This window comes from Carassius auratus, chromosome 32 (assembly GCF_003368295.1).
Source record: "Carassius auratus strain Wakin chromosome 32, ASM336829v1, whole genome shotgun sequence".
NCBI lineage: Eukaryota > Metazoa > Chordata > Actinopteri > Cypriniformes > Cyprinidae > Carassius > Carassius auratus.
Window position 1 is genome coordinate 17,763,492 of NC_039274.1, and position 144,179 is coordinate 17,907,670.

The following is a 144,179-nucleotide window of genomic DNA, read 5'->3' on the forward strand; positions in this document are numbered from 1 at the left end:
CAAAGTACGCTGTTCTTCTGAACAATGTCTTGAACGACCCATTTTCCTCAGCTTTCAAATGCATGTTCAACAAGTGTTGGCTTCATCCTTAAATAGGGGCCACCTGATTCACACCTGTTTCTTCACAAAATTGATGACCTCAGTGATTGAATGCCACACTGCTATTTTTTTGAACACACCCCTTTCAACTAATTCAACTAATTGCCCAATTGCACAGCCTTAAGAGCGTGCATATCATGAATGCTGGGTCTCATTTGTTTTCTGAGAATCTACTGAACCTACTGGTAACTTGTTTGCCACGTAGCAATAAAAAAATATACGAAAAACCTTGATTATTCTGGTTAGTCACATTGTACTGCTATTATTTTGAACAATACTGTATAGTCAAGTGCGACTTATTTATCAAAATTAATTTGACATGAACCAAGAGAAATGAACCAAGAGGAAACATTACCGTCTACAGCCACGAGATGGCGCTCTATGCTGCTCAGTGCTCCTGTAGTCTACCACTGAGCAGTGTAGAACGCCCTCACGCGGCTGTAGATGGTAATGTTTTCTCTGGGTTCTTGGTTCTAAATAAATGTGACTTATAGTCCAGTGTGACTTATACATGTTTTTTTTCCTCATCATGACTTATTTTTGGACTGATGCGACTTATATTCAGGTGCTACTTATAGTCCGAAAAATACAGTACTGAAATAAATGAACTTTTCCACGACATTCTAATTTATTGAGATGCACCTGTATATATCTGCAATACGTCCAGTGTTGAGCGTAACACATTGCATGTAACATACGTTACGTAATCTGATTACTTTTTTCAAGTAACTAGTAAATTAACCCATTACTTTTTAATTTACAAGGAAACATCTGAGTTAATTATTTTAAAAAGTGGCACCAGTTACACTGTTATCCTATGTATTGACTGAGAACCCTCCTTTCTTCATGTAGAGAGAAATCAGGAGTCAGTGCAGAGATGTTGTGTGCACTGTGTAAACATGCATTTACTCATCTCACTCGCACAAACACAGATTCAGTATTCCTCAAAATGAACAAAAACAGTGAAATGCTAACTCAGCAAATGGCGCAAACCTCCAATAACTAAATGTTAAATAAAACCAATATCCTTTATGCATTTAGTAATCTAATTTTATTAACCAGTCAGCTGCTGACCGTCAATGATCCAATTCAACCTTACAAAAAAAAAAAGCGATAAAGACTTTAGATAAACATAACATTTGTTTACTTTTTATTGCTGAAAAGAGAAAAAAAATGAGTCCGGCCTAGACGAGAAAAAGTAATGCAGAAGTAACGTAAAGCATTAGGTTCCATAAAATGTAACTAAGTAACTCAATACTGTAAGGCATTACTGTTACATTTACATTAAGTCCTTGGCAGACACTTTTATCCAAAGCGACTAACAAATGAGGACAATGGAGGCAATCAAAAACAACAAAAGAGCAATGATATAAGTACTATAACAAGTCTCAGTTAGCTTAAACACAGTACACATAGCATGGGCTTTTAAATAATATAATAAAGAAAAAGAAAACAAATAGAAAAAGAATAGAGCAAGCTAGTGTTAGAGGTATTTTTCATAATTATATAATAAATGAAAAGAACATAGAATACAAAATATTCTTTTAGTGTTAAGTTTAGTCATCAGTAGTGTCCCAAAGTAGTGTCATCAGCAGTGATATGAAAAGACATGTTTCTGAATGACAGAACCTAATGATGCCATGAAGACAGAGAAGAGAAGTGGTCCAAGAACTGAGCCCTGAGGCACCCCAGTAGTTAGATGTTGTGACTTGGACACCTCACCTCTCCAAGATAATTTGAAAGGACCTATGTGATAAGGAAGACTCTAACCATTTTAAAAGTATAATTTCCCCCAACACTGATCAGGACGTTTCTATAAGTGTCTGCTAAATTAATAAATCATTATAAATGTTAATGTTTCCTGTTAGATGTCAAATATTCGTTTAGAAGATGCCTATGATTTAGAATGCATTGTATAGACGTCTATCAGCGATTTATACAAAGTAGATGCATTCCAGATGAAGAGATCTTTAACAGACATCGTGAAGACACCACGTGTGACTGAACTGGTTTAGTATCGCGTCTGACAGACAGCTGGAGCAGGTTTGTGCCACTAAAGCGTCGTTATTTCGGTGGCGGTCAGCGGATTTCAATTCAGGAACCGTCTGCGCAATCGTGTCAAGTTTGGAAGGAGCGAGATTTGTCCCGGTGTCACGCCCACCTTTCCGAAAACACTGGAGCCTGTCGAGCTGAGAGGCCGGCGGATCGATGAGAGGCCTCGCCTGGGCGTCGCACATCTGCGCCCCACGGTAGCCACAGCGCGCTCTCGATGATGATGATGATGATGACATCTGTCGCCGGCTCGAGCTGAACCAGATCCCGTCGCGCGCGCTGCATTTGATGTTTGACCACTTTTCCCGTTTTCCTCGGAGGAAAAGCGATGGGATCGGGTGCTGTGGATTCCTCCCAGTGGCTGTCAGTGAAGGAAGAGACTATTTTCCTCCACGACGGACTCATTCGGGTCACGGACCTCGCGGAGCTGCCCAGTGAAATCGGGGCGTCCGAACAAGGCGAATCCGAGCAGGAGGTGTGCGTTTATCAAATCGCTTTCATTCCCTGTAATTAGCTTAACACCAAACTTACCTCGGTTCGCATGGATAGTAGTTAATATTCAGCCAAAACAGGCGTGTCAGATAGCAGCATGCTAACCATAAAAGGTATTTTCTGTGTTTATTCGAGTGGTTTTAATCCCATCTCGCGTTCTACCGGTCGTTCGCTGATGTAAACACGCTCAGCCCGTTATTAGCCGCATCAAATATTAGCGCTTTTACAAATAACGCCCTGTCGATTTGCGTCGATGTCGGCGAAGCTTACAAGGTGGTTAACGTAAATGTTTATGTCGGATATAACGAGAGCCTCACGGTTTCTGTGTGTCTCTGGTGTTAGTTTGATGTGTTAGCATAGCTTCGACAGAAGGCTAATGTTAGTAGCCGGAGTTGAATCTCTCGCTGGCCTGTGGCAGATATCGACCTGCTGTCTGTGAACGATTCATATCACAGTCTACGGTGGAAAACACATATGCTTAAGACAATGCGTGCAATTCTGCTCGAAACACGACAGCCTGGAGTTATAATAGCTACTGGTGTTTACCTATCCCCCCCCCCTCCTCAAAGCAACCTAAACCTTTAAATGTTGTCCTAATCACACAATGTCATTTTCCTCTCAAGTGTTATTAAACTGCGATTATAGTCATGTAGCCACGGCTAAAGGGCGTTGTTAGTCGACATGTACTCTATGTGTCCCAATTCGCACACCATACACCCTAAATAGTCTCCGAGATTAGAGTTAGTGTGCCCTAGATAGTACAGTGGCTCACTGGATTGGTGTGGACTATATGATCATATTATATGGATTATATATATATCTTAAATTGGAGGAAATGTCTCGTAACTTGAGTCACTAGCTTGCATTTGTTTAGATGCCACAGACCCCCAGATATATGATTGAGTCCCCATCCTAAAATTTAATTTAAAGATCTCTATATAGAGAGAGTTTCTTGCAAGAAGACCCTATTTATATAGTGAGAAAATACTTTTAAAATGAGTTGCGTTATTACGTTTGACATTATTGCTTATTGTAGTACTTGACGGTTTGATATTTATTTACTAAATTACTCATTTGCGTGCTTATTTGGTTTAATCAACTATTTAGTCTTAAATTATTTGTTTGTTTTTACATTGTTTGAATCCAGGCTCCGCTGCTCTGCTGTCTGGTGCACACTTGGTTTTTTTGGTTAATTAAGTGCACCCTCCAGGTATTTGAAGAGCACTTTGCTTGCATAAAGTCTCACTATTTCTCTATATTCGGAATAGATGTCGAAACACAACACAAACTACCAAAAAAAAAGTCTAAACCATGGATCATAGGGTGAAGTTGGTACATTATGAAGCAATGATTTGGGACAGATATAAAGTAATCGAATTGAAGACTGTGTTGTTGAGTGTCATTTGTTGTGAATTGGAGTAAACCGGTTGCTCTTGTGTGCAGCTTGGAAAGGGAAAGACGTGTTGTTTTGTAATGTTCATCACTAAAGGTCATGAGTCAGATGTTTATCGAGCACCAGAACAAACTTCTGACTCAGTACTTTCAGTCATGTCCATCTCGAGATGAAGCAAGTTTTGTGCACTTCTTTGGGAATTTTTTGTTTGACCTGTTCCATAGGAATGTGTATATTGTGAGATATATCAACGTTAACCAACATTTTAAGAATATTGTGATTATAATTTATTGTGATATAATCTTACCCACCACTGGTGCAGGAGCAATACTGTAATTAATAATGGTTTGTCTTTTTAAATCTATGATATGATATATGTTTCACAGAATTTCTGTGAAGGAGCATCTGTTTATTTAAGTACTACTGATTGTCACATTTTATCTGCTGTTTAACCTTTAAAATATTGCAGGATATTTAAAAAAGGTTAAGTATAACTATTATTGTAATAATTGCAACTGAAATAACTTAAAAAATCATTACCATCTGAACAAAGGCTATTTTTATATCTAAAACGTTACAGTGGACAAAATTACATTGTATTTTATATTTTATTTTATCATAATTATATTTTTATAAAAAAATAAAATAAAAAAAAATAAATATATATATATATATATATATATATATATATATATATATATATTATTATTATTATTTTTATTTTTATTTTATTTTTTTCCGCCAGTTTTTTTTTTCCGGCCATTAATAATTCAACTTATAATTTTGGGGATGTGTTTCCATTCTAGCTTTTAAAGGGGCCCACGTACTTGTTCATTAATTTTGTTTCATAAACTGTCCACTTGAAATGTTAGATACAATCCCTGAATTCGACAGCGTTGGAGCGAGTGACTAATTTTAGATGAACCCGATGAAGGTCTTGTGTCAGAATATGCTTCAGGTTTTTCTGTGCTCTTGCAGATCTTGACGTTTGAGACCAAGAACCCAGTGGAGCTCGCCGAGCGCCTGCGAGCCGTCTGTGGAAACCAGAGCAACGCTTACACCAGACTTCTGGAGTACCGTCTCAATGCTCTGCGTGGCCTGTGGGGGGCGCAGCGGCAGCTGGCTCTGGAGGAGCAGCAGGAGCATGACGGGGTCGTCCCGGGGAGCGCCGGAGGGGCCGACGACGAGACGCTGGCCCTGCTTAAGAGACAGGGCTTCCTGCAGCCTCAACACCACCACCATCACACCACCGATCAGGCACCGTTTACCTCACGCGTCGGCCTCCTCTTGGTGTTTCCACTTCTGCAGTCACAAACCCGGCACGACCCTGCGCTCTGCGGCGTCACCGCTGAGGTCCTGCTGGCGTGTCTGCGTGACTGCCAGCCGCTCAGCCTGGGCAAGGAGCCCGCAGACTGCCTTAACGGCCTGGAGAGGTTGCTCTGCTCCTGGCTGGAGGAGAGGAGTGAGCCGGAGGGAGCGGCGCAGGCGAGACCCCTGCTGACCCAACAGCAGAGACAGAACGCAGCGGCTGCTCTAGTGGCTCTATCATGTGCAAGGTGAGCGCAGCACAACGCCGCTTCATCTTCAGCCTCAATGCAGAGCCTTTAGTCACTTTGCAATATCAATGTTTTTTTCATGCATTAGGGCTGTTAAAAAAAATGCACATTTTGAATATTCGTCAAATTTAAAATACAAATCTACATTTTTGCAATGGAATTTTAGTTGTTGCTGCCTTATTAGTGGCACACGAGATGCGATAAAGATGTTCGTTTTAAGTTGCATTTTAATGTTTTGTTAGCCTATCCAGTGGAAGCCACTAGATGCGGCGCTACTGCGCTGTAAATTACAAATATTGCATTGAAAGAAAATATTAATGCGGGAAAATCTTTTTTACGTTAAAATTGAAACCAAGCTGTTCACACAGAATGCATATTTCATGCCTTTTCTAGAGGGACAATCTATCACCGTTGCACTCGCATCTTGCACAAAAGAGCCAGCTGCTTAGAAAGCCATATATAATTATAAAAACACTTTATGAGCAGTTTTTTCCCATCCCACTGCATCTAATGTTTTTAACTGAAAAATGTACTCTGTTATTGGTTTTCCGCTCTTTGTATTAAACTGTGCATACATGCGTAACATGATGCTGTTTTTATTTTAAACATTATGCACTTTTTTTTCACAGATAGTCATGTTATCTTATGCTTTGAATAAATGTGCATTAGTAATATTTAGCTCGATGCGCCCTCTTGAGGTCTCAGGAGAGAAGCCAAAAGCTTTGTTTCACCCTAACTTAAATTATGCATTTTAAATTAGAATATAATTCGAATTTTGATAATATTTAAGTAAAAAATTTGAATGTAGTTTTTCAGCCATTTTGACAGCCCTATCCATAAACACTGAAACCGAAATTAAAGTTTTGATGCAGCTTGAAACCAATACCGAAAAATTTATTTAATAACCAATTAATTGATCAAATGTATTTATTAAATCAACACTCGAATACAAACTTAAGTTGTACAAACATTTAAATTGAGTATTTTTTTTTTGAACTTTTTAATGACAATTATGTTTCTCCTTTAGTTTGTTGTTGAAATATAAACATTTAAAATATAAAACTTGTTGCCTAATTTATTCAAACATACATTAAATAACAAAGACAATGGCTTGAGTAAAAATATAATGAATGTGTAATAAAGTGCATATATTTACCAAAAAGTTTTTTTTCTAGCCGACTAACGAGTTTATGGACAGTGAATGTCTTTGTGAATGTAAATGTGATGTGACATGTTACTTACTGATGTCTTTCTGTGGGTGAAACACTGATTGAGTGATTATATGAGACATGATAGGTTTCTCTCAACCCCTTCTGATATTCATATCAAGGTTATTTGGTGCTATAACTAGTAGTAAAGAGGAAGAGATGATCTCAATTTCTGCATCTCAGTACAGTTGCACCAGTTGTCAAGTACAGTACTCTTAATGTATGTTTGGCCCTTTTAAACAATCAGTTTATAGTCAATCATAAATGGTAATCTGAGATACACTGCACTTTACTAAAGTGTCTCAGTGTCTCTCCTTCAAGCACTTTTGATCTGATATGTCTAGGAAGGAGTCTTTTGATTTGATCGCTATATCAGTCAAAAAAGGAAGGAAAATACAGCAAGGAAACTTGTTCTGTCTGTGTTCGCAGGGGTTCCCTCAAGACGTTCATTCACACTGTCCACCTGCTGCAGAAACAGACAGACCTGGGTCAGCTTCCAGTGGCTGATGTTCTCTACAGGTATTATTACTGTCTGTGAAGACGTGTTAAACTGCTTCTGTTAACTGGTGCAGAATAAACAGGGTGGGAATTATGAACCAGTTTTAAAACTGTAACTTTACTAGGCGGAGTTGTATCTTCGTGTCGAATGTGTTTATGAAAGGATTTACTGGTTGCTTGATTGATATGATTTTTCAAAATGGCAAATCCTAATTAAACTGCTTTGGTCATGTGACTGTTTCCACCAGCCATAAACATCATTCCTCCAGTCTTCAGTGTCACATGATCCTTCAGAAATGATTGTAATATGATGATTTGCTGCTCATGAATGTGTAATATCCTCTGATTCGCAGACTGCTGCTTCTTGAGGGAGGTCCAGGCTCGCCGTCCTGCTTGTTAGGGGCGAAACACAGTGTTTCGTGGGGCTTTGAGGACATGCTGCCCACACCAGAGAGCAGCGCCGCTGGAGCAGAGAGCAAAGGTGAGGGAGGAATGATGGCTGACCAGTGCTTGCACCTGCGAGATGGCTGTAACTGTTGAAAGCACATAGTTCTCTAAAATGCCATTGTGTGCAGTAGCATTCATTTTTACCTTAATGGAAATGACTGTAATAACAAGTTTCAGAAATGCTTCAACACACAGTACGTGGGGCTCTTTGATTTCTGCAGCATGGATGGAATCACGGGATCCAGTCACAAAAATGGAATTTACAGTTTACAGTGGCATGTGGAAGTTTGGGAACCCCTTGCAGAATCTGTTAAAATGTGAATCATTTTCAAAAAAATAAGAGCGACCATTCTAAATGCATGTAATTTCTTTATTTAGTACTGTCCTGAGTAAGATATTTTACATAAAAGATGTTTGCATATAGTCCACAAGACAAAAAAATTACTGAAATTATTAAACTGAGAACTGTTCTTCAAAATTGTTTTTCTTCATATTTTACTTTAAACCATAAACCTCTGTTGTGCAGCACTAATTGTTATTTAATTTTTGTATTCCTTAATTTGATAACCACAGTTTTTGGTAATAAAGCTGTATTTAATTTAAAGAGATAACTCCGAATTTGCTGGAAAAAGCAAACAAAAACAAACATTTTCTAGGGCCTTATTATTGTAAAGATTTTAATAAATTCTTAAGTTGTATCACTTCAACTGATTAGACATGCTCTTTGATTATTACTAATTGATTAAAGCATTAAAGTGGAGTAAAACAGACAAAATGCTATTTGTGAAAAATAAAGAACAGATTTCAAAGGCCATAAACATAATTTTGGTTTAATTTTAAATAATTGTTGTTAAATTTTAGGAGTTTAATTATTTAAGTTAATTAGGCATACTTTATGATTATTATTCAGTTTACCATTAAAATAGAATAAAAAATAAAAAAAGTCTAGTAAAAAACAAACACAAAAGTGGAATTTGGGGAAAAATACGGCCGATCTTTAAGAGGGCCCTCAGCATACCAGTGCAATCCCTGCTCCTGTTTTGCTGTTGACGAAGTCATTTTTCCCTTTCAAAGTTGATTTGCGGTGTCTTGCCTCCTCTCACACTCTCTGACATCTCTCTCTCTCTCTCTCTCTCTCTCTGTTTGCAGACACAGACCTGGGCCGCTGCCTGGCTACAGATGGTTTCTATCTCTACACGACAAACTCTTTTGGGAAGGGCTTAAGTAAGCTTGGCTCGGGGCAGCATGGGACACTGAGGTAACACTAAAACCTCTTCACCTCCTGCCCTGTTTTTCTATCTGTATGATAACAAACTGTTTAATTCATTAAAGAATAGTTTCTTCTAACCCAAGCCAATTGATGGTTGTTTGATTGCTGAAAAATATTAATATAACATAACTGAATGACCTCACTTATTAACATATCAGTCCGTCAATTATCAACTGCTCACAAGGCTGTAGGTGCCTAAGACATTTCTATTTTTAAAATGAGCATAAACATTCATAGCATTTTTTAAAAAAAGTTTACAGATCAATTGAGATTAGAACAGATTAATTTAGACATGAACATTAGGTTTAAACTTTAACACAGAATTTCATAAGACACAGTACGCGCTAAAACATTGTTATTGACATAGTCAAAATTACGATAATAAAATTGTTACATTGCGTGAAGTAAAAGTGAATATATTATACCTGTATACTCCGCCAAAAAAATTATAAAAAAAAAAAAGTATGTGGCACCGGTCATCCTTCACATTTAACATGAAAAACATCAATAGACTTACTGATGATTTTTTTTTTTTACTCAAATTTAACGAGACACTCGTCTGTATTAAATTGTTCTGCTTTTTTTTCAACATGCACTTAAATATTTATTCGCTTTTATTTTGTGCTGCAAATATGAAACAGGAAAATATAATTGATTCACATGCCGCTTGAAAGGAGGCGAATATCTCTCTACAAATTAAAGAGCATAAAAAGCATTTATTGTTTGTATTTTATCTTAAAATTGACAGAAGGCTGAGGCTTTGTGTTATAACAAAAAGTAATAAAAGCCCAGAGCTTATTGTGATTAAAACGTTACCTCTTATTTCCAAGCATTTATACCATAATTAAAAGCTTGTGAATTGTCACATGATTTTATTTACTTCAGAAAAATCAACTTAACAAGAGTCAAACTAAAATGTTTATATATCAATGGTAAATTTTTATGGTTATCAACCAGTGGAATATTACCTTTTATTCTTTCAATAAATAACAAATCATTTTAATGCAGCTAGCTCGTAATCACGACTTAATACGTGGAAAACAGGAAGTTTCTCGCTCAGCACAATGGAGTGCATCGTTTTGTTAACTTTGTGGTTTATTATTTTGAGTCATTTGGGATGCAGTGACACAGAAGACCCTCTCACAGCATATTGCTTTATAAATCTATTGCGTTTGCTGCTCAGAAATGTTCACATAATCATGCTGCATGTATCAGTAGCTCCGGCGCGGTTAGTGCTCACACTGCATGCATACCAGACCTAGTTAAACTGAACCCGCTCTTGCCTACCTCTTCCAACCAACCGCTGCACGGAGCGATCACATTAGTCAACCAAACCGGGCTTTGGGGGTCAGACGCGCTCGGGCACGGTTCACATCCTAAGAAAATAATCGCACAGCCTAATTGATATTCTGTAATTTAATCGACTAATTGAATATTCAAAAATCCTGACGTGCTGCATGATTGCGTGAAAATTTATGAGCAGCAAAGGCGATAGATCTGTAGAGTAATATATTGTGAGACGGACGTGTGTTAGTGTGTTTCATTCGACTCAAAATAATAAACCACAATGTTATCAAAACGATTCACTCCACTGTGTTGAGCAAGAGCGCTTCTCTGCTGTCTTCTCGTGCTATCAGAAACTTTCTATTTCCAACATATAAAGTCATGTTTGGTTCCAAAACGCAATAAATCCATTTTGATCCATTTTGATCTATTTTAGTAAAATATATATATTTTTTTATTTATATATTTTTTTTTACCAAGAAAGTGGCAAGATGAAAACCACTATTTTCTGTTAGAAACTTTCACATAGCATATTTAGGTTATAATAACATAAACATTTAAATCCAGATTTAGATTCAAAGATTTATTATAAAATGTCATTTATTTTTATTTTTATTTCCAAAATGCAATAAATCCATGGAGTTTTTTTTTTCTTCATTGAATCAATATACAAGTTATATTTCATATTGAAACTGTTGAAAATACAAAGCAGTAAGTTGATGCACATATGACAGTTTTTGAACTTGGTCAATACTAATCTTATATACAAGCACTGGCCTAAAAATGCATTCATCAGTCATCACTTCCAAAATGAATTAAACGGTTCATCTTGTTAATGCTATAAATTAATTACAGCAATAAAAGAAAATTTAATCATGAACAAGAACATGAACAACAACATCACATTAGACCACAGAAATTCAAAAATTATATTTCCCTTACATTCAACTAGCTAACAAAAGTGAATTCATCCTTGGCATATTACATTCATTTAGTTTACAAAAACAAAAACTTAAATGACATTAATAAAAACACTTACACTGACAAGCTGCGCAATATTGCGTTCATAATCGAATGCTAACGTGATATTGTATAACTTGTCAGTGATGAATGGCTCTGTGTAATAAACGCCGCTCCATCTGAAAGCACACAATGGAGATTTATCACAGAACAGGCTTTACTGATGAGATGCACACGGCAATCACATGCAGTTTATCATGCAGCCCTTGTTTGTTTGTTGATCACAAAGTAGATGAGGAAAACTAGGATGCCGGGTGTATTCAGAGCGCTCCCATTACACTCTAGAGTGTGTGGAATGGTGCGCTGTGATTGGTTGTTACTGTCTAGCGTGCACGGAATGGTGCGCTGTGATTGGTTGTTACTGTCTAGAGTGAGTGGAATTGTACGCTGTGATTGGTTGTTACTGTCTAGAGTGCGTGGAATGGTGCGCTGTGATTGGTTGTTACTGTATAAATTGCGTGAAATGGTGCGCTGTGATTGGTTGTTACTCTCTTGAGTTTGTGGAATGGTGCGCTGTGATTGGTTGTTACTCTCTAGAGTAGGGCTGCACGATATTGGGAAAAAATTACATTGCGATATTTTATTTTTCTGCGATATATATTGCGATATTAAATAAAAACATTTCTTACAAACAAAAATGGGATGAGCACACTTACATTCTCATTTTAAACGATTTAAACATCGACACCATCGTGTCAATTGATTAATATGCGCGAGGGAGAGAGAGCGAGTGTGCGGCCTGGTCTCTCTCTCTCTCTCTCTCTCTCTCTCTCTTTCGTGCGCGATCTTTCTCTCAGGCCGGTGACAGGTGCAATATTTGAAAATGGATAATTATTAATAAATTTTTTTAATTACATTTATATCTGGATATATGTCAACCTATAGACTTTCAAACATCTAAGTGTCAAGAATTAATATGAATCTGTGTACAAAATGACATATAAACATATTTTCCTATTATATTTTGCCTGGAAATGCTTCCAGCACGCTTGCGTGTCATGTGAAAAATAGGCGTTGGTTCTATTTCTAGCATGCACGTGTTTTCCGCGCGGCTCGGGCCACACCTGAGATGCGCGTCTCACGCAGGCAGTCTGCAAGCTCTAATCTGTTAACATGGGAGCCGTCTTAAAAACGGACTTGCCACGCAGCTGAGACGCTTGCGCCACGCATCTAGTGTGTCGCCGGCTTCGCGTTTGCGCTCTCTCTCTCTCTCGCGCGCGCCCTCTCTGGCCCATACAGTTAATGAATAACGGAGCAACTACAACAGCCTACATCGCACATCCTGCGATGTGACTATAGTGTATTCGTACATCGCGATATCGATGCTTAAACGACACATCGTGCAGCCCTACTCTAGAGTGTGTGGAACGGTGCGCTGTGATTTGGTTGTTTCTGTCTACAGTGTGTGGAATGTTGAAAAAAGGGAGAAAACGTGACAGAATAACTCAACGGAGATTTTACTAAAATTAAAAATGTACTTACTTAAATAACAACCAGATCCCATACTGATTTTGGTGGAAACATTTTTTTTTTTTTTTTTAAGTTGGAACCAAACTCTTCATTTAGACAATGAAAAAACATGATTTGTGAAAATTGTTATAAAGTTATCTGCTTTTGCAAATGAACCCTTCATAAAAATATGCAAAATAAGATAACTTTATTACAGTTTTCACAAATCATGTTTTTCATTGTGAATTCCAATTAATCTCAATCAAACTGCAGTTGGGTTATTTTGATTGGGTTAAAAATTAACAAAAAATATATATAATAAAATAAATATAATAAAACTAACACAATAAAACACAATTAAAAAAACACATGATTTTTTTTTTTTTTTTAACTGAGTTATCTGTTTGCAAACAAAGACTTCCAATATATGTGTGTATATATAGCATGTTTGTTTTAAAGCTCCACTGCAAAAAATACCAAATTCCACGAATTGTTGACATATTTGTCAACAGAATTGTCCTGGCACATCTCTTAAACATCCAAAACGTCTTCCTCTGCTCTTCCTCCCAGGGGTTTTGTGTACTGTCGGAATGAGGAGCTGGAAGCAGGATGGTTGGCGCACAGCAGTGGCTTTTTGCTCCACCGTCCAGCCTCTTTTGACAGCAAACCTCATCAGCTGTGCCAGGTCCTCGATCCCTTCACACTGCAGGTACGTCCCCTGCATCTCAAACCATCATCCTGCACACTGCACTTTTAATCTTATAAATATAAACAACTGTATTTTTTCTCCGTATGCTTGAAAATAAACCAGTCACATTTCTGGATGTGCTTGTTCCATTATTACTGATGCAATATTAATTTAGGAAAACATCTAATTTTGAGAAGATTTTCAGCATATATGGGTAATAAATAGATGGTTTAGTGTCTTTTTTTTAGTGTAATGATTTTTTTGTTTGTTTCACTTATAGTGTACACATCCCCTCCAGCCTGTAGTTAAAATTTCTGTTTGGACTTTATTAACATATGTTATGCATTTACTCCTGAAATTTTAGTTAAAAGTTAAAGTTGTGTCCGATAATGTCAGATTTCTTCTGAATTCTGCAAGCAAAGTTGCAAATGGTGGAAATTAAGTTTGAATCTTCAATGCGTCACATATTTTCCAATATTTAGATGTCAGTTTCAGATATTAAATCCATTTTATGTCTTGAATCCTGTATGAATGGCCTGTATGAATACCTGTAAAGAAGAAAATGTAAAATAAAATGCAATACATTTGGAATGTTCTGGCATGTTACCCTTATTGAATCTGAATCAGATGTGTAACATTTTTGATGAACCTCTGAGATGACGTTGTATATTGACTTGGCCCTTACAGATGCGTTATTTGTGGAAGCTTCTAGTTCCCTGTTTCTCTCTGTTGAAGGTTTCCCAAGTGGTAGAGATGCCGCTCCATCATTTCCCAGTGGGCAGCAGCTTGACCAGCCTGCGTCTGTGTTCTGATGGTACCTTCCTCTACTGGGTTTGGTCACCTGTCAGCATCAACGAGAAAACCCAGAAAGGCCACTCTGTCTTCATGGATGTCTTCCAGCTTACGGTATGAACTTCAGTATGTTCTCTGTGCAGATTTATAGTTGGATTTACAGTTCTTTATTGCATGCAATAACTGGTAAAACTTGTTAAATAGAAGTTCACTTTAGCAAACTTGTTAAAAAAAGATAACTTTTTATAGATAAAAATTGTATACTTTAAAAGAAAATGCTTAGGTATGAACTGAATGCACTTAATTACATTTCATTTGCAATTAATTGAAAACGTTTTAGTTCCATCCATACTAAATGCAATTTTAGTTAAGAATTTAAGAGTGTTTTTTGACCAACGTAAAACAAAGGTTAATTTGTATATGTAATTTCATGGTAACTTGTATTGTCTTTGAAATATGGTAAATGTACTGACAGCTAAAATATACTTTTAATGTTATTTCTATTGACAAGAGTATGTCATATTTAACTAATTAGTAATTACTCATTTGTAATGGTGATGCTGCAATTTAGTACATATATTATTTCTAAATGTTATATTGAATAACAAACTGCAGTTAAAACGATAATCAACTACATTACATGTGCTTAAGTATGTAAGTCAACCCTTTCAAATAAGTTCTTTAAAGTAGGACAAAAATTATAAAAACATAATGATTTAAAAATGTAAGCTAAAGTAAAACTTGAATTTTATATGATTGCAAATTACACTTTTTAAAAGTGTACTTAAGTGTGCTCAGAAACAGTCATGAAAGTGTCTCTCTTTAAGTCACTTAAGTGGCCTTTTATTTCATTAATACTATATTACCTGCAAGTCCAGTTTATTTTATTTTTTTAAATATACTTTTAAGATTTGAAGTATAATTAAAGATCAATACAATTAAGTGCACTTCTTTAACAAAGGAATTATTGTAAATGTTGCAAGTAAACAAGTGTTCGATAAACCTTCATTTCACAAGTTCCCACTGTGTGTGTTTTTCAGACTGAGTCGGGTCTGTGTGTGGCCAGTCCTATACAGGATCGGGTGATCCTGTCGCGAAAGGAAGGCGAGTCATCGAAGTGTTTGAATGAGCTGCTCCTGAGCCGTATGTCTCGCTTTCGTGCCTCGCACTCGTCCACGCTAGCTGCTCTCACCGGTTCTGCCATCACCAACCCCGTCAAAGAGGAGCAGTCGGGTAATGCTTCATTTTATTGAATGTACACTTGTAGTGTACTTCAAATATTTTATAACTGGGGATGCATGATATTATTGAAAAGTTATGGGAATCGACCGATAAAAGCTTAAAAAACGGATACCGATATATCTTGCCGATATGACGAATAACTTTTTTAGTTCGTTTTTTTTTTTATTAGCAATTTTGTTGTGTGTCTTTTGTCTTTTTAAATATGTCTATATAGTTTTTATAAATTTTTTAGTTTGTTGTTTCAGTACATGAAGTAAAATGAAAATAATTTTTTTAATGGTTTTAGCTTTAGTTAATTATAATAACCCTGGCGAATGGGAAAAGTAGAGCAAACTTCCAGAGCTGCAGGTTCATGTCTCTGCTGTTCTGTAATTCCTCAGTGTTGATCGTGGGCTCTTGTTGCTGTTTTATTCTCGTCCCAGTAGTCAACACAAGCTGTGGTCTGTCTATAAAAACACTGAGGAAGACGCCGATGTACGTGTGCGGGACGTATCTGGTGATGCTGGCGCCCGCTCCAGGTGTAGCTGGGAGCTCGGCCACACGCTCGCTGTTCGGTGGATCCAGTGGCCTTTCTTCCCTCAAGAGTAAGATCGTTATGCCCTAAACAATTAATTAACCTTTTAATTAAGGACTGTTTCATGCTCATCTCTATCATGGATGGTGTCAAAATGGCGATTAATCATTCACTGTTATCCATTCTTAACACCGCTGTTACCTAATCAAATACAGGACAATTAAAAAGAACTGCTTTTTTAATAGCATACATGCAATCCAGGAGTTATTTACATTGGAGCTTTAATTAAACATTCTCAAGCTCTCCTTACCATTTTCATTCCCTGCCTTGTGTTTTCTTTCCTAGTCTTGGCGTCCAGTTTGGTGTTTAACCTGGCTGATGGTCAGTTTAGCAGTCGTGCGGATCTGGTAGATGCTCCAGGAAGCTCTCTGGGTCGCGGGGCTCAGGTTGCAGGACTGGGTAAGAATCAGACATTTCTACACGTTAAGATCCTTTCACATTTAACATGATGCAAAAAAAGCAAACCACATATCAGACTAATTCACCGATATGCACTGGGACATTAAAATATAAAAAAGACATGAGCACCGATGAACATTTAAAATATTCAGTCCTTCTCTTCTGGAAAATGGGCCAAAAATGCTGATTACTTTTTCTGTTAATTTTAAGCAGTTGGATATATGGAGAAACAAAAAACATCTCTTGAAAGACTTTATTTGATCAAAAACTACAAAAAAATTAAGGTTTTGACAAAATTTATGTTTATATATATATATATATAATAAAAATGATGGTGACACTTTCTGTGAAGCCTGTATTTATAATGCATTGTATCTTATAACCACAAATAGGTAAATGTTGTAATGTGTTGTTACTGTTGTTATGATTATTTATCAGATGATACAATAAAACACATTAAAAGGTTATTTATAAAGCATTGTGAATGCCTTAAGAATGGCCTTAGGCTTCATAAAAAAGTGTTACAAAATGACAAAAGCACATTAAAAATACTAAAATGTATCTGAAATAAACTGAAAATCTAAAAGTAAACACTACATCAAAATATTAATAATACTAATAATAGTATTACTATATATAGTAAAATACAGTAAATAAAATACTGTAATAGTATTATTAGTAATATTGTAATAGTTTGTTGTATTATTTTTTTAATGTTTAATGTTTTTTTATTTTTTGGCTCTTGGGCTTGTTTTGCGTTCTTCAAGTGTTCCTGAAATAAGTCTCTTTAAGTGTTGTATGAGTAATGATGTTCTGTTTTGATAATGCTTGTTGCAGGGGCCTGTTATGATGCACTTAACAACTTGATCTGGACGTGCTCCAGCGACTACATGGACCAGTGGTGTAATCCTGGGAACCAGGCCTTTCATCATGTGTGCCAGCGACTGGGCGTCAGTCACATCATCAGTCAGCCTAAAGGTACTGAACTAAATGTCTAAGTTAACAAAAAGTACAAAACCGTTAGCTGGAATAGATTTTTGTATGGTGTAAGATTGTACAACATAACATTTTTGGCTTTTCTAAACATTACACCATGTCCAAACCAGGAACACTTGCAGGCGTTTAATAGCGATGAAAGCTTATTTTGCTTAAATGTCCCTTGTGAAAAAGAAATGTGCTTTAGCATACTTTTAAAAGAGCACTTATTACAGTCATATATACTTTAAAGGAATATATTTGTGTAAATGTTTTCAGACACATAACTGCATGTTAATTGCAGTTAAATATAAATGTATTCTAATTAAAATTTATATTAAATGCAGTCAGCTGAAATTCAGTGTGTTTTTGGGTGACTTAAGTAGGACATATTTTTCTGTTGTCTTTTTGAAACATGGTTAAAGTAGTGCTGAATGTACTGTCAAGCATTTATGATGAACTGCAGTATGTATGTCTTGTCTTTAAAACTATTTGTAATTACACATTTGTAATGATGAAGTTACAATTTAGTAAATTTAAAATATATTTTAAGTACATTACAGTTAAAATAATAATCAAGTGCTTTACATGTTCTTTGACTAAGTTTGTTAGTCAAAACATCAAAATAAGTGTACTATAAATCACAACAAGGGATTATTAAAGCAATGATTTAAAGGTGTACTTAAGTGTGTTAAGAAACAATCATGAAAAAGTAACTTAAGTGGCCTTTTACTTCATTAACATTAACAATTTCGTTGTTGTTGTTTTTATATACTTTTAAGATTCAAAGTACACTGTCAAGTGCACATTCAAAACAATTAAGTGCACTTCTATTGTCACAGTGTCTGGGTTGTGTTCCCTGGGGTTCCACTAGATGTCCTCCTTTCTCACGGTGTCTGTCACCAGATCACTTCCTGTTCCCTTATATGGTCACCTTCCTCCTTGTTAAGTTAATTGATTGTTCCCCACCTGTCTCCTGTTTCCCCATTATCCTTCTGTGTATAAATACCCAGTCTGTCTTAGTCTGTGTTACGGAGTCCTTGTTTAATGTTATGTTATTTCATGCCCGTCATCCTTGTCTTGCCTTGCGTTAGTGTCTTGTTTATGTCTGCTTTGATCTTCTGGTTTTGACCCTGGCTGGACTGTTTACCCTTTTGGATTATCCCTAATAAACGACGTACCTGCAAATTGGTTCCTTCTCCTGTGTTTCCCATAACACTAACGTGACATCTATTTCACAAGGGTTTATTGTGCTCATAGGCCACTTGTTCTTTAAAGTAATTTTTTTTAGATGTGCTGATATTTTGTAAATGAATGATCTGTATTGGTTTCCCAGTAATATGTTTTTGACTCTTTATGACAGAAGAAATGATAGACACATCCAAAGTGATAAACCAGCTGCTCCATCATGTTGGTGCCATGTGCATCCATCAGCTCAACCTGCTGGCAGCCAGCAGTAATCTGCACCTGGGACCCTTCATCGGGAAACAGCCCATGGAGGCCTGCCACTTCAGCTCCATATGTGACGTCATGGAGAAGGCCATGGTCAACGGAGACACCTGCATCATCCGCTGCATTCTAGTTGTCTTTCAGGTGGGGTTTTTCTAGAATAATTGGTAACGATACCAAATATTGGTTTTGTTACCAATAAATGATGATCCACCAACAAGACTTGCTCTTTAATATCTGCTAACTCTTTATTGTCATGGTCTCCCAACAGACATTCTACTGACTACAAGTAACTTTGCAAGTACATGGGTCAAAGACATTAAGATGTCTGCATCAAAAGAAATGTACAAAAGTAAAAAAATGTATGTTCATTAGAACGTTTTTGGAGAATAAAATGTCAAAATTTGGTTGAAATAATGTTACATTGTCATTTAGTATATGTCATTCAAGCAACATGCTCATTCTGACACGTACATATTCAAATATATAAAAGAATAAGGAAGCGTATTAAATTTGATTGTGTTTTAAATTAGTAAAACATTCTCACTGACAAAACCTACGATAGTGGCACATTTACATTTTTTAAAAATTTACAACTAATTAGTATTTGGAGTGAAAGTAATTAATCTTTTAATATGTCATAAATAGTTTTTTTGTTGTAAACATGCCTGACAAGATTGTTACACTGAATGAAATTTTAGTGGGTCTCTTCTGTAAATCATGGAAAAATATGTGATATTAAATGTTTGCTCAGAAAAACTAAGACAAAATAGCAATTAAATTAAACTGATTATTTTTTCTTGATTTAAAGCAGTATTACACTTATTGTTTTTATGCTTAAACCCCACATTTAAACCTATTCTAACTCTAACCCTACCAGTCCACTAATACTCTAATGAGAGTTAGTAGATATGTAGGTGCAACGTTACTTAGTCAACAGAATGTGTTAAAGAGACCATCAAAATAAAGTGAAACCGAATATTTAAATTAGATGATTTTTTAAATTACTTTTGATTAATTTTGAAGGATGGAACTGTTCAGTGGAAGTGATCATTTTGTTAAAATATTACAAAAAGGTTAGAAATTTAAATATTATTTATTTTATTTTTTTCATCAAGGTTGTGTTCCAGTTTTTTAATCTAAATGCGGAGCAGAACCGAGACGGTGTGAAGCGCTCTGGACTGTTGCTGTGGCAGTTACTCATGGCTCCTCACGATCAGATAGAGCCGGAAATACAAAGAGAAGTGTGTCTGGCCATCAGGTGAGCCTTCAAAGGAAGTCAGAAAATCCCAAAAGTCAAAGAATATCTCAATATCTGGAATAACTATAAACCTTTTTTTTTTTTGTCCATTTTTCTCATCAGCTCAGGTTTAAACTCTTTGTACCAGAGTGAATCCGAGTTGAACAACCTGCTAAAATTCGTTTTCACCGAGGGTGAGAATTGCAAATAGATTCACATAGAACAAACAATCATGCTTAATTAGTCAAATTAGCATGAGTTTACTGAAATTGCCCAATTTCATAACAGTGCCAGTGATAACGGTTTGTTTTTTTGTTTTCTCTGCAGGGGAGAAGAACAGTGGTTTGTCTCAATTGCGTGATGTTATATTGAACAACCTTGCTAACCAATTACAGAAGAACCGCTTTGGTAGTGAGGACGATGATCACTACAGGTAACCGTTTCACTAGTCTTCAGACGGAAAGTGCTCGAGTTAAATTTAAACTGCTTGCTCTGTTCACTTCGTATTTTACTCTACTAGCACACGTTGCATAAAAAAAGATTCATTTATTTTCTTGTCATTTCAACAAAAATGTGTTGTTATTCACCTTGACAACTGTAAACATGGTTAATGTCTGTCATGTGCAAGCCCTTTCTCCCATCTTCTCCTGCAGGCTGAAGGATGAACTGTTGCAGTGTATCTTGAAGACTGTAGTGCGCGAGTCGTGTCTGCTCATCACCAAATGTCAAACGGTTTCCACAGAAGACCTTCAGAAGCTTCTCTCCACTGTACCTGTATGTGACTTTAAGCATTACTTTGATAAGATATACTTTTTAACTTTTAAGTGAACTGAATTAATGTTGAAAGATGCAGTTCTACAAGCTGTTAGCTTTCATAAGCCTTGTGAAAAAGAAGTGCGCTTTTAAATAAAGATACTTTATTACTAAAATAATATACTTAATATATACTTAAATGTAAACTAAAGGTAATGTTTTCACACACTCAACTGCATGTTAATTGCAATTAAATTATATTTATTTTTTATATTAAATGCGTTTAGCTGAACTGTAGAGTGTTTTTGACCCACTTAAGTAGGACTTAAGTACATCTTCATGTAATGTAATAATGACTTCTGTTCGCTTTGAAATATGGTTAAAAATGCTGAATGTACTGACAAACATTTGAAACACTAAAAGCATAATGTATTTAAATGTAATTGTTAAGTTTAAATTTAGATTAAATACTTTTAGCTGAACTTTAAGGTGTTTTTGACTCACTTAAGTAGGACTTAAGTATATCTTCATATTTATTTTTTAACTACTTATTTTGTCTTTGAAATATGGTTAAAGTACTGCTGAATGTACTGGACAAACATTTATGATACACTAAATGCGTAGTGAATTTAAATGTAATTGTAATTACTCATGTGCAATGATGAAGCTGCAATTTAGTGCCTTTAAAATTATATTTATTTAAAAATTAATACTGAATAAGACACTGTAGTTCAAATGATAATCAAGTACTTCACATGTGCTTTAGTATGTAAAACACATCAAAATAAGTATACTTTTTGAAACATGACAAAAGATAATTAAAACAATATTTTAAAATAAAACGTAAAATTTGACATTATTTCAAGTACATTGAGTGTACTTGAATGTTTTTAGAAACACAGTCGTGAAAGTGTCTCTTTAAGTCATTAAATGGCCTTTATTTTGTTAATACTGTATATTATTTGCAAGTACTTAATTTTTTTTTAAATACACTTTTAAGATTTGAAGTACACTACTAAGTGCACATTCAATATAATTAATGAGCTTCTTTTTCACATGGGAAAACACATCCATAATAAAAAAAAAAAAAAAAAACAATTCTGTATAAATGATACAGTTTACTATGATCTCATTAACTGGCAGCACTTCTACATCAACAGGTAGCGTCACCAAGCTTGCGTTATCTAATGGCTGTGCAGAACCATTTGCTCAGCAACACCATCCTGCTCCACCCGGACGACATTGATGATAGTGACAGCTCCCTACAAGGGGAAACAATGAAGGTACAGGTAAACATCCCCTTTAAAAACCCTACGTTCTCTCGGATTGGTTATTGTGGACTGATGGTGTCTCCATCCAGGAAAGGAGGAACATACAGGAATGCATTACATTGATATTAAATTGGTTCAATATGTGTGTTTCTTCAGAAAGGTTTTTTTTTATTAATTAATTTATTTTTTTTATTAAGTAATTCAGTGTATTTAGTGTCCATTTTATTTATTATTTGGTAAATGTTCATGTAATAAGCATTGCTAAATGTAATGTAGGTTTTTTTAGAAGGATAGGATGTCCACTTTCTGTGTTCCTCTCATTAACAGACATTAATTGTGTTCTAATATCTAGTGAGCTGCCTTCTAAGTGATAATATGGTTTATATGGAACATGATCAGTGACCTATTTGAAACACACAGTATGGGCAGCATCTCTCATAAATAAATCATAAATAATTCTAATCTAACAACAACAATTTAAGCAAAAAATACAGCAGTAGCATACAAATGTTGGATGAAAAGCAGCATTTTTAATAAGGTTGAACTATATCAATATATCATAAATTGACTCTGATGTTTTGATTGGTTTATTTTCAGTTTTGACTTTGTGTTTGGGCTGGAAAGATGTCAAAACATTGAGGAAAACAGTGTTAACTCAAGGGTTTACAACAGAGCCATTGTACCTTCTCTTGTAAACAAGAGGTTCGCTTAATTATTGAATGTGCAATTGCAGAGTACTTCAAATCTTAAAAGTATGGCAGCTAATATCATTTAAATGAACCCTTGTGCATTGTTCAAATCCACTACCCTTTCGTTATGTTTGGGATGAAAACATCCACTCAATTAAACTGCTGTAAAAATGTATCAGATAAATAAAAAATCTTTTCTTTTTGATAAATCTATCAATCAGCCTCAGTCCAGACCAAAACTACCAGGCTTAGTTTCTGACTTTTTTGTATAGGCCTATCTGAAGGGTTAATGGTCCCACCAAGTGATAAACTGTAAAAATAAAAATTTTTACCTCTTCCCAAAAGGAAAAAAACCACAAACAATCAAGAATGCATGATTATATGGTGTCATAGCTTTGCTATCAAAAAATGTCGTTATAATGGAAGTCAATGGGGCAAAAACAGCCACCAACAACAAATGAGGGAGAAAAAATTTAAATCTAATGCTGCACAAAAACTAAAAATGCATCAAAGCCAACGTTGTTGCTAATCCTTGACATGCCCAAGACTGTGATAAAAAGTCTTGTACATTTTTACAGCAGTTTAATTTAGTGGATGTTTTCATCCACGAACATAAAAACTGGGTAGTGAATTTGCCCACAGTGTATTAAGTTTTGAAAATAAGGTTTGTCACCAAAAATCATTCCATTTGCTGAAACACATAGAAAGCTGTGGCCAAAGTAAGACTCAACTTTACCCCCCAGTGGATGAAAAATGTCCCAAAAAACGTAGAAGGGTTAAATAAGACCACTTAAAGGGTTAGTTCATCGAAAAATGCAAATTATGTCATTAATAACTTACCGTCATGTCGTTCCAAACCCGTGAGACCTCCATTTATCTTCAGAACACGGTTTAAGATATTTTAGATTTAGTCCGAGAGCTCTCAGTCCCTCATTGAAGCAGTGTGTACGGTCTACTGTCCATGTCCAGAAAGGTAAGAAAAACATCTTCATAGTAGTCCATGTGACATCAGAGGGTCCGTTAGTAATAATACATTTTGGTCCAAAAATAGCATAAACTATGACTTTATTCAGCATTGTCTTCTCTTCCGTGTCTGTTGTGAGAGAGTTCAAAACAAAGCAGTTTGTGATATCCGGTTTGTGAACGAATCATTCGATGTAACCGGATCTTCTTGAACCAGTTCATCAAATCGAACTGAATTGTTAACTTAAGCTGTTAACTTTTTTAATGTGGCTGACACTCCCTCTGAGTTAAAACAAACCAATATTCCGGAGTAATTCAATTCCGGAGTAATTTACTCAAACAGTACACTGACTGAACTGCTGTGAAGAGAGAACTGAAGATGAACACCGAGCCAATAATAGCTAGCAAAAGCAAAAGAACCGGTGAACTGTTTTCTTCAACCGGTTTATTGAATCGAACTGTCCGAAAGAACTACTGGTGATCCGAACACCGATGCAACCGGTTCTTGTTTTGTTCGTTATCTGGCTCGGCTGGGTGTTCATCTTCAGTCCTCTCTTCACAGCAGTTCAGTCAGTGTACTGTTTGAGTAAATGAATTACTCCGGGATATTGGTTTGTTTTAACTCAGAGGGAGTGTCAGCCACATTAAAAAAGTGAACAGCTTAAGTCATTTGTGGATTAATGCGTATTGGAGACACGAACAGTTTAAAACGATTCGATTCGGTTACATCTAGTGATTCGTTCACAAACTGGATATCACTAAACTGCATTGAACTCTCTCTCACAACAGACACGGAAGAGAAGACAATTCTGAATAAAGTCGTAGTTTTTGGACCAAAATGTAGTTTCGATGCTTCAAAATATTCTAACTGACCCTCTGATGTCACATGGACTACTTTTATGATGTTTTTCTGACCTTTCGGAACATGGACAGTATACCATACACACAGCTTCAATGGAGGCACTGAGAGCTCTCGGACTAAATCTAAAATATCTTAAACTGTGTTATGAAGTTGAACGGAGGTCTCACGGGTTTGGAACGACATGAGGGTGAGTTATTAATGACATAATTTTAATTTTTGGGTGAACTATCCCTTTAAGTGAGATATAGAAACTTACATCACGGTTTCTAAACACACTTAAGTACACTTTTAAAAAGTGTACTTTTTAATACTGTCAAATTTAAAAGTTTTGCTTAAAAGAATATTTTTAATAATAATATCAATCTTTATTGTGCTTTAAAGAAATACAAAAAGCACTTGATTTATAATTTTAACTGTAGTGTGTTACTTGATATTATATTTAAGTTGATATAATTAAAATTTGCATCTTCATCATTGCAAATATATTTAAGTACACTTTAACCATATTTCAGAATATAAGTAATTATGATTAATTAGCTCAAAAAGCACTTTATACTTAGATTGCACTTAATATAAATTTAAACTATTATATATTTTCATCTTATTGCACTTAACTTGCAATTAAGTGTGGCTGAAATCATTGCATTAGATGTATTCTTTTAAGGTATATTGTTTCTGCACTAAGTGCTCTTTTTGAAGTATGCTAGAGTGCACTTCTAGTTCACGAGAGTTCTGTAGCAGCTGTAGATGTTCTCTGAGAAATGTGTGTGTTTACTGAACGTGTTCCCGTCAGGAGCTGCAGACCAGCATCCTGTCACTTGCCTCGAAGATCCTGGTTGGATGTGATGAGGTTCTGGAGACACTTCAGCAAGTCACCAGCTCGCTCATCAACAGCAGCATCAGCGATCGAGAGGCCAGGTGCGTTCGGAAATCAGCAACACTTCTCTGATGATGCTCTATTTGTATTTGTACGTGCATTTAACCACTTTCTTTTATTTATAATTTTCTCTACACTCTACCTTTTTATAATCAAGACTGAGAGGACTTGAGCAGGTGACGAAGGCCACGATGTTGGGTCACTTGCTGCCAGTCCTCTTGACGTCACTGATGCACCCGAACCTTCAAACCCTGACGCTCGCTGATGCTCTCATGCCACAGCTGGTCCAGCTGGTCCTCTATACTAGTCAGGTGTGTATCATTATCAGAAAGAGCTGATCTGCTTGAGACCTGTGAAAAGATGGAGGCCAGCCAGTCTGTGACTCACTGCAATTATCTTTCATCATATGGAAAGTGTTTGACATGGATAACACCTTCATTTTTATGTATTTGCTTCCAAATACTGTATGTTTATTTATTCAGTATATTGCCTAATCGATGCACCATGTCAGTATTGTACACCACCACCAAGCCTGCATTTATTTTGATGAAAAAATTCAGTAAAATCAGTAATATTGCACAATATTATTACAATTTAATATAATTGATTTCTATATTTTTATATTGTAAAATGTAATTTATTTCTATGATGCAAAGCTGAATTTTCAGCATCATTTCTGAATATTTTCAGTCTTGTGCTGCTGAATATTTTTGTGGAAGCTGATACATTTTAGTTTTCAGGATTCTCTGATGAATAGCATCAAAATAACAGCATTTATTAAATATTTTTGTAACATTATACATGTCTTTACTGTCATTTTTAAACAATTTAATGCATGCTTATTGAATAAACTTATTATTATTATTTTTTTTTACCTTTAAAATAATAAATCACGACCCAATCACGATGTTTGCATTAACTGCTCAGCGTCTCTGTCTATCCAACAGACTGCTTTGCTGCTAAAGACACATTCACCATTATTTGTTGAGGATTCACCCCTAAATCAAGGCTCCAATCCACCCTCATTAAATGACAGGTAAAGTATTTATAAACTTTTTTTTTTTTTATTCTATCAAAAGAAACACGTTTAGCATCTAGATTTTTCAAACCAAAAACAATGAAGTAGTTTTTATTTCAGTTTCCAGATTCTGGAAGAGAGAGAGGAGCCGGGCTTTCTGACCGGCCTGAAGATCCCTGCCCCGTGGGCTGCTGGGAAAACAGTGGAAACCGCTCATCCGGTGCGAGACAACTACAAGTTTAAAGAAACCGTGCACATCCCTGGAGCTCGGTGTCTCTACCTGCGCTTCGACCCTCGCTGCTCCTCACAATACGACTACGACAAGGTTTCACGCTTCTGCTCTTCTCAGTCACAGTGGAATGAAAGTGTTATGCTGAATATTCACACTCACAGTCTCTCTTGTTCTTCAGCTGGTGATTTACGCCGGGCCAAACACAAATAGTCGTAAAGTGAGCGAGTATGGAGGAAACACCATGGGTTACGGTAGCCGCAGCGTCTTGGGCACCGGATGGCCCAAAGATCTGGTCAAGGTGCGGAAATCTGATGCAGTGCTGTGCTCTTAATGAAGTCCAGTGCTTAATGTTCAATTGGTAGAGCACTGTTTATCAAGCGCAAGGTTGGGGGTAAATGTGTTCCCCCAGGAACACATGATAGGTAAAAATTGATAGCCTAAATGCACCGTAAGTCGCTTTGGATAAAAGCGTCTGCTAAATGCATAAACTTAATTTAAATGTAATTTTAATGTCATTCATGAAAAATGTCCACCTCTCCTCACATTGTGTATTAAAACACCTTTACTGATATTGATCAATTAACGTAAGAGTTATGACTTTTATTTTGAAAGAGATACAGATTGTAGCTTTTGTTGATTAAGCTTTAAATTAATAGAAAAGCTTGAATGTAAGCGCAATACAAAATACATTTCAGTTAAACATTTGTGTTTGTTAAAAGCCTTCAAAATGTAATGGGATGCTTAAATTGTGTCAAGAGTGCACTTTTTTTCTAAATAGATCAGTATCCTTATAGTGTTTCTGGATGTTTGGCAATAAAATTAATATAATTTCTAAAAATGCTTAATACTTAAGCCTTCTGCTTAATCTTGATATGTGACCCCGGACCTCAAAACCAGTCTTAAGTTGCACAGGTTTGTTCAGCAATGCAGCAATAAAATGTACCACAAATACATTATATGGGTCAAAATAATAGATTTTTTTTTAATGCCAAAAATCATTCGTATATTAATGAAATATCATGTTTTATGAAGATATTTTGTAGATTTCCTACTGTAAATATATCAAAAATTAATTTTCGATTTGTAATCTGCATTGCTAAGGACTTCATTAACTTTAAAGATGATTTTATCAATATTTATTTTTGTATTTTTTTTTTCAAACCATACATCAATGGAAAGCTTATTTATTCAGCTTTTAGATAAAATGTAGAAATTTAAGACTGGTTTTGTGGTCCTGGGTCACATATATAACACTGTAAGTTTTATTCTTTAATTATACTAATGTAATTTTTCTAGATGTATATGTCTTTGAGTATTTATCTAATTGTCTTTATCCACCAGAGCCTAGAGGAAGGATTAAAGATGTGTGTCGTTGACTAACGAGTGCTTCTGGAAATCCTAATTAAATATCACTGTTCTTTCAGGTGGAAGGAGACACGGTGACGTTCTCTTTTGAGATGAGAAGCGGACGCGAACACAACACCCCAGATAAAGCCATGTGGGGTTTCTCATGCACTGTCCGAGCACAGGTACCCAACTCCAGGCTTTAGATACATCCCAGTCATAAGATTTACAGTGACCGTGTAGAAACACCTGTTCATCAACCAAACATCCTGGTTACAAGGTCATTATTATAGACTGAAACGTTAATGTATATGAAACTATTACGATTGTGCCAGTTATTTTATTTTCATGTAAACACATGCATCTTGAAATGTATTAAGGACTAACCAGTCACAAAAGTGATGGAAACCGTTTATCAATCCAAAAATATTAATTAAACTGGCTACATGGACGTATTTCAATTATTTACTTTTTTGTTTATAAAGTGAAGTGTTAAATACTTAATTGGTTGCTAACATACGGTCAGCTGCAGAATTACATTTGTAACTGATTTGGTAGATGGATCAAAGAAAAGTGTACCAATTAAAAAGTAAATATAATTGTATGGTTGCACTTTATTTTACAGTACGTGTACTAACATGTACTTATAGTGTACTTACAGTGTATTTATCTGAGAAAGTTCTGGTAATACAAGGTAACTACATGGGGTAGGGTTAGGTTTAGGGGTAGGTTCAGGGTTAGTACCTAGTTATTACATAGTTATTGTAATTACTATAATAAGTACATAGTATTTACAAGAGGAACAGGACTGTAAAATAAAGTGCTACCAATTGTATTGTTAAACGAGGATTCAAAAAAGTTTAAATACATCGGCAAGACTAAAGTCCCATTTTTTTAATGCTTTAGCTAACGGTGACCAGCATATTTAATGTTGTAGTTTTGTGCACATCAAAAACAAATTATGGGTTTTGGAGCTCAGCAAAAGCTTTAAAATTGCATTTTAAAGAGTAATTGAAAATAAAATTAGGGCTGTTGTGTGATTTAATTAATTTAAAATATAGCTAAGATTTGTATGTTCATATATATATATTTGCATTTTTTTAACTGCAAAGTTAAATAAATTTTTTCTAATATAAATTTTTAAAATGATAATGAAATAACACAGAAGCAGGTTTAAGTGGCTTCCCAGGTAACGTTGAGTGTAGTTTGAGCATTAGTTATATATCCATTATATATTTTTATATTATATTCTGACATTTAAGTTGCATAAAAATTGTATTATCGCTGATTTATTATTGCATTTCTTTGCAAGTTACAAATCTAGTAAAGACTAGAGATCAGGATTAGTATACATATGTATAACCCATGTGCAATTACATTTTGATAATTTATTTTGTTAACTGTAGCACTTAATGTAGTAGCACTTTGAATGTAAGCCCATTTCTGCAACAGGATAAACAAATTAAAAAGGTAATTTTTTTTATCTCAGAATTCATTTTTTTTTTTTTTTCAGAATTATGTGATTTAAGGTTACTCAGAATTGTATGATGTGTGTTTCTATATCAGAACGGCAATATATAAACTTGCAATTCTCACTTTATAACACAATTGCAAGTGAGATATTAATGTGCAAAATCACCTTTAAAGTTGTTCAAATGAAGTTCTTAGCAATGCATATTACTAATCAAAAATTTAGTTTTGATATATTTATGGTAGGACATTTATAAAATATCTTCGTGCAACATGATCTTTACTAAATATCCGGATTATTTTTGGCATAAAAGAAAATTAATTCTGACCCAAACAATGTATTTTTGGCTATTGCTACAAATATACCCCAGTGACTTAAGACAGTGCTCCAGGGTCACATATATTAAACTGTTGAATAAAATGAATATCACATTTAGAAAAAAAAAATCAACTGCGCTCTTGCTTGTGTGAGATTGCTAAACTATATCATATGATAATAGGGGCATTGTTTGCCCTCATATCTTGAAAGTGAGGGCATATAATAACTGCATTGTGAAAGGCTGCATTGCAAAGTCAGTCGTCCAGTATCATATTCATCAGCGACCGCATCAGTGTAAGAGGCGTGTTAAATCATGTGTTATTTTCCCCATAATTAATCGCACCATATTAACGTGTTAAATCAGCTTTACTGACCTTGCTGGTTTGCACTGATTGTTTCAGGAGTCGTCTGAGGATGTGTCCGGCGGCCTGCCCTTCCTGGCTGATCTAGCTCTGGGTTTATCAGTGCTGGCCTGTGCCATGTTACGCATCCTCTATAACGGCCCTGACATCACACGAGAGGAGGAGGCCTGCCACGACCTGCTCTGCTCCAAACTGCTGCAGAGGTGCGGTGCTTTCACAGGATTTCTAGTTATTTAGATTTGGAGCCAAATTACAGGAGGCTAAAAATGACTTTAGAAAGATAGTAGCGTCATTGTGTTATTTTAACATAGAGATTGGAAAGACTGTTAGTAAAATCTGCTGACTTTAAATCCTTCTAGATTTTTTTTTGTTTTGGTATCTTCATTTTTAAAGCCCTACGTGGTTCAACCCCAGAGATACGGGGATCTCAGTGGGGCTCCATGTCCAAAATGTGACCCATTTTAAATGAGCGAAAGCCAAATGTGGGCCACTTTGCATAGAGCTGATGCTTTTTTCTTTTAAAGGGGAATGTCTGAAGAACAAATGATGTTGAAACTAGGAACGTGTAGTTTGTCCTCTTTCAGAGTGCCATAAATATATTATTATTATCATTTACATTTATGTGCATGCAACTCCAGAAGTGATATCTTAATATCCTGTGAGATTCTGGTTCTTAACAAACTTTTATTTTGTAGTTTTCATTTTTGAGGCCCTGTATGCTTGAGTTGCGGAAATCTGGGGAGCTGAAAATGTGTGTAATTAAAAAATTTGCTAATGGGAAATCCTCATATCTCTAGATAATAACCATATAAAACCTTAAAAATTAAGATACCAAAATGAAAGCAAGCTAAATCTAAAAGAACATTTAACCATCGTTAATCTACAAAATAATGGATTACTCGGTTAATATACATTAATATTTTGGCTTTCCTCACTATTAATGTTTGTTTTTCTTCAGAAAATGTCTTTACTGTCTCTTTTGCTCATTTTTAATGCACATAACAGTATTTCTTTGCTGCTGTTTAATATGTGGTTCTCCATTTGTTGTTCTGTGTAAGGTGTCAGTGGCAGGTGGAGGCTAACGGAGCGATCTCTCCTGCCCTCACGCCGTCTCCGTCTCCTCTGCCTCTCACCATCGACGAGGAGCGAGAGTTCACCTATCCTTCAGACATCCTGGTCCCTCCTCCAGGCCCCGCCTGCTGTGAGCTGCCCCGCATACACCTACCCCCGGGCATTATGGGCCGCCTGAGGGAGCTGTCTGGAAGAGGCCGGCCTCAGTTTCGCCCCAGCATCAAGTGAGCACGTTAGAGGCATATTAGAGGAATGTAACTTAATGATAGCAGAACATTTAACCGTAATCAGAAAAGCATCTTGAAATGTAGAAATCATACTACCAAGAGGAAGGAGGCGGTTATCAGTTCATTCATTCAAAAGTAAAAATATAAATTAAACACTTTACAACTTGCATAATATATTGAAATATATTGCAGCTTACAGTATTGAAGCAACCAATGAAATAAGTTTCAATTTAAAAGTTTTAAACCCATTAAATTAATAATGTGTGTGTGTGTGTACACATATATGTATATATATATATATATATATATATATATATATATATATATATATATATATACACACATATATGTATATATATATAATTTATATATATATATATATATATATAATAGGGGTGTAACGATACGCGTATTCATATTGAACCGTTCGGTACGACGCTTTCGGTTCGGTACGCGGTACGCATTATGTATACCGAACGGTTCGTTGGAGTAATTAATTATATTTGAAAAAAAAAAAAGAGAGAGAAAGAAATATAATGATATGCGTTCAACAAGGTAGCCCAATAACCCAAACAACGTAACAGGCAACGCCCCTGACACTCCCGAAGAAGAAAAAAACACCATCTTATATGTTTATGTTAGGCTACTCAGCAGGCGCTCGCTCACTCAGTATGCGCTGAAGGCTCGTTGCAAAATAGCCAATGCGTTTAACAGACTAGAAATGAGAAGATCCTCCAATAACCAACAGGTCTGGTGTTTGGGTGCACTTTGGATTCCCTTTAAGCTATAATGGTGATGGCAAGAAAAAAAAACAACGGTATGTCGCATCTGCAACATGACAGGGTACACCAGCGGGATTACAAAAAAAAAAAAAAAAAAAAAAAAAACAGCGGGAATATCTGGGATATATGCGTTAGTACTATCTGGGAAAAGACGAAAAAAAGGAGAAACATGCACGCAGCAAACTATCCCTGCAGCATTTAGACACTATAGCTTACAGGGAATCCAACCCAAACACCAGACCTGTTGGTTATTTTAGGATCTTATATTTCTGGTCTGTTAAATGCATTAGACATTTTGCAACGAGCCTTCAGCGCGTGCTGAGTGAGCGAGCGCCTTACTGTGCGTTCACACCGCCGGCGTCTAGAGCGTCAAAAATCGCTCTTGCCGCTCTGCTCACGACGCTGCAGAAAGATTCGTGAGCGCTCAGACGCTCTGACGTAGATCGAATGCTTATTTTGAATTTAAAGCGGCCGCAAAGCAAACAGCTTGTTGATCTCGTGCAGACTAACCACAAGGAGGGTAAAGTTATAAGTTAACCTCATTAAATATTGTTGTGGACTAAATATTAAGATCCTTTACTTAAAATGAACAATCTCAGACACCTTGGTCCACGTATCACTTTTAATCTATTTTTTATGTCCCTGTACGTAAACAGGGACACATCATAGATTATTGCAAACGCGAAACAGCAATAATCAACCTGTCCTCCATTGTGATTGGGAACTAATGGTCGGAGCTGCGTTCTCTGGAATCCTCTCAAGCGGTGGACTTCTACGTTCCGATTGGTTGCTGCCCAACCGCGTCATAGATCATTACCATAAAGTTGCCCTGATTTCAACTCTCCTCGACGCTCTCAACGGCCAAGTCGCGCCGCGCCGCTCCTCGCCGCTGCTCGACGCCGGCTCACATTGAAAATGAATGACTTCCGGCCACTTTGACGCTCTCGACGCTGGCGGTGTGAACGCACAGTTAGGGGCCGTTCACATATCGTGCCTAAAAACGCATGGAAAACGCTAAGCGCGTCTTTCTCCTCCTTTCCAAAGCGCTCGGGCAGAAGCGCTCATGAGGCGTCTGTCTTTGCTAAGCAACAATGACGTGCTCTCTCCATGAGACGCGGAAATTTCAGCGAAGGATAAATGGATTTGCAGCTCTAAAAATCGCTTGCAGTAGCTCTGCTACTGAATTTATTTCAAAATTGCAATCCATATACAACTATGATCAGCTGTTCCTTTATCTTGGCTGAGCTCTCAACGTTGTTATGGGAAAGGATGAAGCTGATTGGTTGGTTCTTGTCACATGACCCGCGGTGCGCTTGCGGCATTCTGAAAAGTTGAGATGTTTTTACATTTTGCTGTATGTAAAACGTATCGAACCGAACCGTGACATCAGTGTATCGTATCGAACCGAACCGTGAATTTTGTGAACCGTTACACCCCTAATATATAACAATTTTTGCTAACAGTTTTCTCCTAATATGTGTTCCCTGGGATTCGAACCCACAACCTTGTGCTTGCTAATGCAATGCTCTATTTTATTTTATATATGTAGCATTATATATATATATATATATATATATATATATATATATATATATATATATATATATATATATATGTATATGTATATGTGTGTGTGTGTGTTTATGTATCTATATCTGTATCTATATATTTTTTGCAAGATTTATACATTTTTGTTTATTTTAGTTAATAAAAAATAGTGCAAATGGCACCTTTATCATAGTCAAAATAATGTCAATTCGTGTAGTGATTTATTAGCATTTTTTTTTATTTTAAAGGTCCCATTTTTCGTGTTTTTTTTGAAGCTTTGATTGTGTTTACAGTGTGCAATATAACATGTGTTCATGTTTCGCGTGTAAAAAAACTATATTTTTCACACAATTCACCTATCTGTATACCGCTGTTTTCACTGTCATAAAAATGGGCTGATGACTTCCTTGTTCTATGAAGCCTCTCCTTCAGAAATACGTAACGAGTTCTGATTGGGTAAGCGGTTCCTGTGTTGTGATTCGACACCAGCTGAGCGCGTGCTCCCCTCATGGAAACGTGTTTGGGCTAGTTTTGAGAAGCAAGTGGACAGGATTTGTTTTGAAAACCTGGCAATGTTGATCTGAACGCACGTGCTGGAGATGTACTTATAATCACAGGAGCATTTTTACTGACGAGATGCGCATGAAAATCGCATTAGATTTTTTTTCACAGCCCTAACATCTAGTTAACAAAGCTAAACAGCGTTGCCCTTTGTGTAATAAGTTACAGAAACTGTTAAACGCCAATTTAAATAATAAAATACACTTACCGGTTGTGGTCCATAAACAACACCTTCTCCAGACAAAGAGGGAACTGCTCCATCTTTCAAGAATAATCTTTGTGCTGATTGAGATTGAGGAAGCTCGGTGTCCTCAGCAAAATGTGCTGCATAGTTTTACATGTGGATTATAATTTTCGGGAACCGAGTTAAACAGAAATTGTAAACATTAAACTCAAAGTACAGCGACCCTGGAAAGCCCAAACAATGATGATTGGACTCAGAGATGAAAATAACAGCGTTTCAACGACAAACATGGCGACAAACACAAACGCAACTCTTTCTCTTCTCCGTGCAACAAGGCCACGCCCCCTTTTTGTGTATTCATGTGGACGGAGGTTAGTCAAAAAACTGTTTTAGTGACGTCATTACTGCAGGAACTAGAGGGATGTAGTCCAAACGGGTCGTTATTTGTAGGCGAATTCTGTTAAATCAAATATCTCGCTTGTCATTGAACTTTGAGCTTTAGAATTTTTCAGATATTATTTATACTCTAACAACAACATTACACACTAACTAAAGTTTAAAACATGGAATCACGAAGAACGGGACCTTTAAAGAAGTCATTTTTATTTTATTTTATTTTCACACCTCCGTAAAGGCAAACTACAAATTTCAGCATTTTTTTACTCTGTTTTAAAATGTTATGTATTGTGAAAAGCGCTATACAAATAAATGTGAATTTAAAAGCATGACATTAATAGTGTCCTGATGGTCTCTCAGAGAGGTGATGCGTCCTGATGTGATGGAGGAAGTGATCGTGTCGTGTGTCATCAAGCACTTGGGTCTGGTGGATGCGCTGCAGTCGCTAGTCAACTTCCAGTACAGAGACATGCACAGAGAGGAGCACAACCTGCTCTGCAAGATCATGGCCGAGACCTTCAAGAAGATCAACGCAATGGAGAGACAGTTACAGGTGTGTGTCCCACAGCAGCTCCTCACACACACGCTGTGTGACGCTCTTATCGTGTCTGTGTGTGTTTGTTTCAGAGTGTAGCTGAACTGGAGCAGAAGTGGCAGAATGAAGCAGAAGAAGCTCAGCAGGGCAAACTGGAGAACAACTCTCCCTTCTTCCACGACTATCACTTCTTTGAGGTCAGTGATCGGAGACATATGATCGTTATCCTTGTGGAAAGAAGTACACTAGGCATAGTTTTAAAAACAGCACTTAATATGGTATAATATACTTTAAAATGTGTAGTGTAATGTTTTTAGACACTAATTGCAATTAAATTAGAATGCATTATAGTTTAAATGCATATTAAATGCAATTAGCCAAACTAATTGCATTTAGACTTAAGTACATCTTTATATGTAATTTCGTAATTCTATTGTCTTTGAAATATGGTTGAAGCACTGTTGTATGTGCTGCCTAAAATATACTTAAATGTGGTTTCTGTTGAAACTTGAATGTCATGCATCTAAATATATTCGTAATCGCGCATTTGTAATGTTGATAAAGTTGCAATTCAATACATTTACTTACAAAATATGTTAACATTAAATGTAATATCAAAAACTAAAGTTCAAATGATAATCAAGTCAGCACATCAAAATTAGTGACAAATATTATTAAAACAATGATTTAAAATGTACTTTAAGTTTACTTAAGTGTGTTAAGAAACTTAAGTGGCCTTTTATTTATTTATTTTTTATTTTAATCTGCAATTACAGCTTTAAAAAATTTACTTCTAAGATTTAAAGTACGCTTGAAGGTTGTTCAAGCATCATACAACAAGAATTTCAGTGTTATTGATGTTACTTGCTTCTATTGTATTGCGTTATATAATGTCGTTTCTGTTGAAACTTGAATGTCATGTATCTAAATATATTCGTAATCGCACATTTGTAATGTTGTAATTTACTTAAAAATATGTTAACATTTAAATGTAATATCACAAACTAAAGTTCAAATGATAATCAAGTACTTTACATGTGCTTCACTATGTTAGTCAGCACATCAAAATAAGTGACAAATATTATTAAAACATAATGATTTAAAATGTACTTTAAATTAACATTTTATTCACACTTTTAAAAAATTTACTTAAGTGTTTTAAGAAACTCTCTCTCACTTAAGTGGCCTTTTATTTATTTATTTATTTTTTTATTTTTTTATTTTTAAATCTGCAGTTACAGCATTTAAAAAAAGTACTTCTAAGATTTAAAGTACCCTTCAAGTGCATGTTCAGTACAGTTAAGTGCACTTCAAGGTTGTTCAAGCAACATACAACAAGAATTTCAGCGTTCTTGACGTTACTGGCTTCCATTGTATTGCGTTTATCAAAGATGAACACTTTTGGTTTGTCTTGTGGCCCACAGAACAAAATGAAGGAGCTGGAGCTTCTGTGTTCACTGAAGGAGGTTCCTCTGGACCCCACTGATCCAGAAAACGCTGTGATGGCTTTAAGGTATGATGGGAAACACATTACGACTTCCTGTAGTGAAGCTACATTTATCACAAAGCGTTTGGTTTGGGATTAGGAAGAAATGAATGGTTTCCTTCAGCAGTTGATCAAAAGTGAGAGTAAAGACACTTAAAATGTCATAAAAATTCATCAGAATCGAATCAGGGTAAAAGAGACCAGGGTTTTTCTAGTTAACTAAAACTAAAACTGAAATTAAAACTAAAACCATAAAAGCATTTCCGTTACTTGAAATAAAATGGATATTAACTTAAAATAAATATGTAAAAAAATTAAATTCAGCTAGTTGTCAAATCGACATTTTTAATTTATGTTCTAAATGTTCTAAAATATCTAAAGCTATAACTGAAATGAAATATTTATGAAAAAATGCACAGACATATTAAAACACCAAAAACTACTAAAAATGTCAAAACTGACAACAAATTTGATAAAATTTAACTAAATTTAAAATGAAAACAAAGTACATAAAACTGATTCAGAATATTAATAAAAACTATAATAAGTAGCTTAATGATATTCAAAAATAAAAAAAATAAATGCAAAATAAGTAAGAGGCTTTCAAAGACAGACCCCAAACTTTGGAATGAGTGTGTACTTCTGAATTTACTGCTACTTCAGGTGATTGTGATTGTGTTTTGTTTTGTTCGGATCAGAGAGAAGTTCTTCCATGAGGTGAACTCCACGCAGCAGAGAAGCTCTGTTCCTCTGACTAAAACCAAAGCGCTGGTGAAGAGCCTGATCAACCGCTCGGAGCTGCTGCTGCATGTCACCATCGCTCCGCAGAGCAAGAGTCTGTCCTCAACACCCACCAGCACAACAGGTGACCTGCATACGCTTTTACACATGCACACACACGCCTGCAAAAACATACAGCTGTGCTCACGGCCCTCTGAACTTCTGCTTGCAGCCTGTAAGTCTGTGTCAGACGCCAAATCCCATCCCATCGTGAAGCAGCCTGTGTTCCTGCGCAGTATGTCCGCTCCCTCAGATTTGGAAATGATTGCCAACAGTGATGTGGAGTTCCCACATGGAGCACAAAGGTACCTGAGACGTAAAGGATGAACATATGCACACCTTTGAATAAACATCACTTGAATTTTACCTGAAAGCACCAAGTATCTACGGTGCTGGGCAACTGCAAATAGCCTAAGTTAGAATAATAAACTACATTATTACTTAAACAGCGAAGAACTGTTTGTTATGATTATTATTATTTTTATTAAAGCTGAATTTATTCATGCATTTATTTTATTTATGCATTTATTTATACATATTTACATTTATTTATACATTTATCAATGCATTTATTTATTAATAAATGTATGCATTTATTTATTACTATATTTATTTGTGCATTTATTTATACTTCTTTTTGTAATTTATTTTTTTAGTTTTTTTGTTAAAATACTTTCTCCTATGACAGCTTATTTATATTTTATATATATATATATATATATATATATATATATATATATAATATTTTTTTATTTTTTACTGGCTTATTGCTGTAATAGGTAAATTCAGGTTTACGCATTTAAGTAATTTATTTATGCATTTGTTTCATTATTAATACATTTATTCATGCATATATTTTTATTTATGCATTTATTTATTTATACCTGTGCAAATTTATTCATGCATTTATTTATGCATATATTTTTATTTTTGCATGTTAAAATACATGCATGTTTAGTGACATTTATTGTTAAAAAAATAACACGTCAGTTTTAATGTTAGGTAAATTCTAAATGTAATTGTTTTTTTTTTACAAACTAATAACCAGTCTCTCTCTCTCTCTCTGTGTGTGTGTAGGAGGCGCCTCCATCCATCCAGTCACCGGAGCAGCTCTTTTACTCTGCTGCAGTCGTTGGCCATTGAAGACCGCAAGGACAAGCCCACGTACAGTGTGCTGCTGGGACAGCTGTTCGCCTTCATAGGAACCACTCCCGATCAGACCGTAAGATCAGACTCATTCAGCAGGACACTGGTGTCGCTCACGGACGAACATCAGCTCTTACGTGCGTCCTGTGCCTGCAGGTGTCCAGCAGCAGCTTCCTGTCGGCGGCTCAGACGCGCTGGAGGAGAGGACGCACCCGGAGACAGGCTCTGGTTCACATGAGGGAGCTGCTCACCGCTGCCGTCCGGGTCGGAGGAGTCACACATCTGGTCGGCCCCGTCACCATGGTGCTGCAGGGCGGCCCGCGGTACATCTAACCTCAGATATTTCAACATGCAATACACTCTAAAATTAATCATTTTATTCAGCAAATGTAACAGTTTCTAGATTTCAATTTAACATGAATGCTGTTCTCTTGAACTTTCTATTCATCAATGAATCCTGAGAAATAAAATGCATCACGGTTTCCACAGAAAGAGGAAGCTGCTCAGCTGTTCTCAATATTGAAATTCATCTGAAGTTTTTTCTTGAGCGTAGGGGTGTGCCTAAATTTGGCTGCCATCTATGATAATATCATAATTGTTGTTTTAATGAAATGCAAGCTGATATTGTCGAGTATGTCAGTCACTGTGCAAAAAACAAACAAAAAACATTCGTAACGAGGCCAATCAGATGTTATTAAAGCTATAAAATAAAATAAAAAACACCTTAAAATAAAGGGTTAGTAAATATTATTTGTTTTAATAATCAGTATTGGAAAAATCCCCAAAAATATTAAGATATGACACATCACACACCCTTACTCAAGCTGCAGATCAGTACATTAGAATAATTTCTGAAGATCATGTGACACTGGAGACTGCAGGAAAATACAGCTGCGCATCACAGAAATAAATTACATTTTACAATATATTTATATAGAAAAGAGTTATTTTTAATTGTAATAATATTTCACAAATGTACTGTTTTTACTACATTTTTAATCAACTAAATGCAGCCTTGGGGACCAGAACAGACGTCTTACTGACCACAAACCTTTATTTTTGGTTTAATATTGGTAGATCAATCTGCAGATTGTTGCATCAGTGTTGTGAAGCTTCAGTTGTCCTCATGAGAGCCTGTGTGTGTGTGCGTGTGTGTGTGTGTGTAGGGTGGAGGAACTGACCTGCGGGGGGATGATGGAGCAGGTCCAGGAGGCGTTTGGAGAGACCATGACGTCTGTGGTGTCTCTCTGCGCCCGTTACCCAATCGCCTGCGCCAACAGCATCGGCCTGCTGTGCACCATCCCCTACACCAGGTGAACATTCAGCCCTCATTTCATCAAATCACATATGGACTTCTGTAACAAGACCCCGGTGATGTCAACAGAACAGAAGAAATGAGTTCTTCTTGGAAATAATGCACTCTGATTACTGTTACAGTAACACTTGGAAAGTGTTTATAAAAAAGAAATTGGTGCCAATTTTGATATAATGTTACCAACATGCTTTTTTGTAAAAAAAAAAAAAAAAAAAAAAGTGCTATTTTTGTGTAATTTATGTAGTATTTTTTTAAAAAAAACCTATAAGGTTGCATTTATTATATTATTATATTTATTATATATATTTTGAGTTTTCATTTACATTTTAGTTTTAGTCATTTAGTTTTGTGTTCTTTACTTATTTATTTAAAATAATTGTTTTCTTTTTTTTTTTTTTATTTAATGCGCTTGTCATCTTTATTCTTCTTTTCAATATTTCTATTTAGCTTTTTTTTTTTTTTTTGAAATTTTAGATTATGAATAATGTTGAATTTTAAATCCCAACTTGCTATTATAGTAGCAGTGTTATTTTAGTATTATTTTTTTTCATGCTCTGATAGTATTGATTAACATTTTTAAATTAGCTTTTATTATATTCAGGTTTCATGTTAGTTTTATTATTATTATATATATTTTTTTAAATCTAATTTTATTTGAGTTTAAGGTGATGAATAATTGTTGTCGTTATGATGTTGAATAATATTGAATAATATTGATTTTAAAATCCCAGTCTGTAATATTAATATACTATTATAGGTTTTATTAACATTTTAAATTCGCATTTATATGTTAAGTTTTAGATGTAAGATGTTTATCTTAGTTTAAATTTGATTTTGTAATGTACTTCTGCCATTTTATATTTAGCTCATTTATTTTTATTTCAGTTTTAAATGATGAATTTTTTTTTTTTAAGCACATTTATTTTTACTACAGTCCTAGTTTTAGAAATTTTAGTACATTAATCTAAAATATGTTTAGTTTTATAAAGTTTCCAATGCAACAGTTCTGTTTCCCATTTTAATTTTTCAATGAATATATAGATTTGATTTAGTCTTTACTAGTTAAAGCGAACAATAACAACACAGAACAACAGAGAATGTGTCAACACTAGCCAGAGCATTGACCGCAGGTGACATGAGGCAGATTCAGAGGTGGATGTAAACCGTGTTGTGTGTCGCTGTGCTCAGGAGCGAGGAGCAGTGTCTGGTGCGCAGCGGTCTGGTTCAGCTCATGGACAGACTGTGCAGTCTCAGCAGTCAGAGAGACAGCAGCTCCAGCGAGAAACAAACCAAAAAACAGAAAGTGGCTACGATGGCCTGGGCCGCTTTCCAGGTGCTGGCCAACCGCTGCATCGAGTGGGAGAAAGTCGAAGGTGAGCAACGTTTGCGGTTGGAGAAGTATCACAGAAATCCTGTTCAGTGTTAACCGACGCTCACTGTTGATAAATAGGAGGCTCCACAGACGCAGTGCATTCTGGGCTGGCACGACAGGTGTCTAGCTTGCTGACCAATCACCTGGCTCGCGCGACAGACTGCTGCGGGAACCAAGCGGCGGGAAACGACGCCCTGCAGGATGTGCTCAGTCTGCTCAACGATCTGTCCAGGTACTGAAACCGTTCTCAGTTCCTTTGGTTTCACACCCGTTTCAAGGATTTCCATTTGCTGCATCTTTATAAAAAGATAAACTGTGTAAAAATAGCACTTTTTATGGAAGTTATACACCGTACAAGAATATACTTAAGTGTAAACTGAATGTAACGCTTTTGAAAATTTAATTGCATGTTAATAACAGTGAAATTAAAATGTAGGATAGCTTCAATTACATTATATTAAATTATTATATCAAATGCAGTTAGCTGATCGTTTGAGTGCTTTTTGAGCCACTTAAGTACAATTCTATATGCAATTTAAATTTAATTGAAATGTACTGACAAGCATCTACTTTAAAGACATTTCTATAGGAATTTGTATGTTATGTGTTTAAATATATTTGTGATTACACATTTATTATAATGAAGTTATTTAGAATGTTTAAAATATATTAACAAATAAAATATTTTAGTTAAAATAAAAATCAAGAACTTTAAATCTGCTTTAGTATGTTAGTCAACACATCAAAATAAGTTTACTGCTTTAAAACACAATGCAAGGTTATTGATTTAAATATCAACATGATATAAAATGTGCTTCAAAGTGAACAATTAATTTTACATTATTATAAATGACATTTTTTTAAAGTGCACTTAAGTGTGTTCAGAAACGGTCATGAAAGTGTCTCTCTTTAAGTCTCTTAAGTGGCCTTTCATTTCATTAATATTGTATTATTTGTAAGTACAATTTCTAAAAATGTACATTAAAGATTTGAAGTAGCCTAAAAGTGCACATTCAATACAATTTAGTGCACTTAACTCATGTTTTATACATCAGTAAATTAAGACCGTACCTAAATGGTTATGTTGTATTTATTGTTACTGTTTAACCACAATACAAAAATAAAAATGAAAAAACTGATGAAGAATAACATTAATAAAAGTTATGTATTAGAATTATAATGATTTAAGTCTCATTTCCTAAATGGTTAACCACACCTGAACATTAGTAATCGCTACAGTTTGAGTGACATTTGAGGTCATCTGCTGTTAAGTAAAGCAAAGCGATTCATTTTGTGAATCATTTTGATCAACTGAGGAACCTGCTCAAAAGAGTCATTCTGAATCGCACCACACTGGAGATTCAGCATGCTGCTAATACACACAACAGACATTATTATTCAATTGTGCATGACTTTCATCTTTCTGCATATTCTGCTTAAGTCGTAATGGATTTTCCAGATTTTTCCCAGTTTGAACTGTTGCATCGCTCTTTCTCCTCTTCCAGGAGCCACATTGGCAAAACCATCCTGAGCCAGCCTGCCTGCGTGTCTAAACTCCTGTCTCTGCTGCTGGACCAGCGGCCCTCGCCCAAACTGGTGCTGATCATCCTGCAGCTGTGCCGCGCTGCTCTGCCGCTCATGAGTGTGGAGGATTGTGGGAATGTAGCACTGCCGTCCTGGAGCTACTCGGCGTATGCGCTGGACACAGAGCAGCAGGAGGCCAGTGATCCTGCCTTCCGCATCGCCTCGCTGCTGCTGGCCAAGCTGGCCGACTACGTGGTGCCAGGTGCCAGAAAATATCAATATTATAATTTTTGATCATTTAAATACATCTATGCAACTGAGTGATGTAATAGTTGACTAAAACTAAAAACCATAAAAATATTTTTGTTACTTGAAATGCCTTAAAAAAAATTAAAAAAAAATAATTAAACTAATTTTATTTATGTATTTTTACTTTTTCCAATATTTTTACTGTTATTTTGATCATTTAAATACATCCTTGCAACTGAGGGATATTATAGTTTACTAAAACAAAAACCATTAAAAAAATATATATTTGAAGTAACTTAAAATAACTTTAAAATAAATAAAAATCAAATGTAAAAAAAACTTAAACCTATTGTAGTTCACAGCATTTCTCATTTTTATTTAGTTTAACTTGATCTAGTAAGATAATTAAAACTGTTAATTTCAGTCTTAGTTTATATAGTTGTAAGAAAAACTATATAGACATTTTTCAAAAATACAAACTAAAAAAAAAATTAAATATGAAACAAAATTACTATTTTACCTTCGGGTCGCAAAGGGGTGGAACATTTCCCAAAATCCCTGGAATATTCCAAAAGAATTCTGGAATATTTCCGAAATTTGCTGGAACCCTTTTTGCAACCCTAAACTTATCTTATAACTTAAACCTAACACTAAACTTTAACTTATAGGTACTATTTTTTACTTTAGTTATTAAACTTTAGTTATTAAACTTTCAGGCACTATTTGATCATGTATTTATGCATGGAGTCATTTATTTTATGCTTTAATAATTTACCCACTGTAGTTCTAATATGTATGCTTTATCAACATGCTTATTTAAATGTTTTAATCTCCGCTCGTAGGTTGCCAGACGTTGCTCTCCCCCAGCGCCTCTGAGGCCGACACCAGTCTGACACGGGCCTGTCCCAAGAGCAGCGCTAAGACCGACAGAGACGCTAGCGAGGAGGGTGAAGCCGTGGATGGCAAGCTGTCCATTTTCATCCATAAAAGAGAAGACCAGTCGTCCCATGAGGTGCTTCAGCCCTTACTCAGGTAAAAACACTCTGAGCTCATTCAACACTTCAGTTCTGGCACAAGGTTATGGCTGATGTCAGTGTTTGCGCGACACCTTGCAGCAGCTCAGAGGGTCGTCCCTTCCGCCTCGGCACTGGAGCGAACATGGAGAAGGTGGTGAAGATGGACCGGGACATGACCAAGGTCAGCTTTGGTTTAGTGTGGATGGGTTTGGGGAGCAGAAAGCAGTGCTGGATGAGTGAAACGCCTGTGTTTTGCAGAGCGGCTGCTGTGAGGTGATCACGGAAGAGGCTTCGTCCGCTCTGAGGAAGGCCAATAAGTGGGCTCAGTCTGGGCTTATTGTTAGTGTGGGTCCTCCGATAGAGAGCACGGGTCAGGAGAACGCTGGGATATCCACCACAGGGGACAAGAAGAAAAGCGCCCAGTCTACGGTGTGCAGAGAGAGGAACGCTGAGCTGGCTCGGTAAGAGTAAGGTTTATATACTGCATACCTGCAAACTCAGTGAAATCTGACGGTCTGATATTGAAATTCAAGTGATTCGTGCAATTCAGTGGGAGTTTTTATATCTGAAGGTGCTTGACTGTCTTTGGAAGGTGTTGATTAATTTATTTTTTTCATCTTACCTCCTTGTTATACCTAATAAAGCAGGGTTATTTTTGTATCGTTGAGATGCTATTATAGCTTTTATTAATATTTTATTCAATATATTGTTTTCATTTCAGTTTTAGTAATTTTGTGTGCTTTTGTCGTGTTATTATTATTATTATTTTTTTAATCTATTTAGCTTTAATCAAATTTTTGTTTACTAACTACATTGCATTTTTTTTCTCTTTAGTTAGTTTATTTCAAGTAACAATAATTGTTTTATGGTTTAGGTTTCAGTGAACTTTTATAACCCTGTTATAATGTCATGTTTATTTGTTTGCATTGTTTAATTACGGTGCAGAAAGTGAAGAATTTAAGGCTTTAATAGTAGTAATTTGCAGTTTAAAATAAAATTATTATTTTAACGATCACTTATGTGAGTTAAAACAACATGATATTTAATACTAATAATAGTGAGACCTAAATATGTGTCGTCAAACTGTGTATATAAGTCGTTTAAAAATTTAAAAAGTCCAAATAAATCCAAATAAAATGCTTACAAATATGTAATATTTTATGAGTTTATTTGCATGTCATGAAACCATTAACCAAAATCAGAGAACTATGAACATGCAAATATGCCATTCAGTTATTAAAATATTCACTTAAAAACTCAAGGTTTACTTTAAGTAAATATTTCTATTAAGTTAATATATCTAAGGGGCTCGACTGACAAAATGGTTTAGGAATTCCTGACATTATCATTCATTAGGCTGAAATGTGAGGTATGTTCATTTGTAAAACATTTTATTTTTGTCAAAACTTATTTGAAACTTATTTGAAACTTGTTAAAATCCTACAGTTTAGGATGTTACTCTTGTCACTGTGACATTTCAAACCAACCATCGCTACCTAAACAATTTTCCAAAATTATTTCAACGGCTGATTCCAGGAGGTGTTTAGGAGAAATGACTGAAACTCTTTGATTTGACACGCAGCTCAGATCCGGTGCGGCCCTTCATCAGCGGTCACGTGGCTAACAGCATGGCTGCGGAGGTCATCGCTCTGCTGCACAGTCTCCTGACTGCACCTGAGTCCAACACGGCTCAGATATGGACCAGCACCGCAGAAAAGGTGCGCCGAGGTCTTTCGCTCCCTAACATAGGCGCAGTTAACGGTTATCAAAAGTTCTTCATTGAGCGTACGCTGAAACCGTTTGTGTTTTGTGTAAACTCCATACTCCTCTCCTTCAGGTGTTGTCCAGGGCCTTGATGTACATCCCTCAGTTGGGCAAGTATGCTGAGAGTATTCTGGAGAGCGGCACCAGCAGCGGCAGGAAGTTAGCCAAGCTACAGGCCATTGGCCGACAGGCCGTAGCGGCTCTCTGTGCGCTGGGAGGATTCAAGGAGACCATCAAGATCGGCTCTGAAGTACAGGTCAGTCATTACTCTAAATTAGAGCTCGAACGATATATATAGTTTGTGACGATTTTATTGGCCGATAAAAAACCTGTTGCACATATATCGGTATCAGCAAATATGCCGCCAATATGATTTTTTCTTTACAGAACATAAAATTCTGATAAAATGCTTTTAAATGGTATAATTATGCGCTCCACTGTTTGCTACTGGCGACCTGGATGAAACGCTTTAAAGCTTAAGTCTATGACATATAATAACATATAATGGCCGTATCTCCGTAACAGCGTGGTGGATCCGCACCAAATTCGTGGGATCCCTTCTTGAACCCTGAAATCGAGTGTTCGTCCCTTTTGAATGAGACCACCTTTAGTAAGTTTAATTTCTGTGTGAAGGCAGTAGCGCAAATCCATGAATGAATGTTCTGAAACGAAATACACTTCAAAGGAATAAAGTTGAATGGAATTATTTGAAATAAAGTTGAATAAACTTCAACTTTACTGTTCAGTTAACTGATGTCAGTCTCATTTCGGATAATAAAGTTTATTGTTAAATTGTTAAATTCCCTGCCAATATTACATATCTTTTATTAACATCATTATAAGTGTTTGATCACCACATTTGAGTGGTCATTGCACAAAATGGGTTTATGTATATATGCTGTTTGTTTATACTGTATTCTATATATAGTTCTTGTCAAAAGTTTAGACAGTTATAGTAAGTGTGTCCAAACCTTTGACTGGCAATGTATTTTAATATACACAAAGAATATCGGCCGATATCTATCAATATCGGCATTTTACTGTCTAATATCGGTATCGTATCGGCTCCCCAGAAAACCCATATCATTCAGGCTCTACTCTACATGCTGATGAGTTTTTTAAGTTGTTCACATGACTAGTATCTTGCTGAAGTGTTTGTCCGTGTTTGTTCTCGGTGGCAGGTGGTGGGTAAAGGTGTGTTGGACAGTGTTGGAGTCGTCATATCCATTAATGAGCAGGAGGGAATGGCCACGGTCAGGTTTCCTTCCAGCGAGTACCGACGCACCAGCAAAGCATCTGATATCCTCACTGTGCCCATATCCCGCCTCTGCACCCCTCGCTCTGAGGTAATCGACTCTGAAACGTCTGCAAAACAGCAGAATTTCATGTTTTGGATTGATTTAATGAAAATGTTATTGTTCACAGTTTCATTGCTCATTATTTTTTACATCATATGACATAGAATTATTCATTTTTACTTATAATACTCATTATTTTTAACTTGTGAAAGTTACGTAAACTTTAGCATACTTTAAAAAAGTGATTATTTCATGCACTGGGTTAGGAGCCCTTGTTTGGAGCCCTGCTTATATATGTTTTTTTCCTCGTCATCACGTATTTTTGTACTGATGCGACTTATAGTCCGAAAAATACGGTACTTCAATTTAAATTTATTTCAGGCAACATTTCTAATTATTTAATATTTGTAATTAATTTTCTTTTAGTTTCAATTAATGAATTTTTTTTATGTTAACACATTCTTATTTATTTTTTTCAATAAATGTTGTGTTTTGAATAGTTTTAGTTCGTTTAGTTAGTTTATTTACTTCTTATTAAACATGACATAACATTTTATGCAGACATGCTTTCCATCATAACATCCATACTTTATTGGAATCTATTGACTTTAATTAATGATGTGGAATCATCTTGGTAAGTTAGTTAGTTAACAAACAATCAAAAAATATAAAGTAACCCACTGTTTGCCTACCACTGAACTGACTAACATACTGCAAGAAAGAAATGCACTTTCAGATATGAATGAACGTGCCTTTGCCTGTGCTCTTTTCAAGCGATGTCAGTGATGTTTGCAGGTTTGTGAAGCAGCTCAGATATCTTCTGTGTGTTTGTGCTCAGGCTCTGCCGCTGCACAAGCTGTCCATCACAGAGAAGGTTGTCCAGGCCGTGCAGTCCATGCTTCTGCCGCAGGAGGGCAGTCTGTCCATCCACACGTCTCTGCCTGCGTCTGGAGACGGCTCCAGTCCTGTGATGGCCGTGGTGCGTCTTCTGGCCGAGATCAGAACCAGGTCAGACCCTCAACAATATGGAAGTCAAACACGAACCGTTGCTCTTCTTCTTTGTGCATTATTTGTACAGTAGTGTTTGGGATCTGTGTGTTTATTCTGTGTGTTTGTCTCCGTCAGGGCGTGTTTGGTGATGGCGCAGCTGCTGGAGGACAGCTCCTTCTGTGAGGAGTTCATTCAGCAGTGTCCCGCAGCGGTCGAGGTGCTCAACCTAATCGCTCAGGAGTGCAGTCCTGGTGAGAGCCCACACCAAAAACCAATAACAACTTCCTGTTTGTTTTATACATCCTAAAACAGTTACCATAATGGTAAAACAAAATTTTATATTAAATATAAATGTTATTTTTGCATACAGTTGATATAAAATATAAATGTAATTATATTATATTAATTATTTTATTTGATATAATATTTAGAATTTTTAGAATTTTTTTTTAACTTGCATAAGAATACATGAACTAACTGAGAACAAACCTTGTTGGTTCTCGAGCTTCTATCAAACCTGTACCTAATGTGCTCTATGTATGTGTGTGGATCAACGTTTATATGTAAAAAGCTTAAATTCATTCTTCCAATGGAGATAAAAAATAAATAAATTAAAGCTAAGTAGATAATAATAATAATTATTTTATATATATATATATATATATATATATATATATATATATATATATATATATATATATATACTAATGAAAATGACAAAAGCACTTAACAAAACTACTAAAACCTAAATAAACATTAAAATGAATAAATATAAAGATTTCATTTGAACAAACTCTTTAACTCACCCCTTAATGTTTAATCTCGCATGACTCTTGCATGAACACTAAAAAGAGGTTTTACAGCTGTGCTTTCACACAGTGAATCATAAAGTAGCTTATATAACTGATATAGTGATATCTTTATACTGATATATTTATATGCATGACTGGTGGTGTTTGTGTCTGCAGGAGAGCGTTTAGTGATGGTTGAGGCTCAGTGTGAGAGGGTTCGGATGCTGTATCGAGACTGTGCTCGTCCTCCACCTCCTCCAGTGCAAACTGATCAACGACAGGTGACGTCCTTTATTTAATGTGATCAAGAAGAGCGTTTTTTTTCTCTCAGCATTCTGCTCGTCTTATATGGGCTGCTCAGTAAACACACAACAAACTGATTGGCTGAACATATAATCTCACCAGAATTGTTATTAATGTGTTGCTCAGGAAACCCAGATCTTCTTCCTCTCTCCGCAGCCGAAGGAAATCACGTGGTGCCCGTCGCGTGTCTTCCCTCCGGTCCGCGCCTGCATGTTCTCCTCACACTTGACCTCTGTGACCTTTCTGGCCGATCCGAGCGCAGGTGGAGGTCTTCCCAGAGGAACGTTCATCTACGCCACTTCACCTGTGCCTGTCCAGGTAACTACAGCCTGTTAGTGGCTCATACACTTTTGAAGGAAATAAATACATAAAATAAAGACTTCTGTTCTGCAAGATCCAATGATATTTTGGATTTTTTCATTTATTTTTTATGTCTGTAACGTTTTTTTTTTTTTTTTTAGTTACAGTTATTTTAGTACTTCAACTTAAACTTAATGAACATGTATCAGTTAATGTTTTAAACTCAATTAAGTAAATAAATTATTTTCTTTTTTCATGGTTTTAGTTTTAGTATATGATAATAACCCTGCCAAGGATGCATTATTTTTTTTTTAATATTTTTTTTCATATAAATGTTGTTCTTTTGAACTTTATCAAATAATCCTGAAACAAAATTGTCACAGTTTCCACAACTGTGGTCGACAATGATAATATAAATATGAAATTATCAGAAATCAGCAGATTAAAATGATTTCTGAAGGATCATGTGACCCTGAAGACTGGAGTTCAACCGATAGTGGACCACGCTGGCCGATACCGATTAATCAACCGATACTGATTGAAAACTGAAATAGTGCTTTACTATAAAATAAAAAACAGTACAGTACTAAACCATACTTTGTAAATGAATAAAAATATTAAAATTACATATTATATATTGATAATTAAAGTTAGTTCATAATACATTAGTGTTAACAGAAGCAACTTTAAAATGTAAAAATGTATTGTAGATGTTGAAATTAACACTCTAGCTAGATCGCTGTCTTGATATACATAAAGGCCATAGCAATGAAATAACAAGCATATGGATATTGTATGTATACTCTCACACTTGAATTGCTTCTAACATAGAACATGTCAAGAATGATCATAAAAGATGAGTTTGACATAGATGAGTTTGAAGTTCTGTGTGTAAAAAAAACACACACAAAAAAAAACAGCAAACTGAAAGAAAAATGTGATCTGTATTACAACTCTCTATATGAAGCACACAGACTTTATTAGAGTCACAGAAATACAAACATTTCACTGAAAAATGCACAATATACAGTCTTCCAGCAGAGTGTGAAGTCTTTATGAACATTAAAAACGATTTGGGACAGAAAAATAATGTAATTTAATGGAAAACTGAATGAATGAACAAATCGGTTCGCTTTCTCACGTCACTGCTTTAAATCTGCAACTTTACTGGCTAACAAATGCATTAATGTGACCAGCTGGATATAAACTAATGCAAATAGATGGTAACAGTCGAGCTATTAAGCATTTGCATCAGGCTTGTGTGTGTTTTGGTGAACTATCGGTGCTTATTAATCAGCAAAACCGATATATCGGTCGACATCTTCCGAAGACTGGAGTAACAATGTTGAAAATTGAGCTTTGCATCACAAAAATAAATCACATTTTGCAATATATCCACATAGAAAACCTTTATTTTAAATTATATTAATATTTCACATTATTACTGTTTTTTTCTATATTTTTGATCAAAGAGAAGAGACCTCTGTCTGAAATATTAGAAAGTCTACCCAACTGCAACCTATTGAGCGATAGAGTTCTTTACTTCAAGCTCACATTTTCTCTCTTTCTTGTTTCCAGGCTCCTTCTTTTTACTGGGAGATCGAGGTTGTTTCTTTCGGAGACTCTGAGGATGACAGCGGCCCTGTAGTATCGTTTGGTTTTTCCCCAGAGGCCGAGAAGAGAGACGGAGCCTGGACCAGTCCTGTGGGCACCTGTCTGTTTCACAAGTACTGACCCACTCTTTTTAACATGTTCACTGTACTCTCAACCTGTTTCTTCCTGTTCCTTTCTCTGCTTCCCATCCAAACTCCTTTCTTTTTCTGTCTCTCTCCTGCTCAGTAATGGGAGGGCGGTACACTATAATGGCTCCAGTTTGCTGCAGTGGAAGAGTGTGAGACTAGACGTGGCTCTACTTCCTGGTGAGATAGGAGCGACTTTATTCATTCAGACATTAACTGCAAGCACTCAACGTCCTCAACTGTGAAGCTGTGTGCAAAAACAAAAGAAAATGTCTTTCTCTGTATTTCTGTCTTGTATTTCTTAATGCTGAAACATTATTAAATCAAGTTACATTTACGTGTCAGTAGCGCGTTACAATAAGGCTGCATATGTTAACATTAATTAACTTAATTGGTTAACATAAACTTGATTCCAGCATTTAATAATGCACTATTAAAATCAATAGTTGTATTTATTGATAATACCTAAGCTAACATGGACTAAAATGAACAGTTGTATTTTTATTAACTAACGTTAACTAAGATTAATTAATATTGTAAGAGTGTATTGCTCATTGTTAGTTGATGTTAGTTAATTAGTTAAATATAGTTAACAAATGCAACCTTATAGTAAAGTGTTACCATTGAGTCTTATTTTAGGGAAAAACAAAACAAAAATAATAATGAAATATCAAAAAATCAAGTGAGGTTGTATAAAACTTAAGTATGTTTATGCTTAAAAAAAGAAAAATATAATATTTGCAACTGGGGTAAGTGGGGAAATAAAATATTTTCCCTTTAAATTATTAAGCTTATATTTCTTGCCACGTTGACAGATTTTTTTTTCTTATATTTAAGCATAGATCTGCTTAATTTTGATACATTTAAGTTTTAATATCATAAGCCATTTTGCTTCTCAAATAAACACATATTGGTTTAATTTTTGCAGTAAAAACCATTGTTCAAAACAATGTAGTGCTTTGTCACAACAAGCCAATACTTGAAAAAGTGTCTTGTTGCTAAAAAAGCTGTGCAGTTTTCAAGAGAATAGGGTAAAGTTTAAGTTTTTGAAACTTCTTATTTGTGGTTGGCAAACATTTGACGTTATAAATCCACTATATGTCATCACTCACAATGCTATATTTAGTATTAATAATATAATAATATTTAGCTGTTGTTCATATGTGTATCATGGAGTTGTTGAGCTGCTTGAGTGGTGTTTGTGGTGTGTCTGGACACAGGGGATGTTGCAGGCATCGGTTGGGAGCGTTTGGAAGGCACTCCTCCTCCCCCCGGCCAGCCTCCTAAAGGAAGAGTGTACTTCACATACTGCGGTCAGCGGCTCGCTCCTTATCTGGAGGACGTGGCCGGAGGCATGTGGCCCGTGGTCCACATTCAGAAGAAGGTTTGTACACAAATATAATGCATTATAAGCAAACCAGTGGTGCTCATAACTAAGTTCAAGGTGATTCGTAATGGTTTTAGTCCATTTGTAAGATATACTTGATATTCCTGAGAGTAAAAAAACAAAACAAAACAAAAAAAAGAGTAAAAAAAAAGTGCCTGAAATAATATATTAACTTTTAAAAAATGTAAATGTAAATAAATTTAAATGTATTCATTTAGCAGACGCTTTTATCCAAAGTGACTTACAGTGTTTTACATATCAATTTTTACATATCATGTGTTCCCGGGGAATCGAACCCCCAACATTGCGCTTGATAACGCAGTGCTCTACCAATTGAGCTACAGGAACATAATAATATATCAAATATTTTGAATTTAATTTTACACTGCGTTTAATTTCCTTTTAAGTTTTAGTTATTTATTTTTCTTTAAAATTCTATTTAGCTTTAATTTATATTTTTTTCCGTTTTGGTTTTTAGTATTTTTTTATACTTCAACAAATTTTATTTCAGTTAGTTATCTGGCAAAATGGATTTATTTATTTTTTTTAATTTTTTTTCAACTAGTATCTATACTATAAATGTTTTCAATTAACTTTATTAAAAATGTTTATAGGTTTAATATTTCAATATTGTTATAACAGTAACAACACTAGCTTTTATACCCAATATAATTACTAATGAATAATACAATTTTAAATATTAAACAGTTATTAATTTATATATGTATATATAATAAATTTTACATATAAGATCGAATAACACACTACAGTTCCAATGGAAATTAAGTACTTTAGTATCAAGTGCTTTAGTAAGTTAGTCAACACATCAAAATAAGTGTGCTTCTTTAAAACAAAGCAAAGGATTGTTATAATATAATGATTTAAAATGTACTTTAATGTCATACTTAATTTGTCATCACAACAAAGATCGATTGTGGAGTGTAAATTAAACGAAGAGCTCTTGCTAGCCTAAAAAGGATCATACAGTAATTATCATGAGTCATAATAATTTTCCTGGGTTTTATGGTTCTGCTATTATTCAGTGACATACAAAAAAATCAAAATTAAATTCCCTTAGGATACTGTATGCTTATGTATTTGCTAGGGGTCTATGTCTTTTTTTTTATTGTACACTGATTTCTTTTCTTTTTGTCCTTTAGCCCTGCTTTATAAACATTTTATTTGTTTGTTGTGATTCTGTTTTTTTTTTTTTTTTTTCAGAATACGAAGATTCATGCAAACTTCGGCTGCCGGTTGTTTGCGTACGCAGAGGGACAGGCTCACCGAAACGCCGCCGATCTCTGCATGGACCTCTCAGAGGAGATCAGCGCCAACTTCGAGGCTCTGCCCTTTGCCATGGCCTCCGACAGCGACAACGACGCCGGCACGAGTGTGGCGTCTGACTCGGGCTCTCACGGTCCCCCGTGTCGCATCGCTGCGGTCGTCACAGCACAGCAGCGTCAGTGTCCACTCAGAGCAATAAAGATTTGTGCATGTACAGTACTAGCCAAAGGTTTAGAACAATTGAGATGTTTTTGAAAGAAGTCTCTACTGGTCAACAAGGCTGAATTTATTTGATTAAAAATATACAGTAAAAATGTCAAATATTATTACAATTTAAAATAGCTTTTCTATGTGAATATCTTTGCAAAATGAAATTTATTCCTGTGATCAAAGCTGTATTTTCAGCATTATTTCTACGGTCTAATATGATGATTTGCTGCTCTAGAATCATTTCTGATTATTGGAATTGGAAAATGTGGGAACTGATGCATTTTTATTTTTTCAGGATTCTTTGATGAATAGAAAGTTCTAAAGAAAAGCATTTAATTTAAATAGAAATCTTTTATAACTTTATCAATGTCTTTAATGTCATTAGTGTGATCAGTTTAATGCTAAATAAAAGTATTGGTTTTGTATTAACCCCAAACTTTTAAACGGCTTCCTCAAAAATATTCAGCAAAACTGTTTTCATCATTGATAATAATCAGAAATATTTCTTGAGCAGCAAATCATCATATTAGAATGATTTCTGAAGATCATGTGACACTGAAGACTGGAGAAATTGTGCTGAAAATACAGTGGTAGAGCATTGCATTAGCAGCGCAAAAGGTTGTAGGTTCGATTCCCAGAGAAAACTTTTTCTAGGTAAAAAATGTTAGCCCGAATGCACTGTTTATGCACTAAATGCATAAATTTACATTTAAACATATCACAAATAAATGCCGCCTTAGTGAGCAGAAGAGTCTTCTTTCAAAAACATTTTTTTTTAAATCTTAATTATTCCAAACTTTTGGTTAGAAGCTTTTGAATTTTTTTCCTCCTACTACAGAATAAAATGAATTCTCTGACTGAATCAAGAAAGCAGATGCTATTTAAACTTGATGCTGTGGATTAAAGCGTTCTTATTATTTTGTTTTATTCACAGAGTACAGTAGTGATGCCTCTCTTCACTACAAGGTGGAACTGAGTTATGAGAATCTGGTCGTCTCCGGGCCAAACGCTCATCCTCCACCGATTGCTGATGATGAGAGCGATGATGAAGATGATGAAGATATCCCTAGGGTATGAAGAGCTCATAACAAGGCCCTTGCCTTCCTCACAAGACATTTACACACCATAGACCACTCACACAGTGACTCCGAGCAGTCTTTTCAAAGAAAACCTGTTTCTTTCTCTTGCCTTCTCTCTGTAAAGGAGGATCATTACGCTTTGCTAGTGAAAGCGTGGGAAACCAAAGTTTTTCCAACCATTCGCCGTCGTTTCAGGAACGAGGCAGAGAGGAAGTCCGGCCTTGACCAGATCAAAGGAGCCCTTCAGCTGGGTGAATGAACGCCCGCTTATGTTTCATTTCCAGTGGCTACGGACACTTCATAGTTTTTAAAAGAGTACTTAATATGTACTTTAAAAGAAATGCTAAAAGAATCTAATGTTTTTAGACACTTAATTGCATTTAAATGCAACAGATTTTATAATTTTAAATTATATAAAATGCATTTAGCTGAGCTTTAAAATGCTTTTTGACCTACTTAAATAGGATCTTTATATGTAATTGCATAATTACTTCTACTGTCTTTGAAATGCGGTTAAAGTACTGCTGAATGTACAGAAACACTAAAATAGAATTTTAATGTGTTTTAGCCTATTTGTGATGATGAAGTTGCAATTTAGTATATTTACAGTACAGTTAAAATTATAATTATGTACTGCACTTATGTTTTAGTATGTTAGTCAACACATCAAAAGGAGTGTACTTGATGATTGCAATGATTTAAAATGTACTTTTAAGTTAACCTTTTAGAACAATTACAAAGGTCACTATTACAAAGGTACACTAAAAGTGGACTTAAGTGTGTTCAGAAACAGTCATGAAAGTGTATCTTTTAAGTCACTTAAGTGTCCTTTTATTATTTAATTGTATTATCTGCAAGTACAGTATTTTAAAACATACTTCTAAGATTTGAAGTACACTACAAGTGCACATCCAGCACATATGTGTCTAATATGAATAATGCTCTGATGTCTGTCAGGAATGGTGGACATCGCACGTCAGACTGTTGAGTTCCTGTATGAGGAGAATGGAGGGATTCCTCGTGACCTCTACCTTCCAACCATCGAGGATATCAAAGATGAAGCTAATAAATTCACCATCGACAAAGTCCGTAAAGGTCTGTTTAAAATACATGTTGTCTGAGATTCTCTGCACTTTTCCGTTTTGTTTTTTAGTCAGCATTTTACATTTACATTTAGTCATTTAGCAGACGCTTTTATCCAAAGGGACTTACAAATGAGGACATTGGAAGCAATCCAAAAAAACGATACACAAGTGCTATAACAAGTCTCAGTTAGCTTAAGTCAATAGTCCAGCCTGGACAGAACAAGAGCTTGAACAAGGAGTTGTGCAGCATGTTCCGAAAAGAAAGGCCCTGATCTTCTTGATGTTGAATAAAGCAAATCTGCAGTTTTAGCAATGTGGTCTGAGAAAGTCAGCTGATCATAAATCATAACCCCAAGGCTTCTAGCTGTTTTTGAAGGAGTTATGGTTGATGTGCCAAACTTGATGGTGAAATTGTGATGGAACGATGGGTTTGCTGAAACCACAAGCAGTTCTGTCTTGGCAAGGTTGAGTTGAAGGTGATGGTCCATCATCCAGCAAGAAATGTCTGCTAGACAAGCTGAGATGTGAATAGCAACCGTCGGATCATCAGGATGGAATGAGAGGTAGAGTTGAGTGTCATCAGCATAGCAGTGGTATGAAAAGCCATGTTTCTGAATGACAGAACCTAATGATGCCATGTAGACAGAGAAGAGAAGTGGTCCAAGAACTGAGCCCTGAGGCACCCCGGTAGTTAGATTTGGACTTGGACACCTCACCTCTCCAAGATACTTTGAAGGTCCTATTTGATAGGTACAACTCAAACCACTGGAGTGCAGTTCCAGAGATGCCCTTTGTCAGTAGGGTTTACAGGAGAATCTGGTGGTTAACTGTGTCAGAAGCAGCGGTATTGAAGATTCGGATTCCGCTCTTGCCAGTCTTAGGGCTCGATCAACTGAAAGCAAGGCAGTCACGGTTGAATGTTGACTTCTGAAGCCAGATTGGTTGCTGTCAAGGAGGTTGTGCTGTGTGAGAAAGACAGAGACTTGGTTGAACACAGCTCGTTCAAGTGTTTTTGCAATGAAAGGAAGAAGGGACACTGGTCTTGTAGTTCATTTTGAATTACTTCTAGAAATAAAGCTTAAATAAATTAGAATATAACATTCAACGTATCCGCCACAGTAACAGGTTACCAGTATCACTGTTTCCCTCAGGTTTGACAGTGGGCATCCGCTGCCCGGAGGGAAACAACAGCAGTAGCAGCACAGCCCTGCCCAAGTTTGCCATCCGGGGCATGCTGAAGACCTTCGGCCTGCATGGAGTTGTGCTCGATGTCGACTCTGTGAGTATCTGCATCTGTCAAATTAGAGTTTACTATTTAGTATATTTAACAGAATTAACTAACTCCACAAAAAAAATTATAAATTTCACAAAAAAAAAGAAAAAATATATTGTTTTATAAATTGAAATTATATAAGTAAATTAATGAAATACTTTTTGCATATTCATGACAATTGACTCTTTGCACGCTTTATTCTTAATTGTACTTAGTATTATTTAGTATTATTTATAATATAATTTTAAACATAAATGTAACTATGTTTTATTCACTTTAGTTAAGTGTATAGATAATATAAATAAACCTTACAAAAAGCCTAATTTCACATATAAAATAAATATATATAAAAAATTAAATATATAGATGAAAATTAATACTCATTTAAATAATTTTCGCATATTCATGAAAATTTACTTATTTGGTGTATTTATTTATTTATTATGTTTTGGCAATTTTGAACAGTAAAAAATCAGCAAAAGGGTTAGGGAGATTTTTTTTTTCAAATAAAGCTTTATTGAAATATTTTGCATATTCATGCATATTGATTCTTGTATGCATTTGGATTTCTTATTTCTAGTTCTATTTAATTTATTTTATTTTTATTTTTTATATTTTGGCAGTTTTGATTTTAGGACTTAATGAGAAGCATCCTTGCACAACAGTTTTTTCCTATTAATATCAGCAAAGGTCAATGCAATACAACCATGATTGAATAATGTATAAATACTTCGCATTTTACATATAAACATATACAGTACATGGAAAAAAAAAACACACCATTTATAACAGTCCTTGGCTGTTCTTTGCAGGCTGTGATAATCGCTACATTCACCAGCCTTTTAACCTGCTTTAACTGCACCTGTTTCTAATGCAACTTGACTGACTTGATTTGTGTGTGTTCAGTCCAGTGAGCTGGTGCAGGTGGAGACGTATCTCCGCAGTGAGGGGGTGTTAGTTCGGTACTGGTACCCCATTGAGATGCTGGAGCGGCCCCCAGCAGGGTCCCGCAGGGCTGCAGCGAATGGCTTGGTGTCTCTAGACAGCAGCAACATCCAGATTCACCGGTAATGCATTTATAGACGCATTTCTTATTGTAAATTAAAAAATGTCAGGTTTTTATTGAAATAGTTCTCCTTTTTAAACACCATTCTTGATTAGCATTCAGCACTGTGTGTGTATCTGTGTTTCAGGGAGCTGCTGCGCTGTGAAGGTGCTCTGGCGCGTCTCTACTGCCGCATGGCTTTACTCAACATCTTTGCTCCCAAGAGCCCTCACACATTCACACGTCTCTTCCACATCCCCGCCGTGCGAGACATCACACTCGAGCACCTGCAGCTCTTGTCCAATCAGCTGCTGGCTCCGCCTCTGCCAGGTGATGTCATACAAATAATTTAATGAACACAGGCTGCCTACTTGTTTGGTCCAAAATTAGGAATAGTTCACCCAAACATTAACATTAGCTGAAAATGTGCTCACCCTCCTGCCTTCCAAGATCTTCATCAGATCTGGAGAACTTTAGCATCGCATCAGTGTCTCATCAGTGGATGCTCTGCAGTGAATGGGTACCGTCAGAATGAGAGAGATTATATAACATTTAGTCCATCCATCTCATAGTAGCCTAGCAAAATTGTATTAACAGTAGAAGTGAAATCTTCTTGTAGTCTTTAAATCTGGGTACTGTCTTACGTTTTAAAATCACTTACAGAGAAAGTTTGGTCCCATCAGGCTAATGACAGTCATGACTCATGCCACTGTACGCATTTTCTTTTTCTTTAGTTTTCATTCACGATGTTTAACAACACAAATTATACGTTAGTTATTTCATGACACACTCGTTCTATGTGATTTTGCTGCCACCTATTGTTGTGGGTGTATTATTGACATGTCAAAGTCTAGACCCTGAATATAAGACGAGCGCGTTTTTTCAGATGTATGTCCAAGAAAAAAAACATCATCTTATATTCGGGACAATACGGTACATACTAAGGAAAAAAAAACAATGACTGAAGTGCATTCATCAGAATAAAACTCACTTTTCTGTATGTGTTGATTTCCCTTTGTCGTCTGAAGATGGCAGAATCAGTTCAAACTCTATTCTGCTGGCTCAGTCTGTCCTCCACGAGCTGCAGGGCGAGAGCTGCTCCCCGACCGAACTCTTCTATCAGGGGAACGCTGGGAGCATCGGCGAGTGGCTGACGGTGGCCATCAGCAGAGCCCTGCATCAGGGAGAGGACAGCCTCCTCGAGCTCACCAAACAGATCTGCTGCTTCCTGCAGGTACCAACACCTCAACTGATTTATGACTGATTCTGCATCTCCCCTACAGGGATAAATTACTATTATCATTATCATTCTAAATATTATGATTTTTATTTAGACAGAAGAGAACAGTGTTATTTTCTGGGGGGGGTTTTTTGTTGTTATTTTTATAATTTTGGAATTTTTTGTCTGTATAGTTTTCAAGTTTTTATTTTAAGTTTATTTTAGTACTTGCACTTTAAATGAAAATTAAAAATGTTGGGAGCTAGTTGAAATAATAAAATATTTTTTATCATATTTATTGGGTAACGTTTTATTAAAGGTGGCCTTGTTACACGTTACATGTCATGAATTTTACAACACTAACTGCTATTTTTATATTTATTAATATAAAGCAGCTTTGAAACAATATGTTTTGTATAAAGCGCTGTATGTGTGTGTGTGTGCGTGACTTTAAAGTAAAACTTAATTTGACATTGTTACAACGTGCACTTTTTTAAAATTGTGTTACACGAGTATGTTAAGAAACATAGTCATGTGAGTTAAATAATTTTCTCTTAAATTGTTATAAGTTATTTTTATGGTTATATTTTTTTTTTAATGATTGCTAAAATTTCAGAGCGCTCCAGAGCAGTTCACTCTGGAAGAGTTTCCCATCACAGAGTCCAAGGTCAGCATGGACGTGAACTTCCCTGGGGCCGCATTTGTGGTCGTCTCTTGCAAAGAGAGCCAACTCAGCTGCCGCAAAGAGTGAGTTCTTACAGGTTATAATTTTAGCTAGTTATAACTCAAAGACAAGACAACATTGTTTGTGTTTGAATGACACAAGCATTTCAATTATTGAATGACCTGTTTAGTATCTCACTTTCATCAAGCAGTGAGTTTTGAATAGTGCAAGACTACGTATTTTCAAAATATGTGTGTTTTCTGTCCTTTATGCTCACAAGTGTATTTTTCTCTTAGCTCCTCTCTATATAAGGCTCCTTGGACTCGCGTAATGGTGTATGGACTTGGTCATAAGGTTCGACGAAACGGACAGCTGAATCTGATGGAGGCAGTGTGTTACCCTCTGGACGCCTCTCCGTCCAATACAGGACTCACCCCTCCACCCACAGCCAACCAGTATCCCAGCATCATCATCCCCACTGACAGAGTGCATGTCAAACTAGGCACGTCAAGTACATGTTACATTTTTACATACATTTTTGGATTTCAGCTACTCCTAAGGTTTTACTCAGTATGTTCCATACACATAAAAATATTTTGACTTCGATAATAAACTATTCAGTAGTTAACAAAGTGGCCACTTAAATCAGCATCTGGGGAATCTCTTGTGAAAAAAAAGTGTGCTTAATTGTATCTAATGTACACTTTAGTGTATTTAAAATCTTATTAGTGTGTTTTAAAAAAAAACTGTATTTACTGATCATTTTAAATCAAGCGACACTTAAGGGACTCAAAATGAGAAACTTTCATTACTTTTTCTGAACACACTTAAGTACACTTTTAAAAAGCAGACTTTGTAATGTAAAATTACAAGTTTTACTTTGAAGTACTTTTTAAATGGTTTTAAACATCTTTAGTTATACTTTGAAGAATACACTTATTTTGATATTATGGCTATCATAATGAAGCACATGCACTTGATTATAATTTTAAGGTTAATAGATTTTAAATTCACTAAATTCCAATTTCATTGTTACAAATATATTTAAATGCATGACTTATAAGTTTTAATAGAAGTGATTTAAGTTTCCGGTAAATGTATTGTTTCATATTTCAAAGACAGTAGAATAAAGATGTACTTGAGTCCACCTAAGTACATATACAAAGCAGTCCAACAGCTAATTGCGTTTAACAGAAAATATTTTTATTTATTTGCAATTAACATTCAGTTGGCCCTTAAGTATTTTCTTTTAAAATACATTATTTCCATAATAAGTACTCCTTTTGGAATTATGCTGAAGTGTACTTTTTTCACAAGGGTAGGCTGAATGCTTAAAGTCTAATGTGACCGCAGCATATGATCAGTAAGATGGCATATTTCATGGCATATTTAACTCATATTCTGATCACTGTCTGTAGGTGTATCTCCTCCTCCTGGTGCAGTGCTGGTATTGCACTCGTTGCCTCTTGAGTTTCCCTTGGCTATGGCCTTTGCTGAACAGCTGCTGACCTACACCATTGGGGAAACCACTGACCGCTCTGAGGATGAGCTGGACACTGTGCCCACTTCTGTTCTTATGCAGGTTGTGGAGTTGCTGGGTAAGAAACGTTCATTTATTTTGCCTCGAGGGTCCCATGAAGCATACCATTAAAACTTCAAGTGCAGTTCCATTTTTCAGGGTCACATTTGCTGTATTTGTGTTTAGGTGGGCTTCTGTGGACCACCGATCTTGCTCCGTGCATCAAGGAGCTGATCTTCCACTTGCTTGCAGAGCTTCTCCGCAAGATCCACGCCTTTGAGCGTCGAAAAACCCCATCGGGTCTTGCCAGCCAAATTACATTGCTTCTCAACCCTTGCCTAACAGTCCTTATGGTTCTTCAAACAGAGCTACGGAAACTTTACGACCACGAGACCCAAAGTTGGGGGCTAGTAAGCGGAGGTTCATGCACTTCCACTACGGGTAGTAGTGGAGCACTTGCGCTTGCTGCCGAGCGGAGCCGTTTCTCAACCTACTTCCACGCCCTGATGGAGGTGTGTCTGGCAGTCGCCGAAGTGACTCTGCCACTGAGTACAGGTGGAGGGATTTCGGTGGTAGGTGCCCCTTCATCCACGAGCACCACTAACTGTAGCGATTCCTCATCCTCTTCGTCGTCCTCTCCGGGCCAGACGCCCCAAAGTCCAAGCTTACTTTCGAAGCGTAAAAAGGTGAAGCTAAAGCGTGAACGGACATCGGTCGCCGTTACTTCGGGAGCTGTCGTCTCAGGGAAACATGGTTCTGGAAGTGGAGGGAGACCATCAGAATGTGACAGTGCTTTACTAAACATGGCCGGAGGGAAGCCAGAGGACATGTTGTGGTTTCACCGTGGGTTGACGTTACTCTTGATTTTACGACACCTTGCTAACAAGGACCCGCAAGGTCTGGGCGTCACTGAAGATGCGGTTGCAGATGCCTGCCAAGCCTTGGTTGGCTCCACCGTTCACAGTCGTTTGCTCGTGCTCTCAGGAATCCCCACTCACTTGGAGGAATCTGTGGTGCGCAATGCAATCCGAAGGGCTTGCAACGCACACGGCGGTCTCTTCAAGGATGAGATCTTTATTCCGGTTCAGGAGGAGGACCCTAAAAAAGCCAAAGCTGAAACTTCAGGTATTCCCCAAGATCTAAAGCGAGATTGCACTGCAGGAAGCCCAAATAGCAACAATGCAACACCAGCAATGAGTGCCTCGGCTTCAGCGAGCCAGACGTCGGTCTCCAGCTCTTTACAGGGAGCTTCCAGGGCTGCAGGTGAGCTGCTAGTGAACCAAGAGCTGGTACCCACTCAAACGGCACCTTCTCAGCCACAAGCACCACTGGACCCCCACATAGTCTCCAGTCAGGAGAGCCTTGATGTGTCTCTTTGTAGCACTGGAAGTCAAGGTAGTCTCGGCAGCATTGGGGAGCAGTTGGATAGTGGTGCAACGTCAGTCTCAGATGGGAGCTCCATGTACACAGTTGCCTCGCCAGACATCCAAGCCAGTGTGACACGGCCAATCAAAGGCTATGCTGTCATAGAGGTAGGCGGGACCGACAACATTAATTTTATATCAGTTGTGATGGCAAGCATCTTTATTACTGTTTTTCATACGTAGTGTTAAATTAGAGTTGTTTTTTGGTATGGTATACCATGCTCATGTTTCAGATTAATTTATTATATTTAATTTATTTATTTTACTTAAATTGCAGTTGCACCACATCAGTTTTTAATTTATGGAAAATTATGGGAAAACTGAAAATGCATCCGTCCTGTACATTTGCATTGATCTACTGTTATATTGCTGATATTTAGCCTACTTTATCAGTATCACTTAAGTTTTTGCCAAAGCCGATATATCGGCTAATATTTAGCCTTTTTTTAAGTATCAGTATAGGGTGTCATATTTTTGCCAAGGCTGATATATCAGCCGATAACTGTCCTTTTGTAATTATAAGCATATCTGGCATGCTTTAATTATCGGTATCGGCCATTAGTTTTTTGTCCAGGTTGATGTATTGGCCGATATTGACCTTTTTTTCACTATCAGTATCGGTCATTCAGTTTTTGTCAATACACATCACTAATATTTGATATTTTTTGTTAATTATCAGTGTCAGCAGTTATGTTTTTGCTAGGGTCATTATTGCACCTGATATTTAGCCTTTTTAATGATCGGAATCAGTCGTTAAGTTTTTGCCAGAACTAATATATCAGCCGATATTTGGCCTTTTTTAATAATTAGCATCGATCATTATGTTTTTTGGTCGGCTGATAAGCATCAGAAGGGGAACTTTTATTTTGACAGTAAGAATGCCTGCCATGTAGTGGCACAAAATATAACAAATTATTTAAATATGCATAGCATTCACAAACTCTTCCTACTGCATCAGACCTTCACCAGATTTTCAGACAATAATAAAACGCATCTAGAGCACCCTAGTAACTACATAGCAGCACGTTAGCAACCACTTAGCAGCATTAGTTGCATTTTCCATTACGTCAAAGAAATTAGATATCAAATAATGTTACCTTTTTTTGCTTTTGTCTTGTAGGTAAGGGCACGGGCCCAAGTAGAGAAGATTCGGGCCAGTCTTTTTAACAGCAGTGATCTCATTGGCCTTTCCAATTTGGAAAGAGAGGAGGAGCTAATGGAGATGACCAATGAGGAGATCCTCACCGCCTCCAGTGTAAATCAGAGTTTATTTGACACACAAGGGAGTTCAGTCCTAGAGGAGTACTTCCTTGATAAATCGATCCGAGGTTGGTTGATTTCTTTATCCCAGAATGTTAACAATGTTATTTTAATCTGTGATTCTTCTTGCAAGGGTTTGCTTTAACTTGATATCAAGTTTATTTATTCATTTTGTGTTTGTAGGAGATAAATTGGTTCCTGAAGCACGTGATGTGCTGACAGACATCTTCAAGAGCTGCATTTATGCAGAGCAGGTTCTGAGTCCGATACCAACAAAACCAGTGAAAGTATCAGACATTTATCTGAGCAAAGAGCAGATGAACTCTCAGACACCAGGAAACCTGCTCCACGTGTTTTTTACACATGTGCGGCCTCCCAAGAAGGTGCTTGATGACCAGCTCACACAGGTGAAATCCTCAGAACAGTAATTCATTTATTATCCATAAATTCATATGTTAAAAATCCACTACATGCACATTTTCTTTGAGTCTTGCACATGCATTTCACAAAATGATAATTGATTATTGTTATGGAAATTACTACAAATTGACATATCTAGTAGTAATCCACACATATGTGTTATTATACTATTATCTTTTTCTGTTTGTTTTTTGTTAGCATCAGTATTAAGGCACAGTTGAACAGACACAAAGTATTTGACTGGGTCGAAGCATAAATTACTAAGCTTTTCTTATTGTATATGTAGATTCTTCGTAAATATGGCACAGTAAAGGCCAACAAGAACAAGCATAGCAAGGCAGGCAAAGAGCAGCACCAAGGCAAAGTGGTCAGCACAAAAAGACCCATCACCAAACCCCCGGCCAAAGAGAAGTCCATGCTGAACAGTGTGAGGTGAGAACTCACATCACGCTCGTCCGGGCATTCACCAGCATTTCAGTAGCATTCATCTGCTCTCATAAGATGCATGCTACCAGTTTAATTTTTTATATAATTGAGATACTATTATTTTTTATTAATACAAAACATTTACATTTTTAGATTTTTATATATTTATTATTTTAGATAAAGCCTTAATTATTATGATTTTGACATTCTTATAAAAAAAATGAATAATTTGTATTATTATAAATTGAATAAAAATATATATTAGTAATGTTGCATTGGCAAGTTATAATTTTTTATAGTTGTAGGTGACTATAATAAAAGGTATGGTATATGGTGTTTTTCCAGAACTGTTCTAAGTGAGAAAAAAACAGTCCTTAAGTCAAAATCTCCTGAGAAGACCAAGCCTGATGAAAAAGACCCTGAAAAGTCTCCCGCCAAAAAGCTTGAAGGTTAATACAACAACTCAATTTATTATTTATTTAATTTCTGCATTTATTAACACAAAAACCTTATACATGGTCTGTTTGGGTGGAATCTCATGGATCTGAACACCTCACCTTTCCTCTGTCCATCAGTGCCAGAAGAGAAGTTTCTGACCCTGGAAGGTTTCCACAAGTTTACTCTAGACAGAGCCAAGCAGGATATTCGCAGTGTTTGGCGAGCGATCCTGGCGTGCGGTTACGACCTGCACTTTGAAAGGTTTGTACCTTCTCAAGAACACTTCATGTTTCCACGTCTCTCTTTATTCTACTGTCTAAGAAAACTATTGGCTAGAATAATAAATGCAAGTCTCTGAATATCTTTTTTGTTTTTTTTGTTTTGTTTCAGATGCACATGCATCGACTCCCGACACGCTCAGAAAGCCAGTAGAAAATGGACCTTTGAGATGGACTTTGCGTTGGTACAGTTTGTTAATCGTCTGTGCAGACACCTGGCCATCACTCCTGCTCGCCTGCATCCTCATGAAGTTTACCTCGATGCCAAGGACACCGCCGACCCTCAAGTCGCATGCTTGATAGGCGAGTCCATGTTACATTATGTTGTTAGATTTGGATTATGTATAGAAGCCCATTTCCATCACTAATTAAAAAAAAAAAAGTGGTGGTTGCAATTACATTATCTCTCAGTTCTGACTTTTTTTCTCTGAATTGCAATATATAAAGTCAAAATTGCGGGATAGAATTCAGTTTTTTCTTGCAATTGCTAGTTTACATCTCGCAACTCTGACTCTTTTTTTCTCGCAATTGCTAGTTTACATCTCGCAATTCTGACATTTTTTTTCTCGCAATTGCAAGTTTACATCTCACAATTCTGACTCTTTTTTTTCTCACAATTGCAAGTTTACATCTCTCAATTCTTACTCTTTTTTTTTTTTTTTTTTTTCTCGCAATTGCTAGTTTACATCTCTAAATTCTGACCCTTTTTTTTCCTCGCAATTGCTAGTTTACATCTCGTAATTCTGACTCTTTTTTTTTTTTTTTCTCGCAATTGCTAGTTTACATCTCGCAATTCAGACACTTTTTTTCCTTGCAATTGCAAGTTTACATCTCGAATTTCTGACTTTTTTTTTCTCGCAATTGCTAGTTTACATCTCGCAATTCTGACACTTTTTTTCCCTCGCAATTGCTAGTTTACATCTCGCAATTCTGACTCTTTTTTTTATCGCAATTGCTAGTTTACATCTCACAATTCTGACTCTTTTTTTTTTCCTCACAATTGCTGATTTACATCTCTAAATTCTGACCCTTTTTTTCCCTCGCAATTGCTAGTTTACATCTCGTAATTCGGACACTTTTTTTTCTCCTTGCAATTGCAAGTTTACATCTCGCAATTCTGACTCTTTTTTCCCTTGCAATTGCAAGTTTACGTCTCGCAATTCTGACTCTTTTTTCCCTTGCAATTGCTAGTTTACATCTCGCAATTCTGACACTTTTTTTCCTTGCAGTTGCAAGTTTACATCTTGCAATTCTGATTCTATTTTTTTCTCGCAATTGCAAGTTTTCATCTCTCAATTCTGACTTTTTTTTTTTTTTCTCGCAATTGCTAATTTACATCTCCAATTCTGACTCTTTTTTTTTCACTCAATTGCAAGTTTACATCTCTCAATTCTGACTCTTTTTTTTTATCGCAATTACTAGTTTACATCTCGCAATTCTGACTCTTTTTTTTTTTTGCACAATTCTGACTCACAATTGACTTCTGACTTTTTCTCATAATTGTGAGTTTGTTTCACAATTCCGAATTTCTTTTTTCTCACAATTGCAAGTTTACATCTAACAATTGTGACTCTTTTTGTCTTGTAACTCTGCTTTATTTTTCTCACAATTGTAAGTTTGTCTCGCAATTCCGGCTTTTATTTTTTCTCAGTATCGAGAGTTAAAATCTCGCAATTCTGACTTTATAACTTGCAATTCTGAGGAAAAAAAGTCATAATTACGAGATATGAACTCGCAATTGTGAGGAAAAAAGTAAGTCCGAATTGCAAGATATAAACTCAGAATACTGAGAAAAAGTCAGAATTGTGAGAGAAAAAGTCACAATTACCTTATTTTATCATTTATTCAGTGGCGGAAACGGGCTTCCATAATTATGAGATTTACAGGCACCAAGTTTTTAACCCCAGTGTGCGGTGCACGTCATTCTGATCACACAGGCGTTCCTGTGGAGAGTTTGCGTCTGCGGTTTGCTCTGCTGCAGTCGCTCAACAGCACGCTGGAGAGCTTCTTCCTGCCGTTAGTCGAGCTGAGGCTGACACAAACCTATCAAAACAGCATCGCAGCGCTTCTGTGCGAGGCCAAAGGTCAGTCATCGCATGTACAGGGACACTGGTCTTGGTCAGGACTGTTTCTTTAGTAGCTAGATAGAAGAATACTTAAAAAGCACCATGTTTTTTTGGATTGGCTGTGGAATATATAGATTATATTCAATTAATTGAATATTTGTGATCTGTATTATTTTCTTGGCAGTATGAAATGAAGCAGCATTGTGTATATTGTAATGATTTAAAAGCTCTTTTTTATTTGGCCATTAAGTTTCCCAAGTTTTGTCCTTGTGTGGCATTTTTTGTTCTCCAATACCACGGTGATATCATATTATTCATTGAAGTGCTTTGGAGAACCGTCTTTGTCAATGTTAAATGTTAATGTACCACAGTATAGTATTAAAAGAAAATTAAGTGAATATATTCCCTTATGAAAATAAGTAAACTTTTTAAAATAGTATTTATTACAGAAATAGTACACTTCACTTAAGTGTGAACTGAATGTAATGATTTCAGACATTTCATTGCATGTTCAGAAGGTTTTGTTATATTTATATTAAATGCAGTTAGCTGAACTTTAGAGTGTTTTGACTTAAGTACATTTTCCTAATTATATTGTCTTTAAAATATGGTAAAGCCAAAGCTGAATGTACTGACAGGCATTTATGATAAACTAAAATATACTTCAGTGTCGTTTCTATTGAAACTTGTATGGTCATGTATTTGTAATTACATATAACATTGAAAAATTTTAATATATTAACTTGATTAAATGTATTATCAAATAACTATACATTTAAAATTATGATCAAGCATTTTAAACTTTTTTCATGTTAGTCGACACATTAAAATTAGTCTACCTCTTTAAAACATGACAAAAGATTATTAAAATATAATGATTTAAAGTGTACTTCAGAGTAAAACTTTAAATTTGACATTATTAATTAAAAAGTGTTCTTAACTGTGTTAACATAGTCATGAAAGTGTCTTTTATGTCATTAATATTATATGCAAGTAGTTTTTTTTAAAGATTTGAAGTACACTACAGGGTGTGCATTCAGTGCATTTAAGAGCGCTTTTTTTTCACAAGGGTGTTTTTCTCATGATCTAATTTTTGTAGGACTGATTTTTTACGACACCAAAGTGACTTTTATGAACCGGGTGTTGAACGCAAGCGTGCAGCGCACAGCGGATCACGCCGCGCCGGAGATCACGCTCGACCCGCTGGAGATAGTGGGAGGTAAACCAGTGAAGTGTCTCTTACTCAGACGAGGGTCTGTGCTATCAGTTCCTCACTCTTACGGTGTGTCCCGCAGGTGAGACGCGTGCAGCAGAGAACACGTACTTCTGCCAGGCGGCGCGTCAGCTGTCCTGCGTCCCCTCGTCTCAGCTGTGTGTGCGGATCGCCAGCGGAGGAGACCCCACCTACGCGTTTAACATCCGCTTCACCGGGGAGGAGGTCCACGGCACCAGTCAGTGTCACACACCGCTTTCATGCACCAAACACTACACTTCCAACATAACAGCTGCTCCTTCTGTGATGTACTGTATTGCATTATTCCTCCTGTCTTTTATATAGGTTTTATTGGCATTTTGAAATAGCCTTTCTATTTATGTTTTCATTTTAGTCATTTTGTTATGCAATTTAACATTTACATTTAGCAGATGTCTTTATCCCAAGCCACATACAAAGGAGGACAATGGAAGCAATCAAAATCAACAAGAGAGCAGTGATATGCAAGTGCTTTGACAAGTCTCAGTTAGCTTAATGTTGTGCACAGAGCAAAGTAAACATTTTTTATAATCATATAATAAATAAAAAGAAAACAGATGGAATGGAAAAAGAAAAGAGCAAGCTAGTGTTCGAGGCCTTTTTTGCTTTTGTTAATTGTATAATAAATACAAAGAAAACAAATACATATATTGCAAAAAGATTAGAGAAGCAAGTGTTCGTTTCTGTTTTGTTTCTCAGGCGGCTCATTCAGGCATTTCTTGTGGCAAGTGTGTAAGGAGCTGCAGAGTTCGGCGCTCTCTCTTCTCCTCCCGTGTCCCAGCGCTGCCGCAAATCGCAATAAGGTGCACCTGCATGTTTGATCTGCTGGATTACACAGCACTTTTCCTCCTTCCTTCAAGAGCTACAGGATGATTGCACATGCTCTCAGCTTGACTCGCGTGTGTGTGTGTGTGTGTGTTGCAGGGGAAGTTCATTCTGACGCCGTGCCCCATCACTTACGCAGAAGAGCAGCTGCTGAACTTCTTCGGCCAGCTGCTGGGGATTGCCATCCGGGCGGATGTGCCTCTGCCTCTGGATCTGCTCGGATCCTTCTGGAAGGGTTTGGTCGGGGAAGCACTCGACCCAGAGTCTGATTTTCGAGAAGCCGACCTGCTCACATACAACTACATCAAGAAGTTTGAGAATGTAAACTATAATTAATATTTTACTGCGAATAGCTTCCATTTTCTTGAAGCAAAATGTGATTTTTTATTTTATTTTATTGGAGCAAATGTAATGTCAATCAAGTTATTGCTTTCATCATTCCAGGATCATAATTTCTACATTTATCACTTTAATACACTTGTTGAAAATGTTTTATTAAAATTTTATTTTGGTGATTAGCTGAAATAACAAAAACTATGTAAATGAATATGGAAACTGTATAGACTTGTATATAATATATATAAAAACAAACGACAAAAAAATAAAACTAAATTAAAAAAAAATTAATATAAAACTTAATACAAAAAAATATGAAAAATTTAATACCTGATAAAAATTATATTATTGTTTTTATCTCATTACTGCAGATAATTTAATATTAATGAAAGAAGTGGGCACTTAAGTGACTTAAAGAGAGACACTTTCAGGACTGTTTAACACACTTAAGCACACTTTTAAAAAGTGTAAATAATGTCAAAATAAAATGTAAATAATTGTTTTAATAATTTTTTTATTATGTCTTTTAACAGTTACACTAATGCCGATGTGTTGATTAACATATTAAAGCACATGTAAAGCACTCGATTATAATTTTAAATGTAGTGTGTTATTCAGTGTTACATGTAAAGTTAATATATTTGTAATGATGAAGTTGTAATTTATTACATTTAAAATATAAGATTCAATAGAAAAGCTTTAAAGTGTATTTTAGTTTGTCATAAATGCTGTCAGTACATTCAGCAGTACTTAAATCATATTTCAAAGACGATCAAAGTAATTATGAACTGCATAAAAAGATGTACTTAATTTCTACTTAAGTAGGTCAAAAACACTCTAAAGTTCAGCAAATTGCATTTACTATATTAATTATGCAATTGACATTAAATGTCTGAAAGCATTACATTCAGTTCACACTTAAGTATATTAAGTCATCTTTTTAAAAATATGCTAAGTGTGTTCTTCATCACCTTCTGCTTTAATGCTGCTCCCGTTGTTTTGTTCTCCTGTCTTGTTCACAGTTGGCCGATGAGGCGGAGCTGGAAGCGCTGTGTGCTGAAGTCTCGTCACAGAGCCACATGGGCGAGAGCCCGGATTCACCGAGCCGTCCCTGCTGCACATTCACCTACATCACCATGACCGGAGAGGAAGTAGAGCTGTGCCATGGAGGACGTGACATCACCGTCAGGTAAGGGATGGTTCACCCAAAAATACACATTTCTGTCATCATTTACTTACCCTCAATTTGTAACAAACTTGTATGAGTTTATATCTTCTTTAAACACAAAAGAAGGTGTTTTGAAGAATGTCAGCTGATGGTAGCCATAGTGTAACAGTCCCAGTGAAATTTTTTAAAAGGGCAAAATCACAAAATAATTTAGGGGAGGGCTCCTCAACTAAAAATAACACAAAACACTGTAGTGCATCCCAAAGTGTCTAGATAAAATAAAGGCAGTCCACAGATCATTACAGCATGTGCATGGAAAAAACACCTGTAGCATTTATCATTTTATCAAAATAAAGGACAGAAAAAATCTTTCTGGTTGAATGAAACTCACTCAGTCCTCAATGATGATAGAAGATGAAAAAATCCAATAGTCCGATAGCATTATAGTAAACTAAAATTAAAAACATAAAAAAATGTTGCTTGAAATAAAGTAAATGGGAACTGAAATAAAAAGGCAACACTTTAACTTGATTTACTGAAATAACAAAAACTTAAATAAATATGGAAACTGTATACAAATGACTAAAAACAAATGACTAAAAATGACCAAAAACGTAAAAAAAAGTTAACAAAAATGTTTATGAAATCGAACAAAAAAGAACCGTTTTTATTCTCAAATTACTGCAGATAATTTTATATTAATTAAATAAGAGGGCACTTAAGTGACCTAAAGAGAGACACTTTCAAGACTGTTTACCACATTTAAGCGCACTTTTAAAAGTAAATAATGTCAAATTTAAAAAATAAATAAATAATAGTTTTAATAATCTTTTATCATGTTTTTTTTTTACAATAATTTGTATAATGTCATTTGACGGTATCCACTACGGAAGTCTGTTTTTGGGTGAATTATTAGCTGAGGTTCTACTTTATATTAGATTCAAAAATGGATTTAGTATTTTCTTCGGTAGGGATGCTCGAATAAAGAAATGTGAGCTGCTTCTTGAATGTGTTGTAAAGTGAAGAGATGCATGTACTTGTGTTTGTTCAGCTGGGAGAATAAGGAGGTGTATGTGCGAGCGGTGCGAGATCTGCGCCTGCGGGAGCTGCAGAATGTGGAGTGTATGTCGGCGGTCCGCGCCGGGCTGGGCTCCATCATACCCCTGCAGCTCCTGACCTTACTGAGCCCCGCTGAGGTGGAGCTGCGCACCTGCGGCCTGCCGGACATCAACCTGGAGTTCCTCAAGGTCAGACAGTGAACGCTTCCTTTCAGAGCTTGACATTTTACAGCTTGCGTTCATCTTTGTTGACTTGCTGCTCGTCCCCCGTGAAAAAGAAGTGCACGTGCATATTCGCGCAAAAATGAAACTTTCCTGTTCATTTACTCAAACCTTGGGCCATCTAAGATGTAAGAGAACAGTGAAGACGATTTTTAGCTGAAACCATACTCCTTTGTGATCCAAAAAATGAATCATTGTGGCTCCCGACGATATATTTAGGTCTTATGAAGCAAAATGATCAGTCTGTGCAAGAAACTGAACATTATTTAATACATTATTACCGTATTTTCCGGACTATAAGTCGCACCTAAGTATAAGTCGCATCAGTCCAAAACTGCTTCATTACGAGGAAAAAAACAAGTAGTTTTTAAGTAGTTAAATATAAATATAGTATAAATATAAGTAGTATACCGTCTACAGCCATGAGAGGGCGCTGTATGCTACAGGAGCACTTTGAGCAGTATAGAGCGCCCTCTCGCGGCTGTAGACGGTATATTACTTATATTTATACTATATTTATATTTAACTACTTAAAAACTACTTGTTTTTTTCCTTTTGTAACAATATTAAAAATAATGTTCAGTTTCTTGCACAGACTGATTGTTTCGCTTCATAAGACTTCAATATATCATCAGAAGTCAACGGTATAAATTGTGTATTACATGATAAGCTTTTTATTTTTATTTTTAGCCATTGACTTGAATTACCAAAATCTTTCTTTACTATTCGACTGAAGAAAAATGTTACCTACTAACCAAATTTGTAATTTTTAGGTGAACTATCGCTTTAGTTAAAAGCACTCTTAAGTTCAGCTAATTGCATTTAATGTAAATTTAAGTTTCATTTAATTGCAATTAACATGATTTTCCACAAATGTTCCATTCGGTCGGTACTTTGAGCGAACATCTTCCCTGCATTAATTCTGTGATCAGTTTTCTTTTGTTGATCATTTAGAGGACATTTTTGTGAAATTTCACAAGGATGATCCACGTCCCTCACACGAAGGAGTTGTGTGTCACTCTGAAGCTGTTTATTTTGACTAGTTTCCTAACCGAACCGGTTCTCCTGATCCCGTCGACCCAGGCTCACACCATGTATCAGGTGGGACTGATGGAGACGGACCAGCACATTGAGTTCTTCTGGGCCGCGCTCGAGATGTTCACGCAGGAGGAGCTCAGCAAGTTCATCAAGTTCGCCTGCAACCAGGAGCGAATCCCCTTCACCTGCCCCTGTAAAGACGGCGGCCCCGACACGGCTCACGTGCCCCCCTACCCCATGAAGATCGCCCCCCCTGATGGGGCAGTGGGTGAGTGTCAAACCATCATAGTGCATATAATAAATAACATTTTTAAATACGTTAAAATGGAAGAAAGTAGCACTGTATTTTGATCAAATAAATGCAGCCTTGGTTGAACATAAGATATTCAAGGGACAGTTCCTCCAAAAATGAAAATGGTCAGCATTTGCTCAGCCTCAAGTTGTTCCTAAACCTTTGTCTTGTTTGATTGAAAGAATTTTGAAGAACTTTGGTAACCAAACTGGTGATGGTAGCCATTGACTTCTATAGTAGGGAAAACAATGCTGTGGAAGTCAATAGCTACTGTCACCAGTTTTGTTACGAACCAAGATTCTTCAAAAGAAACTTGTGAAGAGTAAATTGGATTAAATGATGGAAGAATTAAATTTTTTTGATTAACTATACTTTTTAGAACTCATAATTGTAAAGTAAAAAAAAAGATACAATTTATGAAAAAAATAATATATATATATATATATATATATATATATATATATATATATATATATTTATATATTTTTTATTTTATTTTTTTATACACTTTTTATACAGTATTTTTAGCTTTATTTTAATATTTTTTTTATTGTTACTTGATATAATGTGTATATATATATATTTCTTTTTTTTTTTGGCAATACTGTGTGAATTGACGCTGATAGCAATGGAAACGTTCTGACTGCAGAAAGTGTCATGTGAAGATAGTTTTGAAAACTCTTGTGTTTCATCTGTGTCAGGCTCGGCAGATCTGCGTTACATTCGCGTGGAGACCTGCATGTTCATGGTCAAGCTGCCGCAGTACTCTTCGCTGGACGTGATGCTGGAGAAGCTGCGCTATGCTATCCACTACCGCGAGGATCCTCTCAGCGGTTAAACCTGATTTCTCTGATCCCCGTCGGCCGCGTCTGAGGCGGTCACCACACAACCTTAATCAGCTCTCACTTCTTCTTCTTCAAGAATAGTCATGGAGGAATTTGATCAGCCCGGACCGATTAGCATTCACGGAGACTAGCGTTGGTGTGTGTTTGACGGAGGGCGGCGGGTTTGACAGCGCTGAAGAGTAATCCACAGATTTATAAAGATCTACATGTGCTGTTCTTCAACAAATTTGAAAGAAATGGAACTGTTACTGCTTAAACATTTAATCTCTCTCTCTCTCTCTCTATCTGTCTCTCGCTCGCTCTTCCTCTCATTTAATCAGTCTTTCATCATTGCATTCCCTGTGTGCCTCAACACCTTCTCTCCATTAGTGACAGTGATTGTTGACGCACATTCATCTACAGAGATGCCGAATTTAGCTTCGCAAAGGACTAAAACGTGCGGCTCAAGGTTATACTTGCATCTTTTAATACACATTTGGGGTGAATCTCACGAAACCAGTCAAGAACATTTCCCACAAAAATTAACCCTTTCTGTGCAGTGCATTTTTTTTCCCCTTCATTATTTTGTTACCCTAATGCACCTCAGAATTGTTTTGACTTTTCTTGGATTTTCTTTCAATTCTCATTACTTTAAAACACCTTTTTTGTATCCATTTTTTTTTTTGTTTTCCCTCAATTCTCATTACCCTAATGCACAACAGATTTTTTTTTTTTGCCATTTTCATTAAATTGTCATTACCGCAATGCACTGTATTTATTATTTTTATTTCAACACATTTTTATTTTTTGTATTCACCAATTGTCATTGCCCTAATGCCCCCTTTTTTGTATTTTCCCTCTTTTTCTCATTACCTCAATGCAACAAAAAAATTTGGTGTTTTTATTTTATTTTTTTATTTTTTTGCATTTTCACTCATTACCATAATGCACCTGATTTTATTTATATTTATGTATATTGCATTTACCCTCAATTAGCCTAATGCACCCATTTTTTGTTTTCCCTCAATTCTCATTACCCACAATGCACAAACAATTTTTTTTCTTAAATTATCATTACCACAATACACCTGTTTTATTTATTTTTTATTTTTTTTTGGCACCTAAAGCACCTAGGATTTTTCCTTTTTTCTATTTCTCATTACCGCAGTACGCCTGATATTGTTGTGTAAATAAGTCTCATCAGAAATGTAATGCCAGAAAATCTCAATGGTCTTAAATTAAGCTTGATTTTCTTTACTCCAGAGTGTGTTCTTGACAGGGTTTGTGAGATTTACCCGTTTAGAGGCTTGAAAGGGTTTACGCTCTCAAAGACTCCAACACTTCAAGGAACTGTTGCAGGTACAGGGAACTACAAGTACGCATGTGATCGAGCATATCTAAGAATTTGAACTATAAATGGCAAGACCGCTTTATGGCACAAATATCTGTCTATATTCTTAAAGGTACATCTGCTGTTCAGGTCTGTAACTGAGGTAAGTCATGTACAGAAACGAGCTATAGTAATATAAAGAGCGCTGAACTGTATTCATTTCGAGTGGTTTTGAGTGGAAAAAATTTTGCTGCAAAAAAAAAAATTTAACTGGAGCGGTGCTAAATTTATGGTTTTGGTTGCCAGCTTCATTTCTTAATGACTCTGCTGCAGTCAACAACGATGTATTGCTTATGAGGGATGATTTTGCTCCCAAAACTAGTGCATGAACATCTCCATTGGAGAACCCAACATTTACAAATCGCTTTAGGGTTTTTTTTTTTTTTCCTCTAGGAACGTCCGTATTTAACCCCCTCCCTCCCAAAGAGAAAAATGTTTATAAAAAGCTATTTTCATTTTGATTTGATTTTTAAATCACATTTTCTGTGTCTACAAAGATACTACTGTTTTGAAATTGAAATCTAAATCGTATGTTCTTCATGGGATTTCCTGATCTTTAGGGGTTTGACATTTCTGGTGAACCATTTAATTGCGTTGCGAGTTCTGTAATGTACAGCCATCATTACAAACACACTTGATGCTACCATAGATGTACTTCTCTGAAAAGATCAGCATTTCAGCACTATAATCGGGTTTTGTGGGTGTGTGTGTGTGTGTGTGTGTGTTATATATTCTTTTTTTTTTTTTTGATATGGTCAACATGCTGCTATCAAAGATAGTCCCTTGATTTTTTTTTTTTTTTTCTTGCTGCTTCTTTGGAGAAGAGTAGGTGAAGTCTGTGAAAAGACATCCGCACAAAAAGCTGAATGCAGTGAAATATGTGTTGTACATTTACTTGATATTTATTACAATTATTTATGACTGCATTAAGTTTATCCAGTCTTACCTCTGCGCATCTGGAACAAACACTGGTGTGAGAATGAATCTACAGAGGTGTTGAACTTCAGGAGTTTCTGTGTCACCAAAATAAAACATTGATGTATTACAGAACAGTGTCTTTCTCCGGTTTGTGTGCATAGACTTCCTGTTTAATACTTTGATTTGAATCGGACTGTCTTTTGTTTATTAACTCAAGGATTGTTTCAGTGATTCGGTGAATTTCTTCTCCACTTTCATTCGCTTCCAGTTATTTTTAGCTGCTCAGAACGGTCTATTTATTGAAACACAGAAGTTACAGACAGAACTCATTTTATTTTCATTAAACGACATACAATCAAAAACAATAATTTAACCCTCTGGTGTTGTGCTGCAATTTTAGACAGAAAACAAACAAAGTTGTGGCCTTGATCTGTAAAAGCAATAAGCGGCAGAGGGTTGAGAGGGAATTAATTAAGCGTGCACATGGCATTTATTCATTAAAATGCATTATGTCATAAAGAATAGTCACATGATCAAGTCTTAATTCAGGGGAAAGCAGAAAACCAAAGAAAGAAAAGACACGGTTATTTCACATTTCTGTATAAGACAAGCATTCCTTGAGCATTATTGGGAAACATTATTGGGAGTCAGGTTTATGACATTAATTCAGATTTGTGTTTGTGTGTTTAGATTAAGACCCGAAGCTTCAGAGAATAGTTTGGGATTTGGGAAGCATCTCTTAAAAATAAGGTGGTGTCATCTGCTAATGGACTAATAAATATTTCTGGATCCGCTTGACCCTGAAAAGCACTTTCACATACTAATGTTGACAGTTCTTCTGCGCACAAAGAAGAAATAGATCGGGAGAAATCATTTATATTCCGAATGATTGTAAATATAATAAAATTGGCTTCTAGTTGAATGACGACAGTAAAAATCAATGAACAAGATACCATGAATCTTTTAAAAGCCCTTTAAAAGGCATGTCTTAAATTCCGAAATTGCATTACAAAAAGTCTTCATTAATTAATCATAGATTTTGGGGCCTGAAGGTTTTTTTTTTTTTTTTTTTTTTTTTTTTTTCAGATAATCTTCAATAATCTTCTTCAGAATTGTCTTTTTAGCATCAGTTGAATTCTGTCAAACCTGTAAATAACCTGAAAGCAGACTGGGATCGTTTGATTGAATCGGAGTCTGATTGTCTTGTATTTAATGTGTGTCAGGTGAATGAGTGTGGACGCTTGTTTGCTGTAGTTTTTAGTCAATATGAGGTTGATACAGGCATAATCCAAGAAAAAAAATTAAAAACCACTTTGGTCTATTATCTTTTGTGGATGTTTCAGAGCCCACCAGTGGAGCTTATGTTATGCTTATATTAAACCAGGAATAATCATGTCTCTCAGACATTTGAAAGTGGAAATGTTTGTTAACTGAAATATAATTAGTTTGTAGAAGCACTGGTATCTGAATAAAACAAGTCAGCTACAAGAGTTCCTTGAACAAGCCTTTAATAAGCACATCATTTGTTCAGACGGATGTAATAAGGTCTTGCTTTCACAGGAGTTCATTAAAACCAAGCCAAATGCAGCTCTTCCAAAGTCTTTTACAGGAACTCCATGGCACTGATATTTATTATTATTATTATTATTATTATTATTATTATTATTATTATTGTGTTATCCATTACCATTGCACTTATAAGAGGGAATGTCGTGATCCAAAAAGTCCTGAAGGTCTTAAAACATCTTCTGATTCAGCTGTCAATGACTTCTATTAATATGATCAAATTTCTTTGATAGCTATTTATAGATCTGGCTTTCATTTGGTGAGGAACTGATAACAAAGGAGTCCTATTTTACAGTTTCAAATGAATAATACTGAAGGAGTTCACTTTACAGGAAGGTTTTAGGAGTGAATTTTGCTGGTACACCTGTAAAACGCTACAGACAACAAGACATCATCACAAGCAGCTGGGATAACAGATTCGTTCGTCTCATTAAACTGGTCACCGTTAATAAGTTTTACTAATATTTTATGAGAATGCATGGTTTTGTGCAATAAAAAATATCCTGTATAAAGCCTGACGCGCAGCAGCAAGAGCAGCGAAACGGATGAAAGCCTCATCCAAAGCATCCAAAATCCTCAATATCTGGAAAATAATTTTAGCATTTTATACTGTACATTTCTTCTTCTGTGCATCAGTCTGGTGAAATGCAACACAAAATCAGGTCATGTGCATCACGTTACAAGCCTCAGTCAGTCACTCTTCATTTCATTTGTCAGATATATTAGTCTTTGATATTATTTTTTCTCATATATTCATGTAGCGTAGTGGTAATATACACTGCTGTGTTGTAGTTATTATTCCAGGTAGATGTCTTCCGTTGGACACGAGACCTCCACAAACTCTTTATAGTACAAATGGAAAGCTTTCCTGTTAAAGAAGACAGAGAATACACTAATAAGTGTAACTTCATTCAAATGAAGTTTGTAAACAAACATTAATGTTGGCTTGACAAAGCCTTGGAAAATAACTTAAAAAATAGTTAAAAAAATGCTATTCACTCAATAAAATGCTATTAAAACGTTGCCTTAACATATAAACAAGTTGCTAATATGTTTTAGCACATTGGTAGTATGTATTAGCATATCACTTGCAAGATGTGACGTGTTTAAAATGTCTCTAGCTTGTTTTAACATGTTGCTAACAGTTTAACACATTGCAAGCACGATTTTAGCAGGTGTTAGCAGGATTTAAAACATTGACGCCATATTTTGACATATTGCTAGCATGATTTGACGTTTCAACACATTTCTAGCATGTTTTAACGCTCCTAGCATATGATTTAGCATTTTAAAATTAAGATTTAACACTGTTAACAAGATTTAACATGTTGTTTATTATGTTGCTAGCTTGTTTTAACCTGTTGCTAGCATGATTGAACATGTTATAGCATGTTGCTAGCATAGTTTTGTATGTTGATAGCATGTTCTAACATGTTGCTAGTATGATTTCACATGTTGTGAGCATGATTAAGCATGTTGCTAGCATGATTTAGCATGTTTTAACATACTGCTAACATAGTTTAATGTTGCTTGAATGATTTCACACATTGCTAACATTTTAACATGTTGTTAACATGATATTACACATTGCTAGCATGTTTTAACATGTTGCGAGCCTGATTTAAAAAAAAAAAATTAGCATGTGGCTTGCATGATTTCACACAATGCTAGCATGATTTACCATGTTCCTAACGTTTTAACATTACTTGCATAGTTTAACATGGTGTTAACATTAATTCACACATTGCTAGCATGTTTTTGGCATGTTGCTAACATGATTTAGCATGTTGCAACACTGAAAGCATGTTTTAAAATAAACTCTGTAGGCCTATGTGTTATTGTACGAAATTTGTGACCCCCTCAGTTAAAGTCTATGGGACTTTTCAGTAGTTTTGATTGTTTGTTAAATGATCGGTTGTAGCTTGAAAACTCAAGTAAATTTAGTCTCGGAAGAAGAAGCAGCAGCTGAAGTAACAGACCAGCATCATCTTTGTCAAGCCAACATGAGACTCGGACTGACCTGACGGACTCTGCGAGCGGTTTAGTGGAGCTCTCCGACACAAAGACATGACAGGCGAACCTCTCATCAGCTGGGTGTTTGGTGATGAAGCCAAAATACCTGTGCAGAGATGTATTTTCAGCATCATTACTCCAGTCTTCAGTTTCACATGATCTTCAGAAATCATTCTAATATACTGATTTGCTAATAAAAAAAAACAATTCTGATCATGATCAATGATGAAAACAGTCTTGCTGATGAATATTTTTATGGAAACCGTGATAAATTTTCTTTCTAAAAACAACCTTACTGACCCGAAACCTTTGAAATGTGGTGTATATGTGAATGAATAATAATAATAACCATCATCATCGTCACTGAAAATGGAAAGGTTGCCAGTAAACGCTCGACTTACTTCTTGTTTCTGGGATGGTAGCCACAGAATGAGACATTTTTTAAGTGGAAGAAGTGACTGTATTGGCTGCTCTGTGGAAACATATATTTATAACACAATTAGAGTCCACAAACACCTGCACCTCCAGGGTTCCCACACGTTTACAACAATAAACTACCGATTCCCACTTTTCTAGTTTTTCATGATTACTGGATACATTCTGAACATTTTTAAAAGTTATTATTAACATGCTTATACTAGTATATTATATGTTACTAATTTGTTATCAATGCTAGAAACATGCTAGTCACTTGTCAATCATGTTAGCAACATGTTAGTAGTATGCTAATCTTGCTAGCAAAATGTTAATCATGCAAGAAACATACTAGCTACATGTTAGCAAAATGCTAATCATGCTAGTGACATGCTAGGCATGTGATAATAATGTTAGTAGCATGCTAATCATGCTAGCAAAATGTTAATCAGCTAAAACATGCTAGCGACATGCTAGCCACTTGTTAATCATGTTAGCAACATTTTAGTAGCATATTAATTATGCTAGCGACATTCTAGTAACTTGCTAATCATGCTAGAAACATGCAATCATGCTAGCAAAATGTTAATCACGCTAAAAACATGCTACCGACATGATAGTTACATGTTAACCATGTTAACAATGTTAGTAACATGTTAATCATGCTAGTGACATGCTAGTTATTTGTTAATCATGTTAGTAGCATGTTAATCATGCTAGCAAAATGCTAATCAGGCTAAAAACATGCTAGCGACATGCTAGTAACTTGTTATTCATGTTAGAAACATGCTAGTCTCTTGTTAATCATGTTAACATGTTAGTAGCATATTAATCATCCTAGCGACATGCTAGTAACTTGCTTATCATGCCAGTAACATGCTAGCAACAGGCTGATCATGCTAAAAACATGCTAATCATGCTATAAACATGTTATCTAATCTATCTAAATTTTCAAACTGCAGACTTTACAACTGCTTTTACAACTGCTTTAAACTTTAAGGCTAGGCTTTTTTCAAGCCAACATAAAGTTTGTTTTGACAAACTTTTTTAACTAGTTTTAAAGGTTATTTATTTTCTAGACGAGTTAATATGTCATGTTTGTAGATTTCATTATTCAGCTAAATATTCGACAAATAACCAACAGTATTATTCTTCATTCCTTGCTTGAAATTCTTAATTTTCAAGTTGCAAGTCTTTAAAATGTAAATACAGCATGGAGAGGAGATGCTCGATGCAGAGCCATGTTTGAAGGCGATCAGAAAACAAACATTGTTAATGCAGGAGATGGCTTTTACCATGCTGAAATCATCCTGCACCGTGAGTTTCAGTCCCTTCACGTTGATCTCCAGGACACAGGACGAGGGAGGATTGTACAGTACAGTCAGTCTCCTGTTCATCGCAATCTGAACTCAATCATAAACAACCGATATCAGTCTAATCAAGGATAGATGAAGACCATCACTTGCTCTATGATCAAGATTTGTGTATTTGAATCACAGCTTAAATGTGCGCCCATCTAAACAAATGAATAAACCTAATGTGATGCATATTTGTCAGTCAGGCATAAATAGTTACAATTTCAGTACTAAAACAACGAGAACAAAACATAATGGCCGGATTTATTATTAATAATTTCTTTGTTTTACTTAAACAGCAATTTTTGCATTTTGAAATAATTTAGAATTTTATTTAAGATCATATTTATTCAAATAGTTTAGAATCAGCATAAACCTGTTAAAGGGTAAGGACATGGTTAAAATTATGAGCAATATTAAAATGCATGAGATCATGTGATCATATGAGAAATCGGATTTATTGATGATATTTATTGATGACACATACAAACCTAATTTTAATATTAAAACACATTCATTTTATTAACACGAGTACAGAAATCTGATCTGTTTAAATATGCATCACATTCAGTCTGATTACAGTATGTTAAAACCGTTAAATATAAATGGATGGAAATGTAATATGCAACTCAAATTTATAAACCTTTAATTTAAACCTAAATATTATTATTTTTGTGTGTGTACATGTAATTAAAATTTTAAACAAAGAATAAAAGTTTGCCAGCTGCATGCAAGTTTCGCATAAAAATGCAAGAATTATTATTATTATTATTATTATTATTTTACTTACAGTGAAATGTAATGTAAATCTTCAACAAACCTTTTGCATAGCTGCACACAAAACATCATTGCCTTTGTGATTCAGCACTTGAACCGAGCCGAGAAATTTCATGCTATATTTCTCCATCCATTCAGTACTTTTCACTAATGAGAAAAAGACATAAAGACCACTCAAACAGGATTTAAGTTATCAAAGCCAAGACACATTTGCTTCTACGTTATGGAATCAATACAACTTCAGCCGTAAAGCAGCTCTAAAAATATAAAAGGTTAGTCCATTAATGTTGTTTCAGTTTAGTTCAATAACAGTGTAAATGTTGCATTCGTTATGAGCCAAACTCATAATGCAACTCTAAAGAAGACAATACTGTCGTTATTGTCATCTGAGAAACTCCATTGTTTTACAAAGTCAAATCATTTCATCTGAATCTCCAGCTCTTACCGTTTGAAGTGAGCTCTTGCTCCTTGAAGACCTCAGAGGCGTAATAAGCGGGAAAGATGCCGCGTGCGCCGCTTCTCATGTTGTAGCCCTCGTACCAGTGATCCTCGTCCTGCAGCTCCACCAGCAGAGGGTCGTTGACCTCCAGCTCCAGCTCGTCATCATGACGAGGGACAAACCTGCCCAAAACAATTCGCTTGTCTATCTGGTTTCATCTGTGACGGTGAGATCTGTGTCTCGTCTGTGTCCCAGTGACGTACCACTCACCAAGACAATAAACATGTTTGCATTAACACTGCACACTTAGAACATTTCCACCTTTAAAAACTAATGGTTTGGTCTTTTAGACATCATATTAAAAGGAGTGACATCATTAAAATCATATAAACATAAGGTAAATTTAACTTATGATCACTGATCAGACATTCCCCCTATATCTATGTATCTTTAAGTATATTTATTTCTTATAGCATGTGAACTTACAGGCTGTTGATTCATTCGGGACAAGTTCATTTAAATATATTAATGCATTTAACAGTAACAGGTGTGTTTCAGTCTGCTTTACCTGTAGACAGCTCTGTGCGTCTGTTCTCTCTCTTCTCCGTTAATTATGCAGGAAAACAAGCCAAAGGATTCTGTACCTAAAGACATCAGCAAACAGTGCGTTTCAGACGATTAATGCAGTGCATGCTAACTATGGCCATATCCTCTACTCTTACCCATAATTACTGACATTTTAATAATGAACTTTTATTAAATTGATGTGAACATGTATAAGTGTCATGGTTGTAATTCATTAGACTTGCTTTTTGATTAATAAACTTTAATTTAACTATTAAAAAGGAATGAAAAAAAAAGAATCTAGAAAAATTCAAACAGAAAATAATGGAATTCAGAAAAAAAAAAAAAAAAAACGGAATTTAGGAAGAAATCAAACGGATTTCAGCAGCTCGAGATTCATCTTTGTGGATGTTGAAATCTCCAAACATAACTAGGGGAGTATCATCCTCAGGAAGTCCTCTAATTCATCCAAACAGTTACCCAGTGGTCCTGGGGGTCGATAGACAACTAATGAATTTTAAGAGGGTGTGTAACAGTAACTGAATGAGATTCAAAGCAGCTGTTAATACCCAAAGATGGTAAAGGATTAAATTGATTTAAAAAAAAATCACTATTTAGAGCTCATATACTTCTTGTTTAGTTTTTGTACTGTAGATTATTTTGGGGAAGGCAGTGGCCCCTTGATTCAAAACGCTCCTGACATCCAGTAAATCCAGGGACTACTAAAACAAACTGTGATCTTCCACGTCACATCACGACTGCAACCAGAGCACTGCTCTTCTGGAACAATCATGCACATTCATCACCATTCAGCGTCAGCAGAACATGCAGAAAACCTTTCCAAATGCAGTAAAGAGTTTAGTATCTAGAGATTTCATCGAAAACACAGAGTTTGGAATAATCAAGTTTTTGAAAGAAGTCTCCTGTGTTCACCAGGGCTGCATTTATTTCATCAAAAATACAGTAAAAATATTACTTTGTAATATATTATTACAATTTAAAATAGACTTCTATGTTCCATTCCTCCAGTCTTCAGTGTCACATGATCTTCAGAAATATTTGTAATATGCTGATTTGCTGCTCAAGTATTATTAATTATTATTGGTGCTCAAATATTAATAATGATTCTGGTAACACTTAATTTTAAAGTGTCCTTGTTAAATATGTTACATGTATTACAAGTTACCCAGAATGATTTCTGAAGATCATGTGACACTAGGTACTAATGATGCAGAAAATTCAGCAGTGCATCACAGGAATAAATTACATCTGGACAGATTTTCACTTAGAAATCAGCTATTTGAAATTGTAATAATATTTCACATTTTTACTGTATTTTTGTTTAAATAAATGCAGCCCTGGTGAGCAGAAGAGTCTTATTTCAAACACACACACACATAAACGTAATTATTCTAAACTTTTGACTGGTAGTGTACACATGATAAAAGTATATAACATGTCACTTACTGGAGGAGCGTGAGCAGCCGTTCATGAAAACATTAAGGAATTTCCGAGAAAACTGCATGTCGGCTTCAGGTGTGGAGTCCTCTGACAGACTCTGTTTGATCCCGCTTTGTCTTCCTTCATCCTCCTCATCCTCTTTCTCAAGAGCCGACTCGTATGGAGAGGAGACACAGTTATCGTAGACGGTGGCCGAGTCACTGTCATCACTGTATCCGTGATAACACTCTTTCAAGCTGACGAGCTCCAGCTGATCGTGTTCGTCCACCACCAGCGTGTATTTGACCGAATCGTACGAAAGTCCGCTGGCGTCCGAGTTGCTCATGGAAGTCTGCAGCGTTCCCGACAAACCCTCTCCAGCGCCGCAGTCTCTGTAACACAGATCTTCAGCTCCAGCTGCTTCTTCTTCTTCACTGTCAGGCTCCACAGCAGCCAAAGCCTCCACACAGGAGGAATAGGACGGCGGCTGCAGATCCTGTTCGCTGTACGGAGGGGGAGCTTCGTTGTCAGAGCTGTCTGCGATCACTTGGGAGAGCGCTGGTGTTATCTCCTGCTCCGGAGCCTCAGTGCAGCGCTGTATGGGTATCAGAAAGATCTCCTCTGTAGGCTCAAGCCGGACGTCTGTGTGATAACGGATGCGCTCGCAGTGGCCCGCTTCTCTGTGCACGTCTCTGGCTTTGTAAGGTGGAGCAGGAGCTTGAGTGTGTTTGGAGGGGCAACTGTTGGGTTTGTCGGTCGAGGTGCCGCAGTCTTTCATTTGAGTCCGACTCTGTCCCGGCTGGTGCTTCTCCTCGTCGCTCAGACACGTGTGTTCACGAGAAGGCGCCAGCTCACCTGGTTACAGAAGGATCATGCACCAAGAAGTGAATTGATAGACAAGTCAATCCACTCACACAAACACAAACATAACATAAATATGGCAGTGCATTCGAGTTATTCTGTAAAAATGAAGTTTTGAGATCAGTGGGAATGACATATAGTAACGTAGAGTAATAAAACTAAAATGGTTTGTTTTGTTCTTTGAAACCCATTGTTTGGCTTGACTGCGCATGCAAACGTGTTTTTGTAGATGACTCGACTAAATCAAATTCACATGAGCGCAGTTGGCAGCAAAACATGACTGGCCTTTTGTCATTGAGACAACAGAGCAAGCAAAGTTTGGCACATGGTCAGTTAGCTGCTAATCTACAAATCTGACAAAATAAATGCAACAACAAAGTATTCACGTTGTACCAAAAATGCACTTAATCATACTGATTGTGAAATTATGAAAATATCTCATTCAAATTGTAACATAATTGCAGATAAAATCATGTCAATGAAATAAAAGGTCACTTAAGTGACTTTAAAGGACTCCACTTTCATGACTGTTTCCCTTTAAAAGAGTTCACTGTCAAGTGAAATGTTTATGTAAGTATGTCTAAAATGGATGTTTATACAATCTTTTGTTGTGCTTTAAATAATAATTATTTTGATCTGTTGTCTAACATACTAAGCACATGTAAAGTACTTGATTATATTTTAAATGTAGTGTGTTATTTTATTTGGCATGTAATGTATTTTAAATATACTAAAATTGCAAATCTGTATAATTACAGTTATATTTAAATTAATTGCATATTGTAACAATTAAGTATATGGTTGTGTACCTTTACCATGAACATACATTCAGCAGTACTTAAGCCATATTTCAAAAGACAATAGAATCGTGAAATTACATATGAAGATGTACTTAAGTCCTACTTAAGTGGGTAAACAAAACAATCTTGCTTTTATTATATGTGAAATTACATATAAAGATGTACTTAAGTCCTACTTAAGTGGGTAAAAAACACTCTTGCTTTTATTATATGTGAAATTATATATGAAGATGTACTTAAGTCCTACTTAAGTGGGTAAAAAAACATTCTTGCTTTTATTATATGTGAAATTACATATGAAGATGTGCTTAAGTCCTACTTAAGTGGGTAAAAAAAACACTCTTGCTTTTATTATATGTGAAATTACATATGAAGATGTGCTTAAGTCCTACTTAAGTGGGTAAAAAAACACTCTTGCTTTTATTATATGTGAAATTACATATGAAGATGTGCTTAAGTCCTACTTAAGTGGGTAAAAAAAACATTCTTGCTTTTATTATATGTGAAATTACATATGAAGATGTGCTTAAGTCCTACTTAAGTGGGTAAAAAAACACTCTTGCTTTTATTATATGTGAAATTACATATGAAGATGTGCTTAAGTCCTACTTAAGTGGGTAAAAAAACACTCTTGCTTCTATTATATGTGAAATTACATATGAAGATGTGCTTAAGTCCTACTTAAGTGGGTAAAAAAAACACTCTTGCTTTTATTATATGTGAAATTACATATGAAGATGTACTTAAGTCTTACTTAAGTGGGTAAAAAACCATCTTGTTTTATTATATATGTAAACTACAGTACATTTTCATTTAATTGTAATTACTGTGCAATTAAAATACACTGCATTTTAAGGTGTCCTTGTTACAGTGTAATTATACATTTAAGTACTGAGTAATACTAATAAACTACATGTGCTTTCTATATGGTTAGGTTTAGGGCTAGGGTTTAGCTTAGGGTTACTTGCTGTTGTTATAATAGCAAGTATATGTAACCTGTAACAAGGACACCTTAAAATAAAGTGTTACCAACTTTACATTCAATTCACACTTAAGTATATTATTTTAAAGTATGTTATATCCAATATATGCACTCTTTTCTGATTCTAAGTAGAGAACACAAGTCATGCAGACTTCCCAAATAAGACTTAACAAGCACTCACACATAAACGGTGATCGCTCTACTCACCTGACTTAAGCGGTGGCAAGGTCTGGGAGATTTTCTGCTGCCAGCTGTACTTCTTCGCAAACGAGTTGTTGTTTAAAGTGTCCTGTTGATGGGATGCAACAGACAGGCTATAGCATACTAATATAGAGCTTCTGCAGTATAGAGCATGCAAACTGCATAAATAACCTCGGGAACAGCCAGATGCACTGCGTCCAGTATCCCACAATGCAATCCTCTCTAACTTCAATTAACCGGAAGTATTAGAAATCTTTTCTTTATGCATTATTTGATCAGACCCGAGGGGTCAAGGTCGTCCTGGGTAGCTTGGCCAGTTTTTGCACTTAAAGCAGTCACATATTTTCTCAGGGTAACAGAATAAGCAACTTTGACTGCGGTGTCAAAACAGGCCTTATTTCTGCACTGAATGAATTCTGGGAGCGACGTGTGAGAGGCGAACGTGTCTCTTTCAGCGTTTCAGCTCGCACTGGCCTCGACTCACAGCGTTCATTCAAACACATAATGACAACCAAATATCAAGCCCCTGAATAACAATGACACGCTCGTACTTTATTGTGCAGTGGGGCCCAAACCATGAACAAGTTACAATACAGGACTGTGTTCTAGATATAACAAAACCGCTGCTAATGTTTCCTGTATTTTCTTTCAAACAAAAGCCATTAAAGGGAATGCAAACTGCAGTTTGTAACCTAAATTTAGAAATTGTGTTGTGCATGTGTTACGACTACATTTTGTGGGAAAAAATAGGACATTTATTTAAGTATGATTTTTCAGTACTCTTTCAAAAATTTAGGGTAGTTCAATTTTACAGTTTGAAATGCCCTTCATTTGAAGCACAACACTTTAAATAATTTTGCATGCCTTATGTGTATATGTTTATTATTACACAAAATGGGTGTTACGTACTCTGTTATAAAATGCAGACCAGACAGAAAACATTAATAAGCAGATTCTTGATAAATACTGTCACTCACAGATCATTTGAACTCATTTTAAGTTCTCTACGAACAAGAAATGACAACATCCTTATCCTTAGTATCAAATGTGCACTTGTAGTGTACTTCAAAAGACATAAAGTTGAACTTGTACTTGTAGGTAATATAAGATACACTTACATGTATTCTTTAAAAGTATATTATTTACAAAATAAGTGCTCTTTTTTTCAAGTGCACTTTTTAAAAAGAGCAAATTAAGTAAGTCATTAAATCCAGGTTGACCGATTCAGGACTTTTTGCTAGCTCGATCGATGAGCATTATTGCATTTACATGGTATAACACCATTATATCACTCAATAATATTTAGTATGCACTGTCAATTATTTTATTTTCTGAAATGTTAGGAAGCACTGAGAAATCAGAGAAAACGCACCTGCAGTATTTCTAGTGTTTCATATTGTTATCTCATTACCTGAGTCCGCGGCACCTGTGGGAATAAGTTGAGAGTGGTGGGTCTTTTGGGACGGTAGGCATCCATGCTGACAGGAACGGCAGAATCCATCGACGCTTTGCCGTCGTGTCGACAAGCCACTCTTTGGCTCCTATCAGCAGCATCAGTGAGATGTGAGGGATGTGTCTCTGCCTGGATCTGACCCGCTGCGCCTGCCTCCACCTTCTCCAGGCCACTATTGTGTGTCTGGATCACATGATCCTGCAGGGATTGGAAAGATCGGCCGTCAGTCACAGAAGAGAGTGCATGAGAAAATAAGAGAGGGGAGATGACATCAGACTAGGGCTTTTTCAGAGAACAAGAGACGGGAAGGGGTTTGGTACAAAGACTATTCATATGGGTGTTTACTCACTGCATTACAATGAGACTCATTAACACTAGAGCTCGGCCTGCTCTCTGTGCACAAGTTTGCCAGATTTGTACAGATTTAGATTTAGATCGAACTGTAAGATCCTCTGGAGTGGATTTATGAAAACAACTAAATAATAATGTACTGATTTCTTCAGTTAATTACGTATGTTAGTGTAACTTGCCAATAACTGACATCATTTCAATGGCCTGGAAAACATAACTTTAGTGTCATAAATGTATGCATTTCTGCATCACAAGGAATAAATTAAATTTTAAGTTACATTTAAATAGAAAACTGTTCCTTTAAATCGTAGTAATGTAATAATACTGTCTTTGTGAGCATAGGAGACTTTAGAATAGTATAATATTACTGAAACCAAACCCTGTAACAGTCGTCTGTGCAGAGTTATAGCTGGAAAAACAAACAATGACAGACAAATCCACAAAAAAAAAAAAACCTTCCATTTGAGAACAGTGAGAAAACAATAATGACCTGCATCTCATTCCATGTAATTAAAAGCATAAGGTTATTTTAATTGTAGTAGTAATGCAAATAACATAATGTGTTACTTTAGTATTTTTAACTACTATTTAAGGATAAATTAACAAACATGCATTGCATGGCAGGGTTATATAGCTAATAACCATTAAGGTATTATTTTTTATATAATCGATCTGAAATGCACCATCACACAATTTAGCTATTTTACATATGGTCCTACATTCCATTATGTTTTCATTTATTATGTGTTTCCTGACATAATCTTTTCTTCTTTAATACTCTGTTGATTGTCTGACTAGACGTCATTCATGAATGAGACTGAGTCACTCGCTGGGCTCCACCTAGAGGTGTGATGACGTACTGCACAGGCCTGTCACTTCCGGAACAAAGAATTGGTAAACAAGGTTTTTTTTTTTTTTTTTTTTTTTTTTTTTCAGATTCAAAATATTCTCTGGGAATATGAATAATAATAATAATAAATATTAATAACAGCAGCAAGATGAGATTGCAGTGTTTGTTAGATGATGCTCAGTAATACTCACTATGCTAAGATCTATGTTAAGCAAGATCTTTTCTCACCTTGATGTCAGAGTCATTGCGCCTGGGCCTCATTACAAACTCATCAGCGATTTCTGTGATTTCAGACAGGTCCTCATCTTCAAACCCATCCAAACCTATGTCCTGGGTCAACCTAGAAGAACCGAAGCATTTATTGATAAAGGGGGCGCTAGTGAGCTGTTTCTTCGTTTTTAAATCAAAGAAGTTCGTTTTGTTGTACTGAATGAGCACTTGTAGTGTACTTCAAATCTTAAAAGTGTACAAAAAAAAAAAAAAAAAAAAAAAGGGAAAAAAAAATAAAACCTGTGTGCCAGGAAATATAATTTTAAAACGTTATTAAATTAAAGTCCACTTAAGTGACTTAAAGAGAGACACTTTTATGACTGTTTAACACACTTAAGTAAACTTTTAAAAAGTAATAACATCTAATTAAAGGTTATCATTTAAAGTACATTTTAAATCATCCTGTTTTAATAACCTTATGCTATTTTGATGTGTTGACTAACATAATAAATCACATGTAAAGAATTATCATTTTAACTGTAGTGTGTTATTCAATATTACGACTTTGTTAATATATTTTAAAAGCAATAAAGCATTAAATTGAAACATCGTTACAAATCTGTGATATGCAAATATTTAAATACATGACATTATTTATTATATATATGACATTTAAGTACAGTCTAAGTAATAATGAACTTACATAAAGATGTACTTAAGTCTGACTTAAGTGGGTCAGAAATCACTCTTAATTTAATTGCACGTAAATAAAATGTAAACTATAATACATTTTCATTTAATTACAATAATCGTATAGTTAAATGTCCAAAAACATTACATTCATATTCTTTTAAAGTGTATTGCTTCCCAAATAAGTACTTATTTTAAATGTATGCTGAAGGGTACTACTGTTTCACAAGGGTTTTAATAGAATCGTCTTATGTTAAACGTTATTCTTGCTCTGTATTAAGCTACTGAATGAAAAATGTTTCAGTTGCTGCATTTAAAATGTCTTTTTATTTGGCAAATAGAAAGCAAACACTATGTGAGCACCACTAGAGGAAGTTATGCCAATGTGATATATCAGTTTATTACAAATCTGTGTTTTTCTTTGTCATCATAAGGTTTGGATTGTAGATTGGTGTGCAAAAATAAGTAAAGCATGTTAGCATAAGGATGAGACAACAAAATGTTAAAAAACTATTTTATAGTGTATATTTTGAGAACATTTTCTGAATGCATTTATGGCAGGAAGCAGTGACTTGGCAAACGTCACAGGTCACCTGACAATGACACCATGATGGATGTAGTTCATCCGCATTTTATTCATACACATGCACGCTTATTTTAGTAACAGCTCTCCTCAGATGCAGCACACACATGATTACAGAAGAACAGCTCGTGTCTCTGTATGAGATAAAAGAGCTCATCGTGTGCAACATGCACATTCTCAGGCCCTTTCAAAATAAAAGTCTTCTGTCTGACATTGCAATTTATAGACTCTGTATTATAAGATGCACTAGTTAAAAAGACAGCAGGTGAAGACAGAATTGTGCACATACATATTTATATTAAGATCAGTGTATGAACAAACCATTGGCAAAGAACAGGAATTCCATTGCAATACTGAAAATAATATTGCATAAACATTGGCATAACAGACTGTTGCCATGTAACAAAAACAACTATGTGCTATGGATGCTGCATCTGCAGCTCATCAAAACACATGCACTAGCACAGAAACATTTCATATATTCTACTACTAAAAACACAAGCTTGAAGAGTAAAAGAGCCTCATACCATTTCTCCCATTGCTCCTCTGTCCATTCCTCTTTGCCATCACCGTTGGAGTCCATTCTGTGAGCAGTGCAGCATGGGATTGTGTTGACATCTGGTCAGAGCTCGGCGCCTGCCATTCCAGCTGCTCTATTTACACTCACTTTAGACGTAGTTCAAATGACAACAGCACATGCTGCTCCAGCATCATGCATACACTGTAGAACAACAACGTCTTGACGGATGTTGCATTTTCTCACTGTATCTCTCTGCCCTTGCTCATGTGTTCACCTGCATCCTCACTGCGCGAAGAAAAATCTGAGCTTTGCAGAGTCAGCGCTGAGAGAGATGCTGCATGACAGTGTCCTTCTGCGTATACATAATAATAATCATGCAGTCGTGTGATTTACAACATCACCCCTCCTCTCTGCTTCTTGTCTCCAATATCGCCCATCCCCCATCTCTCTCTCTCTCTCTCTCTCTCTCTCTCTCTCTCTCTCTCTCTTGCATCACCGTCTCACCAGTGGATCCTCTGCAGTGAATGGGTGCCGTCAGAATGAGAGTCCAAACAGCTCTATAATCCATAATAACTCTGCATCCAGTGAAAAGAGTTCCATCTCCTATATTTGTTTAAAGCTTTTTAGGCTTGTAAACAGTGCTTGATCTGTGCAGATTTCTCTCCTGATTCAGACCAGACCACTTTTTTCACTGGAGGAAGAGTTATTATGGATTATAGCAATGCTTTGAAGCTAAAAACATCTTCATGATGGATTTGTTTCAGTTTTTCCCTTTCGAGACATTATCTGCTGGACTGGAGTGATGTGGATTACATGTGGATTATTACGATGTTTTTATCAGCTGTTTGGACTCTTATTCTGGCGGCACCCATTCACTGCAGAGCATCCATTGGTGATGCAATTCTACACATCTGATGAAGAAATAAACTCATCTACATCTCGGATGGCTAGAGGGTGAGAACATTGGCAAAATTTCATTTTTTGGCGAACTGTTTCTTTAAAACAACTTATTTTTTATTCTTACTCTCTTATAAAACAAAGGTTCTTTATAAGTATTGATGGTTCCAACCTTTGACATCCATGTTCATTTCCATTGCACAAAATGTTTTTAAGATGTGGAAAAAAAGGTTATTTTGATAATTAAAACGTTCTTGACACCAAGGAAGAGAGCGATAGAAAAAATTGATTTCACTGAAAGGTTTTTTAAAGAATGGCTCTTCGAATTTTGTGGAACCTTTATTTTTATGTTAAGAAAAGTTTAAATTGAATATTCTTCTTCTACTATAAAGAAGCTTTGGACCAATGGAAACGTTCCATAAATGAGGAAAATAATTCTGCAGGAACTGTTCATAGACAGTAAAAGAAATGGACACAGCGACCCCATTGGATTCAACGGAGACAAGTGAAGTCAATTAGAAGCACACACTTCCTGGGGGTCGAGCGAACTGCGCAGACTCAAACTGAGCTTGATGACGTGGATGTCACGTGAGCAACCTGTCTGACAGTTTTAAGTCTTCTAATCACTGTGCCAAGAGAAATCTGAATCACCTACCGAATCTTGCAGAGACGGCAATCGTGAACAGGGGGACATTTTGGTATTCTGATTAATTATTTTGGCATTTTGCATAGTATTTATTTATTTTAAAATGTAACGCCAGTACGCCATATTAAGTTAATGAATAATATAAAAAAGTTATGTAAAATGATATTCAACTTGTGATATGAATTCATAAGTTTAAGGAATAACCACGATTGACGTTGAGATGTTTTTTTTTTCTTCAATTGCATGTATAATTTCATGATAATTTCCCCCCTCCCCCGTTAATATAGATACCCCTTACCCATACTTCATTATTTAATGAAGTAGATAAATTATTTAAAGTTAGTGGATGATTGTTACTTCATGTAGTGAATACATCATACTTGCCACATACCAAATTATTTCCAATTCCTCAAAATGTTGTTGAATAATTTTTGTCCCGTTGCTTTTATGGACTCTCTATGGGCTTCTCCCTTGACTTTTTGCCTCCACATCCCCCCGATAGCCTAATAGACAGTAAAAGATTGCCTGCGAGCTTCTCCTTCTGTCCATACGGTAATTTCTCTACTGTGCAACAGAGAGTCGCAGGTTATGACGCAATTGTTAGCCTATTTTTACAAAAACTGCTTCTACGGGCCATAACGTAAGATACAAGGTAATTGAGCCTTTTATACATTTTCATGTTTCTTTAGAAATAATGAATGGATAAAAGTCTTTAAACGCCTCAGATGTAAAGTTATTCGCTGTCAAAGTGACGTCAAAATGAATGGGAGTCAATGGAATGCTAACAGCAGGTTGGGGTCCGCTAATCAACCATTGGCTAGCGGACCCCCACCTGCCGTTAGCATTCCATTGACACCCATTCAATATTTGATACAAAATGTATAAAAGGCCCCATTACCTTGTATCTTACATCGTGGCCCCATAGAAGCAGTTTTTGTAAAAATAGGCTAACTATTGTGTCATGACTTGCGACTTTCTGTCGCAGAGGAAGAGAAATTACCGTATTGGGGGGGGGGGGGGTCCATAGAGAGTCCATTAAAGAAACAAGACTAAATTATTCAACAACATCTGCCAGATTTGGTGGGTGATTCAGATTTTACTTGGCACAGAGATTAGCAGACTTACAATTGTCAGACAGGTTGCTCACATGACATTTACGGCATCAAGCTTAGTTTGAGTCTGTGCAGTACGCTCGACCCCCAGCATAAACGTGCTTCTAATTGTTCCCTTTCATAGGTCACTTCGATGCTGCGGTGACGTCACCGTATGGGAACACCCCTCGGTGTGACGAATGTCTGAAGCCCTTTACCATCCCACCAATCCTATTGGCCAAATAGCGCTTGGCACCACCCCACGCATCGTATACCTAGGTGACGCACGCTATTTCGCTCAGATTTCATTTCCTTCAGGAAAGCGAATCATCTGTGCCCTAGGAATCATCTCGCGTTCTCAGTGGTTTTCTCAGAGCAGTGTTAACTCCTCTTCGCGGACATGATTAATTTTTGGAAATGTAAGGAACCGTGTACCAGGTTCATCACGAAGGGAGACTCCCATGAAAGGTGCATAGTGTGCTTGGGCTTTATCAGCCATAGCGGCCCTTCTTCTTGCCCCCACTGTGATGGCCTGCGGCTTAGAGTACTGCGCTCGAGGGTAGAAGTGTTTTCTAGATGGCGGGTTGCGACCCATTTTGGATTTACGCCGTTTGAATCTTGCACCCAGGACGAGCAAATTCAAGATGTTAACGGTAAAGTCTATTTTGTCTCAAATTCAACCAAACAACTGGTTTGTCACAATCGATCTGAAGGATGCATATTTTCATATTCAGATCATCAAGAGACACAGGAAGTTCCTCAGATTCGCTTTAGAGGGCAAAGCGTATCAATACCGCGTTCTTCCCTTTGGCTTAGCTCTGGCTCCCCAAACTTTTTCAAAATGCATGGACCCGTTGCGGCTCCAGGGCGTTCGCGTGTTGAACTACTTAGACGATTGGCTGGTGTTAGCACAATCTCAGACTCAAGCACACTCTCACCGGGATCTTGTGCTGAATCATCTAAACAGCCTGGGTGTATGCACGAATTTCCAGAAGAGTGTTTTAATTCCCTCTCAACGGATAACCTTTCTGGGAATAGACTTGGACTCTCGCGCAATGACAGCAAAACTATCTCTCCCGCGCGCTCAGTCTATCGTGTCATGCGTGCGTCGCTTCAAAGCAGGTCGCACAGTGACGGTGAGCTTGTGCCTCAGACTTTTAGGTCTAATGGCAGCGGCATCCCTTGTAATCCGCCTGGGATTACTTCATATGCGCCCTTTTCAGTGGTGGACGAAAAGTTGAAACATTTCACCCCATTCTCTTCCGCATCGGACAATTTCAGTGACACGGAGGTGTGTTATGTCAATAAAACAGTGGATGTTAACCGAATTCTTTCTAGCTGGAGTTCGGCTGGGGGTTTGTGCTTCCCGAGAGACTGTTACGACGGACGTGTCTTTGACCGGTTGGGGGGGCTGTTTGTCAAGGGCGCCCAGCTCACGGAGTTACAGGTTGGAATTACTGGCAGTTTTTCTAGCCCTCCAGTACTTCTCGAATCTGCTAAACGGCCGTCATGTACTGCTCAGGTCAGACAACATAGCGGTTGTCGTATCTGAATCATCAAGGAGGATTACGCTCTCCCCCCTGTGCAGGCTGGCGAGAAATATTCTTCTTTGGTCTCAGAACAGATTTCCGTCGATCCAAGCGGTTCATGTCCCCGGACGTTTGAACTTTGGAGCGGATTTGCTATCCTCCCAGACAGGATGTACTATCGCAAGCACAGGGAATGATTTGGCACCCAAGGCCAGATATATGGAAGCTGTGGGCGTGGCCTCTGAGCGGAGTGAGTTACTATGTCCTGGTCTTTCTGTTGAAACCACCGAGACTATAATGAATTCTTGAGCAGCTTCTACGAGACGCTTATATGCTTTCAAATGGAAACTGTTTACGACCTGGTGTGGAATTCGTAATATGGATCCAGTTTACTGCCCAGTGGCTTTAGTACTGGAGTTCCTTCAGGACCGTTTCTCTGATGGAGTAACGCCAGCCACTCTTAAAGTTTACGTGGCAGCCATTTCAGCTAACCACGTATATATAGATGGTGCCTCAGTGGGCCGTCATCCGCTGGTTTCTCGTTTTATACAGGGTGCGCCCAGAGATGTATAGTAACGAAGTAGAACTACTTCACTACTGTACTTAAGTACTAAAAGGCGGTATCTGTACTTTACTAGAGTATTATTTTTTTCTCCTACTTCCACTTTTACTTCGGTACATATTTTCGCTGAGTTTAATACTTTTACTCTGATATTTTTTTTATGTGCTGCATCGTTACTCGTTACAATTATAATAATGTTACGATCATTCCATTACAAACACTGCCAGAACTGTAGATGGCAGATTTGATGAAGCTGGAACATCATTAAGCGAATCAAGCGAGACTGCGCGTGCTGACTGAACTGCTGTGAAGAGAGAGATGAACACCGAGCCGAGCCAGATAATGACTCGTTCACGAGTCAAGAACCGGTTGCATCGGTTTTCGGATGACCAGTAACGTTAGTTCTTTCTGTCAGTTCGATTCAATAAACCAGTTGAAGAAAACAGTTCACCGATTCTTTTGCGCTCGATGCAATGGCGTCATTGGCGTTGACTGCACATGGGCTCATAACATTAACACAGAATCAATCACCAAAAGAAAACAGTTCGGTTCCAGACGCTCTGTGTGTCGGTTTGCTTCATGCTAAATCACACATGCGCAGTATCATCAGCTCATGGGTTCACGAATCACACGCGTTTGACACAAACGGTTCTTGACTCGTGAATGAGTCATTATCTGGCTCGGCTCGGTGTTCATCTTCAGTTCTCTCTTCACATCAGTTCAGTCAGTGTACTGTTTGAGTCAATGAATTACTCCGGGATATTGGTTTGTTTTAACTAAGAGGGAGTGTCAGCCACATTAAACAAGTTAACATCTTAATTCATCTGTGGATTAATGCGCATTGGAGACGCGAACTGTTTAAAACGATTCAATTCGATTTGGTGGACTGTTTCAAAAAGATCCGGTTACATCGAATGATTCGTTCGCGAACCAGATATCACAAACTGCTTTGTTTTTAACTGCCTTACAACAGACACGGAAGAGAAGACAATGCTGAATAAAGTCATAGTTTTTGCTATTTTTGGACCAAAATGTATTTTCGATGCTTCAAAAAATTCTAAATGACCCTCTGAGGTCTTAAGGGTTTGAAACAACATGAGGGTAAGTTATTAATGACATCATTTTGCAAATTGGGCTAACTAACCCTAGTAACTGTTTTTTGTTTACAAGAAGTTACAGTCAAAGGAATTGTGATTGTCCTTTAGGTTAATCATTTGAAATAGTAAAAACAATATGTTCAAACTTTTGACTACTTTCTTTAATAGCTACATAACACAAAACTTCTACTTTTACTTTCAGTACTTGAGTAGTAAATTTTAAAATAGACTACTTGCAATACTTAAGTACAAAAAATGTTGAATACTTTAGTACTTCTACTTAAGTGTGGTGCTTAAAGAGCACTTCTACTTCTACTTAAGTCACTTTTTTGATAGAGCACTTGTACTTTTACTCAAGTATGGTTCTCTAGTACTTTATACATCTCTGGGTGCGCGGCGGCTGAGGCCTTTCCGCCCTGTGCGAGTTCCTTCATGGGATTTATCCATTGTGTTGCAAGGTTTATCAGGGCATCCGTTTGAGCCCTTGGAAACTATACCGGATAAAATCCTGACTCTAAAGACAGTTCTTCTTGTGGCTTTATCCTCCCTCAAGAGAGTTGGGGATTTACAGGTTCTTTCTGTTTCACCCTCGTGCATGGAATTTGCACCAGGCTCTGTGAAGGTATTGCTGCGACCCAGGCCTAATTATGTCCTTAAGGTCACTTCTAACCCTTTCCGCTTTCAACAAGTGGTCTTGGAGGCTTTACCCCCTGCAAAGGCGGGGTCAAGACTTATGTTGATCGAACAGCCCCATGGCATGAATCTGACCAGCTGTTTGTCTGTTTCGGACACAAAAATAAAGGCCATGCTGTCACAAAACAACGCATGTCCCATTGGCTGGTGGAGGCAATATCTTTAGCCTATGGGGCACGAGGACTTGCTTCGCCTTTAGGAATTAGAGCTCATTCCACGAGAGCAGTGGCTTCTTCACAAGCTTTTCTCAGTGGATCTTCTATGGATGATATCTGTGCTGTGGCAGGATGGTCCTCACTGAGCACGTACTTTTATCAAGTTTTACAGTCTGGATGTGAGGACGGCTCCTGGCTCCCGGGTTCTCTCCGCTTGAGCAGATGCTTCCTTGGATCCCAGCTATCAGGTACGTCAGGCGTTATGGTATAGGGTTCCCATACGGTGACGTCACCGCAGCATCGGAGTGACCCATGAAAGGGAACATCTCGGTTACGTATGTAACCACTGTTCCCTGAATAGGGAACAAGATGCTGTGGTTCCGGCTGTTCCATATCTTGATAGTATTCTTCTTCTTCAGTTCATGAAATCTAAGCGAAATAGCGCTCGACACCCAGGTATACGATGTGTACACATGCGTGGGGTGGTGCCAAGCGCTATTTGGCCAATAGGATTAGCGGGATGGTATAGGGCTTCAGACATATGTCACACCGAGGGGTGTTCCCATACGGTGACATCACCGCAGCATCTCGTTCCCTATTCAGGGAACCGTAGTTACATACGTAACCGAGATGACTTCACTTGTCTCCGTTGAATCCAATGGGGTCGCTGTGTCCATTTTTTTTACTGTGAATGTCAAAAACACACTTCAGGAGTCTACGGGTGACGTCACGGACACTACGTCCATGTTTTATACAGTCTATGATCCGTGACCACAAATTCATAATCCGTGCGCACGCATAGATTTTTTTTCTTCTACAGGTGACCTCCCGGGCTCCGTAGTACGGTTGTTTGCGTCTGAAGCTCATTCTTCCAGCAGAAGACCGTCAGAGCAGCCGTAGGTGCGTGCGGACTCCAATCCGGCTGGTAGCGGTAATTCACCACAAGCTGCTGGTTCGCCAGCTGCCGAAGAAAACCTGAGCAGAGACCATGTGGTGCATGCTTCCTGATACACGCGGATCCTAATGAAATGCGTATAGAGCACGTTTAGCGGATATTATGCGCGTGGATGGAGCAGATGAAATGAGAGAATAACCAAAAAGATCGTGTTTACAAGTGAGTAGATAAACGAAACGACGACTTTCCTCCGAGTGACCTTCATTTATATGTTTATATATCAAACTTGATCGCCGTGAACTCAATGATTGTGATGACAAAGCGTTCTGAAATAATAATCATCATCATCATCATCATCATCCGTGTGTGTGTCGCGCTCTGTTTCTCTCACAGTGAATTGAATTTGCTGGTGTTTATTCCAGTAATTTATGGCATTAGCACCCAGCGGAGAGGAAACAGAGCAGCTTTTGTGCCACGCAGACGGTCAAAGAAGTCTCTGTCTGAAAGCAATACGAAATAACACTCTAGCTTAATTTGTTTTAATTTTTATTATTATTTATCTTTTATTTGTGTATTTGTAAAAAAGAAAAAGAAAAAAGAAAACCGGCTTTCTACATTCGATTCGTCTTTAACAATTCTATAATATTTCTATATCTTTATATATGTGTGTGTGTGTTTATATATATATATATATGTGTGTGTTTGTGTGTATGCCCTTATGAAAATTAACCATGGTTTTACTACAAATAAAACCAAAAAACCATGGTTACTATAGTTAAACCATGGTAATCAAAAATTAACCATGGTTTTGCTAAATTAACCATAGTTTAACCATGGTATTTGTAGTAAATCTGTGGTTATACAAATGGTAGTCAACACGCCAAAAAACCATGGGTTACTACAGTTTTACTATGGTTAAAGTAAAACTTTAACCATGGTTATTTTTCGTAAGGGATACGTATTTGCTTATTCTTGAGATAAGGGACAAAACATGTTTTTATTATTTAAAAATACATTATTTCTACATGTTTATGTTTGTAGAGAAAAGTCACAGCTAATGAACCATGGAAAGGAGCAGGTTTTGCTGATTTTTTTTTTTTTTTTTTACATTTATACACTTAATAAAATAATTTGTGTCAACTCCATTAGATGTTTTTAAAAGCATCATAATTAATTTTTTTTCCACCCAATAACAGTTTGAAGTCTTCAGTTATGAATCATCTAAGGAACATCTAAAGTACTTTAGGGGTTTTGTGTGTAGGACCGGTTTTGTTCCTTATCTCAAGAATCATATATAGGCCTATGTATATGTATAATCACTAAAGAATTTTAAGCAGAGGAGAGACTTCTGGTAAACCACAATTTTAATATCCTGACTGACTGACTAGTGCGTATGATCTCTGTATTTTAATATGCAAAAATGTTATTGACCACATGACTGAAGGTGCCTCGAAGCAGACGGAAAGGAGTGGCTGTTGTAAATGAAGCAGTGCTCTCTTTAGATTCAGATGATGTTTCTGAAGAAGGGGTGGACAAGAGGAAGATTGAGAGATGTGTTTGTGTTAAATCTGTTCAGTGAGGTTTGTTTATGCTGGAATAGAGCGTCAGACAGAATATAAATGGGTCCATGACAAATAAGGGTCTCTACAATAAAGAAAAGGAGAAATCTTTCAGATTGATTGATTTTGAGGCATAGATTGTTTGCATTATACTCAAGAAGGTTTTGTTGGCTGATATAAAATTAAGCAGCATCATGAATATCAAGATTATTTGAATGCACTTTTCTTAAAGAGCATGTAATCTGATTAGTTTTGCGATCCTTCCTTGTCTTGAGTATGAAAAAGTACTACTACACACCGAAATCACTTTAGGTTTTATACTGCAAACCAACAAACAACAACCATATAGCACACTTTTTGAGTACATAAACGTTCAAATGATGACATTGATAATAAAAATGAGAGGTAAAAGTTTCCCTATCGCTTTCCAGCGATGGCGAGAACTGAGGGAACTCAAGTGCTCCTTGCCCTGCACTTCGACCACCCCCTCCTCGGCGTCTACTTCCTCGGACCCTAGTTGCACGGCCTCTTGCACGACCTCCTCTGCTTCGCCCTCGACCCCGGACCTGTCCTCGAGCTGACAATGCGGTACTTGTCTCTGGAGTGTAGTCCTCATCAGAGTCAACAATGCTTTCATCATGGAAACTCTTACATGCAGAACAACGTTATGAATCTTACACGAAATTCATCTTCATCACAGTGTAAATGATGATAATGGAAAAACGTGTATCATGCAACCTGTTTTTAGCTTGGCCTTATAGACAACTAGCTCGTTAGCGAATCAAAAAACATCGAAAATAATACTCCTCCCCCACTCCGCTACCGCTCGCTTCGTCCTGCCGAAAAGAATTATGGGATAGGTAGGACGCGAAAGGATCCACCACACCCATCCTTCGAATTTCGGGGAAAAGGAGGACGCATTTGTGGGCCGCATTTGAAGGATCCTACGAATTTGGACAGCCTTCGTCGCGGCGCTGTGACGTAACATCCTTCAAATGAGTCCTCCGAAGGATGTAGACCCTGAATTTGGACACAGCATTCGTCGCGGCGCTGTGACGTAACATCCTTCAAATGAGTCCTCCGAAGGATGTAGACCCTGAATTTGGACACAGCAATTGTCGCAATGATCTAAACCAATAACATACAATATCAAACGTATAATGTCAGATTGGTTAATTGTTCTGTGCGTTACATTTAGGGGGGCACAAAAAGTTATTTGGGGGGGCACTGCCCCCCCCCAATGCCCCCGCTTGACGACGGGCCTGCCTACAGGTGACCTCCCGGTCTCCATAGTACGGTTGTTTGCGTCTGAAGCTCATTCCTCCAGCAGAAGACAGCTAGAGCAGTCGCAGGTGCATGCGGACTCCAATCCGGCTGGTAGCGGTAATTCACCAAAAGCTGCTGGTTCGCCAGCTGCCGAAGAAAACCTGAGCAGAGACCATGTGGTGCATGCTTCCTGATACACGCGGATCCTAATGAATGCGTATAGAGCACGTTTAGCGGATATTATGCGCGTGGATGGAGCAGATGAAATGAGAGAATAACCAAGAAGATCGTGTTTACAGGTGAGTAGATAAACGAAACGACGACTTTCCTCCGAGTGACCTTCATTTATATGTTTATATATCAAACTTGATCGCCGTGAACTCAATGATTGTGATGACAAAGCGTTCTGAAATAATAATCATCATCATCATCATCATCATCATCATCATCCGTGTGTGTGTCGCGCTCTGTTTCTCTCACAGTGAATTGAATTTGCTGGTGTTTATTCCAGTAATTTATGGCATTAGCACCCAGCGGAGAGGAAACAGAGCAGCTTTTGTGCCACGCAGACGGTCAAAGAAATCTCTGTCTGAAAGCAATACGAAATAACACTCTAGCTTAATTTGTTTTAATTTTTATTATTATTTATCTTTTATTTGTGTATTTGTAAAAAAGAAAAAGAAAAAAGAAAACCGGCTTTCTACATTCGATTCGTCTTTAACAATTCTATAATATTTCTATATCTTTATATATGTGTGTGTGTGTTTATATATATATATATATATATATATATATATATATATATATATATATATATATATATATATATATATATATATATATATATATATGTGTGTGTGTGTGTGTGTGTGTGTGTGTGTGTGTGTTTGTGTGTATACGTATTTGCTTATTCTTGAGATAAGGGACAAAACATGTTTTTATTATTTAAAAATACATTATTTCTACATGTTTATGTTTGTAGAGAAAAGTCACAGCTAATGAACCATGGAAAGGAGCAGGTTTTGCTGAATTTTTTTTTTTTTTTTTTTTACATTTATACACTTAATAAAATAATTTGTGTCAACTCCATTAGATGTTTTTAAAAGCATCATAATTTAATTTTTTCCACCCAATAACAGTTTGAAGTCTTCAGTTATGAATCATCTAAGGAACATCTAAAGTACTTTAGGGGTTTTGTGTGTAGGACCGGTTTTGTTCCTTATCTCAAGAATCATATATAGGCCTATGTATATGTATAATCACTAAAGAATTTTAAGCAGAAGAGAGACTTCTGGTAAACCACAATTTTAATATCCTGACTGACTGACTAGTGCGTATGATCTCTGTATTTTAATATGCAAAAATGTTATTGACCACATGACTGAAGGTGTCTCGAAGCAGGCAGAAAGGAGTGGCTGTTGTAAATGAAGCAGTGCTCTCTTTAGATTCAGATGATGTTTCTGAAGAAGGGGTGGACAAGAGGAAGATTGAGAGATGTGTTTGTGTTAAATCTGTTCAGTGAGGTTTGTTTATGCTGGAATAGAGCGTCAGACAGAATATAAATGGGTCCATGACAAATAAGGGTCTCTACAATAAAGAAAAGGAGAAATCTTTCAGATTGATTGATTTTGAGGCATAGATTGTTTGCATTATACTCAAGAAGGTTTTGTTGGCTGATATAAAATTAAGCAGCATCATGAATATCAAGATTATTTGAATGCACTTTTCTTAAAGAGCATGTAATCTGATTAGTTTTGCGATCCTTCCTTGTCTTGAGTATGAAAAAGTACTACTACACACCGAAATCACTTTAAGTTTTATACTGCAAACCAACAAACAACAACCATATAACACACTTTTTGAGTACATAAACGTTCAAATGATGACATTGATAATAAAAATGAGAGGTAAAAGTTTCCCTAGTCCAGGTTTTAATGAACACGATCCTGAGTAAGCAAATCAAGCACTAGCCATTATCGGTGGAAAAATTTTTCAGTTAATAAAATGACCAAGTTTTAGTAAAAAACACCCAAGGTTTACCATAATTTTTTTTTTCAGCATAGATAATGAAATATAATTCATCCTTGTGTTCAGTTTGTGAAAAACAGTGCTGAAAATAGGATGCTTTTTAACTACATTTTTATTATTTCTTGCACTAAAACATTTTTGAATCTGCATCAATGGCTATTACAGAGAAAGTTCATAAATATTGAGATATTGCTCAATGTCAATGGATGGATATCTTGAAATACTTTAGATTTTACTTCAATATATTTCCTATCCATCCAATCATGTAAAATCCCTTTCGCCACATGTTTTGTTAAATGCAGTCAATCCAGAGAGAAACCTACTGAAGCTCTAACAGATCTTTTGAATGGAAGCACTAGACCAGTCACTAAAGAGTTAATCCATTGACATTCTCTGCATATCTGCCACCTAAGTTCCCAGCATTACCTTCCTCGTGTTACCCTCTAAAGTGACCCTATTTATCTACTCACATGCTGTTACCCTTGTGTTTCATTTCTTTGGCTCTTGTGAAGATAATTTGTGAGCTGTTGGGAACAAACTGCTTGATTTTCAAATGTGGGTCTTTCCACACATAACTGAAATAAATTTGGGGGAAAAAACCCTCTTGGGTGCTAATTGTCTTACGAATACAAGTTTCCCGTGGTGTTAAAGTACGCTTAAGCATACTGAATGTAATGCTTTTGGACTCTTTATTGCATGTTAACTGCAATTAAATGAAAATGTGTTTCAGTTGCAATTAATTTGAAATGCGTTTAGGTGGACTTTAGAGTGTTTTTGCCCCGATTAAGTAGGACTTAAGTATATCTTTACATGCAATTTTGTAAGGGTTTCTATTGTCTTTCAAATATGGTTAAAGTACTGCTGAAGATACTGACAAGCATTTATGGTAAACTATAATATATTTATTTAGTGTCTTTTCCATTGAAATTTTTATTTTAATGTTGTAATTACATATTTGTAATAATGAAGTTGCAGTTCCATACATTTAAGTTATATTATCTTTAATGTTATGCAACACATTTAAAGTACATTTTAGTCAACACCTCAAAATAAAGGACGGAAGATTAATAAAAGATTATTTAAAATGTATCTTAAAGAAACTTTTAATTTGGCATCATACAAATGTCGCTTTTTAAAAGTGTACTTAAGTGTGTTAAGAAATAGTCATGAAAGTGTCTCACTCTAAGTAATTGAAGTGGACATATTTAATTAATATTACATATCTGCAAGTACAGTTTAAAAATATATACTTTTAAGATTTGAGGTACCCCATATACAGATTCAGCAAAGTTAAGTACACAAGTGCATGTTCAATACAGTTAAGTGCACTTCTTTTGTAACCATACCCTTTTATTTAATCTCCGTCCAACTGTTGGAGATGATGTAGAGACTTCTACAACTTTTTAAGATCCAGTCAGTTTCTGATATCATAAAAATGTTAACGTACCCATTCATTGCTTTTCAAAATTATAGAGTTGTTTCCTTTTTCATGATTCAGGTGTTCTAGGTGTGTTGTTATGGGGATTCATTAAGTAGAGTTTCTGTTAGATACAGTACTTGTTTAGTATTAAACACATCTGAGTCAGGCTTCTGTCGTAATACATCAAACCGTTTGTGATATTTCTAATGGAGGATGTGGTAGTGAATGAGTCATGAGTATGAGTTCACGTGAATTAAGCAGATTTGCATTGTTTCCTTAGCAGTTTACACCACAACAGTCAAGAAAACTCAGTTACGCAATAACTTCAAATATTGTTGATAGAAATAATGCTGTGTAACAGGTTTCGTTGTTGCCGGTTAAATCTATAAAATGTAGCGCCTTCAAACAGCTAGTCTAAAATACAGTACAACTGAATACAGTACTTAAGATAATTTAGTGGTTTAAACCAAGAGAAATGTAAGTAAAATTAAAATGTTTAAGAAGCTGATGAAATAAATTGAAGATAAAGAATGGATTAAGCGATTTTTTTTTTTCTCAAGAAATAATCCTGACTCTTTGAAAAACTTAAGTGTAAAAAGCATAGCATACTTACTGCAAAAAATATAGTGTGAACTGAATGTAATGTTTTTAGACACTTCAATGCATGTTAATTGCACTTAGACAAAAATATATTATAATTTAAGCAGAACTTAAATACATCTTTATTTGCAATTTTATTATTCTATCTTTGAAATATGACAAGCATTTATGGTAAACTAAAACATACTTTAATGTAATTTCAGTTGAAACCTTTTGGTCATGTATTTAAACATTTGCAACTACACATTTGTAATGAAGTTGCAATTTGTGACAATTCACTTTAATTGTAATATTGAATAAAAGTTCAAATAAAAATGTACTTAACATGTGCTTCAGTTATTCAACACGTCTAATTTAACTTCTTTAAATCACAGTGAAATCTTATTAAAACTGATTTAAAATGTAATTTAAAATAAAACTTTTAATTTGCCACTTTTAAAAGCGTACTTAAGTGTGTTAAGTCACTTAAGTGGCCTTTTATTTTTTTACCATGTTATCTGCAATTACATTTTTTTTATATGCCTTTAACAGTGCATAAGTGCACATTTAATACACTTAAGTGCACTTTTAAAGAAGGCTCATTATCACAAAATATATATAGTAGTCTGTTATTATTTATCTTTGCATTCGTTCCTATTTAACACCATTGCGAGAGTAAACCCTCTGTAACTTGAACGCTCCTCCTACTCTCCGCTCCCCATTGCTCACAGAATGCTATGTTTGTCCACATGCACACTCACGTTTAGTGTAGTTAAACTGTTGTAGCAGAAGCAGTCATGTACCAGGCGTCTTGCTGTTTTGTGGAGGAACTGCAGTGTTATCTAGATCTTTTCTGTTATCTAGATCTTTTCTAGATCTTTTCTGTATTTGGAGTAAATAAAGGTAAAAATGTATTTTTCTCATTCTTTTCTAGACTATAAATGAGTGTAGCAGCTTTGAGATGGTCAATGTTTCTGCTGTTTGTGATGTATTTAATGTAAAGCTAGAATTGTGTTTTAATGATTTGATGTTTTGTTTGTCAAACAGCTGCCACCCGTACAAAATGAACCCAAGAGAAGATGCTCCTGCAGACCGGTATGTTCTTCATTCTGGATTTCATTTTTTACCTTTAAAACACAGAAGTGTCTCAAACTAAAGGATGGATGTGATCGCAGTGAAGCACAATGATATGTGACTTTGAACAAGGGTGTGGATTGAGTTTAATTGCTCTGAAAGCACAGAGTGAGTCAACAGAACAGCCTGTAATCAAGCTAATAGCTTCCCGCCATTGCCTCGAGTCATTCATTTTGTCATTATTAATTAATTCATGTATTTTTTTTAAAGGTAGGGGCTTTTGAAGCCTTTAAAGAGTCTTGAGTTTACTTTTCAAAATAAAAAAAGCTTAAATCATGTAAAATAAAGTCTTAAAAATTTGCAATCATCTTAAATTTGGCAATAGACAGTCAGGAGTCAATTATAAAGATTAACTCAGAGTAAATTAAGCTAAGATTTATTAAAAATGACAATGTAACCAGCTTGTAAATAGTCTGTAACCAGTGTTGCTATTGTTAACTAAAACTATTACAAATGTTAAAATATAATAATAATAATAATAATAATAATAATAATAAAAAATGTTGTGTGTGTGTGTATATATATATATATATATATATATATATATATATATATATATATATATATATATATATAATATAATGTATTAGGGGTGTAACGGTACACAAAAATCACGGTTTGGTGCGTACCTCGGTTTTAAAGTCTTGGTTCATTTTCGGTACAGTAAGGGAAAGAAATGCAAACATTAAACTGCAGATTGTTTATTACGATAAATTTTTTTAACAATTTGTTTACACTTTTTTTAAACACTTTTTATATATATATATATATATATATATAAGTTAAAAGGAATAAGAAATAAAATACTGCTGCAAAGTATATATAAATATATATATATATATAACTTTTCCAAAGTGTAAAGTGCAGCAACAACAGTTTCAGTTTTTAGACCTCCTCAGATTTCGTTATAGCATTGGACCGATCGGAATTAAGAGCAAAGGTCTGTTTAAATGCCGACGGGAGCTGCGTTTGAATTACGGTCGTTTTTTTCCTAGTTGTAGTGATGTTCACACTCGCGTGATGCCTTTTCAAAACTTTAGAGTCAGCTGCAGGGCGGGATTTGCACTGAACGCGGAGACTTCCGCCACTTAATATGTTTGTGTGCAAATACACGTACCGTTACACCCCTAATGTGTGTGTATATATATATATATATATATATATATATATATATAGTTCATATAAGTACAGCCATAGATGGGCTGTGTGTATTTTTATATAAATTAAAAAAATATATTCTAATAATAATAATAATAATAATAATAATTAATAGCATTAATAATAATACTGTTTTATTGTTGTAGTTTGACTCATAAGAGTATGGATAATTAAAATATTTTTTTGATAAGAAAATAGTGTGGATACATACTCAGTTCCCTGCTTTTACTCGTATATTCCTGAAGAAAAAAAAGACATAAGAAATTAAATCTAAAATGTCATGGTTTCACATGAACAGTCTGTTGACTGCTCTTCTCTCTCTTATCTGTAGTGGCTTCTTCGTCGGGATCATATTCTTCATCCTTGGCCTGGGAACGCTGTTGCCATGGAACTTCTTCATGACGGCATCTATGGTAACGGAATGTGGAAAACATTCCAAATATGGGAGTTAAACCCAGCGCTGGTCATATGGGAATAACACACGATGTTCTCAGAACATGTTTCTGGAACACCACAGTTGTTTCTATTTTTACAGGCACTTTAAGCTGAGAGAATTTCCCCAAGCCCTTTATTGATCTTGTTTCGATCCGAATTCTCCAATAAGTTCACTAATTAGTTTGCTATAGTAGTTGGCTAATTAAACTGATTAGAATAGAGTTTTATCTTCCATTCTCGCACTCACTATACAGGCGTAATATTATTACAGTTACAGTTCACTTTTATGAATGATAGTTAGTAGAATAGTCTTATTTGAGATGCATTTAAGTTTAAATCACAAAACAAAATACAATTAGAATAAAGCAATAAAAAGAAAACCCCCTCGCTGTTATAATTTTACTGTAAACCACTGCTTCATGAGGATTATTGCTTTTATAAAATGTTTATTCCATATATATAGCAAGGTTTCACAGAATAAAACACAGCAAATAAAGTCTAATGATATTAATAAAAACAGTATTCTTCCGCCAAACAATGGAGTTCCTCAAACAGTTGTGGTTCCAACAAAGTGGTTGCCGAGCAACACACAGAAGTAAACAAAGCTGTATGTTTGTAGAGTAATTTACAGCAGCTCTGAACGTGGCTCAGCCAATCAGAATCAAGGACCGGAACTCTCTGTTTTATAAACTTCACATATTTAATTATTCACATTTATATATATATATATATATATGTATATATATGTATATAGGACACCCTACTTGATAGGTCATCTGTATCGACGATCAATAAAAACCGAAATCAGTCAGTTGACCACTAGTATTGATTTTTCCTTCCCATAATGTTGCGTTTGATTAAAATGTAGTGTTAAAATGGCTTGTTTATTGCTTCTAAATCATATTTGGTTCTTACAGTATTTCAACAACAGACTCAACACGTCTGAATGGAGTAATGGAACAATAACCACCAGGAAGGAGTATTATTTTGATAACTGGATGACTCTGCTGTCCCAGCTGCCTTTGCTGCTGTTCACTTTCCTCAACTCTTTTCTCTATGATTGGTGAGAACTGTGCTTTTTTTGTTTTCTTTTTTTTTCCTGGTGCACAAAAACCACGTGGACTTGACACATAGCTATGAATTCTACATTAACATTTGCAACATGTACCCGATCATTTGTGTTTCAGGATCTCAGAGAAGGTGAGGATAGCAGGCAGTCTGGTCTTCATCCTCATCCTCTTCGTCCTCACTGCTGTTCTGGTGAAGATCTCGATGGAGGAGGACCGCTTCTTCTCCGTCACCATGGCCACTGTCTGGTTCATTAATTGTTAGTGTCAAGAGAAACCTCAGCATTGTTTAGCAACACTCATATGCATATAGTATACGGTATGTGTTCAAGAATGCATTGCATTGATCAAAAGTAACAGTAAAGACAATGTTATAAAATATTTCTATTTCAAATAAATACTGTTCTTTTTGACTTTTATTCATCAAAGAATCCCCCAAAAATTGATGTGTCGCATTTTTCACAAATATGTTGTTTCTAACATGGATAATAATCAGTAAATGTTTCTTGAGCAGCAAATCCTCATATTAGAATGATTTCTGAAGATCATGTGACACTGAAGACTGGAGGAATGATGCTGAAAATACAGCTTTGATCACAGAAATAAATTACATTTTACTATATACTCACATAGAAAACCATTATTTTAAATTGAAATAATATTTCACAATTTTACTGTTTTTACTGTATTTTTGATCAATTAGATGCAGCCCTGGTGAGCAGAAGAGACCATTCAAAAACACAAAAAAATCGAACCAACTCCAAAATTATCTCACTGAAAACACCCTTTTAAACGGTTTCAGAATGAATGCAGAATTACTGACATGCATAAAAATATTGTTTAATGTAGATCACCCCCATGGTGATTAGTGTTTTGTGTGCTCATGGTATTTATGTCTGTGTGTCTCTCAGCGTTCGGGGCCGTGTTACAGGGAAGTCTGTTTGGTTTGGTGGGATTGTTGCCGCAGAGGTACAGTGCCATCTTTATGAGCGGACAGGGGCTCGGTGGGACATTTGCAGCTCTTGCAATGATCTTCGCCATCGCAAGTGAGACTCTGTGCTATTTTACTATCATTTTAGTTATTTCGTTTCTTTTTTTTTTATATTTAGGATGTGAGTAACCTCTCACGAAGTTCTGTATAGATCTGTTCACTGTGTGTGTGTGTGTGTGTGTGTGTGACAGGTGAAGCTGATAGTGAGTCTGCAGCTCTGGGTTATTTCATCACTCCGTGTGTCGGGACCCTAGTCACACTCTTCAGTTACATGCTGCTCCCAAAACTGGTCAGTGAGTGTGTGTTTAGATGTAATCCTGTCACATCTGTGCGGTTTCTTAGTCATCTGAATCTGAGACTGATCTCTGGAGTGTGTGTGTGTGCAGGAGTTTGCTAGGTTTTACCTGGACCGCAAAAGCAAGAGTTACGAGCTTGAGACGTCCAGCCGGCTGCTGCCTACAGGTGAACTTACAGTCTATAAACTCACAGATAGTGGACTGCCATGCCACCAGTTAAAAGCAATATAGACTCATTTACATGTGAAAAAGAAGTACATGTTAGCATATTTGAGATGCAATTAAGTGTCGAAAACATTACATTCAGTTCATGTTAATTGCAATTGAATAATAATGTATTACAATTTAAATGTATATTAAATGCAGTTAGCTAGCTGAACTTAAGTATTTTTGACCAACTTAAGTACATCTTTATTTGCAATGTCATTAATACTTTGATATATTATTCTAAAATATACTTTAATGTCATTATTTTTCAAACTCTTTTGAGACTTAAAAAAAATATTTATGTCTATGGAGGCAAAGCTGAAACTTCATCAAAATAAAAGTTATAAAGAACAGTATTTATTTAAAAAGGAAATATTCTGTAACAACATACTCCACCATTCGAAAGTTTGTGGTCAGAATTTTTTTTAAAGCAACAATGTGTTAAATCCTGAAAATCCAGCTTTGATCACAGGAATAAATTAAATTTGAACAGATATTCAGATAAAAACAGATTTTAAATTGTAATAATATTTCACAATTATACTGTTTTTACTGTATCTTTGATCAAATGTAGCCTTGGTGAGCAGAAAATACTTCTAAAGTAAAACCTTATTGATCAACTGATGTTGATGGTAATTAACTTGTGAGAATATGCAAAATATATAATATTGAATAACAAACTAAGGTTAAAATTATAATTATAAAGTATGTGCTTTACTATGTTATTCAAGTACATTCAAATAATTGTACTTTAAAACATAAAAGATGATTAAAACAATGATATAGAATGTTTTTAAGTAAAAAAAAAAGAAAGAAAAAAATCCTTTAACTATACATATTTTTGCTAAGTGTTTTAAAAGTGTGCTTAAGTGTGTTAAACAGTCATGAAAATGTCCCTTTTTAAGTCACTTAAGTGTCCTTTTATTTCATTATGTTGTTTTATATTATCTGCAAGTATGTTTTTTAGTTTAAATATACTTGTATGATTTGCAATTTGACTACAAGTGCACATTCAATGCAATTAAGCACACTTATTTTATTTTTAAGGTGACTCTGTCCCTCCAGGTGATGTTGAAGGCTGTGAGAAGACCAGTGATCTGTCTGTTGGCTCTGTGGCGAACGGGAATCCTAATAAAGGTGATAGCAGTGTGATCGAAGAGGAGGGGGTCAGACAGGCCTTCATCCCACTGCAGTCAGAAAACAAGTCAACACAGAAGAGCTCCATCCTGGAAGTCTTCAAAAAGGTGCCGTTATATTTGACCAATAACAGTCACCTTTATTTATATAACGCTTTATACAATACTGGTTGTTTCAAAGCAGCTTTACAGTGTCAAACAAGAAAATAGTGCGGAGGACAATAGAAAACAGTTCCCAGTTGAATCAGTGATGACATCAAATATCATACACCATCTGGTCTGGATACGAACTGGATCTGGCGATGACCTCGGAATGAGAATGAAACCGACTAATATTAGATTAGATGTAAACATGCTAGAAACATGGTTTTCAGAAGAAAGATTGCTATTAAATAGCACACCTAGGTTCCTAACTGATGATGAGGAATTAACAGAGCAGCCATCAAGTGTTGGTGTACTAGATTATTACATGTTGAGGTTTTAAGTCGGATAATTAACACCTCTGTTTTCTCAGAATTTAGCAGTTGGAAATTACTGGTTATCCAGTTGTTTTTATATCAGCTATGCATTCTGTTAGGTTTGCAAATAGGTATGTTTTGTCTGGCCACAAAGAGATATTGAGCTGAGTATCAACAGGGAAAGCGAAATCCATTTTTCCTGATGGTTTCTCCTAAGGGTAACATGTAAAGTGTGAAAAGCAACAGTCCTAGTACTGAGCCTTGAGGTACTCCATACTCCACTGATCGATGTGATATCTTATAATTCACTGCTACGAATTGACAACAGTCAGATAAATAAGAATTGATCCATGCCAATGCAATTCCACTAATGCCGACATAATTTTCTAGTCAATTCAAAAGAATGTTGTGGTCGATAGTGTCGAATGTAGTGCTAAGATTCAGTAGCACTACTAGAGAAATACAACCATGATCAATGATCAGATCAGCAGATTATTATAACTCTTGAGAGCAGACGCTATACTTTGATACAGTCTAAACCTGTATTACAGCCTGTGGTCTGTTTTGGCTGTTATAACAGTGGCTTATTGTCATCATCTCTCTCTCTCTCTCTCTTTCTCTTTCTCTAGATTTGGCTTATGGCGTTTTGTGTGACGTTTGTATTCACAGTTACACTGTCAGTTTTCCCTGCTGTTATTGTGGATGTGAAAACTGTGTATGGAGGAAAATGGGGTATGAAACACACAAATATTGATTACATTTGTAATTACAATGACTACCTATTCATTAAAACCCTAGCCCTTAAAGAAAATATTTATAATTTACAATAATTTACAATGTAATTTACAATATTTATAATATTTAAAATCAATGGTAGATGAATTATTTTTAAAATTATTGTTTAGCTTTAGTGCTAATAGTTTCTTTTTTTTTTTGTCTAATGTTTTATCTGAGAATGAGAATTTAAAACAAGACACAACAGATGAATGAACAGATATCACCATGCTTTACCCAGTTGATTAATCACACAATGCGTTAAGACAATTGTTTTGTATTACATTTTTATGAAGGTTTTGTTAAATATTAAATTGAGGCATTATCTAATATTACATACATTTCCAGAAAAAAAAATATATATATATATATATATATTCTGAACATCGATATGTCAACAAAATCAAACAAGATTTTTTCCTTTTTTCACTCCATAATTCAGAAAATACTGTCAACGTTCAGAAAATATATATTTTTTTACCATGTTTTTATCTGGTCTGGCAAAAACAATCGATTAAATCATTTCATAACATATCTCTACTTAATTTGACTTCTTATTGGCTTTTTTAACCTGATCAAACGATAAATGCTACCATCTGGTGGATCTCTAAAGAATAACACCCAAAGAAGTGTTTTCAAAACCTTGCACGATTGAGCACTTTTCACTGTTGTATGTATAAGGATGTGCAGCAAAAAAAAATTATCTCGCTCTTTCTTTCAGAACGATACTTCATTCCTATTTTTTGTTTTCTCTTGTTTAACGTGATGGACTTTACTGGCAGAACTGTCACGATATTATTAAAGTGGGTGAGTGAATTATTTTAGCATTAATTCTTTCATCAGTTCACCACCAAGAGAACTGCAGATAAAAAAAACTCAAGTTGTTCAGAACCAGTGTGACGTGAATATTTGTTGCTTTCTTAGAAATGTTTCTATACCTGAGTGAATGTTAATGGCACTTTGAGATATATTTCTGTTACTGAATGAAGGAGAAAGTGGCATTTTTCCACAGCCTGTGAGAAAATGTTTTCTTTTTTCATTTTATTTGTTTAATAATGTGGTTCTTGTTTCGTGGTGGAGCTTTCATGTAGTATGTAACTTCTCCTGTGTGTTGTGTGTCTCCCGTAGCCGTCTAAAGACAGTCGCTTGTTCCCGCTGCTGGTGGTCTGTCGAGTGGTCTTCGTCCCGCTGCTCATGATGTGTAACGTACAGGAGAGACACTACATGCCTGTGCTCTTCTCCAATGACATCGTGTTTGCTACCATCATGTTGTTTTTCTCCGTGTCCAGCGGATACTTTGTGTGTCTGTCCATGACCTACGCACCACAGTGAGTACATGAGTTTCAGCACATAATGTGTACAAAAAGGCTCTCCATGGCTGCATTTATTTGATCAAAAATGCAGTAAAAACTGTAATATTGTGAAATATTATTGACATTTAAAATAACTGTTTTTTATTGTAATTTATTTTCAAATGTAATTTATTTCTGTGATGCAAGGCTGAATTTTCAGTAGCATTAACCTAGTCTTCAGTGTCACATGATCACCCAAGTTGACCCAAAAATGTACATTTGCTGAAAATGTATTCACCCTCGGGTCATCCGATGTAGATGAGTTTGTTTCTTCATCAGATTTGGAGAAATTTAGCATTGCATCAGTGTCTCAGCAATGGATGCTCTGCAGTGAATGGGTGCCGTCAGAATGAGAGTGCAGCTTTTCTCTTCTAAAGACATAAACTGATGGACTGGAATGGTGTGGATAATTGTGTTGTTTTTATCAGCTGTTTGGACTCTCATTCTGACGGCACCCATCCATTTCAGAGCATCCATTAATGAGACACTGATGCTATGCTACATTTCTCCAAATCTGTTCAGATTTAAAAAAAGAAAAACCTTCAGGTCTACAGTTGGTAATCGTTAGAAATGTTGTGGTTCCTGTTCCATTAAAATGATTAAACAAGTATTTAGAAAATAGTGGTAAAGAAAAATGCACAATACTCAACTGCTCAATGCTCAATACTGTTTATTACTTACTGTCAACTTAATTTAAAGGTTGCCAATGTCAAAATTCAACATTTCCAGTTCCATTTAAATGAACTCTGATGATGTTTTTTCCTATTTTCCCTTCACTGAATGTAGTGTTGCTGGAAGGCAGTAAGTAATGTAGAGTAATGCAAGTCCATCGATCAGCATGTACTTCAAAGTTGATATTTTTTTTACACTATCAGTGGCATTTTGCTTTTGCTTTTTGGCAAAATAGTCCCTTGAGGGCTGAGACACTTGTTTATTTCCCTAAATTAATAAACTACAACCTGTTACACTTATAACCATGTATACACACTGTCCATAAAGCCCCAATTTTACAAATTATAATGCATTCCCAACCCTACTCAGGGACCCACAGATATATCGATTCTGATTTGGGGTGAACTGTTCCTTTGAGAACACACTGCACACGTCACATGCTGATGTTTCTCTCTTCTCAGGCTTGTGGAGCCTAAAGATGCCGAGACGGCCGGTGCGTTGATGACGTTTTTTCTGGCTCTGGGTCTGTCGTTGGGAGCAGCGTTGTCGTTTCCTCTGCGTTTGCTGGCCTGACCTCATCTTCTCACTCTCACTCCTGAATCCTCGGCTCTCAGGCTCCTGCAGCGGCGCTCGGAGTCAGTCTCATCTCTTACTGTTCACACACATCAGACACAGTCATGAAGGGAAGCAGCGACATTACGCCAGTTTATTTGGCAGCTAACAAACATGATGTACAGAATCACCATGCTGTCATTAAGGGAGAAATGAATCAAACAAACTATAAAGAAGCATTTTTTGATTATTTAAACCTAGATTTGTACTGTGTTTTACTCTTAGCATTAAACATATATACAGTATACGTACACACACACACACACACACACACATATATATATATACCTATATATATATATATATATATATATATATGTGTGTGTGTATATTGAATGTCAGGACACAGGGAACAACATAAAGTTTTGATAAAATGAAATGTCAAAAAGCAGGAAAATATTGCGTGTTTTTTTTTACTAATTTCCGTGAACAGGAGATTTTTACTGGGAAACCCTTGTATTCAGGAATTTAAGTTTTGAAGGGAACATTATTATTTACATTTCTTATAATTGTGGAATATATATTACACATGTAAAATGCAGTTATATACATATCAAAGTTTCTCTGATTCTGTACTTTTCTAGGTCAACAAAAAAAAAGGGTACGACACCTACAGTATGTACAAAATGTCAGATTTTCTTAGAAAAATTAGTCGCTTCAGCGTTTCAAATTATGCTGATAATGGCAAAAAAAACACGGTGGACGGTGATGCTCATGACATCATCAGTGTTCAAAGATTGAGGGGGTTAAAGAAAATGCATTTATTATTAGGGTCCCGCAGGCAGGACAAGAAAACAACAGAACAATTTTTAAAAACAGAAAATTAAAGCTCGACTGTGAGACCACAGTTTACAACCTGGGCTCCAGAGAAAACTTCTGTGAACCAAACCGCAAAACAAAACAAGAAAGTGTATACTCTCAATTTGACGTTCCTTCCAGTATGTTCTGGAAAGGAAGGATGGAAATGAAATCAATCATCACTTTCATTCTGTATAAAGAACTGATTGGGGCGATGCAAAGATGTTCGCCAGATAATATACCGGTATATCCATTTTTTATTTTTTTTTACTTTGTGTGTGTGTGTGTGTGTGTGTGAAATTACTATAAAAGCCTGTTTGTTGTCTTTATAAAATCAAATTATTATTTGGGTGTCCTTGTGGTCAATATATATATATATATATTTTTAATTGATAACATTAAAAAGCTTCCTGAGGTACGTCTTTGTCCCTTACAGAGGTTTCTTTTCTGGCCTGTATCACAGTCCAATGTAAGCTCTTGTGATGATTGTCATGAGCTCATCTCATGTGGAAACCTGCTTTAGACTGCTGTGACCTTTCATTTCACTCATGCATATGGAGTATTAAGTTACATATTTGTGATACGTCCTGTATGCACATGTCGGGAGTGTACAAAGTGCCATATGAAATTGAGAGGTGAATTTTTTTTATAGGACCAAAATGTTACAGATCTTTTGAAAACGTTGATTGTTTTGTAGTGCTTTCAGTGTTGATTTAGAATAATGCTTTTAATTAAATATGAAATAAACACCTGTTCTATACAGTAGAATTGCCCATTCTGCATCTTCCTTCCTCCAAAAACACAAGATTCATTTACAGTCATGCGTTCAACAGACCCCACTGTATCATGTGTGTGACTCCTCGTCTGAAGAGCCAGCAGTGTGAGTGTGATCTCGTTCGTCTGTGTGGATGAAGTGGATGTTGTTATAGGTGACTGTATTCTGGGATTGTTTTTGAATCTTGAAGAACAGATATACTGAAATAAAAGTCTATTCATATTTGTAATTTACACTTTTTTTCATTTTTGTTTTGCATTTTATGAAGCGATTGTCATCATGCAAGTTGCTTCAAAAAGAGATGAAATGAAAGCGATTTTTGTGTGCTGAAGGTCACTTTTATTTGTGTTTGTAGTGAAATCCAATACTGTATCAGAGGAACATGACAATATAACAAAATATATCACAGTAGTTTGTTCTACATCCAGCAGCAAACGTCTCCGGTGAAGGCAAACGTTCAGAAACGTCGTTAAATGCACTGATGCTTGTTTTCTTTTCAAATAAATCATCAGTATCAGCACATTGCTCACACAACACACACACACACACACACACACTGCTTCTACCAATATCAAACCGTCTGTATAGTAGAAGTTTTCTTTAATAAGCAAAGGTGGTTGCTCAAATATTTAGAGCCAACAATCAGTATAAATTGTCTTGATTAAAATCAAGTGTGTGTGTGTGTGTGTGTGTGTGTGTGTACTCATTCAGGACTCTCACCCTATTGCCCCATCAGTATATATGTTTTTTTTTTGCAGTGTAATACTAGGAGTAATGCTATTTTTTTATATATATATAATTTTTACATTTTCTTTCCTAACAGTGGTGTGTAAAATTGAGATCCTTCAATCGTAAGGTGCTCTGTATTTTTGCTCTTTGCCCACTGCTGCTATAGACAATAGACTATTCAATAAGTTTTTTTTCCCCCATGACTAACTACACAAAATGTCATTGATTTATTCCCTCCGAACACCACTGATGGTGAGTTTTTAACCTTTCTGTTGTGTCTTGGGTTAAACTGTTTATTTCGTGTTGAAATTTTGTACATTTTCCCTTATTAAGGGACATGGATGTGCATGCAAACGTTTGACACACAGCTGAGTTTTGGAAAGGCAGGTCAATATGAGCCTCGCTGGTTTCCTGCAGTTTGCCAAAAATCTCAGTCAAAAAACAGAAAATCTTTGTTAAAGCATGTCAAACACTAAAATATATTTAAATGTATGAAATATACAACTCTTGAGTTTAGTCAAAATTGAAGATTTGTCTTCTGAATTGCTCAAGGAAAATTCACTTTTTTTTTTTACTATAGTTGAGTTTGTGAATAAAAGTACAAAATTATGGCAACACTTTACAATCGGGTTCATTAGTTAACTACTCTAGTTAACATAAACTACACATGAACAATCAACAGCATTTATTCATCTTAGATGGTTAAATTCATCATTTACTAATGCATTATTAAAATCAAAAGTTGATAACAGTAGTTAATGCACTGTGAATTAATAATGAACGACTGTATTTTCATTACCTAACATTAACAAAAATGAATAAATACTGTAATAAATGTATTGTACATTGTTTGTTTATGTTAGCTAATACATGAACTAATGGAACCTTAGAGTAAAGTGTTACCCAAATTACAAAACCAAAAAATGCAAAGTACAAATAGCAATAATTAGTGCACTAAATACAATATATTTTTTTTACTATTTATACTTGGAATTATTTGCAAGTGTTCAACTGCACGCAGACATGAGAAAATGTATATATTTTGGACAAACTGACCCTTAACACAATAGAAATAATGTTTTAAAAAATGTTTTGCACAGTTGATTTTTGGCAAATTGCATGGAAACCAATGGAGCTCACCCAGTTTTTTAACGCAACAGGAAAGAGATATTTGTGCATTTTCTAATTCTGAAATGATGGGAAAGTACATTATTACGGGTTGTGTCACACAGCTGTGTGCACTTTCAGCATTTTAAAGGACAAATACGTGTGTGTGTGGATCGTTTCTGCATTCTCAACGTAGTACGGCAGATTGTAGCAGTCTGCTGGATCCTCCACAAACTAGCAGTAAACAATGCTCTCATTTGTAGTGTCTGAAACATCTACAGGACCTGTGTGTGTGTGTGTGGGTGTTCATGACAGCACAGTGAGTGTGACGGCTCCTTTGGTTTTCTTCAGGATACAGACGGCCTCCTCATGAGTGACTCCGTCCAGACTCTGGCCGTTAACAGCGATGATTTGATCCCCGCGTTTCAGACGCCCGTCCTCCGCCGCGGCCCCCTGCACACACACATCAGATAATAATGTTTCTATCTGTCTCGTGGCATCAGTGGATGAACACACTCGCTGTGTGAAAGCGTTACCTTGCTGAAGACGGTTTTGACGTAGATGGGAAGGTCACCGTGAGGACTGCCGAATCCACCCACGATACTGAAGCCCAGTCCGTCAGGCCCTCGCTCCAAACTGATGCTCTTACACTGCGGAGGACTGCACACACACAGATGAAGAGAGTGATGTTCTGATTTTAAATCACATTATTTTATACCCATAAAAACAGGGGCATGATTAGAAGAGAAAAGTACTTTTTGACAAGAGAGGGTTCGATTAGGACATTTTTCTGACCATATATATTTCTTACCTGACATGCAATTGTATTTATTCATTCATTCATACTCATAGTTTTGCTAATGTAACCAGTTATTGACTCTCCTCATACAATGACATTGGGTGTTAACCTTAAAAACTAAAATAATAATAATAAAAAAATCAATGCATTCATAGTTAAAGATCAAAAAAGTTTTGGCTGAAATCGAATGATGTTCTCTGTAAAAATGTGTGAAAATGCGAGAATTCGTGGAGATCTGGATTTAAAAAGAGATAAATTATCTGGCAACCGCAACCCTGAAAGCTTTATTAGAAATAAAGGTGACTTGAATACAGAAAGGAATTGAGATTCAGGATAAACAAACCATTATTAGTTGACTCACTAAAGCCAGTAGTAAGAGTCACATTTGGCACGTGATGAATATTATTTTATGAGGCTAAAGAGAGAGTTTTGTGCACAAACCCCAGGTCATCGTGGAAAATGCTGCTGGCTGAGAGTCCTGCTGTCTGCTCTGCTGACGGTCCAGTCACTGTTGTATCGCCAGCAACCACCTACAAAGTAATTAATACTTCATGTATTTGTTCTTATTTTACTGGTTACTTGTCATTTTTTATTCAATTCAAAGTTTGAAATCAAACTCGTGCTACTGCAACAAAATTCCCCAACTGTCAAATCAAACATACACTGAGTGAGCAAAAGTTCTAATGGTAATAAAACAATGTTTACATATGAATTAAAGCATTCATTAATCTTAATCAATTAATCAAATCTGTAACATAGATTGGTCTCTTCAGCAGATATTAGCCTACTGATTGCCACCATTGATGAACAGTACATTCTGCGGTTCTTCCAGGTTGTACCGAATATCGATACTTTTCAAAGTATCATATCGAAGTTAGAAATTCGAGTATTGTGACAAAATACATTTCATTTAATTGTTAAGATTTAGAAAACATGCCATTCAGTTCAAAATCAAGAGTATTCTTTTATTTTAGTAATGTATGCTTAAGTGAATGCTGTTTTTTTTTCACAGTGGATATCGTGTTGTTTTCTACCTGTAGCTGAATGATTCCTGTCGTGTTCTTCAGCAGTGAAACAGCTTTATTGTGAGACATTCCCTCAGTCGAGTCTCCACAGATAGACACAATCCTGTCTCCAATCTATTACACACACAAACACACACATATTAAACCCAAGAGACTGCGATTCACAAATACACACCAGCTTCAGATGTTAAACACACACACACACACACACACACCCAAAGTTTCTGCGTCTGAGCTGCCAAGCCGCTGGGGTTCATCATGGCGATGAATATAGGCACATCACCCAGAGGACTGCCGACTCCTCCAGCTATACTGATGCCCAGAGAGTCTGACGGGCCCTGAGACACACACACACACACACACACACACACACGAGAAACAATGAATGAGTCTCACAGCCTAGACACATGACCCAAAATATCCGATTTTATTGGTTATTTAAATGGTTTATTGAAAAAAAAAAAATACAGACCTTTGTGAATTCCACCGTCCTGACGTCTCTATCCAGCACTGCAAGGCAAGAAGGGAAAGGCTTAAAATCAAGAATGGAGCATGAATCCTAACGTTGAGCGGTTTGTTCTTACACTCGTGTGTTTTCTCGGTGTCTCCCTGTAAAGCTGCAGAGCTGGAGAGAGGAGTGACCTTCCCGCTGTCCGTCTCGCTGGTCTGAAAACACACAGATATTTCACACATCTGAGCGCATACACACCAAACACAGAAAGATTGATTTCAACCATTCATTTCACTGCAATTTTAATCTTTGGCATGGCCTTCCTCAGTCAATATTTAAGATATAAAATTATATTTTTACAGAATGTTCTACATCTTTATAAAGGATGATTTTATGTAGAATATAGTAAATCACAAACACAGGGTTGCTGGGTTTTCACAGACAGGGTCGCAAAAATAAATACAACTGAAATAATTTAAGCTGAAGAGCTAATGTGACTAAGACTGAAAAAAATTATAATTATAAAATATAATACTAATAATACTAATAAATGAAAATTTAATTATTTACTAAAACTTGAAATTGAAAAATAAAAGCTAATATAAAATAATAAAAAAACTATATAAATAATACATGTAAGAATAATATATAAAATAAATAAATACAATAGTATAACATTTATTTATTTTGTACATATTCTATCACTACCTTTTATCCTTTAATTAATTTCAATACTATTCTATTTAGTATATTGTTTTATTATATTTTAATTGTCATTTTGTATTATATATAAATTATTGCATTCCTTTATTCTAGTTTTATACATACTTATACATTTCTTCCCATTTTTTTTTTTTGTAATGGTGTGTTTGTTAAAAAAGCAGTTCACTGCGTGTCATACTATGGATGGTTATGCATATGACAAATAAAAATGTGATTTGAAATAATAAATAATACATATAATAATAATAAATATAAAATAAAGTATAAATAAGGTAACACTTTACAATAAGGTTTCATTATTTAACATTAGTTAACATGAACTATACTTATACTTACTAATACATCATTCAAATCAAAAGTTGTATCTGTTAACATTAGTTAATGCAGTGTGAACAAACATTAAAATCCATTAACTAATGTTAACAAATGAGATATTATTGTAAAGTGTAACCATTAATTCTGCTATAATAACGCAGGTGCACACTTAAATAAGACCCACTCCAACTATTCACAGATGTCAAACCTGCTTAAAATCTGACGAGCGTAGTGTTCGAGAACAAACTCGCTGATTGTGTGAGAGTGTGTTTAGGGATCATAGCTTCAGATGAATGAGTCTTAAACAGCAGGATGTGCGTCTGACCTGACTGCTCTGAGACAGACGGCGCTCCGAGTGGAATGGCCCCGCCTTAAAACGGCCCACCTCCAATCTGATTGGTCCAGCACAACTCTGAGGGACATCCAGATCGGTTCATGTGAGTGATGCATTGTTCTCACATTTACACCAGATCAAACACATTTACGATGAACAATTCTCAAATCTTATCGCACATTACTTCCTCAGCTTTTCACCAGGGTTAGATTTGTTAACAAAAGACTAGAACTAAAACTTGAAACTTGAAACTCTAAATAAATACAATTAAACATTAAAATATAAAAAAAAAAAACTTAACCTTGTTTTAATTAAATTTTAATTAAAAAAAATAATAATATTACCATGTAGACAAAAAGATAAATGATACAAATTACAAAAGCACAACAAATTTACTAAAATAAAATGTTATTTTTTTTTCAAAATGTTAGCAAAAACCACTGGTTTCACAAGGTTCATAACGTTTAAGCTAAAAACTAAAGTGATTTCTATACAAAACAAACTTTTGATTATCCATCTGAATGTCTGAAGATCTTTCAGTAGTAATCAAATGGAAAAGGCAGTGCTTCTGACGTTCACCTTGAGCAGCGCGGCCACGTACTCTTGTGTGGCTGAACGAACATCCTCGCCGTTAACCGAGAGGATCTGATCTCCCTGCATCAGCCGTCCATCCGTCTCCACCGCTCCACCCTTCACAATGTCCGAGACGAACACCCCTGTGTCGCTCCTGAGACAGAGACGGAGTTAATCACTGACAGAGACACACAGCTGAACATGCATTATGAGCACTTGTGAAAAAAGATTGGGACCCACTTCATATTAAGTGGCCTTAACTACTATGTACTTACATTTTAATTAATAATTTAGTACAATGTACTTATTGTGTACATACATGTTTTTACATTGTACTTATATTTAAAAAAAACTAGGCTATATGTAATTAAATCTGTATTTAATTTCTGTAATTACATTTATAATTACACTGTTGACCCATACTTTACACCTTAACCCACCCTTAAACTTACCCATACCTCCAACCCTCTCCCTAATCTTACCCCTATCCCACCTCAATAGCAGCAAAAGTGTTTTACAATACAATATGAACACAATAAGTACATTGTACTTATTTTTTTATGTAAGTACATAGTAGTTAAGGCCACCTAATATAAAGTGGGACCAAAGATTGTGTACCATTTAAGTTGTATAAAATTTGATTGAATGTGCACTTTATATTCAAAAAATAAAATCGCCACTAAAGTGCCTTAAAGAGAGACACTTTCATGACTGTTTCTGAACACACTTAAGTACACTTTTAAAAAATGACCTTTGTAATAATTTCAAACTTTAAAATGCATTTAAAAACATTATATTTGAATAATCTTCTGATGTGTTTGCAATAAATCTTTTGATGTGTTGACTAACATACTAAAGCACATGTAAAATACTTAATAATCATTTGAACTGCTAAAGGTTATTTGGTATTAAATATATTACAAATTTACACACACTCCAGTACAACTTAAGTTAAAAGTTGACTGTATTGCTAAAAGAAAAACCCACGTAAGTGCTATTAAATATGTTTATTATTGTTTATCAATAATATAACTTTTGCACATAATACTTTAGCTTGGGAAACATTTTTTCTTAACTTATTTAAAGAAAATTATATATTGCCACCATGCATTCTGAAGTATAAGTGGCTATATTTTGAAATGTACTCAAGTCCCACTTAAGTGCGTCAAAAAGTTCCGAAAATTGCATTTTATATAAATGAAAACTATAAAACATTTAATCACAATCAACATTTTAATTTTAGTGTCTGAAAAAATACCATTCAGTTCCCACTTAAGTATGTTCTTTTAAAGTCTTTTAATTCTGTAGTAAGTATTCTTTTTCAATCAAGCTAAAGTAAAGTGTTTTCTTTTTCTTTTTCACAATTGGAGTTATATCTTAATGATATCTGGCAAATCTAGAAAGTAGACTGTGTAAACAATATTTTTTTAAAAGAGATGTATGTGTATATTTTTTCATTTCATACTCATGAATCATTTTTTGCAATTTAGCAGCAGACAATGAGCACACCAGAAAGCTGATAACTCACAAATACCAGCTTTTTAAAATAACCAGTTTTAATAACCGCTTACATGCACTTCAGTAAATCACGTTTACCTGACTTCATTAATAAATCGATTTATTTCCCTGTTGTGACATCAGAACAACCATTTCCATATCCGACTACAAGCATTCCATATATTGTCAGTTTTGATGTTACATAAAGTTTGCAACATGTCAGCGAGAATAACTCATGTAAGTTGCAGAAGCATCCATTTCACATCATGCAAGAGATACTGAAGCATTTTCAGCTGTTTAGATACAGATTAAATATGGAACGCAATTCTTATCAGTGTGCAAAAATATGTGGAAACTCCAATTAACTTTACTGACTAGTCCCTTTAACTAGTGTTCTAGTACCTTCTCCCGATGATGCTGAGTCCGAGTCCGTGGCCTGGTTTCTTCTGAAGTTCGACACTCAGAGAGTCCCACAGCTCCTCCTCTTTATACTGACCCTCGTCTCTGAAGACCGTCAGACGAACACACTGCGGAGTCTGCCGCAAAACATTGATGGCCTCGTCGTGCGTCGCCACACGCAGATCCACACCGCTCACCTGAGAAGAGAACGGCTGACATCAAATCAGAGCACTAGTCAGAAGAGCGTCTGATGGTGGAGATTTTACCTCCAGAATCTGGTCTCCTGCCCACAGACGGCCGTCTTTAGATGCGGCTCCCTCCTCGTACACCTCGTGAATTATTATAGTGCCCTGAACAGACAAAAAACGTTCTTATGAATGAGTTCTTCCATCCTTGTCAACAAGAAGTGTGCTCATTGTGTTCCATGTCTGCTTTTTGTGTGCTTCAAATTTTAAAAGTATATTTAAAAAAAAAAAAACATACTTGCAGATAACATAATATTAATTAAATAAATAAAAAGCCACTTAAGTGACTTAAAGATAGTTTCATGATTATGTTCCTTAACACGCTTAAGTAAAAATTGCACAATTGAGCCAGTGTTATGATAGTATTATTTATATACACACACTTTATTATAGTGTTTATTTAGACTTTTAATTCGTTTATTTATTAGTTTGTCATTTGTATTAGTTTTGTATATTTCCTTTTAAGTTATTAATTAAATCTTTCAGAAATTTCTAATTAGCTTTTATTATTATATTTTCAGTTTTCATTTTAATGCATGAAGTTTTAATTTTAAATTTTAGAAATGGTGTAAAATGCCTTTTTCTTTTTTAACTTAATTTCATTTATATTTAATTTCAAGTTGTTTTATTTACATTTTAATTTTATTTATATTAATATTTTGAATTAGCTTTTATTATTATTATATATATACATTTTTTTTAATTGTAGTAATTTTGCTAAGCTTTTGTCATTTCTATTATTGTTTTATTTCTATTTAATTTTTATTAATATTCTTAAGGTTTTAAGTTTACATTTTCAGTTTTCATTTTAATATGTTTAGTTACTTTATTTAAAGTTTTAGTAATTGTCTAATGTTTTGTCATTTGCATATATATTTTTTTATTTCTGTATAAATATTTATTTTTTATATCAGTTTTAGTTATTTTAGAACTTAAATGTGTTATTTCAGTTAGTTGCCAAGGAAACATTTCTAAATTATGTTCTAATTAAAAAATATATATATATATTTTATTTCAGGATTATTTTGCTTAAAATATATATTTTTTTTATATATTTTTATTTTGAATTAACAATAAAAACCAACAATTGGATTTTCTTTGAGTCCCAACATTTGGAGTTTAATATATCAAACAAATGAAAGATTGGTGGAAGCTAATTTGAATTGAAATCAGGTTTGTATCAGTCGAGTGTGAAACACGTCAGTGAGTTTATTCACCAGAAGCGTGTCGCAGCCGCCCACGATGCTCAGCCCCAGTCCTGTTCTGCCCTTGCAGATCTCTATAGTGGTCTCACAGCCGGGGATGATGGGACACGTGGCCGGATCAGATGCCAGTGTCGCCGGTGTGGAGCATCTGCTCGAAGCTGCAGCAAAATAATCATCATGAGGACAAAGATCAGCTTCTGATTTATTCATCAACAAACTCTTTCCATTTTCCTCCCCGATCCCCTCCCCTCTTACTCCTGATTGGCTCTGTCTCTGATGATGTCAGAGAAACCAGCGGCAGGCTGCTTCCCATGTCTGATCCCGAGCAAATCTGATTGGACGAGGAGGGTTTGGAGGCGGAGTCAGTGCAGATGCTGAGTTTGACGGATTGCTGGCCTTTCTGCAGCAGTGACATCACCTACAACACACACACGTCACATCAGACACTGACGTTTTTGGAAATACTGAATCCTATTTACATACACTACTGTTCAAACATTTGTGGGTTGGATGGTTTTATTAATTTTTTTGTCTCTTCTGCTCACCAAGACTGCATTTATTGGATCAAAAATACAGTAAAAACTGTGAAATATTATTACAATTTAAAACAAGTGGTGTCTATGTGAATATCTGTTCAGATGTAATTTATTTCTGTGATCAAAGCTGTATTTTCAGCATCATTACTCCAGTTTGCAGTGTCACATGATCTTCAGAAATCATTGTAATATGATGATTTGCTGCTCAAGAAACATTTTTGATATTGGAGTTGAAATCGTGCTGCCCAATTTTTTTGATGAGACAATATGGTCTCAAAAGACTTATAATATAGAGGACAAAAACAATTTTGTGATACATTTAGAGCAGATTTTTGTCATTTAGATTTAGATTTTTGTTTGGCTTTATTAAAAACCGCCGTTTGGATATTCTTTTCTCCTTTTGCTTTACACAGAAGACAGAAAGTCATAGGGGTTTGGACTAACTCAGGTGAGTAAATCAGGACACAACTGCCTACTGCTTTAAACTCTTACTTAAAAACATTTCACAGCTGGAAAGAGTTTTACCTTTTCCACAGAGAGTCCCAGCACCATCTCATCATCCACTGAGAGCAGCCGGTGTCCTGCAGCAGTCTGCCCGTCCTGAAACACACGCACACACACACACACACACACACACACACACACACAGGTTTGAGATTGTGTTACTATAAAACACAGATACTCAATCAAAAGCCTTATTAAAACTAAAAGACACAGTATTAGTTCACACTAAAACACACCGATTGACATTAAGTGTGACTTTTCTTTTTATGAATTATTTACATTCACAAAGTGTGCTTGAAATGTATTATCCCATTTTCAGGCATGCTGGATTGTGATTGGTTAACAGCAGCATTTTGAGTTCAAATATTTCTGTATTAATTAAACAGGGTTACCACTGACTTAAACTAAAACCATGAAAAAAATATTTTTCGTTACTTGAAATAAAACAAACATTAGCTGAATTTAAACTTAAACTTATTTTGTTTGAGCTAGTTTGCAAGGCAATAATTCTCAGTTCGTTTAGTTGTAATTCTAAAATAACAAACTAATAAAAGTAAAACTAATAAATACTATATAGATATATTTTTAATAAATAAAAATGGCACAAAAACAAAACTATTGTTAACTGAAATTAACGTGTAAACTGAAATTGTAAAAACTAAATCAAAACGTTAACACGAACTATAACAGTTCATCAAAGATGCTAAAATAACACTTTATGTTTACTTTCCTAAAACCCTTTGCTGGTCTTATCGAACACAGTTCATCATCAGAACAGAAAACGTTGGTCTTTGTCAAACAGACAAACATTTCAAGCCCTGAATATCAGAAATATGTCACATTAGAAAAGTGAAATGAAGATCATTTCTGTGGTCTTTAATTGTGTGGCACAGTGATTCTTACCGTTCCAGCCGCTCCGTTCTCCTCCAGACTCTGAATGATGCGTCCGCTCCTGCTGTCATCCTCCTTCAGAGAGAAAGAAACACTGAACTTCAGCGCTACGGAGAGAGAAAGCACACAGAAGAGAGCAGAGGAGTGTGTCTCACCACAGGAAGAGTCACGTGCTGGATCCCATCTAGTGTTGAGCGGGCCGTCTCAGTCTACGGACCAGAAAACATGAATGATTGAACCAGAGGGTGACCGTTTGTTTGCTTAGCTTCAAATGCTGGCCCCTTACAATCTCTTAAAATCGTGAAATGGACTTATCGAGATGTAGAGGAATGCTAATGGATAGCACTATGTTTTCGAAAATAAAGTAATGAATGAAATCTTTTTATATACATCAGGAATGTTTAATGTGTGTCTGTTCGCTTCACCTTGTGAAAAAGTTGTAAACTTTGCAGTACTTAAGAGTATTTATAATGGAAATAATATACTTAAGAATGGAATATTTTCAGGCAATTAATTGCATGCTAATTGTAATAAAATTAAACTGTATTACAGTTTATATTTATATCAAATGCAATTAGTTGAACTCTAGAGTGTTTTTTCCCCATTCAACTAGGACTTAATATATAATTTTTATGCATTTCTTAATGACTTCTGTTATCTTTGAAATATGGTTAAAGTACTTCTGAATGTACTGACAAGCATTTATAGTGTAGTGTGCTTAATTGTATTGAATGTGCACTTGTAGTGTACTTCAAATTTAAAAAAATATACTTTTAAAACATTAATATATTTTAAATTCACTAAATCGCAACATCACCATCACAAATGTGTTATTACAAATATTTTAAAACATAACATACAAGTCTCGATAGAAATTATATTTTATAAAGTATATTTTTAGTTTATCATACATTTAGCAGTACTTTAACCATATTTCAAAGACAACATAATTAACAAACAAATATGTACTTAAGTCCTACTTAAGTTCAGCGAATGTCCCTTGATATAAATCAGAACTTCTATTATCTTAAAATATGGTTAAAGTACTGCTGAATGTACTGATATATTTGGGATTACACATTTGTAAGGAAGTCTCAGTTCATTGCATTTAAAAATATATTACATTCAAATGTAAAATTGAAGTACAGTACTTAACATGTCTCATCAAAAAAGTGTACTTCTTTAAAACATGACAAGCGATGATTAAAATAATGATTTAAAATTCACTTTAAAGTAAAACTTTTAATTTGACATTATTAAAGTTATTAAAGTCTTTTTATACTTAAGTGTCTCATAAACATGTCTCTCTTTAAGTCACTTAAGTCAAGTCAGCTTTACTTATATAGTGTTTTTAACAAAATAGATTGTGTCAAAGCAACTTTACAATATTAAACTATGAAAAGTGTATGTCAATAATGCAAAATGACAATAGTAAACACTCAATTTTCAACTTAAGTGGTCTTTAATTTGAATAATTTTATATTATCGGCTTCTACAGTTTTAAAAAATATATATTTTTAATATTTGAAGTACACTATAAGGGTACATTCAGTTCAATTAAGAGTACTTCTTTTTCACAAGGGTCTAAAAGTTGACTAAAACTGATTCAGAAATGAAGTAAGTAAAGGCACACAGATGTGTGTGAGTATACAGTACCTCAGTGTGTGCGTCCAGTGAGTCCGTCTCCTTCATCGGCCCGACAGCCATCTGACTCAAAGCATCTCTGTTCCTGAAACACACACAACCACGTGTCAGTCTGCAACAGGTTTCAAAATCTCTTCAGTTCAACACCTACACACCAAAACCTTCGACCTACCGGATGAAGATGATCTTGACCTTTGAAGGTGCGCTTTTAATGATGGCAGAGGCGTTCTGATGACTGCGGCCGTACAGAACCTGACAGTTTATCTGCCAAGACAATCAGGTGAATTAGAAAAAGACCTGATCTGTTTAGCATGAAAAAGATGTGTACTTGCAGATAAAATATTAATGAACTAAAAGGCCACTTTAATAACTGTTTCTGAAAACACTTTTAATGAGTGACCTTTGATATGATGCCAAATTAAAAGTTTTACTCTCAAAGTACAATTGTTTTTTAAATAGTTTTTTGATAATATTTTGTTGTATATAAATTACATTTTATTTTACCATAAATGCTTGTCAGTAAATTCAGCAGTACTTTAACCGTTATTTAAAATACAATAGAAGTAATAATGAAACGACATATAAATATGTATTTACATACCAACTTAACTGAGTCAAAAATAATTTAATATAAATTGCATTTAAAAAACGCATTTAATATAAATGTAAACTACAATATATTTTCATTTATTTGCAATTAATATGCAATTAAGTGTCTGAAAACATTACACTCAGTTCACACTTAAGTATATTCTTTTAAAGTAAAGTGATAGGTACTCTTTTTAAAAGTATGCTAGAGTGTATTTCTTTTTTCACTCACCTCTAACAGTTCATCTCCCACCACAATGTGTCCGTCTCGGCCGGCGGCGCCGTTGGGATCGATGCCCACCACAAACACACTCATGCGTGAACGATCCCGGTTCCCTGCCAGACTCAAACCCAGACCAGTGCAACCCTTCTCCAACTCAATCATGTGCAGCTGACCCGGTAAACGACCGTACCGCTCTGTTACCTTCTCTTCTCACACACACACAAACACCTGCAGTTAGATGCTTTCACTTGTAAATTACACTTGCAGAATTTCACTGCAGTCTAATAACAGATTTACACTTCAGTACATTGTGAATGTCCATAAATAAAACGGTTGCATTTTATTTTACAGTATGTGTACTAACATGTACTTATAGTGTACTTACAGTGTATTTATCTAAGAAAGTTCTGGTAACACAAGGTTACTACATGGGGTAGGGTTAGGTTTAGGGGCAGGTTCAGGGTTATTACCTAGTTATTACATAGTTATTGTAATTACTTCAATAAGTACATAGTATGTACATGAGGAACAGGACTGTAAAATAAAGTGCTACCAATAAAACTCCTGTGAAAAAGTAATGTGCTTAACTGTACTGAATGTGCACCTATATTGTATTTCACATTTGTTATTTATACTTTTAAAACTTATACTTAAGTGACTTAAACAGTGACTTTCATGACTGATTCTTACACCCACTTAAGTACATTTTTAAAAGTGCACTTTCTAATGTCAAATTAAGTTCATACATTTTAAATCATTATGTTTTAATCATCTTTTTTCATCCATTTAAGCAGTACACTTATTCTGATGTGTTGTCTAACATGCTAAACACATGGAAAGTAAAATTTTAACTGTAGTGTGCTATTCAATATTACTTTTAAAAGTTAATCTATTTTAAATGCACTAAATTACAACATCATCATCACAAATGTGTAATTACAAATATGTAAATACATGACATGACAAGTCTCAATAGAAATTATATTTTATAAAGTATATTTTTAGTTTATCATACTTTCAGCAGTACTTTAACCATATTTCAAACACAACATAATTATTAATGAAATTACAAACAAAGATGTACTTAAGTCCTACTTAAGTGGGTTGAAAACACTTCAGCTAATGTCCCTTGATTTAAATCTGAACACATTTAAATTTAATTGCAATAAAAAGCGTCTTTAAAAATATATATTAAGTTCACACTTAAGTATATTAAGTGACACATTATTTCATGGGGTCTTTGTTACACGTTACTTGTACTTACAATAGTAATAACTATACATTATGCATAATTACATGCAACTAACCCTAACCATTTAGTAAGTCTCAGTACTTAAATGTATAATTACACTATTACAAAGACTTTTAAAATAAAGTGTAACCTTAAATTATTTCCACAACAATACTCATTCAAATAATATTATTGAAAATAATAATAATATTAAGTATCCTATAATGTATTTCTTTTTCACAAGGGTCTCTCTCTGAATCTAGTCCAGTGTGATTCAGTGTGTTGATGTGTGAGTATGTGAGACTTACTCCAGCTGTATCCGTACTCATCCTCCTCTTCCTCATCAGGACCGTCATTATGAAGAACGAGTCTGTCGGGAATCTCCGTCAGCGTGTCCGAATCGGTTTCCCCGACATGTGGAACGACAGGCAGTGACAGGACGGGTGTCGACAGGAAGCTTTTTCCCTCCTCTCGATTCAGCTGGCACATATTAAAAAATATAACCCATTAAAAGATATCATTTATATCTAATTAGCATGTCATCTGTCAGCATGGCATCCTCGATTAGACCCATGAAATATGAAGCATAATGTAATCAAAATTACATTTAACACATTAATCTGTTCTTCATTTCTCAGCATGAAGAACCTACAGACCAAAACATGCTGCTGTTCTTTAAAATCCTTACAGATCATTCGTTATCCTGCTAAACTTAAGTAAGTATGATAAATATCATAGCTACAGTGTAAACTTTCGGTTACTCAACATACAATAATAAAATTACATTGTTACATTTGTAAGAGTCAAATGTTGTTCCAAATGTGATAACTTTGATATATGGAACTAAATTGGAGATGTTTCACAGAATGTTCATGCTGCTCTTTACCTTTCAGTCTGTTCTTGATACATTTTTTTTTTTGTCATTTTTTTTAATTTAAAAGCTCCTGGTCACTGTGTGGAAAAGAGCAGCAGGAGTATTCTGGTAAATATCTCCATGTGTGTTCCACAGAATAATGAAAATCATGCAGATTTATGTTTGCATGGGTAAAAATAACACGTCTTTGTGTTGTGCAAATACAAACTATTCCTTCAAAAAAGTCTGCTTTTTAGTTATGTTCATGTTTGCACATATCGGCATATACAGTTTATATATATATATATATATATATATATATATATATATATATATATATATATGAATTATTTATATACAAAATTAAATTCAATAGTGCAATGCAAAAAAATGAACTACTATAAATGTAATTTTTTTTTTAATAAATACATTTTATTTTTATTTGTATAATATTTATATATTTGTATCATTTATATATGTTACCATAGTGCAATGCAAACATTATTTTATGCATTATTATATAATTATATATAATATTACATAATTTAACAGAAAAGGAGAAAGAGGGTTTTAGGGCCATTTATATGCAAATTTTATGAAATCAGATGATCCATAACTGCATATAGGTGGGAGAGGAAACACACACACACACACACACACACACACAAGACACAAACCTTAAACGGTGTAGGAGTGAAAGGATTAGTCGGACATAGACGGAGGAAAGGTCTACTGTGAGTGTCAACGGCCTACAGAAAACAGAGAATAACCAGCACCAGTGAGACACACAGAGAGAGAGAGAGCGAGAGAGAGAGAGAGAGAGAGAGAGAGAGGGAGAGAGAAAGTGAGAGAGAGACAGAGGGAGAGCAAGTACGTGTTCAGACTAACTACAGCAGAGCACATTTAAAACATCATTTCCAGCACAAAATCTGTTCCTGAGTCAGTTTAGAACTGGCCTGAACACCAGCTGATCTACTGCTGACCTCTGACAGCTCACACACTTTCTGTCACTGATGGAATAGAACACTAGCGTACTACATAACTGAATATGAAGCAGTGTACACTGTACCGCCTGATAGTTCTGAAAACATTTCATATGCAACACTGTTTCATCACTCTGACTGTGTGTGGCGGATAGTCATCAGTTTGGAAATGAAAACAGTTAATTTTCCATTTTAATTAAATTGTATGTTTTATTTTATTAATTTATGTTTACTGTGTGCATTATAAATACAGTTTAAATAAAATAAAACATTAGATGAAAACCTTAACGTTAAAAGAATTATTTTAAAAAATATAATTTCAAGAACTAAAATTACTAAACCAAAATAATTATAAATTAAAGCTAAAAAAGAAATGCTGAATAAAAATAAAAACTGATAAAAATTACAAAAGCTAAAAATAAAAAAAATACTAAATACTATAAAAGTATATTATTAATACTAAAATAACACTGGCATGTCATCCAGTTATATGTTTACATAAATACACATACAGTACTATGCACAGTTTAGATGATATTCTGTACATTGCAGACATGGTAATAGAAGTTAGTATGTTATTCTGAACACTGTATGTTGTAGTCTCACGCAGCGCCTGAAGCATAATGCATGCAAAAACCGTGTCAGTTTAAATATGCATTGGCAGACTTTTACACAACTTCTTTTGCTAACAAATAAAGTTTTGTTTACGATGTAGTGGACTTCTATAACGAACTCGTCTGAAGAAGATCCGGTCTCTAAATTTGACAAAGTTTCCCAGATTAATGACCTTTTGAGGTCTGTATGAGACATCAGCGATGACTCCACCTTTTTATTATTAATTATGATTCATTTTGAGGCCTTATTATCCAGTCATTTGTGATTAGATACTGGATAAAATCACAGCATGCGTTTACATTCAACAGACTCGCTCTGAAATGCAAAGCTAGAGAAATCATATAACAGATATTTCCATGAGTTCTCCAAGCCTGAAAATCACAATTATAAAACTCTCCGGTATTACCAGGTTTTTCATGATTAGGAAACACTGCCTCAAGCACAACTTAGTATTAAATTTTTTAAATGAATGAATGAAACACTTGTGTGATTTACTAATTTACAGATCCTGGAACTATTTTTTTTACATTTTAGTTCTTAATTTTGGACTTAAAGATGCATTCACAAATCAGAGTTCAACTCACTGGGGGAAAATATTGTCAGTCAGTTCAATTAAAATCTTCACCAATTGATTTAATGATGAAGTAAAATAAAAAACAAAAAATTAGATGGAAAACGTAAAATAAAAAAGTTTTCTTGCAAACTGACTGAAATAAAATAAGCACTAACAATTACTAACATTAAAACTGAAAAATAAATAAGAATTTAAAAATAAATAAAAATAATTAATAAGTACTAAAAAAACAATTACAAGAGCTGGTTAATTTCCATTGCTCAAACAAATACTTTTTTTTTTTTTTGCGGTTAACACGAACTGTTGTTTTGAAATGTTCTGATTTTCAAACAGCTCTTTGTTGTAATGAAAAGCACTCCATTAATTCCTGAAAATATTCAGTTTCATAAATCTAGAGCAGTAACGGAGTCATACATCTGTGATGAAGATTCACTGGCGTCTGTCTGCTCACCTTCTCACTGCTGCTCTTCAGATCGAAGGCTGAGATGTCCTCTAGTGCATCCAGCGCAGATGTCTGCCGTTATTAAAAATTCAAGAAGAGTCCTCGTCAAACACAGTCCCACAAAAATACTCTACAAGACTTCAACAACATCATTAAACTCTAATGTCATTGACCAGCTCTCTGTTGGTCCAGAAGATCTGAAATGGGATGAAAGTCTCTCTTTATGGCCGCAGAGCCCCCCTCGTGTTTTGTACTTGTTGTTCAGAGTCATTGAAACAAAGCTACTTTTAAGAGCCATCTGCAGAGAGACATCTGCTGGGCGGGAATGAGGCACGGATCATTAATGCACATCTGGACAGAGACTTTATAAAGGTCTGATGAAGAGAAAGGACAGACCGCAGAGAGCCGGACTTTACAGGTGCCTTGATACAAGGGCTTTGCTCAGCTGAGAAATTCAACGACATGTTTCAGAGATTCAGCATTATTGCAATACATAAAAACCTCTAGTTTTGGGGTTTTTTGCAGGTTGAGATTTCAGCAAAAACAGTCGCGATGTGCGATATCATGATTTAAAACAGCTGTTTTGAGTCGGATCATGAAACCCATTTACACTTTAGGAAACTTATTTTGAAAAAGTACTTAAGTACTTAAGTGTGAATTGAATGCATTCGGACTCTTACTTTTGCATGTTAATTAGGATGAAATTGGATATCATTTGAAAGCTTGGTAACACTTTATTTTAAGGTGTCCTTGTTACACATACTTACTATTATAATAACAATTACTTATGCATAATTACATGCAAGTAACCCTAAAACAAACCCAAATCCTAACCTTAACCATATTGTAAGTACATGCAGTTAATTAATACTACTCAGTACTTAAATGTATAATTACACTGTAACAAGAACACCTTAAAATAAAGTGTAACTGACAGCTTAAACACTCACAATTCATCCTCCTCCACCTAGTTGGCAGTGTCAAGTGTCATATTACTAAATGTACTACCATATTTTATGATTAAAATGTTTTCTAATCTTGACAGATTAAAGTGACCTCTTTGTTTGTGATATCAACTTCAAATTTGGAACATAATTTAACAAGACAAATGGCTTTTGAGTATACAGCAATTTTAGATTCCAGAATAATTTAGTTATTCTTTTTAGAACAGTAAAATTCTTCAGCAATAATCTGCTGATTGTTTTCTATAAAAATAAATCAACCCTAGTTTAGAGGTTAACTTCTTTTTCACAAGGGACATTTTGATTCTACAGAGCATTTCATTGGACAAAAAGTCATATTTTCATTGCTAGTATATACTTAGACAACAATAAACATGGAAAACTTTGAGGAACAAGGATGAGTTTTCTAGAATGTGCCACTTGATAACCGTTCAACACATCAGATACACACACACACACACACACACACACACACACACACAGGCGTCTAACCTGCAGTGGTTTGTATGTAAAGCAGGGTTTGGGGTAAGGATGGAGGGGTTGCTCTGAGCGCTTCAGCTGTAGCTGGGCTACTGGAGGTTTCTACAAGCACAACACAGAAGGTTAGCAGCCAGAATCACCCTGCGCCAGGATATCAGCTTAAACACATTTCATCCTGTGAGACGAGTCATTAAAACATCTAATATGTAAACTAGAAGTGCCATTATTTTAAAAAGAGGCCTGTGGGTAAATCAAAGTAAGTGGAGGACGTGGCTCAGGACATTAACAGTGAAGCAGTTGAACTTTGGAGAGCCATAACAAAGTGTTACTTATTTAATCACATTTGATTGAGTTTGTAAATGTGTTTAAGTTGACTTACTGGCGAATCGTTACATTAAGCCGAGCTGAATGTGGGATGCTGGGAGCGGAGATAAGAGGGCCGAACAGAAATTACCTGACACTTTGGCACAGGGACACATTTTAAAACCGTCCCATATTTCTCTATGACAGGAGGTGATTCAAAACTATACAGAGAGTCAGGCTGAGAGACAGACAGACAGAAGATGAGGTGCAGAGCGAGAGACAGATGTCTTTCTGAGCACTAAACCGTATCAAAAGCGGTTGGTTAGTTAGTTAGTGCTGGGAGATATATTAAAGATTCACAATATATTCATGATTATGGAAGGATATTCCATATATATATATATATATATATATATATATATATATATATATATATATATATAATAAGGTAAACATCACTGATTACCACTACCTTTTAAAAAATGAAGTGTGTATAATTGGATTGAATGTGTACTTGTAGTGTTCTTCAAATTTTAAAAGTATATAAAAAAAATGTTCTTGCAGATAATACTTGCCATATTTTTCACAGACAAAATGAGTAATTGTGAAATTAAACATATATAAAGATGTGCTTAATGCTTACTTTTTAATTAAATACAATTCTTTGTGTTCCTTTAGCAAAAAAAATATATTTCTAACAAGATATTTACTGTATGCAACATTTTGAATACTTGAATACTCAGCAACAGTGTCTGTTCACTTCAAATTAGATTCCTCTGATTTTAAAAAATAAAAATAAAACACTGCAGAGCAAATATATAAACACTGAGCCATATGGCAAAAAATATCCTTAAATGTTGAGATTGTCAACAGAATGTAAACAGTTTTAATTTGATTTATTAAAATTTACTTAAACATCTAACTTTTTTTCTTAATAAGTGTTTTATTAAGTTTGATATTCAGTTAAAGCTATATCACCCAGCCACAGTTAGTATGCAGCTGTTATAAATGTGTTATAAACACCCACACGTGTTAACCAGCATCAATAAATGGATCAGCTCAGCAGAAGAGTGTATAGTGTGTGTGATACTGACTCTGTCTCTGTGAATGATGCTCTGCACCAGGAACACCACGGGGTTTCCAGCGTTACGGATGGCCTCCACCGCCTGCTCATGACTGGCATCACGCAGATCCGCTCCGCCCACCTGTCACACACACACACACACTCATATAATTTTTATAATTTAAAAGACATAGACATTTGACAATTGTAAGTAAATTCAAAACAAATGTAAAGAAAAGCAAGTGTAAAACATTTAAAATAATAAATAAAATGTTAAACTGTTTGGATTTCATCAAAGATGTGAGCTTGTATAAAGCTTGGTCAAATATCTTAAGGTATTTCCAGCATTTCTGCTGTGATTATGACAGAGCTGTTTGTTTTTATAATTTTATCTTATTAACAATAACTGAAAATATGTAAATAGCAAATTAATTAACTGCAATTCATTTTGTAACTCCAGATGTTTCAAGAACTGTATGTTATTCAATTAAAAACTAATCTGAGAGAAAATAAAAAGAAATATGACCTCTATTTACAACCAGATTTGGTGTTTTTTTAAATTACAGTTGGATAATTAATATATTAATAATAATTTATCACTAAGTAAGTGTGTATGTACCTCTAAAATCCTGTCTCCTGTCTTCAGTGTGCCATTGCGTCCCGCCGGACTGTCCTCCAGGACGTGTTTAATAAAGATGCCCCTCATCACTTCCCCATTGCTAAGGCGACTGCCCATGCCCCGCCCACCAACAATACTGATGCCCAGAGATTTCCCAGCTTCCCTGTGCAACTCCACTCTGAGCAAACACACACAGAACATTCATTTAACATCCAGTAATGCCAATTTGCAACATCATGATCAACATATTTTCATGACTTTCTCAAAGTTGTCTTCACTGATTTCTTTCTCATCATCATGATCCCACCTTCTGATTGAACAGCAACAAAATTTGCAAGCATATATATATATATATATATATATATATATATATATATATATATATTAACAGAACATATTTTGTCTGTTTCAATATGCCAAACTGTTTATAGCATACAGCCTATTTCATCAAAAATCTAATGACTGTAAATAGGTCATATAGCTCTAAAGTTATATGAAAATCCCAAATTTAAACTTATGGTGGCGCTAGAGGGTTCGAGTGAGAGAGCCCTAAACTGGTCTGATTGATGTTCATACCTTCCCTAATAAACGCACCAAATTTTGCTCCAATGGTTTTTAAGGGCTGCCATATAATCCCAGAGGAACTATAATTAGAATACCAACAGAAACCGATTTCTAATACATATCTAATCCTAATAGATATGCCCATGTTTTTCAATCACATGCAATTTTATTGGTCTGTCCTCACCTCCGTGGTAGATTCCAGCTGTTGGAAGCTGTTGTCTGTCGTTCACTCTCCTGTCCTTCTCCATCTTCTCTCTCTGGAAGATCTGAGACTGTCTGACTAAACACACAAACACAAAGCTCTCAGTTTTTGTCAGTTGTATGGCTGACAGGATGAAGTGTGAGTGGAGTACGTACTGTTGAGAGTCGTTTTTGCCATCAGAGAGATCTTCACTCTGGAGCTGCTGGCTCGCCCAGTATTCCTCTAAATATTCTGCAGGAACATACGTGATTCTGCACACACATAATCACAAGATTCATAAGCGGATGACATTTGACTCATCAGACCTGTCATCAACACTGCCGGAATCAAACTTCAAAGGAATCTCCCAGCTTAAACAGCATTTGTGACTTAATGGCCACTTGTTCTTCAGTAAAAAAAGAGGAGTCGATCAGCAATATGCAATAAATGAATTAAACTGAGCCTAACTTGCATTGAAGCACATCTTGTTTTTTTTCAGCATTATGGGTAATATGTGATATTCTTTGCCTATCTCTGCCCAAGGTGAACTCATAAATCAGTCAAGCGATTGTCAACAGCAGCCGGTGTTTTATGCGTTAGTAAATGAATGTCCCACAACAAGACATTTCTCAGTTTCATTTGCATTTCATCCAAAAAATTCAAACCAAAATAGTCTGACTCAACAGCGAGCCCGATAATTTAGCTTGAATTTTCATGTTTCTGGATCAGGAGTCAAAACAAAAATAGTTTTTTGCTTCATCAATTGACTGTAAGTGAAGATGACAGATCTAATGGAGAAAAATCAAACCTTGTTTTGAACAATTCATGCATACAGGCGGCGATATCAAGACATTAGGAGTCACGGCACATCGATGTGAATCAAATATTCATTAACCACACGTTCAGAGAAAACGCTTCATAAATGAACAACAATCGATGGCTGGAAATCAAATCATTGACGTGAGAGAGAGAGATGTTAGTCAAAGATGAACAACACAAAACACACCATGTTAGAAAGAAACGATGGTCTGGAATGTTAACGACGAACGACAGTCTCTTGAGAACACGAATGCATGTTACCAAGGAAACAGCATCCTGCTCAAACA

General features: G+C 35.7%; 4 protein-coding genes across 21 annotated transcripts in view; 2 read left to right on the forward strand and 2 right to left on the reverse strand.

Annotated features, from left to right (window-relative positions):
* The first annotated feature begins 1,542 nt into the window (after nt 1-1,542).
* Nucleotides 1,543-77,351, forward strand: LOC113051732 (probable E3 ubiquitin-protein ligase HECTD4). 9 transcript variants are annotated; one of them, XM_026215726.1, is made up of 76 exons: nt 1,543-2,626; nt 5,015-5,592; nt 7,230-7,319; nt 7,652-7,779; nt 8,895-9,003; nt 13,339-13,477; nt 14,192-14,362; nt 15,289-15,481; nt 15,913-16,074; nt 16,350-16,463; nt 17,301-17,441; nt 18,802-19,031; nt 20,006-20,148; nt 20,251-20,321; nt 20,455-20,560; nt 20,781-20,901; nt 22,041-22,169; nt 25,459-25,583; nt 25,700-25,853; nt 26,490-26,578; nt 26,681-26,885; nt 26,971-27,090; nt 28,217-28,321; nt 30,327-30,490; nt 31,346-31,582; nt 35,417-35,609; nt 35,684-35,788; nt 37,016-37,104; nt 37,776-37,942; nt 38,030-38,162; nt 38,935-39,079; nt 39,160-39,326; nt 40,170-40,316; nt 41,507-41,691; nt 41,769-41,922; nt 43,196-43,476; nt 44,306-44,495; nt 44,579-44,660; nt 44,738-44,940; nt 46,062-46,197; nt 46,317-46,499; nt 47,425-47,589; nt 48,380-48,549; nt 48,667-48,782; nt 49,500-49,603; nt 49,752-49,943; nt 51,504-51,652; nt 51,765-51,844; nt 52,885-53,048; nt 54,273-54,510; nt 55,480-55,616; nt 55,749-55,875; nt 56,582-56,719; nt 57,861-57,988; nt 58,889-59,049; nt 59,176-59,357; nt 60,056-60,261; nt 60,863-60,993; nt 61,207-61,412; nt 62,329-62,508; nt 62,616-63,961; nt 64,974-65,181; nt 65,297-65,520; nt 65,820-65,965; nt 66,305-66,408; nt 66,535-66,658; nt 66,788-66,978; nt 68,613-68,759; nt 69,841-69,960; nt 70,037-70,192; nt 70,693-70,796; nt 70,918-71,139; nt 72,177-72,343; nt 73,374-73,569; nt 74,686-74,908; nt 75,634-77,351. In XM_026215726.1, exons 1-76 carry the CDS (start codon nt 2,480-2,482, stop codon nt 75,768-75,770), a joined length of 13,320 nt encoding a protein of 4,439 aa, XP_026071511.1. In that variant the 5' UTR covers nt 1,543-2,479; the 3' UTR covers nt 75,771-77,351. The 9 variants fall into 9 exon arrangements, with proteins under 9 accessions (XP_026071511.1, XP_026071513.1, XP_026071515.1 ...); XM_026215728.1 differs by having other exon boundaries at nt 44,582-44,660; XM_026215730.1 differs by having other exon boundaries at nt 22,041-22,163.
* Nucleotides 77,352-79,101: 1,750 nt separating this feature from the next.
* mapk8ip1b (mitogen-activated protein kinase 8 interacting protein 1b) lies at nt 79,102-94,589 on the reverse strand. 2 transcript variants are annotated; one of them, XM_026215737.1, is made up of 12 exons: nt 94,141-94,589; nt 92,359-92,470; nt 90,888-91,127; nt 89,483-89,564; nt 86,660-87,487; nt 85,197-85,272; nt 84,635-84,810; nt 84,233-84,336; nt 83,353-83,460; nt 82,045-82,115; nt 81,651-81,749; nt 79,102-80,498 (listed from the first exon to the last, which is right to left on the reverse strand). In XM_026215737.1, the coding sequence occupies exons 1-12, from the start codon at nt 94,194-94,196 to the stop codon at nt 80,426-80,428; spliced, it is 2,025 nt and encodes a 674-aa protein (XP_026071522.1). In that variant the 5' UTR covers nt 94,197-94,589; the 3' UTR covers nt 79,102-80,425. The 2 variants fall into 2 exon arrangements, with proteins under 2 accessions (XP_026071522.1, XP_026071521.1); XM_026215736.1 differs by having other exon boundaries at nt 90,888-91,136.
* Nucleotides 94,590-101,578: 6,989 nt separating this feature from the next.
* Nucleotides 101,579-120,409, forward strand: LOC113051737 (equilibrative nucleoside transporter 2). 4 transcript variants are annotated; one of them, XM_026215744.1, is made up of 13 exons: nt 101,579-101,917; nt 109,598-109,645; nt 111,174-111,255; nt 112,195-112,340; nt 112,465-112,604; nt 113,256-113,390; nt 113,527-113,624; nt 113,722-113,797; nt 114,886-115,082; nt 116,062-116,164; nt 116,928-117,013; nt 117,335-117,534; nt 118,692-118,885. In XM_026215744.1, exons 2-13 carry the CDS (start codon nt 109,614-109,616, stop codon nt 118,801-118,803), a joined length of 1,407 nt encoding a protein of 468 aa, XP_026071529.1. In that variant the 5' UTR covers nt 101,579-101,917; nt 109,598-109,613; the 3' UTR covers nt 118,804-118,885. The 4 variants fall into 4 exon arrangements, with proteins under 4 accessions (XP_026071529.1, XP_026071532.1, XP_026071531.1 ...); XM_026215747.1 differs by lacking the exon at nt 101,579-101,917 and adding an exon at nt 104,631-104,822 and having other exon boundaries at nt 114,904-115,082; XM_026215746.1 differs by lacking the exon at nt 101,579-101,917 and adding an exon at nt 104,638-104,822 and having other exon boundaries at nt 118,692-120,409.
* A 785-nt stretch (nt 120,410-121,194) lies between these two features.
* The window catches only part of mpdz (multiple PDZ domain crumbs cell polarity complex component), a 65,709-nt gene continuing 42,724 nt past the window's right edge, over nt 121,195-144,179 (reverse strand). For 2 of the 6 annotated variants that reach the window (XM_026215741.1, XM_026215738.1), the window contains 27 exons: nt 143,250-143,345; nt 143,077-143,172; nt 142,329-142,506; nt 141,741-141,851; nt 140,356-140,445; nt 138,911-138,973; nt 136,965-137,036; nt 135,743-135,914; nt 134,213-134,409; nt 133,565-133,656; nt 133,405-133,477; nt 131,904-131,957; nt 131,761-131,823; nt 130,879-130,953; nt 130,073-130,235; nt 129,830-129,975; nt 128,634-128,717; nt 128,371-128,564; nt 126,478-126,625; nt 125,890-125,976; nt 124,660-124,741; nt 124,548-124,585; nt 124,291-124,413; nt 124,085-124,189; nt 123,492-123,580; nt 122,788-122,911; nt 121,195-122,704 (listed from right to left, as the gene is read on the reverse strand). In XM_026215741.1, the coding sequence (XP_026071526.1) occupies nt 122,558-122,704; nt 122,788-122,911; nt 123,492-123,580; nt 124,085-124,189; nt 124,291-124,413; nt 124,548-124,585; nt 124,660-124,741; nt 125,890-125,976; nt 126,478-126,625; nt 128,371-128,564; nt 128,634-128,717; nt 129,830-129,975; nt 130,073-130,235; nt 130,879-130,953; nt 131,761-131,823; nt 131,904-131,957; nt 133,405-133,477; nt 133,565-133,656; nt 134,213-134,409; nt 135,743-135,914; nt 136,965-137,036; nt 138,911-138,973; nt 140,356-140,445; nt 141,741-141,851; nt 142,329-142,506; nt 143,077-143,172; nt 143,250-143,345 (2,962 nt within the window). In that variant the 3' untranslated portion in view covers nt 121,195-122,557. The remainder of the gene's footprint in view (nt 122,705-122,787; nt 122,912-123,491; nt 123,581-124,084; nt 124,190-124,290; nt 124,414-124,547; nt 124,586-124,659; nt 124,742-125,889; nt 125,977-126,477; nt 126,626-128,370; nt 128,565-128,633; nt 128,718-129,829; nt 129,976-130,072; nt 130,236-130,878; nt 130,954-131,760; nt 131,824-131,903; nt 131,958-133,404; nt 133,478-133,564; nt 133,657-134,212; nt 134,410-135,742; nt 135,915-136,964; nt 137,037-138,910; nt 138,974-140,355; nt 140,446-141,740; nt 141,852-142,328; nt 142,507-143,076; nt 143,173-143,249; nt 143,346-144,179) is intronic. The other 4 variants (XM_026215740.1, XM_026215739.1, XM_026215742.1 and 1 more) reach the window with 4 other exon arrangements.

Coding starts and splice junctions, on each gene's coding strand:
- LOC113051732 (XM_026215726.1), top strand. CDS start 2,480: ATGGGATCGGGTGCTGTGGATTCCTCCCAGTGGCTGTCAGTGAAGGAA. Junction 63,962..64,973: donor AAGGCTATGCTGTCATAGAG/GTAGGCGGGACC, acceptor TTTGTCTTGTAG/GTAAGGGCACGGGCCCAAGT. Junction 70,193..70,692: donor GGAGGAGGTCCACGGCACCA/GTCAGTGTCACA, acceptor TTTGTTTCTCAG/GCGGCTCATTCAGGCATTTC.
- mapk8ip1b (XM_026215736.1), bottom strand. CDS start 94,196: ATGGACTCCAACGGTGATGGCAAAGAGGAATGGACAGAGGAGCAATGG. Junction 89,565..90,887: donor CACAGGTGCCGCGGACTCAG/GTAATGAGATAA, acceptor TCCCATCAACAG/GACACTTTAAACAACAACTC. Junction 85,273..86,659: donor CGGCTGCTCACGCTCCTCCA/GTAAGTGACATG, acceptor TGATGTCTTTAG/GTACAGAATCCTTTGGCTTG.
- LOC113051737 (XM_026215744.1), top strand. CDS start 109,614: ATGAACCCAAGAGAAGATGCTCCTGCAGACCG. Junction 109,646..111,173: donor GAAGATGCTCCTGCAGACCG/GTATGTTCTTCA, acceptor TCTTATCTGTAG/TGGCTTCTTCGTCGGGATCA. Junction 113,391..113,526: donor AATGATCTTCGCCATCGCAA/GTGAGACTCTGT, acceptor TGTGTGTGACAG/GTGAAGCTGATAGTGAGTCT.